This window comes from Pseudophryne corroboree, chromosome 10 (assembly GCF_028390025.1).
Source record: "Pseudophryne corroboree isolate aPseCor3 chromosome 10, aPseCor3.hap2, whole genome shotgun sequence".
Lineage (NCBI taxonomy): Eukaryota > Metazoa > Chordata > Amphibia > Anura > Myobatrachidae > Pseudophryne > Pseudophryne corroboree.
In genome coordinates, this window is record NC_086453.1 from 85114607 (window position 1) to 85258785 (window position 144179).

The window sequence follows — 144179 nt, forward strand, 5'->3', positions numbered from 1 at the left end:
AGTGGTGTCTGTGTCAGTAAATTTGTATGTGTTTGTGTCAGTACTGGGTGTCTGTCAGTAAGTATGTATGTGCTAATAAATCGTGTGTGTGTCAGTAAGTGTAATCTATGTCCGTAAGAGGTGTCTGCTTTATTAAGTGGTATCTGTCAGTAATGGGTATCCGTCAGTAAATGTGCTTGTATCAGTAAGGGGTATTTGTGTATGTAAGTGTTTCTGTGTCAGTAAGGTGTGTCTATAAGTGTGTTTGTATCAGTAAGGGAATCTTTGTCAGTAAGGGTGTCTGTCAATAAGATGTTTCTGTGTCAGTAAGTGGTATCTGTCATTAGTGTATTAGTGTATGTGCCAATAAGTGTTATCTGTGTCAGTAAGGGGTATCTGTCAGTAAGTGGTGTATGTGTCAAATGTTTGTGGCAGTAAGTGTGTGTGTGTCCGTAATCAGTGCCAGATTAAGGTCCACATGGGCCTGGAGCTGAGATTTAGAAAAGGCCTATTATGTGCCATCACAGGTAGTGTGATCAGCGCCGTAGAGAAGTTCCCGGGTGGGGAAGGGGGTGTGGTGACATATTATATCACTGGACTACCTTCCCACACTACATCACTAAGCTACATCCTCAGATTACATTACAGTGCTACTTCCCCACACTACATCACTATGAAACTTATTCACACTACATCACTGCACGACGACCCTGCAGTATTTAAATACTCTACCTTCTCACAGTACAATTCCACACTATTTCACTGCACTACCTCTCTAGACTACATTCCCGCACTACATCTACTTTCCCACGCCACATTACTACCTTCCCACACCACACTACTGTGCTACCTTCCCGCACCACATTATTGCTCTACCTTCCTGCACCACATTACAACACTGCAGTCCCACACCACATTACTGTGCTACCTTCCCACACCATATTACTGCTCTACCTTCCTGCACCACATTAACAGCGCTACAGTCCCACACATTGCCTTCCCACACCACATTACTGTGCTACCTCTCCACACACTATCACTACATCTCCGTACTACTTTACTGCACTGCCTCCCCACAGTACATAACAGCACTACTCGACCTACCCATACTACATCACTACACTACCTACCCATACTATATCACTCAGCGTGCCCCCCCCCCCCCACACATTACATAACAGCACTAATACCACACACTACATCACTGCATTACACGTCAGTAATTCTCCCTACCATTACATTAGAAAAGACCCAGCCTCCACAGGCAATTACCTGTAAGGAGGATGTCTCTGTCTCTTTCCACAAGACCCGAGGTACATGCACAGAAGCTCTGCCACCGGGGGAATAAGAATAGAGGGCGGCAGTCGAATTATAGGAGCAGGAGGGGGGCAGGCCTGCTCCTTTAGCTGGGAGGGTCTATCATGACTTCTCTGCCTATTCACAATGCAGCAGCAGGACAGCCCATGGCTGGGGGACGGACCAGCCACAGCATCCGAGCAGAAGTGAGCACAGTGCCAGTCCAAACATTTTTTTTTTATAAACGACTATAGATTTTGGTGCCCCTTTATGGGATAAGCTTTATAAAGTGAGAGTGCGCTGCAAAAAAGTATGTGGTCTCACAAGGAAGGTGTGTGGCCACACAATAGTACCCCCAAGGGTATAGGGAGATAATGGGTGACACAGAGATAGTGAGTAACTGGGGAGGAAGGGGTGACAGTGAGATAGTAAGTGACTGGGGACGCAGGGGTAACAGGGAGATCATGGATGACTGGGGAGGCAGGGGGTGACAGGAAGATAATGGAAGACTGGGAATGCAGGGGTGACTGGTTAGGCAGGGGTGACAGGGAGATAGTAAGTGACTGGGGAGGCAAGGGTGACAGGGAGATAGTGGGTGACTGGGGAGGCAGGGGTAACAGGGAGACAGTAAGTGACTGGGGAGGCAGGGGTGACAGGGAGACAGTAAGTGACTGGGGAGGCAGGGGTGACAGGGAGACAGTAAGTGACTGGGGAGGCAGGGGTGACAGGGAGACAGTAAGTGACTGGGGAGGCAGGGGTGACAGGGAGACAGTAAGTGACTGGGGAGGCAGGGGTGACAGGGAGAGAGTAGGTGACTGAGAGAAAGTAAGTTACTGGGAAGGCAGGGGTGACAGGGGGATGGTAAGTAACTGTGGAGGCAGGGGTGACAGGGAGATGGTAAGTAACTGTGGAGGCAGGGGTGACAGGGAGATAGTGGGTGACGGACAGAAATAAGTGACTGGGGAGGCAGGGGTTACAGAGAGATAGTGGGTGACTGTGGAGGCAGGGAGATAGTGGGTGACGGACAGAAATAAGTGACTAGGGAGGCAGGGGTTACAAGGAGATAGTGGGTGACTGAGGAGGCAGGGGTGACAGGGAGATAGTGGGTGACTGGGGAGGTAATGGTGACAGGGAGATAGTAAGTGACTGGGAAGGCAGGGGTGACGGAAATAGCAGTGACTGGGGAGGCAGGGGTGACAGGGAGATAGTGGGTGACTGGGGAGGCAGGGGTGACAGGGAGATAGTGACTGGGGAGGCAGGGTAGGGGCAAATGCAGGACTTTAATCGGGGGTTTCCAATTTTATATATATATATATATATATATATATATACTGCTCAAAAAAATAAAGGGAACACTTAAACAACACAATGTAACTCCAAGTCAATCACACTTCTGTGAAATCAAACTGTCCACTTAGGAAGCAACACTGATTGACAATCAATTTCACATGCTGTTGTGCAAATGGAATAGACAACAGGTGGAAATGATGGGCAATTAGCAAGACACCCCCAATAAAGGAGTTGTTCTGCAGGTGGTAACCACAGACCACTTCCCAGCACCGATGCTTTCTGGCTGATGTTTTGGTCACTTTTGAAAGCCGGCGGTGCTTTCACTCTAGTGGTAGCATGAGACGGAGTCTACAGCCCACCCAAGTGGCTCAGGTAGTGCAGCTCATCCAGGATGGCACATCAATGCGAGCTGTGTCAAGAAGGTTTGCTGTCTGTCAGCGTAGTGCCAGAGCATGGAGGCGCTACTAGGAGACGGGCCAGTACATCAGGAGACGTGGAGGAGACTGTAGGAGTGCAACAACCCAGCAGCAGGATCGCTACCTCCGCCTTTGTGCAAGGAGGAACAGGAGGAGCACTGCCAGAGCCCTGCAAAATGACCTCCAGCAAGCCACAAATGTGCATGTGTCTACTCAAACGATCATAAACAGACTCCATGAGGGTGGTATGAGGGCCCGACGTCCACAGGTGGGGGTTGTGCTTACAGCCCAACACCGTGCAGGACGTTTGGCATTTGCCAGAGAACACCAAGATTGGCAAATTCGCCACTGGCGCCCTGTGCTCTTCACAGATGGAAGCAGGTTCTCACTGAGCACATGTGACAGACGTGACAGAGTCTGGAGACAGAGACATGGCGGAGAGAGAGAGAAAGGCCGTGGGGAATAGGGAGGAGCATTGAAAGAGAGAGAGAGAGAGGAAGAGAGGCATGGAGAGAGGGAAGTTCCGAAGGTGGGGGTGGTGGTTAGGGTGGTACTGTACTGTGAGGCTAGGGGATAGGGCTGGTTAGCCTATTACCCACCAACGAAGCCAGTGCCTGAAGCATGAGCTCCATACACTCTACCACCTTTTGAGACAGGCTGGGAGTATTAGTAGTGAGGATAAGGGGAAGGATGGGAGTAGTAGTAGAAAGTAAGAGGCAGGCTGGGAGTAGTAGTGGGAAGCAGGGTGCAAGCTCGGCGTAGTAGTCATAAGGAAGGATGGGAGCAGAAGAGCAGAGAAGGGGGTAGGCTGGGAGTAGCAGTGGCGGGAGAACGAGAGATGTTGGGGTGAGTGTGACATGGGGAAAGAGAGCGAGATGTGGGGAATAGTGAGTGAGATGGGGGGAGGGGTAGAGTGAGATATCGGGGTGACAGAGAGAGACAAGGGACTAATAGGGAATCGATAAGCGACACAGAGGAATAAAACCTGCAAGGCCGCATTAGCTACTGTAGACAATAAAATAATCCCCATTTTCAGTGTGTGCCACAGGGACACGATACTTACCAGCTTTCTCACTGCTTCCAGTCACAAAGCATGAATGGCCTTCATAGAGTAGGAGCAGGTCCTGCAGCATGCTTCCAATGCGCTGTTGTTGGGGGAGGAGCAACCAGTGAGGAAAGTAAAAGCTGTGCAGCTGTAACCATGCATGCTGCACCGCACCGCTGCTGCTGCTGTGCAGCCAAATTAACTGAGGTCTCCAGCCCTTGCCTCCTGTGCCCTCTGAGTTCAGTGCTCAAAGTGTGGCTGCAGCGCTGTCACTACATGACAGCGGGTCACGGTGCTGTCAGACAGAGGCCACGGCTACTAGTAAGGAGATAGGAGTAAACAGGAAGTACCCCGGAAATCCAGCACAAATACACACTGCCCAGCACGCGCCTGTACCACCCAGTATGTGAGTGAGCACACACCGCAATCAGTGCTCCATCATGGGTACGCGGTACAGCCTGTCTGAGTGGGAGCTGAGGAATGCGCGCTGCAGTTTCCCGTGTGACGCTACCAGTGCCTGCTCCTCCGTGAGATCAAGAGATAAATAAAAAGCAAGAATACAAATCGGTCAGTTGCGGCGATATATTGGTATGCAGGGGGTTCCAAGTACTCGGAACCCCCGCGCGCATGCAGGGGTTACAGGGATAGAGTGGGTGACTGAGAGAAAGTAAGTTACTGGGGAGGCAGGGGTGACGGGAAGAAAGTGGGTGACTGGGGATGCTGGGGTGACAGGGAGTAGTGGGTGATTGGGGAGGCAGGGTCAACAGGGAGATAGTGAGTGACTGGAAGATAGTGACAGGGAAATATATTACAAATAATAGAGAGATATTAAAAAAAATATTAGTGAAAATAAAAATATATATAGTCTGTGCGTGCATGTGTGTGTATATATATATATATATATATATACATACACACACACACACACATGCACATATAAAAATATAAAAATATGACACGGTGGCCAGTGTATAGGACATATAATAATGATAGAATGACAAATAGAGAGACAACATTTCTACTCCTGCCGTGCCCCCCACCCCCCGCTTGTCCACTTGCCTCAGCCTAGAGCAGGTGGGGGATGAAATGAATTTGACGCCAGGCCATTCAGAGTTCTCGACTTGGTCTTCACCATCTGGGTCCGGTAAGCAGCCAGGGCCGGCTCCAGGCCTACTAGCACCCTGAGCGAGAAAATGTAAAAGCGCCCCCCCCTATGCGCGCGCCGCAGGCGCGCGCTCTCGGAAAAGTGGGTGTGGCCTCTGGAAAAGTGGGCGTGGCCTCATAACTTCATATCATCAAACTATAAACACATTTTCACACAATTAGCCGCCTTACACATAGCCACAGTAGTGTTCCTTACACACAATGTCTCCAGTATAGTGCCAGATACACATAATGTGCAGTGCCAGATAGACATGACATGCCCCGCAGCAGTGCCAGCTACACATGACATGCCCCGCAGCAGTGCCAGCTAGCCAGCTACACATCACATGCCCCGCAGCAGTGCCAGCTAGCCAGCTACACATAACATGCCCCGCAGCAGTGCCAGCTACACATGACATGCCCCCCAGCAGTGCCAGCTACACATGATAGTGTTCACTTTTTAGGGCATGGTGCTGATCACAGGGAGGGCACTTTTTTAAGTTAGGAGGGCAAAATGATGTACATACTGCTTGTTGTTCCCATACCTATATGCCAAAGAATGGACAGTGCGCGCCGAAGGCGCGCAGCAAAAATTAAGGGGAGTTACTTCGTGGGGAAGGTACGTGGCCACATAATAGTGGCAATTTGCATTACACCACACAGTAGTGCAGCTAATACACACTGCACCAGGTAGAACCTCCTATACACTTTGCGTCAGGCACAGCACTGAGACACATTGCACCAGGGAGAGCACTGAGACACATTGCCTAGCCACAGACGCCTAGCGGGAACACTACATGACATGCCCCCCAGCAGTGCCAGCTACACGTGACATGCCCCCCAGCAGTGCCAGCTACACGTGACATGCCCCCCAGCAGTGCCAGCTACACGTGACATGCCCCCCAGCAGTGCCAGCTACATAAATGGCAACACAGTGCCAGATATGCACCCACAGTTCAGATACATAAATGCCCCCAAAGTGCCAGATACATAAATGCCTCCACAGTGTAGATATGCCCCCCACAGTGCCAGATACATAAATGCCCCCACAGTGCCAGATACATAAGTGCCCCCACAGTGCCAGATACATAAGTGCCCCCACAGTGCCAGATATAAAAATGCCCACACAGTGCCAGATATGTCCCCACAGTGCCATATATAAAATTGCCCCCACAGTGCCAGATATGCCCCCACAGGGCTAGATATGCCCCCAGTGCCAGATACATAAATGCCCACATTGCCAGATGCATAAGTGCCCCCACAGTGCCAGAAATGCCCCCACAGTTCCAGAAATGCCCCCACAGTGCCAGAAATGCCCCCACAGTCCCAGAAATGCCCCCACACAGGGCCAGATAAATGCCCCCGCACAGGGCCAGATAAATGCCCCCACACAGGGCCAGATAAATGCCCCCACACAGGGCCAGATAAATGCCCCCACACAGGGCCAGATAAATGCCCCCACACAGGGCCAGATAAATGCCCCCACAGAGCCAGATATGCCCCCACACAGGGCCAGATATGCCCCCACACAGGCCAGATAAATGCCCCCACAGAGCCAGATATGCCCCCACAGTGCCAGATATGCCCCCAGTGTGCCAGATAAATGCCCCCACACAGAGGGCCAGATAAATGCCCCCACAGAGCCAGATATGCCCCCAGTGTGCCAGATATGCCCCCAGTGTGCCAGATATGCCCCCAGTGTGCCAGATATGCCCCCAGTGTGCCAGATATGCCCCCAGTGTGCCAGATATGCCCCCACACAGGGCCAGATAAATGCCCCCACAGAGCCAGATATGCCCCCAGTGTGCCAAATATGCCCCCAGTGTGCCAGATATGCCCCAGTGTGCCAGAAATGCCCCCAGTGTGCCAGATAATCCCCCCAGTGTGCCATATAATCCCCCCAGTGTGCCAGATAATCCCCCCAGTGTGCCAGATAATCCCCCCAGTGTGCCAGATAATCCCCCCAGCGTGCCAGAAATGCCCCCACATTGCCAGAAATGCCCCCACACAGGCCAGATAAATGCCCCCACAGAGCCAGATATGCCCCCAGTGTGCCAGATATGCCCCCAGTGTGCCAGATATGCCCCCAGTGTGCCAGATATGCCCCCAGTGTGCCAGATAATCCCCCAGTGTGCCAGATAATCCCCCCAGTGTGCCAGAAATGCCCCCACGGTGCCAGAAATGCCCCCACACAGGGCCAGATAAATGCCCCCACAGAGCCAGATATGCCCCCAGTGTGCCAGATATGCCCCCAGTGTGCCAGATATGCCCCCAGTGTGCCAGATATGCCCCAGTGTGCCAGATAATCCCCCCAGTGTGCCAGATAATCCCCCCAGTGTGCCAGAAATGCCCCCACATTGCCAGAAATGCCCCCACACAGGGCCAGATAAATGCCCCCACATAGCCAGATATGCCCCCAGTGTGCCAGATATGCCCCCAGTGTGCCAGATATGCCCCCAATGAGCCAGATATGCCCCCCACAGTGCCAGAAATGCCCCACAGAGCCAGATATGCCCCCAGTGTGCCAGATATGCCCCCAGTGTGCCAGATATGCCCCCAGTGTGCCAGATATGCCCCCAGTGTGCCAGATATGCCCCCAGTGTGCCAGATATGCCCCCAGTAGAGCCAGATATGCCCCCAGTGTGCCAGATATGCCCCCAGTGTGCCAGATATGCCCCCAATGAGCCAGATATGCCCCCCACAGTGCCAGAAATGCCCCCACAGAGCCAGATATGCCCCCAGTGTGCCAGATATGCCCCCAGTGTGCCAGATATGCCCCCAGTGTGCCAGATATGCCCCCAGTGTGCCAGATAATCCCCCAGTGTGCCAGATAATCCCCCCAGTGTGCCAGATATGCCCCCACGGTGCCAGAAATGCCCCCACATTGCCAGAAATGCCCCCACACAGGGCCAGATAAATGCCCCCACAGAGCCAGATATGCCCCCAGTGTGCCAGATATGCCCCCAGTGAGCCAGATATGCCCCCAATGAGCCAGATATGCCCCCCACAGTGCCAGAAATGCCCCCACAGAGCCAGATATGCCCCCAGTGTGCCAGATAAATGCCCCCACAGTGCGATCCATAAATGTTTGACCCCCCCCCCACCCCACCCCACCAAATACCTGAGGCGCTGAGTCTGAGAGAGGGAGGAGGAGTGCTGGCGTGAGTGCTGGCGGGCGGGAGAGTGAGGATCCGAGTGCGGGTGGGCGGGCGGCCACTTGTGTGCGCTATGCGCGGCGCCGGCGTCTGACGTTAGACACCGGCGCCGCGCAGCGCACGCCGCACACACGGACGGCGGGGACAACGCGCTGCACACACACACAGGGCCGGCTCGCTTCGAATATGGCGGCGCCAGCGCGCGGCGCCCATTAAGGGTGGCGCCCTGCGCGGCCGCTCTATTCGAACATGCCTAGAGCCGGCCCTGTAAGCAGCACAGGCTCCGCTCCCTGGCCTGTTGCCAGCCGCTCCTGATAGCGACCTGTGCCCGGCATGCACGGCCACAGGCACCTCCGCGGGCTCTTTCTTCTCTCCCCTCCCCTCCATATCGGTCACAGCCGCTGCTGGCTGTATGCTGTTACCCTAGCTGGCAGACGGGCGGCCGGGAGGCGCTGGCGCACAGCGGCACATGAGGGTGACTGGTTGGCGTGTTGCAGCTGCAGTTGTCGTGTGTGGCAGACCATGACAGCTCCCCTAATTGTCCGGCAGGCCCTGGATGAGCAGAAGGACGGGCGGGATACAACGCAGGGGTAGAGGGCGGTGTTTGCTAATGCCGGAGGGGGCGGGACCTAGGACGCTGCAGGCTGCACTACAAGGAAACATTTGTTTCCTATCTGCACCTGCAGTGCTGCACTGAGATCTTCAGAAGCAGTGGGCCTATTTATGAGCGTGGGCCTGGAGCTGCAGCTCCATCAGCCCCATTGTTAATCCGGCCCTGTCCGTAATAGCATCTGTGTCAGTGTGTTTGTGTCGGTGAGAAGTGTCTGTGTCAGTAAGTGGTCTCTACGTCAGTATCTGTGTCAGTAAGTGTGTCCCAGGAGCCCTCAGTTCCCTGTCTGCTCTGTTTTGCCCCCATCTCTGCTCCCCTTTCCCCATTTGCTCTGTATTGCCCCCATCTTTTCTAATCTTTCCATATCTGCTCTGTTTTTTTCCCATCATTGCTCCCCTTCCCACCTTCTTTGCATGTTGATACAGCTCTCTGTCATATGGCGGTCACTGCGATGCTCTCTGTATTATACGGTGGTCACTATTGCTCTGCTCCACTATTAAGTGGTTGAAGGTAGGCACTAGCTATGACCTCCATGGAGATAGCCACACCCATGGCACAGACCACACCCCCTATTTAGACCTTCCTCACTGCAACGTTTGTCACACCTCCTGCCGAGGCACACAATAGGCCCTTCATAAATTTCAGCTCCAGGCCCATGTGGACCTTAATCTGGCACTGCTCCCGGCGACCAGCATACTGGCGCCGGGAGCCCGACCGCCGGCTTACCGACAGTGTGGCGAGCGCAAATGAGCCCCTTGCGGGCTCGCTGCGCTCGCCACGCTATTTTATTCTCCCTCCAGGGGGGTCGTGGACCCCCACGAGGGAGAATAAGTGTCGGTATGCCGACTGTCGGGACTCCTGCCCCGGTATACTGTGCGCCGGGATCCCGTCAGTCGGCATACTGAAGACCACCCGTTTAAGAGATCTTCAGTGACCGCTCCCTATTGAGGTGCTGCTCCTTGTCTGAATGGCCTAAGAGCAAATGAGAACTCAGAGCTACATCAACATTGTTCCCCAGGAATATACCTTCTATCATGTGACCTGTTCCTCAGATTTCTTCAGGTCAGAGGGTAGAACCTTCTGTCACTGGGGAATCCATAAATGTGAGTAGTCCAAGTCCTTGTTTTATAGATGAGGGACACAAATATTAAAAAGACTACAACCTCTGCCAACCCTGAGCATTTTATACACACACATAAAAATCCTGAGTTACATTAGATATCTGCTCGAGACAGGGGCTTGCCTTTCATTGCAGCTGCAAAGGCGAATATACCTCCAGCTCTTGATCTGTAGAGGGATCCATACCTACATCCTGCTCCAGTATGTGTTCTATCCAGAGGCAGAACTCTGGGAGGCAACGGAGTCATCTGCCGCCGGGCTCCTGCTCTGAAGGGGGGCTCTTCTCCCCCCATTCTGTGAAACCATTGAAGTAAGTTAATTGATGGCTGCCGCTGTCTTTTCACTATATGAAGTTACTTCTCTGACAATTACACATAACTTCATATAGTTACAATTCTCATGCTTCCTGTACTGGAGCAAATAGCTCCATCAGTAAAGTGTCTGCTATCAGTGGGTTCTAATCCTGGGTATGACTGCTAAGAAATGTGTGATTTAAAATAAAAGACAATGAAATGTATATATACAGTGTATAAAAAAAAAATGAAGAACACTCCATACACACACGCACACATACATACATACATACATACATATATACACACATACATACATACATACATATATTTATCTAAATATAGGGGGGGATGGGGGGTGGCAACTGGTATGAACTTGCCTCTGGGCAACTGTGACGAACTTACGCCACTGGTTCTATCCCCACCAACATTTTCTAGAGAGTGTTCCGTCACAAGTGTTAATTTCAATAAGGATTTTCAATTAGTTTTAGTCATTTACTTAAAATTGTAGTTGGTTTATAGTCACATTTTAGTCTTTTTCTTTTGCTTAATTTTAGTACAGATTTAGTCAGTGGATCTCGGTTTTTAATTTTAGTCAATGTTTTAGTCATAACTTTTGCAACAGTTTAATAATACTTTAATGGATTTTGCTGAAGAACATTTCTCTAAATTTCCTTTGAGAAGTTTTCATACTGTACCTTTATCTATGTGTTTTGTAATCTAGGCTCAGTATGCTGAGATGTGTTACGTACTGAGTCTGACTTACCATAGTGCTCCCATATATCATATACAATTAATGCCTTAAGTTTGTTAGAAGTTACAAACAAGTGCAATACACAATCATATTTCCTTCACAGCAGGTTATATTTATTATCTGCAAATATCTAGAACACAGGTTCTCAAACTCGGTCCTCAGGACCCCACACAGTGCATGTTTTGCAGGTCTCCTCACAGAATTACAAGTGAAATAATTAGTTCCACCTGTGGAACTTTAAAAATGTGTCAGTGAGTAATTAATTCACCTGTGCACCTGCTGGGTTACCTGCAAAACATGCACTGTGTGGGGTCCTGAGGGACCGAGTTTGAGAACCTATGATCTAGAACATATAATTTAATTTAAAAACCCTACTTCCAGTGTTAATTCCAGTGTCTTTTGACAAGGATTTTAAAATGTTGTTTTAGTCTTAGTAACTTTTTTTTGCTTAGTTTCAATTAAGTTTCAGTCAGTTGAGCTCAGTTTTCATTTTAGTCTAATTTTAGTCCTGAAATAAACTGTAGTCGACAAATACTGTTAGTCAAAATGTTCATTGACAAAATTAACACCGTCTGTCACTCCATTTAGCTCCGGTAAGGGTTTCTTACTCCAACTAGCTACAGAAGGGGAAACTGTCCCCTAAGCTTTTATCAAAAGAGGTTTTTTTTTATATTTGCCTCAATAGACAAGAGTTCTATCATTAAACTTCCTCTAGACAATGTTTATTATATCAACTAGCTCAAGAAGTAGTTCCATGCCCTACACTGGTTTCAGAGGAGGATTCTGCTTTTGGCTCTTGTTCAGAGGGTCCATCTATTGCATCTATTCCTGAGGTATATGAAAAGACAGCCAGGTCAAAAGTCCCAAGATAACTGCCCAGCCAGAAGTCCCTGAGATGACTATACATCTTGAAGTGCCAGAGCAGACTGCCCAGAATTTGGTTCTAAAGTCCACTGCCTAGTGTGTTTCTACCCAAGACAAATGGCCAGTCTAAGATCACAGAGAAGATTTACCAGACCCCAGTTCTCAAGACAACTACCCAGGTTTAGGTCTCTAAGATGACTGCCCAATTTGGGACATCAGAGAAAACTGGACCTGAATTTAGAGTAGGAAAAACCTTCTGCCATTGCCCTTGGATGAAGAGGAATCAACTGTCCTTGTCCTTGGGCATGATGATGAATATTCTGCTCAGGTCTCCATGTCTCACGGATTTTGTTCTGTCACGAGGACAACCAGTATTAGAGAAAAGGCACTACAATTGGAAAACCCCTCTCATTGAGACCCTATTTTACAAGCTGATTAAGCTTATTACAAATGGCAATCATTGAGAAGTTTAGCCTTTCCTATCCAATTATATCCCCACTGTACAGTCTATCCTGACCTCAGGTCATCATTGCTGTGTGGCCATAACATGGGAGCCAACCAAGAACCTTTGCAATCTAGTGGACAACTATGCACTAGATAGCACCTATCCTTGTGTATCAATACCTATTATCCTATAAATTGTAAGCCTGCAAGCAGGGACCATCCTACCTCTATAACTGTCTGTTATTACCCAGTTTTGTTTGTACCACGGTTGTTTCCAATTGTAAAGCACAATGGAATAAGAAACTGTTAATAAATAAATGCCTTGTTGGTCCAGGAGGGGAACTGCAAGGGCAGGGCCAACAGAAGAAGTCGCTGACGAAGCGCGGGAGCACGCATCATCAGCGACATAGTGGGTACACACTAGACGATGCACCCGATATGTCTGTCAAATCCACCGGATCGGAACGACATATTGTCTAGTGTGTACCCAGCTTTATACAATCCCAGCAAAATGGTGGATGGGAGAGAGGTAAGAGTCTAGGATGAGCAGCGTCACCATTCAGCACTGAGGTGCAAAAACGCACAGCAGCCATCAGGTCTGAATTACTCCCCCTAGTGATGGAACTATAGAATGGATATTCCAAATGCCAAAATATTTTCTCACCCTTCCCGTTAATCCCCCCAAAAAACATAGCAGACATGAATAGGAGATTTGCGCTAAAATAAAATAAATAAAAAAACAAACAAGATAAACAAACACATTATAAAGTGCAATGAAATTTACCACTGCAACCAGCAATAGCCCTGTACCCTAGGGTAGATGGGTGTCACTTCATCCTGTTTTATTACATAGCACCCACCACATTTATTTTTGTCTTAACCACTTAACTGGCATGGTCAGATTTCATGCAACTGCGTCGTCCCACCCCGTCCCCCCGTTTATGACAGGGAGATCCGTTCTGCAGATGTGCATAATATAATGTTTAAATATTTGAAAAAATACTTTTTCAACTTTATTAAATAAAATAAATGTAAAAAACAATGTTGTTAACGCTTTTGAAGGGAAAATCGTCAGTTAAGTGGTTTTAATCAGCAAAAAAAATTTTATTTATTTATTTATTATCAGTTTTTTATATAGCGCAGCATATTCTGTTGCACTTTACAATTAAAAACAACAAAACTGGGTAATAACAAACAGTCATAGAGGTAGGAAGACCCTGCTCGCAAGCTTACAATCTATTGTACATGTAATTATGTTGACATTGTCATGATTGTGTCGGTTCCCTGCACAGGTTGTGTCCTGTTACTTATAAAATCAATGCCGTGTTAGAAGTTCTACCCAAACTTCTGCATAGAACTCGGCCAGTCGGGGTAAGAAGATGGGGAGAGGTGGCTGGCACTGCCACACCCCCAAGATGGTGTAGCCACACCCACTTCAGCTGCACAGCATCCTCCCGCAGTCCTAACCCTAACACCCCCCACAATTTAACCCTAACACCCCCCCCCCCCCCGCAGGTTAACCCTAATACCCCCCCTTGCAGCCCAACCCTAAACCCCCCCTTCAGCCAAACCCTAAACCCCCCCCGCCGCAGCCTAACTCTAACTGCCCCCCCTCTCCCGCAGCCTAACCCTAAACCCTCCACAGCCCAACACTAACCCCCCCCCCCCCCCGTGGCCTAATCCTAACCCCCCACACTGCCTAACCCTAACCAATACCCCCATAGCCTAACACACACTGTAGCCATACCCCCCTAACCCACCCCTTCCACAGCCTAACCCTAACTGCCCCTCACCCACAGTCTAACCCTAACCCCTCCCCCGCAGTCTAACCCTAACACCTCCCTGCAGCCCAACCCGAACCTCCCTGCAGCCTATCCCGTAACGTTTACCACCCACCCCCACCGCAACCTAATCCAATCCACATGCAATGTCTTTGAGATTTTGATTTCTCAGATGTATAAAACTCAGAATCAGGCCCTTATGGCTGGTCAGTATCAGTATTTTAGGTTGTCAGGATACCTAGAAGGCACTAATTATCTAGGTCCAGTCCATCATGTCAATCTCTTTGAGAAGTGACAACACATCATTTGTGCTGGACAAAGAGTCTGAGATTTCCAGATTCAAGTCGCTGTTAGTTAGTGAGGAGGCTCCGGTGCTGTAACTCATCTCATGCAGCAGACGCATCACCACAGGTGTGATCTACAGGGACAGAAAAAGGACACTAAGATCTGTCACATGCATTGCATACATGCTGCAAAATGAGTCATACGAGGCGGACGTGACATAAAACGTGGAGCTTGGAGCTCACATATGGGCCGATGTTGGTCATCAAATGGGCATAAGTTACTCAAAAATAAGAAATAAGAAAAGTGTTTTTTCACCCATTTGCAGAGCAATGCACATCTTGAGATGTGAATGCCTCTTTAAGGCATTCGCAGCGCGGTCCTGCTACAGCACGCTGCTAAAAGTGGCAAAGCTGTAACGGGACACATCTGTACATCATGCCAGCAACACTGCTGGGGATCACGGACATGGTGTACTAGAACCCTACGATACAGTGGGCCACGCAGTAGAGATGAGCGGGTTCGGTTTCTCTGAATCCGAACCCGCACGAACTTCATGTTTTTTTCACGGGTCCGAGCAGACTCGGATCCTCCCGCCTTGCTCGGTTAACCCGAGCGCGCACCGAACGTCATCATGACGCTGTCGGATTCTCGCGAGACTCGGATTCTATATAAGGAGCCGCGCGTCGCCGCCATTTTCACACGTGCATTGAGATTGATAGGGAGAGGACGTGGCTGGCGTCCTCTCCATTTAGATTAGGTTGAGAGAGAGAGAGAGAGAGAGAGATTGACCTGAGGCTGTGATACTGTAGAAGAGAGTGCAGAGTTTAGTGACTGACGACCACAGTGACCACCAGACAGTGCAGTTGTTTGTTTTATTTAATATATCCGTTCTCTGCCTGAAAAAAACGATACACACAGTGACTCAGTCACATACCATATCTGTGTGCACTGCTCAGCCCAGTGTGCTGCATCAATGTATATATATATCTGACTGTGCTCAGCTCACACAGCTTATAATTGTGGGGGAGACTGGGGAGCACTGCAGTTGCCAGTTATAGGTTATAGCAGGAGCCAGGAGTACATAATATTATATTAAAATTAAACAGTGCACACTTTTGCTGCAGGAGTGCCACTGCCAGTGTGACTAGTGACCAGTGACCTGACCACCAGTATATATAATATTAGTAGTATACTATCTCTTTATCAACCAGTCTATATTAGCAGCAGACACAGTACAGTGCGGTAGTTCACGGCTGTGGCTACCTCTGTGTCGGCACTCGGCAGCCCGTCCATAATTGTATATACCACCTAACCGTGGTTTTTTTTTTCTTTCTTTATAGTCATACTAGTTACGAGTATACTATCTCTTTATCAACCAGTCTATATTAGCAGCAGACACAGTACAGTGCGGTAGTTCACGGCTGTGGCTACCTCTGTGTCGGCACTCGGCAGCCCGTCCATAATTGTATATACCACCTAACCGTGGTTTTTTTTTCTTTCTTTATACATACATACTAGTTACGAGTATACTATCTCTTTATCAACCAGTCTATATTAGCAGCAGACACAGTACAGTGCGGTAGTTCACGGCTGTGGCTACCTCTGTGTCGGCACTCGGCAGCCCGTCCATAATTGTATATACCACCCCTAACCGTGGTTTTTTTTTCTTTCTTTATACATACATACTAGTTACGAGTATACTATCTCTTTATCAACCGTCTATATTAGCAGCAGACACAGTACAGTGCGGTAGTTCACGGCTGTGGCTACCCTCTGTGTCGGCACTTCGGCAGCCCGTCCATAATTGTATATACCACCTAACCGTGGTTTTTCTTTCTTTCTTTATACATACATACTAGTTACGAGTATACTATCTCTTTATCAACCAGTCTATATATTAGCAGCAGACACAGTACAGTGCGGTAGTTCACGGCTGTGGCTACCTCTGTGTCGGCACTCGGCGAGCCCGTCCATAATTGTATTACCACCTAACCGTGGTTTTTTTTTCTTTCTTTATACATACATACTAGTTACGAGTATACTATCTCTTTATCAACCAGTCTATATATTAGCAGCAGACACAGTACAGTGCGGTAAGTTCACGGCTGTGGCTACCTCTGTGTCGGCACTCGGCAGCCCGTCCATAATTGTATATACCACCTAACCGTGTTTTTTTTTTCTTTCTTTATACATACATACTAGTTACGAGTATACTATCTCTTTATCAACCAGTCTATATTAGCAGCAGACACAGTACAGTGCGGTAGTTCACGGCTGTGGCTACCTCTGTGTCGGCACTCGGCAGCCCGTCCATAATTGTATATACCACCTAACCGTGGTTTTTTTTTCTTTCTTTATACATACATACTAGTTACGAGTATACTATCTCTTTATCAACCAGTCTATATATTAGCAGCAGACACAGTACAGTGCGGTAGTTCACGGCTGTGGCTACCTCTGTGTCGGCACTCGGCAGCCCGTCCATAATTGTATATACCACCTAACCGTGGTTTTTTTTTCTTTCTTTATAGTCATACTAGTTACGAGTATACTATCTCTTTATCAACCAGTCTATATTAGCAGCAGACACAGTACAGTGCGGTAGTTCACGGCTGTGGCTACCTCTGTGTCGGCACTCGGCAGCCCGTCCATAATTGTATATACCACCTAACCGTGGTTTTTTTTTCTTTCTTTATACATACATACTAGTTACGAGTATACTATCTCTTTATCAACCAGTCTATATTAGCAGCAGACACAGTACAGTGCGGTAGTTCACGGCTGTGGCTACCTCTGTGTCGGCACTCGGCAGCCCGTCCATAATTGTATATACCACCTAACCGTGGTTTTTTTTTCTTTCTTTATACATACATACTAGTTACGAGTATACTATCTCTTTATCAACCAGTCTATATATTAGCAGCAGACACAGTACAGTGCGGTAGTTCACGGCTGTGGCTACCTCTGTGTCGGCACTCGGCAGCCCGTCCATAATTGTATATACCACCTAACCGTGGTTTTTTTTTCTTTCTTTATACATACATACTAGTTACGAGTATACTATCTCTTTATCAACCAGTCTATATATTAGCAGCAGACACAGTACAGTGCGGTAGTTCACGGCTGTGGCTACCTCTGTGTCGGCACTCGGCAGCCCGTCCATAATTGTATATACCACCTAACCGTGGTTTTTTTTTCTTTCTTTATACATACATACTAGTTACGAGTATACTATCTCTTTATCAACCAGTCTATATTAGCAGCAGACACAGTACAGTGCGGTAGTTCACGGCTGTGGCTACCTCTGTGTCGGCACTCGGCAGCCCGTCCATAATTGTATATACCACCTAACCGTGGTTTTTTTTTCTTTCTTTATACATACATACTAGTTACGAGTATACTATCTCTTTATCAACCAGTCTATATATTAGCAGCAGACACAGTACAGTGCGGTAGTTCACGGCTGTGGCTACCTCTGTGTCGGCACTCGGCAGCCCGTCCATAATTGTATATACCACCTAACCGTGGTTTTTTTTTCTTTCTTTATAGTCATACTAGTTACGAGTATACTATCTCTTTATCAACCAGTCTATATTAGCAGCAGACACAGTACAGTACGGTAGTTCACGGCTGTGGCTACCTCTGTGTCTGCACTCGGCAGGCAGTCCATAATTGTATACTAGTATCCATCTCCATTGTTTACCTGAGGTGCCTTTTAGTTGTGCCTATTAAAATATGGAGAACAAAAATGTTGAGGTTCCAAAATTAGGGAAAGATCAAGATCCACTTCCACCTCGTGCTGAAGCTGCTGCCACTAGTCATGGCCGAGACGATGAAATGCCAGCAACGTCGTCTGCCAAGGCCGATGCCCAATGTCATAGTACAGAGCATGTCAAATCCAAAACACCAAATATCAGAAAAAAAAGGACTCCAAAACCTAAAATAAAATTGTCGGAGGAGAAGCGTAAACTTGCCATAATGCCATTTACGACACGGAGTGGCAAGGAACGGCTGAGGCCCTGGCCTATGTTCATGGCTAGTGGTTCAGCTTCACATGAGGATGGAAGCACTCAGCCTCTCGCTAGAAAAATGAAAAGACTCAAGCTGGCAAAAGCAGCACAGCAAAGAACTGTGCATTCTTCGAAATCCCAAATCCACAAGGAGAGTCCAATTGTGTCGGTTGCGATGCCTGACCTTCCCAACACTGGACGTGAAGAGCATGCGCCTTCCACCATTTGCACGCCCCCTGCAAGTGCTGGAAGGAGCACCCGCAGTCCAGTTCCTGATAGTCAGATTGAAGATGTCAGTGTTGAAGTACACCAGGATGAGGAGGATATGGGTGTTGCTGGCGCTGGGGAGGAAATTGACCAGGAGGATTCTGATGGTGAGGTGGTTTGTTTAAGTCAGGCACCCGGGGAGACACCTGTTGTCCGTGGGAGGAATATGGCCGTTGACATGCCAGGTGAAAATACCAAAAAAATCAGCTCTTCGGTGTGGAGGTATTTCACCAGAAATGCGGACAACAGGTGTCAAGCCGTGTGTTCCCTTTGTCAAGCTGTAATAAGTAGGGGTAAGGACGTTAACCACCTCGGAACATCCTCCCTTATACGTCACCTGCAGCGCATTCATAATAAGTCAGTGACAAGTTCAAAAACTTTGGGTGACAGCGGAAGCAGTCCACTGACCAGTAAATCCCTTCCTCTTGTAACCAAGCTCACGCAAACCACCCCACCAACTCCCTCAGTGTCAATTTCCTCCTTCCCCAGGAATGCCAATAGTCCTGCAGGCCATGTCACTGGCAATTCTGACGAGTCCTCTCCTGCCTGGGATTCCTCCGATGCATCCTTGCGTGTAACGCCTACTGCTGCTGGCGCTGCTGTTGTTGCCGCTGGGAGTCGATGGTCATCCCAGAGGGGAAGTCGTAAGCCCACTTGTACTACTTCCAGTAAGCAATTGACTGTTCAACAGTCCTTTGCGAGGAAGATGAAATATCACAGCAGTCATCCTACTGCAAAGCGGATAACTGAGGCCTTGACAACTATGTTGGTGTTAGACGTGCGTCCGGTATCCGCCGTTAGTTCACAGGGAACTAGACAATTTATTGAGGCAGTGTGCCCCCGTTACCAAATACCATCTAGGTTCCACTTCTCTAGGCAGGCGATACCGAGAATGTACACGGACGTCAGAAAAAGACTCACCAGTGTCCTAAAAAATGCAGTTGTACCCAATGTGCACTTAACCACGGACATGTGGACAAGTGGAGCAGGGCAGGGTCAGGACTATATGACTGTGACAGCCCACTGGGTAGATGTATGGACTCCCGCCGCAAGAACAGCAGCGGCGGCACCAGTAGCAGCATCTCGCAAACGCCAACTCTTTCCTAGGCAGGCTACGCTTTGTATCACCGCTTTCCAGAATACGCACACAGCTGAAAACCTCTTACGGCAACTGAGGAAGATCATCGCGGAATGGCTTACCCCAATTGGACTCTCCTGTGGATTTGTGGCATCGGACAACGCCAGCAATATTGTGTGTGCATTAAATATGGGCAAATTCCAGCACGTCCCATGTTTTGCACATACCTTGAATTTGGTGGTGCAGAATTTTTTTAAAAACGACAGGGGCGTGCAAGAGATGCTGTCGGTGGCCAGAAGAATTGCGGGACACTTTCGGCGTACAGGCACCACGTACAGAAGACTGGAGCACCACCAAAAACTACTGAACCTGCCCTGCCATCATCTGAAGCAAGAAGTGGTAACGAGGTGGAATTCAACCCTCTATATGCTTCAGAGGTTGGAGGAGCAGCAAAAGGCCATTCAAGCCTATACAATTGAGCACGATATAGTAGGTGGAATGCACCTGTCTCAAGCGCAGTGGAGAATGATTTCAACGTTGTGCAAGGTTCTGATGCCCTTTGAACTTGCCACACGTGAAGTCAGTTCAGACACTGCCAGCCTGAGTCAGGTCATTCCCCTCATCAGGCTTTTGCAGAAGAAGCTGGAGACATTGAAGGAGGAGCTAACACGGAGCGATTCCGCTAGGCATGTGGGACTTGTGGATGGAGCCCTTAATTCGCTTAACAAGGATTCACGGGTGGTCAATCTGTTGAAATCAGAGCACTACATTTTGGCCACCGTGCTCGATCCTAGATTTAAAGCCTACCTTGGATCTCTCTTTCCGGCAGACACAAGTCTGCTGGGGTTGAAAGACCTGCTGGTGACAAAATTGTCAAGTCAAGCGGAACGCGACCTGTCAACATCTCCTCCTTCACATTCTCCCGCAACTGGGGGTGCGAGGAAAAGGCTCAGAATTCCGAGCCCACCCGCTGGCGGTGATGCAGGGCAGTCTGGAGCGACTGCTGATGCTGACATCTGGTCCGGACTGAAGGACCTGACAACGATTACGGACATGTCGTCTACTGTCACTGCATATGATTCTCTCAACATTGATAGAATGGTGGAGGATTATATGAGTGACCGCATCCAAGTAGGCACGTCACACAGTCCGTACTTATACTGGCAGGAAAAAGAGGCAATTTGGAGGCCCTTGCACAAACTGGCTTTATTCTACCTAAGTTGCCCTCCCACAAGTGTGTACTCCGAAAGAGTGTTTAGTGCCGCCCCTCACCTTGTCAGCAATCGGCGTACGAGGTTACATCCAGAAAATGTGGAGAAGATGATGTTCATTAAAATGAATTATAATCAATTCCTCCGCGGAGACATTGACCAGCAGCAATTGCCTCCACAAAGTACACAGGGAGCTGAGATGGTGGATTCCAGTGGGGACGAATTGATAATCTGTGAGGAGGGGGATGTACACGGTGATATATCGGAGGGTGATGATGAGGTGGACATCTTGCCTCTGTAGAGCCAGTTTGTGCAAGGAGAGATTAATTGCTTCTTTTTTGGGGGGGTCCAAACCAACCCGTCATATCAGTCACAGTCGTGTGGCAGACCCTGTCACTGAAATGATGGGTTGGTTAAAGTGTGCATGTCCTGTTTTGTTTATACAACATAAGGGTGGGTGGGAGGGCCCAAGGACAATTCCATCTTGCACCTCTTTTTTCTTTTCTTTTTCTTTGCATCATGTGCTGATTGGGGAGGGTTTTTTGGAAGGGACATCCTGCGTGACACTGCAGTGCCACTCCTAAATGGGCCCGGTGTTTGTGTCGGCCACTAGGGTCGCTAATCTTACTCACACAGTCAGCTACCTCATTGCGCCTCTTTTTTTCTTTGCGTCATGTGCTGTTTGGGGAGGGTTTTTTGGAAGGGACATCCTGCGTGACACTGCAGTGCCACTCCTAGATGGGCCCGGTGTTTGTGTCGGCCACTAGGGTCGCTAATCTTACTCACACAGCTACCTCATTGCGCCTCTTTTTTTCTTTGCGTCATGTGCTGTTTGGGGAGGGTTTTTTGGAAGGGACATCCTGCGTGACACTGCAGTGCCACTCCTAGATGGGCCCGGTGTTTGTGTCGGCCACTAGGGTCGCTAATCTTACTCACACAGCTACCTCATTGCGCCTCTTTTTTTCTTTGCGTCATGTGCTGTTTGGGGAGGGTTTTTTGGAAGGGCCATCCTGCGTGACACTGCAGTGCCACTCCTAGATGGGCCCGGTGTTTGTGTCGGCCACTAGGGTCGCTAATCTTACTCACACAGCTACCTCATTGCGCCTCTTTTTTTCTTTGCGTCATGTGCTGTTTGGGGAGGCTTTTTTGGAAGGGACATCCTGCGTGACACTGCAGTGCCACTCCTAGATGGGCCCGGTGTTTGTGTCGGCCACTAGGGTCGCTTATCTTACTCACACAGCGACCTCGGTGCAAATTTTAGGACTAAAAATAATATTGTGAGGTGTGAGGTATTCAGAATAGACTGAAAATGAGTGTAAATTATGGTTTTTGAGGTTAATAATACTTTGGGATCAAAATGACCCCCAAATTCTATGATTTAAGCTGTTTTTTAGTGTTTTTTGAAAAAAACACCCGAATCCAAAACACACCCGAATCCGACAAAAAAAATTCGGTGAGGTTTTGCCAAAACGCGTTCGAACCCAAAACACGGCCGCGGAACCGAACCCAAAACCAAAACACAAAACCCGAAAAATTTCAGGCGCTCATCTCTACCACGCAGGGCAATGTTTGTGACACTGTGTGCAGTCCCCTGGGTAATGGCCCTGTCCGCCTCACCTATGAGCCGCTCTTTATGGGGGAGATGTATCAAGCCTTCTAAAGAGTTTAGAATTGCACAAGCAGAAAAATTGCCCATAGCAACCAATCAATCAGCTTCTACCTATCATTTAATAAAGTGTATTTTATAAACGCTAGCTAGAATCTGATTGGTTGCTAGTGGCAACAATTTCTCCTGTCTGTTCTCGACACCTTAGAAGGCTTGATACGTTTCCCCCACAGTAATGACTTACCTGCACCATGATGCATTTCTTGTCCCATGGAATGATATCTGGCCACTTTTCTCCAATACAAATCCATATCTTATATTGTGGAGATTCGTTGCTCCTACGTTCAATAAACGCAATCAGTTCTGGCAGGAAGCAAGATGAGAAATGTCACTTCCATATGGCAGAGCTGTACGCTACGGTAATGCACATTCCAGCAGGGGAATAGAGGAGAACTACGTGCTGCCAAGTACTTCAGTACTGCTGTATGGTGCGAGGTGTCTACGAGAGTAAGACGCTGAGAGGTGGGGGAATGGGTGCAATCCCTATGTCTGGGGTTATGCTACACCAGTGATGGCTAACCTTGACACTCCAGCTGTTGTTGAACTACACATCCCAGCATGCCCTGCATCAGTTTTAGCATGGCCAAATAACAAAACTGTAGCAGTGCATGCTGGGATGTGTAGTTCAACAACAGCTGGAGTGTCGAGGTTAGCCATCACTGTGCTACACTTTACCTTCTGTAATTCATATGTGGAAAATAACTCTCTGGTGCCAAGGCAAAAAACAAGCATGACATTCTCCCATAACCAACGCCTAGGCAAACTCTAATGTACATGGTGTTAGTGACACACATTGGTATGTCCACTTTGCGCTATCCATGGCCTCCGTCTAGGGTGAATTATTTCCATGTATTTCTACTATAGACAGTGCTTGTATCAGTGCAGTCTCTTTTCTCTTGGAGAGGAGAGTGCTCCTGCGCTGTCTCCTTCTCCTCTCAGTGACCCGGGGATATCGTCACTGCGCATGAGCGACCAGGCGTTTGTCACTGTGCTGGGTGACATGGTGCTGCACGGCTGTGCAGTGCTTAGCTCACAGAGGTGACCCCATATACCGCTATTATAGTCACCGCTGTGTACCTGCATTACCATTGTGTATGTACCACTGTTACTAATAAACCTGCAAGCCTGGTTAAGGAACTACTGTGTGACCTAGGGACCATTTATCATAGATCGCATATTCACACTCATGATCGTATTGCAATAGCTGCAGGGGCCAGTATGGGGAATGCTCTGCATTCCAGATATTGGAAAAATCTGGCAGCATTGCATCCCCCATAAAAACCTATGAGGGATGCGGCTGCTGCAGGAATGGAGGGAATCCCGGAGATACCTGCTGCGATCCCTCCTTCTTACACAATATTTGTGGCTAGCCCCTCAAAACGGGTGTTTTCGAGGACAATATGTAAATATTGTTTGATAAATGGGCCCCCTAATCTCCATTCCACATTCCACTGGCACCTATTGTATCCATACAAAGACAAGGGTGCAGGTGCACAATTCAAACACTACCAACTGATTAATAATAATCATTGCAATAAAACTTTGCATTTTAAGCCAGTCCCTAACATATTGAGGGGTACATGTCTAGGGTGCGGGGCACCCCAAACCCAAGCAGTCGAGTCACCCCAGGGCAACACTAGAGTGAAAAAATATATAGTGAAAAGGGTGAAGATAGGTTAGTGGGAGAGGCTGTTGAAAAACAGCAGTGGTAAAATAGTGAGAGGTAACGTGGTGAGAAATAAAGTAGTGAGAAGTAAAGGTCGGAAATGAGACACATTGAAACAACACACACACACACATCAGGGATGAAAGGAAAAACAAAATTAAGTGTTAACCTGTGCTGCTCCTGAGGCCAACCAGCCACGGCAGTCCAGGGGGACCTGCGGCCCAGAAACCCACCCCCCATCTGACAAACTAATATACATTTGTGCAGGACTCACCTTGCTAGACTTATACCCTCCCAATATGTCAGGTACTTGCTCGATTAATGATGTCGCCTGGACGCAGCGGGCAAGCCATTATTTATGGCCATAACTATGCGAAGAACCTCGTTCAAAATGCAAAATGTTATTGCAATGATTATTATAGTGTTTGAATTGTGCACCTGCAACCTTGTCTTTGTATGCAGTACTGAAAGGTCTCTGCAAGGTCGCACCTCTTATTACTGGTGTGCACCCCAGGATCCCTCCCCTGCATACCTATTGTAACCACCCAGGTTCTGCACCAATAGGTTACATCAATTATTTTTGGTCAATGAAAGCATTTAAATCTGAAGACCACATTGCACAGACCCCTAGTGCACGTGGTGTATAACATATTAGTTGATGATGGTGATCTGTTTTACCACATTTGGCTTCCAAAACATAGCAAGCGTTGGCATTGTTAAAAATTAGAATGAGGATATACAGAAGGAAGCTGTAGGGCAGGCACGTGGGGCAAATACATTACTTAACAATCCAGGAAACACAGAACTTATTGTTACGCTTCATGTTATTATCTTACTGCTATAGCAGAGAGCTAAGAATAGAACCAGTGACTGATCAGGGCGATGACCCCCTGTAACACACACACCCTTTTTGTGTGATCTGGCGGAGTAGTCTGGCCCATGTGCCCCTGGTGAAGCCAACACTGGCTGCGGCAATGGGATTCACTACTCCGCCAAGTGACATGGAAAAAGTTTGTCTTTTACAGGGGGTGATCACCCGAAAGGACCACTCTGGATCCATCACTGAATAGGATCAGCCCCTCTAGCAAACTATCTAAAGTGGATAAGTTAAGGTGTGGCCCATAGAAGCCAGAATCTAGCTATCATTTTATAGAATCTAACTTCTAGGGGCTGCAGCCGATGCAGTCCCTAGAAGTCAATATGTTCTCTACCACCCCATTCTTAAGCCCCACTGTGACACTCTGACATGGTTATCCTATTAACTTGGATTTATGGGGATATATGTGGCTATATAGGTACCATCACCCATATACTGGAGACAACCTAGGTGAGACACCTACATTTTCCCTAAAAGAATCCTCACTTCTCACTAGCCGGCACAGTGCAGCTGAAAGGGTTAACAGCTTCCCCTTGCTTAGGTTGCTAGGCAACGCCAGCAACTAAAGGACAGCAACTTGTGGAGCGCTAGGTCCCAGGTGCAGACCTGCAGAGCAGGAGGAATCAAAGCTGCTGATTGGGTGGTGCAGAGCGGGAAGAGTAGGAGGCGGAGTCTCCACTGAGAGTTCCCTGTGGTGATCTGAGGAGACAGCAGGGAGGAACGCTGCTGGTCTGCCCCGCTGTGAGGAGGAGGAGAGGGCGATCTGCCCATCATGCGCAGTGGTGTGAGAGAGCCCGGTTGTGAGAGAGCACCGTGGAGAGGAATCATTGGGTCCACTTGACAGAGCATCCCTGCAAACACCGGGGGGACGGTGAGGAGTGAGAGCTGTGGAAAACAAGACAGGGAATTGGAAAGAAGGGGCAACGTGTAACCTGTGTCCACCGGTCAGCGTGAGGAGTAAAACACCTGACTTGGGGAATTGCAGACTGTCAGTCACTGGGAGAGTTTGTGAGAGCCAAGTACCAGAGAACAGAAAGGGGAAAGAGAGAGGTACTTATGCAGTCAGTAACAACCAGGGCATGTAATAGGCAGCTTCAATTATCCTTATCAGCCAGCTAAACACAGGTTTCTAGTCAGAGAGAGACTTTATGCAGCCACCCAGCTAACATTTCTAAGTTTCCCAGTCAGAGAAACATTTCCTGTCAGTATATGGCTTTTACCCACACAGGACTGTATTGAACTTCCACTACCCTTCCATCCACACAGCCAGACAGTGTGAGCCTATGAGGAGAGACATCTCAGCTGTATTGTGACAAGGTGCTAGAGACTTATCAGTCACATTTAGGGACCCAGGCACAGCTACAGTGGTGGGCATTATAGCTCCAAGGCAACAAGCCTGTGTTCTTTACATCGCAGCCCCAACCTTAGGAACAGAGTCATACATAACAGGAGCTACTTTCACTTATACAGTTGGAGTCTGATAAAAGCCTCTGTTGAGGAAATCCTTCCTGCCGTTATTTCTGCTACAGTTTGTGCTTCTCCCCCTTTACTGCTTAACCACACAGCTTCAGGAATTGCAGCTTCTCCTACACTTAATGCTAAAGTATTACTCTATTACAAGTCTGAACTGTCACCTGCATGCTGTTCTCTGCTATAGGATTTACACTGCTTATCCCTGCATGCCGCTTTCTACTGCAATAGAACTGAACGTATAACTGTCACCCTTATAAAGAGCTGCACTGCATTGTTCTGCCTCTTAATCCGCTTTGTCTGCTGAAAGAGCAGTTATCCCCTTAAGTCGCTGACTACAGCCAATTGGAACATTTAAATATTTAAGGGTTTTATTCTTACTTGGTAAAGGGCCTATAGTGAACAGAGCAGACTTTTATTTGGAAGGGCCCCAGATATAGGGACTGAGCTATAGAGAGCTCTAAACCCCACTCGGTGGGCATTTAGAACATTGCAAAGAACTATTCATTAACAGTGTTTAGTGTGCCACCCTGTGGACAGTTTAGGGTACTACAGCATTATTATTGAAAGTATATCTCGCCTGCATTGTTGTGATTATTGTTATGTAATGTTATATCACCAATTCTTGCAACGCTTAACCAAGTTAAACTCACAGTAGTGACCAGTTATTCTGCCTATCAAATAAATCTTTCTGTCACCGTCCTAACGCGTGGTGACTATTATGTTGGGTCCTTTGGGGTTAGGGTTCCTCGTCCCTCTGCCTAGGGTTCTAGCAGTGAGATCCGGTCCAGGAAGTGATCCCGGGTGTAGGATCCAGGTACGTCCACCTGCACAACACATCCACAGTACTTACCTGTTACACTACCCCCACTGCCGCCAGACTGAGGGGGACATTTACTAAGCAGTGATAAGTGCGGAGAAGTTGCCCATGGCAACCAATCAGCGCTGAAGTGACATCTATAATTTGCATACTATAAAATGATACAGAGCTGCTAATTGGTTGATGGGGCAACTTCTCCATTGGCTCACTTCTCCGCTCTTATCACTGCTTAGTAAATGTCCCCCTTAAGACATGCCTCCAAGTGACATCAGCCATCAATCACCAGAAGGGCAGGGAACCAGGAGGAGATCAGCCAGGCCCCCCAACCCCATCCCCCTCGGCAAGACAGGTAAGGAGCCATTGCTGGTCCACACAGGATTCAGTTATAATGCTGGCTTTCAGACTCCCGCGTTCAGGAACCCGACGCCAGAATCCCAACAGCTGACATATTTCCAACACTCGCCTGTAAATTCCTCTCGGTTGGTGGGTCCATGCCACCGCTCACCAATGGGCCCAAAGCACAGCGCACCCGCAAGGGGACTCGCTGCCTTGCTGCTGGAATACTGGCAGACGGGATGCTGCTGTCTGTATACTGACAGCTGGCATCCCGTCTGCTGGGATATCATCCCCATTCCATCCACACAGATGTCCTTAACCTGAGTAGCGGAGTACTGCATGTATGTGCAGTACTGTGACACTCTACACAGTGGCTTGCGTCAGGTCGTGCATCGCAATGATGTCATCCCACTGGGGTCACTGTGCAGACAGAGAGGAGAAGAACACAACGTAGCACCACACTTCTCTCCAACAAACCCAACCTCCATCCGCCAATGTCACCATACACCCAACTGTACTGCATACAATACTGCCCCTTGGTTCACCTTTGCTCCTTGCAGTTGGAAGCCTGGTGTTTAGGGGTGTATACACAGGTAGATATGTGTGTATGGATATTGGAGGTAGAATGCTCTCCATGAAAAGCCAAGGCCTGTCTCTAGTGAGGTGTGTAGTGCCTCGTTTGTTATTATAACTGTTTTGCGGTATTCATCAGAAAGCTCCCTTAGTCATTATGGTTCTTTGTAAAGTAGTTGAAAATGGAAAAAAAAGTATAAGATAATACCTGTAACAAACTGCTGCACACTATACAAAACAGAGTAGCTGGCTTTGTCGATTTCATTGGGGCTTATTGTTGTAGGCGTGTTGGTCATACTCCAATAGCTGTGACATTTGCCTGACCTATTGGCACAGATTGAGCCTCCTCGCACTTCCACCAGCGTTCCTTGTTCCAAATGTGTCAGAAGATTGTCAACTGCCTTAACCAGCGGCTGATTGGTGACTAATGTTCCAGGCGGCGGCAAAGCCACCTGACCTAAATAGGTGCCTGAAATGGGCTGTTTCCCAGAGGTGATGTAGAATCCACGTGGGTTTTTCACCAAGGTGCTTTCTACCAGGGTCCCTCGGTAGAAAATGTTGACTTCAAAATCAGTTTCTGTAGGAAACAGAGATACAAAACATTTATGCTGTACTGTGTAATGCAAGCAGGCAATCTAAAGGTAATTACAACTGCTACTGTCAAAATGACATGAAAATTGGCAGTGTTATTAGCAAATTGAATTAATGCCACCCATTATGCGCATCCTCCCCCATCGCCATGGGTACACCATGAAATTGCTGAAGCCAGGTCTGGTGGGGATGGGGTGGAGGGGCTTCAGTGGAGTGTTGGAGGAGGAGGGAGATAAAGCATTGACACCAGCATCCGAAGGGGAAAGGGTGGTGGGGGACGCGTCCTGGGCTGAGGGCTATTGCAGGACAGGAGAGATGCACACATCAGACACCATGCCAAGGAGCCAACGTGGCTTCTGTGTTGTATCTGCTTGTGTTGCTTAGTGGTAAATCTGCGACTGCGTCTCAGCACCCCCTCAAATCCGTGGCCAGGGCACGTGTCCCCCTAGCTCCCACCTAGTTGCGGCCCTGGTGTTAGGTAGATGTTAGGTAGATTAACTGTCACAGAGATAAGAGGTCTATTTATCGTGGGGGAAGATCCCTAAACGCCAGGATCAGACGCCAGGATCAGATGCAGTACGCAATACCAGGTCACACATGCTCAGAAGGGACCCTGACTGGGCAACAATGCGGTAAGTCTGTGCTTTCTGTTGCCGGCCAGCATCACCAGGTGATTTTCTAATTTAAAAAAGTATAGATACCTCAAAAAATATTTTATAATTCTGCAATGAACAGTGATAGAAAATAGGATGTGTGTGTGCGTGGGTGTGTGCCCAGGGTGTCCTAAGGGTGGCACTACAGCAGCAATAATGACTGCAGGGTGCTGTTCCAGGACCTTGCTAGCCAGATGCAGGGGCCGGTGGCACTGCGATTGAGCCTTTCCCGGGGCCCTGCTCGCACATCACTTGTTATGGCCCTGCATGTCACAACATCATTTAGATCATTTATTTGGACAACTTATTAGATCACTGTTAAGACCACTTTAAGGGATATGTTTTCTTCAGTACAGTTGGGAGTATGGTGTCCAATCCCGGGATCGGGATTCAATCCCGCGATTGGAAGCTCCAATCCCGGGGATTTAGGGATCAGCGTTGAGCATCCACAGGACGCTCAGATGCTGCCCGGCTTCCTTCTTCCGGCTCCCCAGCGCAGCGTGAGAGGTCACGCTGCTCCGTCACACGCCGCTGGGAGCCGCCAGGAGAGAGAGGAGGATGTTTCCCACCCGCCTGTCCCTGGTATATGGTAAATTAGGTGTGCGGGGCGGGGCGAGGGGGCGGACACATAGTTAAAAGCCAATCCCGGGTATCCCTGGATTGGCCATTTTTCAATCCCGATACCCGGGATTGAAAAAATGGCTCGGGATTGGCTTCCCTAGTTGGGAGTTACTATCACAAAAATAGTCTGCAAAATCTAACACAATAAGCAAATGTCAATAAAAAGAAAAACAAAAAAAAGAACAGAGCAAGTGATTATTGCCACTAAATTAAAATAAACAGGTGGCACTTCAAACCGTGCACCTCAGTGGAAGGTTGCGGATAATAATCCCCTCTTACAATACTTTGAATAAATGATTTTTCCGGGATGTAGTTATGGGATCAGCAGTCAGGAGACCGCCAGTCACATGACCTCCCCCTACAACTCGCCCCCTCACAATCCTGACGACCGGCATGCCAATCATCAGGGACTTTTCCCACTCGTGGGTGTCCATGACACCCATAGAGTGGAAACAGAAACCGTGGTGACCGCAGGTTGCCACCGAGCCTGCAGCGTGGCGAGTGCGGCGAGCCCGCAAGGGGCTTGTTGTGGTGCCCCCCTCCCCCGCTGCCGGCATTCCACTGCCGTTCACACATACCACACCCGATTTTTTCAGTTAATGCCATATAACATGCAAAAAAAACTTCCAAGGAAAGACAGGAAGAAGATTCGCCGTCACCAAAGTCAATTCAGTTTGGTGGCTGAAATCTTGTTGCCTTGCATTGGAGGTGCACTGTACTGCACTGTTATGTGTTGGGGTTTGTTAATCCATGTTACATAAAATCAATGGGAAAAAAAAATCAAATCATGAAAGTATTATTATTTATTTATGGATATTTATATTGCACACACATTTATTGCAGCGCTTTACGGAAAATATTTCAGTCATTCATGTTAGATCCTGTAGCTTACACTCTATGGGCTTAATTCAGACCTGATCACACTTCTGTGAATGAGGTTTGTGCTCCGATAGTCGCTGCTCAGCCAGAGTGAAAATCCACCCTGTGCAAGTTTGCGCACGCCATGCGAAAAACTTTGCAAACGCCAGTCAGCTGCAAATCCGTTTGCAACTCACTATCAAATGATTTTTCCAGTCTGTGTGTAACCCAGGACTTACTCCTACAGTGCAATACAAACATGCTAATCAGGCCGGAGCTGACGTCACACACCCTCCCTGAACATGCTTGGGAACGCCTGTGTTTTTCCTGACACTCCCAGAAAACGGCCAGTTACCACCCCCAAATGCCCACTTCCTGTCAATCAATCTGAGTACGCCTAGCAATAAAAAAAACCACAGTTTTTTTCCGCTGTTTGACCTCGCGCGTGCGCATTACAATCCTTGCCTTGCGAAATTGCACAACAGCAATCAAGTTTGAATTAGGCCCTAAATTCACTATCACATGTACACACCTACACACACATTACAGTTCGTTATTGTTAGATGCCAATTAACCTAACAGTATGTTTCTTGGATTGTGGGAGGAAACCAGAGCAGTCAGAGGAAACCCACACAAGCACATGAAGAACATACAAACCCCACACAAATTGACAATGTGCCCAGTTCAGTAAGGATTGCAAATTTTGCTAAGTAGCAAACCTGGCCAGTATGCTGAGCGCCGATCCCCTTATTGCGATCCAGCCTGAATCAGCCCCAATGTTCGGGAAATTAACTCATAATCTCAGTGCTGTGAAACAATAATGCAAACTACTACACCATCCATGCGGTCCAAGACAGTGGTATGAGAATTATTATCTGCAACCTAGGAAATTATGTATAAAATTAATTTGTACAACGGTATTTGAAGACAAAAATGAACAAAATGTTGGTGAATTTGCCCATATTGTCTTTGGCACCTTTTCTAGATGTTCAGTGTAGGGTCTTTATTTTTAGTCTTTTTAAAAATACATTCAGTTTTTCCCAATATATAGGGATTCTCACCAAATTTGTTCTCAGTGAAATGTTTACGTATTATTTCTTTGAGATTCCCAGGCTCCTGAGCAGGTTGTGGTTGAACGTGTTCTCCTGTAATATATGAAAAAAGGTTCAAAAAGAAAAATTTGTGAACACGGAAAATGTTTTAGGGCAATGTACCTCGGCCTGTGTCTGGGGTCGCTGTTTAGAAGAGGGAGCACTGAGTGTTGCTTTCATAATGACTATACAGAGCACAACCGAATCTCACTTTTCCCCGGACATTCATTGTTGACGCTAGAAATATTTTTTATTAAAGTAGTTATTGTTTTAATACAAAAAATAGAAAAGGAGCAGGAACAGATGCGTATTAAGAATATCGGGCCCCCTTTCCATGAGGCAGGCCCCCTATACCTGTCTGATTTTGCCTTCCACTCAGTACGATAGCTATATATGCTTCTCCTGTGATGCCATCTTTCCAGTGATCATTTCAGAAGAAATAATTGTCTCATGAATGTCTATGGGCCTAATTCAGACCTGATCGCAGCCCTGCAAAATTTTGCAGGGCTACGATCAGGCACACTGACATGCGGCGGGACGCCCAGCACAGGGCCAGTTCGGCCCGCATGTCATGCCCGCAGAAGTACAAAAGCATCGTACAGCGGCGATGCTTTTACACTTCAGGAGTAGCTCCAGGCCAGCACAGCTTTTGCGTGCTGGCCGGGAGCTACTTGTCTACTCGTGTGACGTCATGCAGCCATTGCAGCCCGCACGGTCCGGCCATGCTTGTGTTGGCCGGACTGCGCCCACAAAATGGCGGCCAAACGCCGCCGTGCTGCCCCCTCCCGCCCAGCGAACGCCTCTGCCTGTCAATCAGGCAGAGGCGATCGCTAGGTAATAATAGCCGTCGGCTGTCAGCCATGCGCCGGCGCACTGCGGTGCCGGCGCATGCGCACTTCTGACCTGATTGCTGTGCTGTGATGAACGGCAGCATGCGATCAAGTCAGAATGATCCCTTGTATCACTACACACAGAAAATTGTGTGGCCAGGGCTCCCAACATTTTTACATGAAAAACGACTTGACATGAAGATTGCTCAGGTCAGTAAAACATCCCCATACTTCCTTTTTATGTCAGATAATAGTTCAAAGGGTTATACAAACCAAAGCCCATTTATTCTGGTTATTTGGGCTTATCAAGAGTGAAAATACAGTATGAGAAAATGTGACTTACAGGTTCTGGATGGAATACAAAGAGTACTGCAATGAACAATCAGGACACACGGGTGTCCTGAAAATGGGATGGTATCGAGAACCCGGAGCTTGGGATACAGGCGGTCCGAATACCGACAGCAGCATCCCAGCACAAAGGCTCCCGACACCTACTAGGTATGTACCCATAGCCCTAATCCCCAACCCCCCTAACCCTAACCTTCTCTGCAGCCTAACCCTCCCCCGTACAGCCTAAACCTAACCCTCCCTGGTGACGCCTAAAACAGCCTAACCGCCCCTCCCCGCAGCCTAACCCTAACCGCCCATCCCCGCAGCCTAACCCTAACCCTCCCATCCCCACAGCCTAACCGCCCCTCCCCGCAGCCTAACCCTAACCCTCCCTCCCTGCAACCTAACCCTAACCGCCCCTCCCCACAGCCTAAGCCTAACCCTCCCTCCCTGCAGCCTAATCCTAACCGCCCCTCCCCGCAGCCTAACCCTAACCCTCCCATCCCCACAGCCTAACCGCCCCTCCCTGCAGCCTAACCCTAAACCTCCCATCCCTGCAGCCTAACCGCCCCTCCCCGCAGCCTAACCCTAACCCTCCCATCCCCACAGCCTAACCACCCCTCCCCGCAGCCTAGCCCTAACCCTCCCATCACCACAGCCTAACCGCCCCTCCCCGCAGCCTAGCCCTAACCCTCCCATCCCCACAGCCTAACCGCCCCTCCCCACAGCCTAGCCCTAACCCTCCCATCCCCACAGCCTAACCGCCCCTCCCTGCAGCCTAAGGGTGTGTACACACGGTGAGATAAATCTGTGAGATTTTGACTATATAGTCAAAATCTTATGAAAAATTAGTGCATATATCATGGTGCTAGGCAACTTGCGATACAGATTCGATCCCGATGCGCGCTCCCATGGGGTCGGTATCGTAAGGCTAGATAGACTGTGCAGGCAAGTCAATCTTGAATATCTAGTGTACAATCTAGTGCAAAGTATAGTCAAAATTGGCACTTAGTCAAAATCGTACATAGACAAAATCTCAAGCACAGATAGTCAGAATCTGTACTATCTGTGCTATCTGGGCTCTGGGGGAGTTCAAGGGAAATCGCATAGTCAAAATCGAACATAGCAGGGCTCTCACCGTGTGTACACACCCTTACCCTAACCCTCCCATCCCTGCTGTCTAACCACCCCTCCCCGCAGCCTAATCCTAACCCTCCCAACCCCACAGCCTAACCACCCCTCCCCGCAGCCTAACCCTAACCCTCCCTTCATGCAGCCTAAACCTAAACGGAAAACACAAAGGGATGCATGTTTATTTTTTGTTGTGTAATTCCTCCTTATGCATTTGAAGGTATTGCCCTAGTGTGAAGTCCAGAATCAGATTAATGTTGACATGAATGAATGCAATGTGTAAATGATCATTTACTTTTTGCTACATTACAACCTACCTACTTGTTCTGCAGGATGGGGGACGTCACTGTGCACAGGGTAGTTATTATCATAGCAGGTAGAGGTGGGGGCAGCAGCTATACCATACACATTTACTTGTGCAGGTGAAATAGCAGTGTTACAGATTTGTTCCGAAAATGTCATTTTATTTAGATCATCTATGGTGGCGTACAAGTCTCCAGGAGAACGGTACAAATCTGAAAAACAATGTAAAGAAATAGCTCATTATTTTTTTGTATAGAGTATTTTTATTCAACAAGAATGAAATCATTACAGACATTTCAGTGTATACTGGGAACTTCAATTATTGTTATACAATATATGCATGGACACATCCTTCTCAACAATATATGTATATGCGTGGTACAACAAGTAGTCGCGGGTCCATATAGTGTCAACCCACAGATACCAGATTCTCTGAAGTCTGCTAACAAGATTCAAAACACATACTAACATTTCTTGTTTTCTCCCCGAGATACTGCGATAAACCCCGCCAACTATGAGGCCTAATACAGCCTACAAAACAACACCTGAGAGAAAAAGAGAAAAAACAAAAGAAAAAAAGGTAGCATAAACCATAAACAAAACAACTCCGTCAAGCCTAGATTCCAACAGTTATGCGAGGTGAGGTGCATTATCCCTATAGTGTAGAATACGGAAGAAAAGACTCTGGCTCGTTCCCACGAGTCCCAGACAACCGGGCCGTTGTAAAAGGCGTACGGTAATTTAGGTTAAATTATAAATCTTTAAATTCTAAGGGCAGGGGAGGAATAAATAGAGTTAATTCAAGAGGACCATATATTTTCGTGTTTAGAGAGGGCATTAGATTTCATATAAATGTACCTATCCTTCAATACTGTGTCATTCACCAGGGCCTTAAATGCAGACATCGTAGGGGAATGTGGAGCCATCCATGTCCGCGCAATGCACACCTTGGCGAGGGCGCAGATACTACGTGCATACAAGTCCTCCCACTTAGGCCCCGAGTCAGTTCCTCCCACTCCCAGAATGCAAAATCTTGGAGTCAGCATACCTCTCGGTATTCCCGTATGTTCCAGAATCGACCCGACCCCAGCCCAAAACGCCTGCAAGGATGGACACTCCCACACCAGGTGCCAGAATGATCCGCCAGCGGCCCCGCACTTAGGACAAGCGGCAGCGCCACCAGCCCCAAATCTGGCCAGCCTGTTCGGTGTCATATATGATCTATGAAATATAAAGATTTGGATTTGTTGGAACCGTAGTGATTTGGTGACCTGGCTCGAATTCCCCAGTGCCACCTCCCAGTCCTCCGCATCCATGGGGCCCAGATCACGCTCCCAGCGTTCCCGAAGGTTCGAGAGCGGGTCTGCATGAATTGTTTTTATAAGGTACGAGTAAGTGAAGGAGATCACCTTGACCCGACCCAATGAGCATAGAAAGGTCTTTATGGGGAAGGGAAGGAGCACTGGGGGCGAATCTCCGAACTGTGATTGTAAAGCGTGCCTGAGCTGTAAAAATCTATAAAAGTAAGAGTTTGGGAGACCAAACTCTTCATTTAGTTGCTGAAAGGACTTCATTGTACCGTTGTTATACAACTGGAATATGGAAGTTACAGAATATGGGCCCCCCCCCCTCTCCAGAGACCCAAATTCATGGAATGATGCAGAGTGCCAAAGGGGAGTATCCGGGTCCATGCTATCGTACCCAAGCATACGCATCAAAGCTAGCCAAATCTTCATGGCTTGAAAAATAATAGGAGGGGACAGCCGAGAAGCGCTCCCCCCCACTAGAATCTGCGCCGGAGAAAGGTCCGGGTAGTAACATCGGAGAAACGCCCAGCACAGACCGGCCTCCTCTCCTCCCCGCAACCAGATACTGATGTGTGCCAGCTGGGCCGCATAGTAATATAGTTGGAAGTGAGGCAAGGCCAATCCGCCATCAACTTTTTGTCTAGTGAGGGTATTTAACTTTATTCGAGGCCTTTTATTGGCCCATATCAGAGATGTTAGTATACTGTTTAATTTCTTGAAGAAGGCCGGGAATATGTATACAGGGGATTGCGAAAGAACATACAGTAATTTGGGCAGAACTATCATCTTAATAAGGCTAACCCTACCTGTCATTGTCAGCGGGAGTTTACACCAAGTCCTCGACTTGCGTACAATCATCTGTACAAGTGGGTCAAGGTTCAAGGATATAAAGTCCTAAGGGTCATTAGTAACCTGGATCTCAAGGTATTTAAACTGGCCTGTCCAGCTCAGCGGCAGGGAAATCCTCGGAGCCCGGGGAGGAGAGCCCATAATGGGCATTATAGATGATTTGGACCAGTTTATGCGGAGACCAGAAAAGTCGCCAAAGGTCTCTATGACCTGCAACACTACAGGCATATCCACACTGTAGTCGTGTAAGAAAAGTAACAGGTCGTCTGCATAAAGGGCTATTTTGTCAACTCCCCCAATGTCCGGGTGCGATCTAACCAAGCAAGCCAAGGGCTCGATGGCTATGGCAATCAAGGCTGGGGAGAGGGGGCATCCCTGTCTGGTGCCCCGAGTCAGAGTAAAGGAGGAAGAAACATAGCCATTAACCAAGATCCTGGCGCGTGGGCTTTGATACAGCAATTTGATCCATCGTATAAAATTAGGGCCGAAGCCCATACATGTCATGACCCCCCATAGATATGGCCATTCGACACTGTCGAATGCCTTAGCCGGTCCAGTGAAACCACAACCGCGTCCGAGGGGAAGTCATGGGGAGCCTGCAAGATAGTGTATAGCCTGCGCAAATTAATGGACGTGGATTTCCCTGGCATGAAGCCAGACTGATCCTGGTGTATTATAGATGTAATGACCAAGTTAAGCCGAACCGCAAGGATTTTTGCCAGGATCTTGGCATCGGTAGGGATAAGGGAGATCGGCCTATAGGACTCTACTAGTTTGGGGTCCTTACCGGGCTTTGGCAGTACTATAATTACGGCCTCAGACATTGAGGGAGGAAGTTGATCAGTGGCAAATATGTCTGTATACATCTCATGCTGCCTGGAGCCAAAGAACTGTATGTATTGTTTATACAGCTCAGTGGGGATGCCATCGCTTCCCGGAGATTTGCCACTGGGAGACATTCCCATCGCCGCCGTCACCTCCTCCAAAGTCAAGGGCGCGTCTAGAATATCCCTAGCCTCGGGGGAAAGCCTGGGAAGGGGTATATTGGACAGGTACAGGTCTAAGTCTTCCACGGAGCACGTCGACTGAGAGTCATAAACCTCTTTAAAGTATGAAAGGAACATCTGCGCTATGTCGGGGGTATAATCTACTATGGAGCCATCAGGGCCAGACATCTGCACTATCGTGGACCCAGGACGGTCGTAATGCATCAAATGGGCCAATAAACTACCTGGCCTGTCCGTCTGCATATAGATATTGGTGGCCCTTAACAAAAGGGAGCGTGCATTTTTATCCGAAAGGTGAACCAGCCAGGCCTCCTGAGCTAACAGCCACCTTGCCTTTAGCGCAGAGGTTCCCTGAGTCAAATAGCGGGTCTCTACATCCCTATATTCAGATTCAAGCTGTCTCTCCGTCGCTCTGTACTCTATCTTGCGGGCAGCTATTTTGCCTATCAGTGTACCACGTAGATAAGCTTTGAACGCATCCCATACAACCGGTGTGGGGGCCGAGCCCGCGTTATCTGCAAAGAAACCTTCCCATCTAGAAGGTAAATCCGGGCACTCTCCCAGCTGAACCAGCCAGGATGGGTGCAACTTCCAATATGACTGTCCCCTCCGGCACTCCACATCGAGAGACAGCAACAGGGGCGAATGATCGGACACCCCCCGTGCCTCATAATGAACATCCGTTATGCTAGGTAGGAGCTTGGGCGAGACCAGGGCCAGGTCGATTCTGGAGAAGGAGCCGTACGTACTGGAAAAACATGAGTACTGCCTAAGCGAAGGGTAGCGAGCCCTCCAGACATCCACCCATTGCATGCTATCTATAAAATCCGCAAACTTAGACTGGGATATAGATTGGCCACCCCCCGCCCCTGAATCCCGAGAAGACCTCCATCTATCCAGAGAGGCGTCCAACACGTTGTTAAAATCCCCTAAACAAAGAACAGGAGTATGTGGAGAGGAAGCAATAAATGAGGCTGCCTTCTGCAGGACATCATACGAGAACGGGGGAGGAACATAAACAGACAAAATAAAGAAATTACGGGAGTTCAGCTTGCATTCCAGAAACACGAACCTACCATTTGGATCCGTGTTTACCGTAATTAATTCAAACTGTACAGTTCTCTTTATCATGACCGACACCCCCCTGGAAGAGGAGGAGTGGGAGGAGTGATACGCCCAGCCTACCCAAGGCCTGCGGAGCGACAATAGTCTATTTCCCTCCAGGTGAGTTTCACTCAGACAGATAATATCCGGGCCATATTTCTTAATCATTTGGAATACTAAGGATCGCTTCACTTTATTATTAATGCCCCGGACATTCCATGCCAAAATCTTTAGGGCAGACACGTCGTCCTTTGTGTCATCTGAGACACAGCATTCAGAGACCCCACAGGGTGAGAAAGGAACCCCCCCATCACCATTATCCAAGTATCTATCTGCCCATATTTAGTATCATCCCTGGAACCATATCGTCCGCAGGCCCCAAGTCCCGAGCCAGACCCCCTTAAATAGCACCTCGTTACCTCACAATTTGGTAAATAGCCATATGGAAAACAGAAAACGGAGAAATAAAGGAATAGAAAAACAAACATCATCCCAACAGCATCCCCCCTCCCTGTATTCCCCCCCCCCCCCCCCCCCGAATTGTGGCATACACATATCCCAAACAGAACTCTAACCTTGGTGATCTGAAAGCCTACGGCAGTGCTATGCGTAGCATACAGATTCAAACAAAACCCCACAATACAAAACCCGATGCGTAAAAGTCACTACCCAGCAAAGTCCAGAACAACTAATTCAAAGGGAAGCTCCCCGGACTTATACTTGCATATTGTAGGCCGATGTAGAAAGGACACTGGATGTCAGTCCGAAGCCATCTGGCGGGCACCCGGAGCGTATCTGTCCAGCCAGGCCGCCGCCTCCCTCGGAGAACTGAAGTACTTAGTTTCCCCGTCCGCCACCACACGCAGCCTGGAGGGAAACAGCATCGAATAGGGAAGACTCAGGTCACGAAGACGCCGCTTGATGGGCAGAAACTGGGCCCGATCCTTTTGGACATCCGCTGCAAAATCTGGAAACGCCGACACCCGGACACCATTTCAAAGCAGGGGGCCCTTCACTCGGCCCAGGCGCAGGACGGAGTCCCGGTCTTTATAGTGCAGAAACTTGGCAATAAATGTTCGCGGAGGTGCACCCGGGGGCAGAGGCCGGAATGGCACCCGGTGTGCCCGTTCCACCGCAAACTGGGGCGTAAAGGATTCAGCGCCATACGCCTCTTTCAGCCAGGACTCCAGGAAATCCTCGGGATGTGCCCCTTCCTCCTTTTCAGGCAAGACCACGAATCTCACATTGTTTCTGCGAAGGCGTCCCTCCATATCCAGGAGTTTAGATTGCATAGCCGAAACTTGTTGGGAGACAGCAGACACAGACCGCTGCAAGGGGCCAGTAAGGTCCTCTAGGTTGGAGACCCGCGTCTCTGTTTCGCCCACTCTCTCTCGGACGCGCTGGACATCCTGGCGTAACAGTGATAAATCGCACTGCACCTTCTCCATTTTGTCCGACAGGCGTTGTTAGCTAGCCGCTATGGCCTCCAGGACTTGTTAAATGGAAGGGGCAGATGGCTGCATGTCCGCACCCGAATCGGCCCCGGCCGGGGGAACGGGTGGGGTAGAAGGGGAGGTTTTAGGAGAGGACTGCGTCGGCTGGGTGGAAGGCTGGCGGACGAACTTCTCCAATTTAGCCGCCGCCGCGCTTTGACCACCCCTCACCATAATATCAATGTACAAGCAGCACTCACAGCCCAGGTATTCAGTGTCAGGAAGTTCAGCAATGGACAGTAATTGCAGTGTCAGCAATGCACCAGGGCCCCAGGCATCCTGTAATGAATCAGAGAGGGGAGGGGGGCCAGGGGGATCCAAGGGGAAATGGTATATTGTAATATAGGCTGGGCAATGAGAAACAGGGCAGCGTGTCCTGAATCACTCCATCCAGCCCTGCAGCCCCTTGAGAGTCCCAGAGCAGTGCAGGGCAGGAGGATTAGTGCAGGGAGGGTACTTTCAAGATGGCCGCCGGGCCCACAGCCTCAACTCCTCCACTCAGTCACACTGATCCCGGGCGCCAGGGGACAGGAGCAGCCAGGTATGGGATCCAGGGGGTGCAAGGGAAGGGCGCCGCTCACCCCACACCGCTGATAGCGGCAGTCTTCTCCGCGGGTCCGCGTTCGCGCGCGCCCGCTGCAGCGCGGCCGTGTCCCGCAAATCGAGGCCGGGGATGTGCTGGCGGCCTAGGCCTGAAGTCCGGGCGGCAGACGGCGCTGGCCGGAGACGCAGGCAGAGGTCTCTCAGTGATGCCCGCCGCCTCCCCAGAGAGGCTAGGAGTAGTAGGCGCCGGAATGCAGTTTTAGGGGAGCCCAAGGACAGGATCAGGATTAATAATCCGGGGAGCTCCTATGTCCTGCTTCCTACCCGCTTGCCGCCGTAGCCACGCCCCCGAAATAGCTCATTATTAAGGATAATTTAATGGTGGGCTCCTGGCTTTGATTATTATATACCGACTGAGCTCAGTCCCCAAGGCTATCAGCATTTCTGCCCTACTATATCTATTTCCTCCAGGGGGTGAATTTACGGGTGTAGTATGGCTGACTGGCGGTCAGGAGACCACCAGTCAGCTTACCGACGCCGGGATCCCGGCAGCATACCGAAGCCGGGATCCCGGCGGGGAGGGGCGAGTGCAGCAAGCCCCTTGCGGGCTACGGTCGCCACGGGTTCTATTCCCGCTCTATGGGTGTCGTGGACACCCATGAGTGGAAATATTCCCTGTTGGTCGGTATGCCGACCGTCGGGATAGTGAGGGAGCGGGATGTTGGTGGAGGTCATGTGACTGCCGGTCTCCCAAACGTCGGTCACATCCATGAATACCACCCGTATTTACTGAAGGTCGATTTTGTTTGTTTTTGTTCGATTTTAGATTGATGTTAAATTAATTTTAATCGATGTTGGGCTTCCAGGGTTAAATCACATATTTACTAGCAGATGATTTTTTTAAATTAATTTTTTTTTTTAAATTCAATAAGTTTTTATTGGTTTTTACAATGCTTTAACATTCAAACATTGCCTATGGCAAAACATAACGAACATAAATCAGATAACTAAAACAATTAAACAAATAAAAATTAGTACATTCAACCACATGCTTACGATATTACATACAAAGCATAGTATGACGTGATGTTATGTAACCCATTCAAAGTCATATATAGCAACAGAGCAGTGATGACCCAGATTTACTATATATTATACACACATCGTAGTATACTTTATCACGGCAGTATCCTGCATTTGAACCCGGCTGACCATGGGCCACCCACCCCAGGGATCTCCCACATAAATCTCTCGCATCAGTTAGTTAAATAAATCTAGGGCTCAGCAGTAGTCATCCGTGAAGCGAAATAGCGAGAGCTCATCCACTTTCCCCATATAGCAATAAACTTTTTTTCCGCATTCCTGGCCAGATATACAAATTTTTCATGTATGACAGAGGTATTAACCAGAGCAATCCAAGATTTTGGTGCTGGGGCTTCATTAGCCATCCATAATCTGGCTACGCAAACCTTGGCCAAAGCACAGAGGTTGACAACATAGCGTCGACTGGGCGGATCTAGAACTTCTTCATCTATCGTTGCTAATATACAAGATATAGGTGTAAGTACGGTAGAGGGGATACCCGTATCAACTATAGTACGTATAACCTCCTCCCAAAAAATCGACACCAAGGGACATAGCCATATCATATGCCAAAAGTCTGCTCCCAGACTGCCACATTTGGGACATTTTGAACTGTGGGATCCCCCTATATGCGACAATCTCAGAGGGGACATATATACCCTGTGTAACACGAACAACTGAATCTGTTGATATCGGACAGATGATGTTGAAAGCCGGCACGATCCCAGAGCACCCTCCCATAGATCATCCGACACTGGTCCTAGATCAGACTCCCACTTGGTCTTGAGGGAGCTAAGGGGGTCTATATGATGCATTTGAAGTAAACGGCCGTATATTTTGAAGACTAAATGACCGGATCCCACCGTCTGCAGCAGCAGTTTAACCGGGGAATCAGTAAGCGCCGGCGGGCCATCGGGGAATTGGGCAGACATGGCATGCCGCAATTGGAGGAAGCGAAAAAAATACGCAGAGGGGACGTTAAATTCCTGTTGAATCTGCTGGAAGGATCTAAAAAACCCATCAGTGTATAAGTGTCCCAGTGAAGTTACTCCCCATGGTTCCCACACCTCCCTGACTTGAAGCTGACACAACTCCGGCAATCCATATTTATTGTCCAGCGGAGTGTCGGGATCAATGCCCTGTCCTTGCAATATCCGGTGTGCCAGCCTCCAAACTGTAATATATTGTTTTATGAGTGGTAGTGTCGACATTTTGACGCTTCCACAGAGAAGCAGTCTCAACGGGGAACCACCTAGGTATTCCTGCATTACCAACTGCGAGTGCAGACTCGAAGTGTCAGACTCATTAACCCATTCCCATAGATGTGCTAATTGTGCTGCAAAGTAATAAAAACGAAAGCTGGGAAGAGCCAGCCCCCCTGAGGTTTTGGGCCTGGTCAAAGTATTAAGTGCCAACCGTGCCCGTTTACTAGCCCAGACCAAGGAGGACAGCAACCCATCTATCTGTTTGAAAGTTTTCTGGGGGATGTATACTGGGGATTGTTGTAGAATGTACAGGAGTTTGGGTTGAAAAACCATTTTCACCATGTTAACCCTCCCTGTAACTGTCAGGGGCAGTTTCCCCCAGACCTTCACTTTATTGCGAAGATAAGATATTTGCGGTGTAATATTAAGGGAAGTAAATTTATGAGGGTCGTTAGATACCCAAATGCCCAGATATTTAAAGGAATTTACCCATCTTAGTGGGAGATCAACCAATGGGGAGGCAGGGACCTCGCCCTGAAGCGGGATAATGAAGGATTTCTCCCAGTTGATCAGGAGCCCGGAGTAACATCCGAACTGATCAACAATATCTAAAATCTTAGGCATAGACTCAGCATAGCGATCCACAAATAGCAGGATATCATCGGCATATAGAGCTATTTTCTCCTCCCTGGTGCCTACAGTATATCCAAAAAACTCAGGGTTCGCTCGCAGAAGACATGCAAGGGGTTCAATGGCTATAGCAAACAGGGTAGGGGACAATGGGCATCCCTGACGAGTACCTCTAGACAATGGAAAGGAATGTGATACAAAACCGTTCACTGCCACCCTAGCCAGGGGAGAGGAATACATCAATCGGACGAATTTGATAAAGCTAGGGCCTATACCAAACTTGTGCATGACCCTCCACAAATACTCCCATTCCACGGAGTCAAAGGCCTTAGCGGCGTCCAATGATACTACTATGGATGAGGGAGCCTCACGGGAGACCTGGAGATGGGTAAATAATCGTCTAAGATTAATGGATGTAGATTTATTGGGCATAAACCCCGTCTGATCTGGGTGTATGAGCTGCGTAATGACCTGATTTAATCTACATGCCAGGACTTTGGCCAGAATTTTAATGTCGGTCGGTAGAAGGGAGATAGGTCTATAAGAATCAACCTTCCTATGGTCCTTATCGGGCTTCGGAAGGACGATAATCAATGCCTCTGCCATAGATAAAGGGAGGGATTCCTGTGTGAATATCTGATTATATAACTCAAGTAATTGGGGGACAAAAAAATCTAAATGTCGTTTGTATAGCTCAGACGGTATGCCGTCTAGCCCTGAAGCCTTCCCATTGGGAGCAGCATTAATCGCAGCCACAATCTCCTCTGGCGAGATAGGTGCTTCGAGGAAGTCATGCGCCTCACAGGTCAGCGAGGGGAGCTGTATAGTCTGTAGATATTCGTCTAATTGTATCGGGGTACATTCTAGTTTAGAACTGTATAATCGCCTATAATACGACACGAATTCCGACGCAATCTGTGGGGTCTGCGATAAAGTGGTACCGTCTGAGGCCTCAATTTCAGCCACAGTATTAGAGGATCTCTCACCCCGTGCCAGGGAGGCTAGATATGATCCCGGCCTATCCCCGGAGGCGTAAAAGGCGTGAGAGGAGAAGAGGAGTCTATGCTGAGTCTTTTCCATTAGATATTCCCTCCATTCCCCCTGAGCTGACAACCATGCAGATTTGGAACTATCTAAACAATCTTGTAAATATTGTGCTTCTGCAGCAACACTTAGGGTCTCCAGTTCGGACTCCCGGTGCCTGAAAAAGTTTTTTAAATTAGCCACTCGTTTAATTAGGGTTCCCCGCAAAAAGGCCTTAAACGCATCCCATATATTAGAGATAGGCTGCCCAGCCGTGTTTATCTCGAAAAATTCCCGCCACGCAGCCACCAAGTCGGATCCATCTCCCATATGTACTAGCCAGAACGGATTAAACTTCCATACTGCCTGGCCTCTAGAGCAATTAAAATCCAGGATCAATGTTAAAGGGGAGTGATCCGATATACCCCTAGTCTCATATTTGCTATCCCGAACCCTAGGAATCAGATCTCTCGAGAGAAGAGCCAGGTCAATCCTAGAGAACGAGGAGTGGGAATGTGAGAAACATGAATATTGTTTAACAGATGGATGTCTCAGTCTCCAGGGATCGACCAGGCCCAGCCCCGACACAACATCAGCAAAGCTATTCCTACCAGAATGTGGACCAGAGGGATTAGTAGAGAATCTATCCATCGCTTTATCTAATACATTGTTGAAATCCCCCATACAAACCACAGGTATTCCCGGTGACAATGCCATAAACCCTGCAACTTTTTTCAAGACATCGGAAGAGTACGGGGGGGGCACATACACGGACAGTAAAAGCAAAGGGGTACAGTGGATCTTACACTTCAAAAACACATATCTCCCCCATGGGTCCGTTTGTACTGACTCCACCACAAAGGGAACAGACTTCTTTACAAGGATAGAGACTCCCCGAGAGGCAGAGGTGTGTGTAGAATGGAATGCCCACCCCACCCAAGGTCTTTTAATGGCCAGTGTCTTGCTGCCCACCAGGTGGGTCTCCGTAAGACATATCACATCAGCGGCATACTGCTTAATTTGTCTAAGCACCAGAGATCGTTTAATCTTGTCATTGAGTCCCCGCACATTCCATGCCAACATCCTAAGTCCAACCATGATGGGTCGTTGTGATAATAATAGGGGCTACAGCCCACGGCCAGCCAGATCCCCCCTCACTGCATACAAGTACAAGGCACCACCGCTCAATGAATAGATTCGTAAGCCATACATACTCAAATTCCAAACATCCATACAAACAATAACCGTAGCCTTGAACATCCCCCCTCCCCCCACCCTGTACACTACTCCCAACCTGCAGCATACCTGGATCCCTTAACCTAACACCGGCTCAAACCCAGAGCACACAACGAGTTATACTCTGGGTGGAGCCAAGAATATAATGGCCCTAAGAAAGAGAAAACAAAACACAAACAAAACATCCCCAGCCATTAGACTAAATCACCCCTTTAAGATAGAAAAAGGGGGCAAACATACAAAGTCTCCCCCCGGGACTTAGAACAAAATACAATCGGATATATTCGGACCATAGATATATCCCTCCTCTCCCCCAGCCCCCCTCTCCCGCATCTCAGCAATATAAGTATAGTAATTGGTCAGTATGAGGAGAGTACCAAAACAGAAAATCAGGTAAATAATTATCCCCCCCACCACCCTCACATCCTCAGGGAGCAGCATTTAGATACTTAAACATTTTTCCCACATCCTGCATTCCCCCAGTATATATGCAGATAATCTTATCCCGTACAAAGAATCTCTTGCAACTAAAGTCACAGGAATTAATCACGGATCAGCAAGAGCCCTTCTCGCCGGGAAGCGTCTATCCAGCCATACCATCGCCTCTCGAGGAGCCGCAAAAAATTTGGTTTCCCCATCAGCTACCACTCGTAATCGTGATGGAAAGAGCATGGCGTATGGCAGATCAAGTTCCCGGAGTCTCCTCTTAACAGGCAGAAATTGAGCTCTATCTTTCTGCACCTCCATCGCGAAGTCTGGGAAGACCGATATAGGCGACCCGTTCCACTTTAGGGGGCCTTTCGTGCGAGCAAGTTTCAGAACAGTGTCCCGGTCGCGGAAGTGGAGGAACTTGGCGATGAAGGTACGAGGCGGAGCCCCCGGTGGCAATTGGCGCATCGGAACTCTATGAGCTCGTTCTATGGTGAAATGAGGCGAGAATTCATCGGATCCAAATGCCTTCCGAAGCCATGTTTCTAGAAATTCCTCAGGAGACGAGCCCTCCTCCTTCTCGGGCAAACCGATGAAACGGACATTATTGCAACGTAAGCGTCCCTCCATATCCGTTAGTTTTTTGCGCACATCAGTCATCTGAGACTCCAAAGTATCAGTTCGCCGTCCCAGCGGGGTGACAGTATCCTCGACATTGGAGATACGGGTTTCGGCCTCACCCACCCTCTCTCTCACCCTTTGCAGGTCTTGATGGATAATGGAGAGGTCGGACTGCACCTGTCCAATTTTATCAGCCAAGCGGGCCTCACTAGCTGTCACGGCATCCAACACTCTTTGTAACGCAGCATCGGGCGGTTCTGATGAGGCATAACTGTGTGCAGGAGAGGGGGGTGAAGACTCATCTTGTGTAGTTTCCCTCCTCTGTTGTTGGGGACCGGGATTGCGAACAAACTTCTCCATTGCGCCCGCCGCCGCGTTTTGTTGACGGCCTTTCACCATTTTGGATAACACAATGCCGCCGTACCCGACCAGATATATATCAAAGCAATGCAGGCAAAGAGAGGGGGTGCAGGTACTAGCACGTTGTGAGAGGGCCAAGAGGTGCGGGACAAATATATATATATATAGAAGGACCAGTAATCTTGGTATTGTTGCTGAGGTAGAGCAATGCAGGGCTCTCAGTATTAGTCTCCAGCCTTCAGTCAGGTTCAGCAGCTCAAATAATATGTGAGAGACACTTCCAGCAGGAGAGGTGTGGTCAGGAGCTGAACCGAGCCCTCTGCCAACCACAAGATGGCGTCCGGAAAACCCCACAAACAGTGCAGCCAATGTTATATCGCTCAGGGGGGGCAAGGCTCGTCAACCAGCGGGGGTGCTCTCCGGCCAGCGCACGGGCTGTTCCACATCCAGATTTCACCCAGGACTGTCAGGGGCGGGCGGCGGAGCTCCGTGCACGCGGCCCGCCAATCGCCAGATGGCGCCCGGCGGCTCCCTGCAGTCAGCTCAGCCGCGACAAGTGTCCCGGCCGTCCGGCGGGGAAGAGGAGCGGAGCGACGAGTTATACAAGCGGCGGGGCCCCCGTGCCACACTCTCGCCGGCCGTGAGGTATATTAGGCAAGCCGGGTGGGAGAGGAGTGGTACAGCTCCCGGGCAGCGCCGTCCAAGATGGCGCCGGTCTCATGCAGGTCGGGTCCAGCACACTCTTATAAACGGTCCCAGCAGGGACACAGGGCACAGAATCCCAGTAAAACGTAGCCCAGATCAGACAGCAGGTATTCAGACAGCTGTCCAGGGCCACTTAGGTAGTCACTCAGGGGCAACAGGATCTAGTCAGGATATTGTTGGCTGGGGAGCTAGGAGAACACGTCCTACTCCATATCCAATCAGGCCACGCCCCCCTTTTTAAATTAATTTTTAAATGTTAGTAAATGTGTGTTTTAACCCTGGAAGCTCAACAGCGATTAAAATCGATTTAACATCAATCTAAAATCAAACAAAAACAAACAAAATCGACCTTTAGTAAATATACCCCCAGGTTTCTAATGCAATAACTTTATTGGTAAGAGATAACCCAAAGTTATATGAGACCTGGTAGAACCTGGACCTCACACATTTACCTGGTGCAGTTACTAGCAGACTGACAGGAAAAGGGTCCAGGAGACAGATACAGCAATAAATAAAGAATAATAACAATTTTAATGTTCCAGAGATGTCACCCTTGGCACTAACATGAACCTACAACAGGTTGAGTATCCCTTATCCAAAATGCTTGGGACCAGCAGTATTTTGGATATCGGATTTTTCCGTATTTTGGAATAATTGCATACCATAATGAGATATCATGGCGATGGGATCTGCCCACCGTATTATCCATCTCTTTTATCTGTTTTATTTTATTTCAGTTTTAGGCTTTTACGTATTGTGGACTTTCTAAAAGCCAATTCTTAGTGATCATTGTGAACTAAACTCTGGGATATATTTAGTTACTTTCCTAAGTTATTGGTTAAAATGGAAATATCACCTGTACTCTAATGTGCAAAACTAGTCCCACAAATGCCTCTCAGTCCAACAATCTTACTATCAGCAGTGGAACATTCACTTTTGAATTTGGCCCCGTTTCCCTCAAAAGTACCTGAATCAGCAGCTATACCGCCGATTCACGTACTATTCGACAAATCGAATTCCCCGACTTGTCGAATAAAAATAGCGGGGACTGAATAGGTCGAATCATGATTCGACCTTAAAAAGTCGAACACTGCCGTCTTTTCGACAGATGGCAGCTTTCGACCCTAATTGAATATACCCCTAAGTTGGAATACAATGAGTTTGAATAGCGTTTCATGGGAATCTACCACTGTTATGCTGCCCGGTTGTCCTATTGCTGTATTTTAGTTTTCCGTACATCTGGGCCATACAGCACTCTGTACACAGAAAATTACATTTTCTAACACACTTTAGGACTGCAGGTCTAATCTGTAATGTTGTGCATAAGTATCCCTTAGGAAAATCAGATAGCCCCAGACAGTGCTGGATTACTAACAGGGCAGCCCTGTTGTCCAAGGGCCTCCACATACAAGGAGCTTCTTCACATAGCTATATCATCTGTGTGGGGGGCACTGTGGCATGGTGTGAACTATGGGCTTTGTGTGGCATCATGTGAACTGGGGGCTCTACAGTCTGTTCAAAATACCTGTGGTGCTGGGAGTATTTACACATATCTCTTTTTAATACCACTGCCAGTATATTATTAAGAGAAATGTATTGGTAGGGACCCCACACAGACATTGATCCAGCCCTGGCTTGGCCCCAGCTATAACAAGTCCTTACCATTTTCATCCAGGCACAAAGCCACCAGGTCTAGATCCTCTGAGAAGGCTGCTTGTGGATACTAAGCAAAGAGACAACACATATATATGTTGTTACATATGCAATGCCATACAGCTGAATTCACAAACCAACGATCATTGCTTGTGTTGCAGTCTCTGCTTCTAAAATTAATTTACAAGATAGACTCACCATTGTCCCGGCAACTTGTTGGCTGTAGCAATCGGTCTGCTGGAAGGTTGGGGTGACTCCCTTGCTGGCGTACCGTTCTACAGGAGCTGTTGGACCTGATGGAAAATGGCAAAGGAGAAGATGTATTATATGTCTCATTCTCATGGGCAGAACCAAAGTGCCTCAATAACCAAGAGATGCTTATAGAACATCTATGAGTGTCCATTATGACTCCTGTCTCATCTAACACTGTGTAACAGATTGGATTTTCAATATACAGCATTATCCATTATCCGGCATTATTATGTAAAGGCAGGGGCGTTTCCTGAGGGGAGGGTCCTGTGTGCAGTGTGTGAGCGGGCCCACCTCGTGCCGGTGCATGGTAGACTCTGGCACTGTCCACATACCTCTTGGAAAATGACATCACTTCCCTGGAGGTTTCTTCTGAGGCATCTGCAGCCGATGCACAGGATACATATACTGTATAGGTGTGCAGAGTGGGTAGCCAGTGTGCACTGGATAACCTGCACCCCATATAGATACAGCACGGATACACAGAAGCCTAGCCCTTACTGACTACTCTAACTAGCCTGCAGGGCATATTCCTTGTTATTTTCCTTACCAAACAAAATCAAATAATTATTTGGGCAACCTAGGCTCCCACCACAAGGGGCCCGTATTACTCTAAACCATTTTTATGTGGGATTTTTTTTTTCCTAAATGGAGGAGAAAGATACCCCAAGCCAGTTTCTCACTTTTGCTTCTATGCCATCTTAAGGGGGGAATTCAGTTAGCCATGGTAATTTACCGCGGACTAATTGATCTCTCGGGGCTATTCAATTAGACCTGAAGTGAGCCCTCCAGCAGCACCTATCTTTTTCATGCGTTTGAACAGATGCAAAAAAAAATCCCCGATAACTAGGGCGTTAACGAGTGTGGCGACCTTGTTAACACTAGAGATGAGCGGGTTCGGTTTCTCTGAATCCGAACCCGCCCGAACTTCATGTTTTTTTACACGGGTCCGAGCGACTCGGATCTTCCCGCCTTGCTCGGTTAACCCGAGCGCGCCCGAACGTCATCATCATGCTGTCGGATTCTCGCGAGGCTCGGATTCTATCGCGAGACTCGGATTCTATATAAGGAGCCGCGCGTCGCGGCCATTTTCACACGTGCATTGAGATTGATAGGGAGAGGATGTGGCTGGCGTCCTCTCCGTTTAGAAATTAAAATAGATAGGAGAGTGAGAGTGAGACACTTCATTTACTTACTGGAGCTTAGGAGGAGTTATACTAGTGACTGATGACCAGTGACCTGACCACCAGTGCAGTTTTATAATACATTCTGTTCTTGTTCTCTGCCTGAAAAAAACGATACACAGTGACTCAGTCACACTCACATACCATATCTGTGCTCAGCCCAGTGTGCTGCATCATCTATGTATAATATCTGACTGTGCTCACACAGCTTAATTGTGGGGGAGACTGGGGAGCAGTTATAGGTTATAGCAGGAGCCAGGAGTACATATTAAACAGTGCACACTTTTGCTGCCAGAGTGCCACTGCCAGTGTGACTGACCACTGACCACTGTGACCAGTGACCTGACCACACTGACCACCAGTATAGTATATATATTGTGATTGAATGTCTGCCTGAAAAAGTACACTCGTCGTGTGACTTGTGTGGTGTTTTTTTATTCTATAAAAATTAAAAAACTCATTCTGCTGACAGACAGTGTCCAGCAGGTCCGTCATTATATAATATATACCTGTCCGGCTGCAGTAGTGATATATATATATATATTTTTTATATCATTATTTATCATCCAGTCTATACTAGCAGCAGACACAGTACGGTAGTTCACGGCTGTAGCTACCTCTGTGTCGGCACTCGGCAGTCCATCCATAATTGTATACCACCTACCCGTGGTTTTTTTTTCTTTCTTCTTTATACATACTACATCTCATTATCATCCAGTCTATATTAGCAGCAGACACAGTACAGTACGGTAGTCCACGGCTGTAGCTATCTCTGTGTCGGCACTCGGCAGTCCATCCATAATTGTATACCACCTACCCGTGTTTTTTTTTTCTTTCTTCTTTATACATACTACATCTCATTATCAACCAGTCTATATTAGCAGCAGACACAGTACAGTACGGTAGTCCACGGCTGTAGCTACCTCTGTGTCGGCACTCGGCAGTCCATCCATAATTGTATACCACCTACCCGTGGTTTTTTTTTTCTTTCTTCTTTATACATACTACATCTCATTATCAACCAGTCTATATTAGCAGCAGACACAGTACGGTAGTTCACGGCTGTAGCTACCTCTGTGTCGGCACTCGGCAGTCCATCCATAATTGTATACCACCTACCCGTGGTTTTTTTTTTCTTTCTTCTTTATACATACATACTACATCTCATTATCATCCAGTCTATATTAGCAGCAGACACAGTACAGTACGGTAGTCCACGGCTGTAGCTACCTCTGTGTCGGCACTCGGCAGTCCATCCATAATTGTATACCACCTACCCGTGGTTTTTTTTTCCTTTCTTCTTTATACATACTACATCTCATTATCATCCAGTCTATATTAGCAGCAGACACAGTACAGTACGGTAGTCCACGGCTGTAGCTACCTCTGTGTCGGCACTCGGCAGTCCATCCATAATTGTATACTAGTATCCATCCATCTCCATTGTTTACCTGAGGTGCCTTTTAGTTGTGCCTATTAAAATATGGAGAACAAAAATGTTGAGGTTCCAAAATTAGGGAAAGATCAAGATCCACTTCCACCTCGTGCTGAAGCTGCTGCCACTAGTCATGGCCGAGACGATGAAATGCCAGCAACGTCGTCTGCCAAGGCCGATGCCCAATGTCATAGTACAGAGCATGTCAAATCCAAAACACCAAATATCAGTAAAAAAAGGACTCCAAAACCTAAAATAAAATTGTCGGAGGAGAAGCGTAAACTTGCCAATATGCCATTTACCACACGGAGTGGCAAGGAACGGCTGAGGCCCTGGCCTATGTTCATGGCTAGTGGTTCAGCTTCACATGAGGATGGAAGCACTCAGCCTCTCGCTAGAAAACTGAAAAGACTCAAGCTGGCAAAAGCACCGCAAAGAACTGTGCGTTCTTCGAAATCCCAAATCCACAAGGAGAGTCCAATTGTGTCGGTTGCGATGCCTGACCTTCCCAACACTGGACGTGAAGAGCATGCGCCTTCCACCATTTGCACGCCCCCTGCAAGTGCTGGAAGGAGCACCCGCAGTCCAGTTCCTGATAGTCAGATTGAAGATGTCAGTGTTGAAGTACACCAGGATGAGGAGGATATGGGTGTTGCTGGCGCTGGGGAGGAAATTGACCAGGAGGATTCTGATGGTGAGGTGGTTTGTTTAAGTCAGGCACCCGGGGAGACACCTGTTGTCTGTGGGAGGAATATGGCCGTTGACATGCCTGGTGAAAATACCAAAAAAATCAGCTCTTCAGTGTGGAGGTATTTCAACAGAAAAGCGGACAACAGGTGTCAAGCCGTGTGTTGCCTTTGTCAAGCTGTAATAAGTAGGGGTAAGGACGTTAACCACCTCGGAACATCCTCCCTTATACGTCACCTGCAGCGCATTCATAATAAGTCAGTGACAAGTTCAAAAACTTTGGGCGACAGCGGAAGCAGTCCACTGACCAGTAAATCCCTTCCTCTTGTAACCAAGCTCACGCAAACCACCCCACCAACTCCCTCAGTGTCAATTTCCTCCTTCCCCAGGAATGCCAATAGTCCTGCAGGCCATGTCACTGGCAATTCTGACGAGTCCTCTCCTGCCTGGGATTCCTCCGATGCATCCTTGCGTGTAACGCCTACTGCTGCTGGCGCTGCTGTTGTTGCTGCTGGGAGTCGATGGTCATCCCAGAGGGGAAGTCGTAAGCCCACTTGTACTACTTCCAGTAAGCAATTGACTGTCCAACAGTCCTTTGCGAGGAAGATGAAATATCACAGCAGTCATCCTGCTGCAAAGCGGATAACTGAGGCCTTGACAACTATGTTGGTGTTAGACGTGCGTCCGGTATCCGCCGTTAGTTCACAGGGAACTAGACAATTTATTGAGGCAGTGTGCCCCCGTTACCAAATACCATCTAGGTTCCACTTCTCTAGGCAGGCGATACCGAGAATGTACACGGACGTCAGAAAAAGACTCACCAGTGTCCTAAAAAATGCAGTTGTACCCAATGTCCACTTAACCACGGACATGTGGACAAGTGGAGCAGGGCAGGGTCAGGACTATATGACTGTGACAGCCCACTGGGTAGATGTATGGACTCCCGCCGCAAGAACAGCAGCGGCGGTACCAGTAGCAGCATCTCGCAAACGCCAACTCTTTCCTAGGCAGGCTACGCTTTGTATCACCGCTTTCCAGAATACGCACACAGCTGAAAACCTTTTACGGCAACTGAGGAAGATCATCGCGGAATGGCTTACCCCAATTGGACTCTCCTGTGGATTTGTGGCATCGGACAACGCCAGCAATATTGTGTGTGCATTAAATATGGGCAAATTCCAGCACGTCCCATGTTTTGCACATACCTTGAATTTGGTGGTGCAGAATTTTTTAAAAAACGACAGGGGCGTGCAAGAGATGTTGTCGGTGGCCAGAAGAATTGCGGGACACTTTAGGCGTACAGGCACCACGTACAGAAGACTGGAGCACCACCAAAAACTACTGAACCTGCCCTGCCATCATCTGAAGCAAGAAGTGGTAACGAGGTGGAATTCAACCCTCTATATGCTTCAGAGGTTGGAGGAGCAGCAAAAGGCCATTCAAGCCTATACAATTGAGCACGATATAGGAGGTGGAATGCACCTGTCTCAAGTGCAGTGGAGAATGATTTCAACGTTGTGCAAGGTTCTGATGCCCTTTGAACTTGCCACACGTGAAGTCAGTTCAGACACTGCCAGCCTGAGTCAGGTCATTCCCCTCATCAGGCTTTTGCAGAAGAAGCTGGAGACATTGAAGGAGGAGCTAACACGGAGCGATTCCGCTAGGCATGTGGGACTTGTGGATGGAGCCCTTAATTCGCTTAACAAGGATTCACGGGTGGTCAATCTGTTGAAATCAGAGCACTACATTTTGGCCACCGTGCTCGATCCTAGATTTAAAGCCTACCTTGGATCTCTCTTTCCGGCAGACACAAGTCTGCTGGGGTTGAAAGACCTGCTGGTGACAAAATTGTCAAGTCAAGCGGAACGCGACCTGTCAACATCTCCTCCTTCACATTCTCCCGCAACTGGGGGTGCGAGGAAAAGGCTCAGAATTCCGAGCCCACCCGCTGGCGGTGATGCAGGGCAGTCTGGAGCGACTGCTGATGCTGACATCTGGTCCGGACTGAAGGACCTGACAACGATTACGGACATGTCGTCTACTGTCACTGCATATGATTCTCTCAACATTGAAAGAATGGTGGAGGATTATATGAGTGACCGCATCCAAGTAGGCACGTCACACAGTCCGTACTTATACTGGCAGGAAAAAGAGGCAATTTGGAGGCCCTTGCACAAACTGGCTTTATTCTACCTAAGTTGCCCTCCCACAAGTGTGTACTCCGAAAGAGTGTTTAGTGCCGCCGCTCACCTTGTCAGCAATCGGCATACGAGGTTACATCCAGAAAATGTGGAGAAGATGATGTTCATTAAAATGAATTATAATCAATTCCTCCGCGGAGACATTGACCAGCAGCAATTGCCTCCACAAAGTACACAGGGAGCTGAGATGGTGGATTCCAGTGGGGACGAATTGATAATCTGTGAGGAGGGGGATGTACACGGTGATATATTGGAGGATGATGATGAGGTGGACATCTTGCCTCTGTAGAGCCAGTTTGTGCAAGGAGAGATTAATTGCTTCTTTTTTGGTGGGGGTCCAAACCAACCCGTCATATCAGTCACAGTCGTGTGGCAGACCCTGTCACTGAAATGATGGGTTGGTTAAAGTGTGCATGTCCTGTTTATACAACATAAGGGTGGGTGGGAGGGCCCAAGGACAATTCCATCTTGCACCTCTTTTTTCTTTCATTTTTCTTTGCGTCATGTGCTGTTTGGGGAGGGTTTTTTGGAAGGGACATCCTGCGTGACACTGCAGTGACACTCCTAGATGGGCCCGGTGTTTGTGTCGGCCACTAGGGTCGCTTATCTTACTCACACAGCTACCTCATTGCGCCTCTTTTTTTCTTTGCGTCATGTGCTGTTTGGGGAGGGTTTTTTGGAAGGGACATCCTGCGTGACACTGCAGTGCCACTCCTAGATGGGCCAGGTGTTTGTGTCGGCCACTAGGGTCGCTTATCTTACTCACACAGCTACCTCATTGCGCCTCTTTTTTTCTTTGCGTCGTGTGCTGTTTGGGGAGGGTTTTTTGGAAGGGACATCCTGCGTGACACTGCAGTGCCACTCCTAGATGGGCCCGGTGTTTGTGTCGGCCACTAGGGTCGCTTATCTTACTCACACAGCTACCTCATTGCGCCTCTTTTTTTCTTTGCGTCATGTGCTGTTTGGGGAGGGTTTTTTGGAAGGGACATCCTGCGTGACACTGCAGTGACACTCCTAGATGGGCTCGGTGTTTGTGTCGGCCACTAGGGTCGCTTATCTTACTCACACAGCTACCTCATTGCGCCTCTTTTTTTCTTTGCGTCATGTGCTGTTTGGGGAGGGTTTTTTGGAAGGGACATCCTGCGTGACACTGCAGTGCCACTCCTAGATGGGCCCGGTGTTTGTGTCGGCCACTAGGGTCGCTTATCTTACTCACACAGCTACCTCATTGCGCCTCTTTTTTTCTTTGCGTCATGTGCTGTTTGGGGAGGGTTTTTTGGAAGGGACATCCTGCGTGACACTGCAGTGCCACTCCTAGATGGGCCCGGTGTTTGTGTCGGCCACTAGGGTCGCTTATCTTACTCACACAGCTACCTCATTGCGCCTCTTTTTTTCTTTGCGTCATGTGCTGTTTGGGGAGGGTTTTTTGGAAGGGACATCCTGCGTGACACTGCAGTGACACTCCTAGATGGGCCCGGTGTTTGTGTCGGCCACTAGGGTCGCTTATCTTACTCACACAGCTACCTCATTGCGCCTCTTTTTTTCTTTGCGTCATGTGCTGTTTGGGGAGGGTTTTTTGGAAGGGACATCCTGCGTGACACTGCAGTGACACTCCTAGAAGGGCCCGGTGTTTGTGTCGGCCACTAGGGTCGCTTATCTTACTCACACAGCTACCTCATTGCGCCTCTTTTTTTCTTTGCGTCATGTGCTGTTTGGGGAGGGTTTTTTGGAAGGGACATCCTGCGTGACACTGCAGTGACACTCCTAGATGGGCCCGGTGTTTGTGTCGGCCACTAGGGTCGCTTATCTTACTCACACAGCTACCTCATTGCGCCTCTTTTTTTCTTTGCGTCATGTGCTGTTTGGGGAGGGTTTTTTGGAAGGGACATCCTGCGTGACACTGCAGTGACACTCCTAGATGGGCCCGGTGTTTGTGTCGGCCACTAGGGTCGCTTATCTTACTCACACAGCTACCTCATTGCGCCTCTTTTTTTCTTTGCGTCATGTGCTGTTTGGGGAGGGTTTTTTGGAAGGGACATCCTGCGTGACACTGCAGTGACACTCCTAGATGGGCCCGGTGTTTGTGTCGGCCACTAGGGTCGCTTATCTTACTCACACAGCTACCTCATTGCGCCTCTTTTTTTCTTTGCGTCATGTGCTGTTTGGGGAGGGTTTTTTGGAAGGGACATCCTGCGTGACACTGCAGTGCCACTCCTAGATGGGCCAGGTGTTTGTGTCGGCCACTAGGGTCGCTTAGCTTAGTCATCCAGCGACCTCGGTGCAAATTTTAGGACTAAAAATAATATTGTGAGGTGTGAGGTATTCAGAATAGACTGAAAATGAGTGGAAATTATGGTTTTTGAGGTTAATAATACTTTGGGATCAAAATGACCCCCAAATTCTATGATTTAAGCTGTTTTTTAGGTTTTTTTGGAAAAAAACACCCGAATCCAAAACACACCCGAATCCGACAAAAAAAATTCGGTTAGGTTTTGCCAAAACGCGGTCGAACCCAAAACACGGCCGCGGAACCGAACCCAAAACCAAAACCCGAAAAATTTCCGGCGCTCATCTCTAGTTAACACACACATCCATTAACTTTTCACAGATTCTGTCTGTTAACACCCGTTACATTTTTATTAATGGGCATTAACAAGGGTGTAGGATGAAACGTTAACTTAACAACTGCAATTGATTTCCCCCCTTAATCAGGCTCTGTTACCAGTAACAACAGCGAAGCTCGGAGTACTTGACAGAGTGGTGTATACATGTGTTGTAATTGTAAACACAATTACTAAGTTAAGGGATATTCACTCTCTGTGCACAAGAGAGTGCAAACTCTAAACACGGCCCCTGCCATCTTATTATTTCAACATTATGATGCCTTAAGTTGCAGCAGCTGACTGCAATTTGTCTGATGTATTCTAAATGTTTATGAAACCCCATGTCATTGTGTATGTGACATGAGATGCATGGGTTGGTAGTGCACCTATCCTTTTATGTTTTGTACTGCTGTATGGTGCGTGAATTGAAGCAATGAATGACCAGAGGTTCCCCGTGCAGAGTTTTCATGAAAGTATCTAAAGGTTTGGTCACAGGTGATGATATTGGGGGTCATTCCGAGTTGTACGCTCGTTGCCGATTTTCGCAACGGAGCGATTAAGGCAAAAATGCGCATGCGCATGGTACGCAGTGCGCATGCGCTAAGTATTTTAGCACAAAACTTAGATTTACTCACGTCCGAACGAAGAATTTTCATCGTTGAAGTGATCGGAGTGTGACTGACAGGAAGCGGGTGTTTCTGGGCGGAAACTGACTGTTTTCTGGGAGTGTGCGGAAAAACACAGGCGTGCCAGAATAAAACGCGGAGTGGCTGGCCAAACGCAGGGCGTGTTTGTGACGTCAAACCAGGAACGAAATGGGCTGAGCTGATCGCAGTGTAGGAGTAAGTCTCGTGCTACTCAGAAACTGCTAAGAATTTTCTATTCGCTATTCTGCTAATCTTTCATTCGCAATTCTGCTAAGGTAAGATACACTCCCAGAGGGCGGCGGCCTAGCGTGTGCAATGCTGCTAAAATCTGCTAGCGAGCGAACAACTCGGAATGAGGGCCATTGTGCAGTAGATATCACAAGAAATTGTGTGCCAGACCATCTCCCTATTTCAGAATACAGGTTGAGTATTCCATATCCAAATATTCCGAAATACGGATTTTTTTTTGAGTGAGAGTGAGATAGTGAAACTTTTGTTTTCTGATTGCTCATTGTGCACAAACTTTGGTTAATACACAAAGTTATTAAAAATATTGTATTTAATGACCTTCAGGCTGTGTGTATAAGGTGTATATGAAACATAAATGATTTGTGTGAATGTACACACACTCTGTTTAATGCACAAAGTTATTAAAAATATTGGCTAAAATGACGTTCAGACTGTGTGTATAAGGTGTATATGAAACATAAATACATTCTGTGCTTAGACTTGGGTCCCATCGCCATGATATCTCATTATGTTATGCAATTATTCTAAAATACGGAATAATCTGATATCCAAAATACGTCTGGTCCCAAGCATTTTGGATATGGGATACTCAACCTGTATAATATTTTAATATGATTTCTCCAGCCCAACACTACACTTGGTCTTGGGTTGCAAAATGGTGGAGAAAATATAGACATGCTTATTTCTCTTGAACAGTTTTGAGTTCAATATAAATATGGTTAAATAAAGAGTACATCAAATTACTACTTTACTCCTGCTCAGTACTCAAGCTGTTAATAAGAATTTAGTTATAATACATCTTAACCCTGCTCCTCCAGGACAAGCCTTAACTGGGTTGGGTATGATATCCCAGCACTCAGAAAGTTGTTGATCAGAATCCTGGCATCGGAATTCCGACGTTCAAAATCCAACATATTTTGGTCAGTATTGTAACCCAAATCCTTACCCTAACCGACTCCTCCCGCAACCTAACCCTAACTCACCTTCTCCTGCAACCTAACCCTAACCTACCTTCTCCTGCAACCTAACCTTAACCTACCTTCTCCTGCAACCTAACCCTAACCTACCTTCTCCTGCAACCTAACCATAACCTACCTTCTCCTGCAACCTAACCCTAACCTACCTTCTCCTGCAACCTAACCGTAACCTACCTTCTCCTGCAACCTAACCTTAACCTACCTTCTCCTGCAATCTAACCCTAACCTACCTTCTCCTGCAACCTAACCCTAACCTACCTTCTCCTGCAACTTAACCCTATCTGTTCCCTTCAGAAGCTTAACCCTAACCGTCCCCCCACCACTTACTAATCCTAACCGTCTTCTCACCACAGACTAATCCTAACCGTCCCCTCACCGCAGACTAATCCTAACCGTCCCCTCACCACAGACTAATCCTAACCGTCCCCTCACCGCAGACTAATTCTAACCGTCCCCTCACCACAGACTAATCCTAACCGTCCCCTCACTGCAGACTAATCCTAACCGTCCCCTCACCACAGACTAATCCTAACCGTCCCCTCACTGCAGACTAATCCTAACCATCCCCTCACCACAGACTAATCCTAACCGTCTCCTCACTGCAGACTAATCCTAACCATCCCCTCACCACAGACTAATCCTAACCGTCTCCTCACTGCAGACTAATCCTAACCATCCCCACACCACAGACTAATCCTAACCGTCTCCTCACTGCAGACTAATCCTAACCGTCCCCTCACCACAGACTAATCCTAACCGTCCCCTCACTGCAGACTAATCCTAACCGTCCCCTCACCGCAGACTAATCCTAACCGTCCCCTCACTGCAGACTAATCCTAACCGTCCCCTCACTGCAGACTGATCCTAACCGTCCCCTCACCGCAGACTAATCCTAACCGTCCCTTCACCGCAGACCAATCCTAACCGTCCCCTCACTGCAGACTAATCCTAACCATCCCCTCATCACAGACTAATCCTAACCATCCCCTCACTGCAGACTAATCCTAACCGTCCCCTCACCAAAGACTAATCCTAACCGTCCCCTCACCACAGACTAATCCTAACCGTCCCTTCACCGCAGACTAATCCTAACCGTCCCCTCACCGCAGACTAATCCTAACCGTCCCCTCACCACAGACTAATCCTAACTGTCTAGAGTAAAAATATATACTGGCGCCGGCTGGATTTCAAATAATGAACGGAAGTAAATTTTCATATAAAACTAATTCATAAATTTATTACAGAATATAATAAAAATGGTTAAACATATAAATGTTGATACTAATGAAAGCTTCAGAACGATGAAGTTAAAAAGATTGAGAGTCTCTCAAGTATTCAAGCAGGACCACTTCTATCCCATTAAAACATAGGATGCTTAATTCTGACTAGGGCTCATTCCTCCAAAATATCTTCAAGTGCAGTTAAATTATGGATATTACCCGGTTTCTTAGTACAAAGTCCCCTTGGTTCTCAATTGCAGACCGAGATCCAATGACAGCAGGGGTGTAAGTCCAGAGTGTCCAGATAGTAGGCACTTATAAAGATCCTGTGGGAGTATGTGAGTCAAATTGTTGTCAGATGAGTAGATAACAGTAGATGGGATGCCAGTGGTCAAGAAATAAGAGCTCGACGTGTATCGCTGGTCTTAGTTGCTGCCAGCTTCCTCAGGAGCATAAGCTTGGTCACGCCCCCTCCAGGAGAAATATAATGGAAAATACTTTGCTTAGCTCTGGGAAGTGGGAAGATTTCTTGCTCTCAGCAGCTGGCCCGGAACCCTCTAAGAGACCTGGGCAGGGATAATGAATACCCTACTTCCCCCTCTCTGCACCTTGGCCTTAAAGATATCATTTATTAACTTTGTGTCTCCTGTAAGCCTCACAGACACTCATGGCTGGTAGCGGCCCAGCATCTCTCTTCTAATTACATCTCAGATTACTTCAGCCTCCCGCTGCGCCTCTCAGTTGCATGCTCCGAGTCCTGGTATCACATTTTTCACATGCAGTTCTAAGACTGTCGCTAGTGTTACTCTCAGCTGCCTCTCCTGTCCTCTCAGAAGATGGATCCTTACTTGATAAGTCTCCCATACTCCTCTCAGTCTTTGCCCCAACCTCTAAGAGGGCAATATACAAATGCTTCTTCCTCAGTGTGGCTCTACTGACTCCCACTCATTTCAAGGGCAATATACAGATGGACTTGCCTTCTTGTCACTACGTGGCATCACCGTATGACTGGAGTGAGCTACTCATACACAGGCTGCATCCAGTCTTAGAGCTTTCCTCTTCTCTTTCTGGGTCTCTTTTCTTGTTAGGTGCTTCTCTGCCTCTTCCTCACACTTACAGGGGCTTCACTTTACTTTAGCCACGCTGCACCCCTGCTCCAACCCTACCGCTTAATGGCTGCTGGGGATTTTTGGGGCATGTGACTCTCACCTCTTTCACTCACTTCCAGTGTGGCCACTACACAGGGACAGTGATTCGCCCCTCTTTAGTTTGGAGTAACTCCCCCTCACTTCCATTAACTTGCACCCCTGTGGATTCAGGCCAGGGACACTGTTTTGTTCATATGTTTGTAAATCCAGTCATAAGGACACAGAGACATGAGTTCACTGCTGTGCTGTTTATTCCCTCACCAACTCCAGACCCACTGCACACTGGACCACCCACTTCCCAGCATACCCCTGGTCCCAGGGACCATCACTGAAGATTCAGGCTTACACAGATTAGTAAGGGAGTGTCTACAAATATTAAGCATTCTAATACACTAACATCACATCCTCTTTTCTTTAAAGATAAGCCCTGTACGCTTCAATGCAACAATTAACAACATCATATTAAGAACATCATCTAACACGTTACAATGAGTCTCTCAGGTCTGCATATTTCCCTTTTGGGTCTTTCATACACAGTCTGTGTTTCATCTACCATGTTGGACCTTTCTAGAATCGTGGTTTGTTCACCATTATGAGGATCATCATACATGTCAGATGAAGGGTATTCTTCAGTCATGTTGTCTTCATTATGGTTAGGTTGAGATCTTAAATCCACCTGATTTCTTCTTACTTCCGTTCCATGCTCTGTACATATAGTTTAAGATCTTGGTGCTACTTGTGCTTGCACAATACCTTTCTGCACCCAAATACCTTTCTCGTGATCTCTGAGACGGACTTGGTCACCCGATTTTAGATCAGATAAGCATTTTGCTCGTCTGTCATGGAACAGTTTCTGTTTCGCCTGTTGACGTTCCTTACTCAGTCTGACCAACGCTGAGTTATGTGTATTAAGCAGTTCATCATGTATCGGGAGATTTGCTCTAATCCTCCTTCCCATCAGCATTTGTGCAGGAGAAAGTCCATTCTGTAAAGGTGTACTGCGGTAGATTAAGAGACTTTTGTAGAAATCTTCTTTACCTTCTTGAGCTTTTTTCATGAGACTCTTTACAGTTTTTACTGAACTTTCCACCAACCCATTTGAGCATGGATAGTGGGGACTTGACGTAGTATGGACAAATTCCCACTCATCAGCAAATTGTCTAAATTCAGCATTGGAAAACTGAGGACCATTGTCAGTGAACACTTCCATAGGAACACCATGCGTTGCAAAGATTGACTTCATGCAATTGATTACGGCTTTACTAGTAGTTGTATGTGGTGTCTTCACCTCAGGGTAGTTAGAATAATAATCAGTCATGACAATGTACATTTTCCCATTACAATCAAACAAATCTGCGCCAACTTTCTGGTACGGTCTCTCTGGCACTGCGTGAGGACTCAGTGGCTCGACTTGTTGTTTCGATCTATACGTAAGACATAATTCACATGTAGCTGTAGTCTGTGCTATGTCTTGGTTTATTCTTGGCCAATACATAACTTCACGCACTCTCCGCTTACATTTTTCTTCTCCTAAGTGGCCTTCATGTATCTTGCACAGCATAGTTTTTCTTAGTCGTGCAGGTATGACAAACCTATTGCCTTTGTAAATAATACCATCGACAACTGTAAGGTCACTGCGGTACATCCAATAATCATGGATAGACAGCGGGCACGCATGTTTTTCTGCTGGCCAACCTTTCAGAATGATATCTTTCAACACTTTCATTGTGTCATCTGTCTCAGTTTCTTTCCTAATCTGTTCTTGTCTTGCAAGAGACACTGGTAGAGAAGCTATGATCAAATTAACATAGGCTTCTATCTCTTCATCCATCAGACTTTTGGAACCTTCACTTTTGTCCACAGCACGAGAAAGTGTATCAGCAATGTACATGTATTTGCCGGGACAGTACAGCAAGTGTACATCATATTTCTGTAGTCTGATAAGCATTCGTTGAATTCTCATGGGACAGTCATGATAGCTACCAATGGCTTGTGGTCAGTTTCCACTGTAAATGTTTGACCATACACAAACTGATGAAATCGCTCACATGCATATGTGATCGCTAGAAGTTCTTATTCTATCTGAGCATACCTTGATTCAGCACTTGTCAGTGCTCTTGATGCATACATTACTGGTTGCCATGTATCCTCATGTTCTTGTAACAGCACTGAGCCTAGGCCAAATTGCGAAGCATCTGCTGAAATTCTTATTCTTTTTGCAGGATCAAAGAATTTTAGCACTGGTTGCTCTGTAATGATCTGTTTCAAGTTTTGCCATCTTTCTTCTTGTTCATGTGACCACATCCACTCGTTATCTTTGTCCAACAACCATCTAAGAGAGGCTGTTCGTTCAGAGAGTTGAGAAATAAACTTTCCTAAGTAAGTAATCATTCCTAGGAATCTTCTGACGTCGTCTTTGTTGTTAGGACGTTCCATGTTCACTATGGCTGATATTTTCCTTGGGTCTGGTTTTACACCTTGATCCGAGACCACATCACCCATAAAGGTAAGTGTATTATGCCAAATTCACATTTGTCCTTGTTTAGCTTTAGATTCACTTTCTTGACAAGTTCCATTACTTGTCTCAATCTAGAATCATGTTCTTCCTTTGTAGATCCTAAGACAATAATGTCATCCATCATTGTTCCAACACCTGGAATATGTTCAAAAATCATGTGTATCTTTTTGTGATATACTTCTGGAGCAGACAATATTCCATATAGTAGTCGAAGAAATCTGTATCGACCTTCTGGTGTATTAAATGTACAAAGCTTTGAGCTGGCCTCATCTAGCTTCATTTGCCAGAATCCCGAAGATGCGTCCAATTTACTGAACCATTTTGCTCCTGCAAATTGCGACATGATTTCATCTCTGGTTGGTAGTTTGAAATGTTCTCGTTTAATAGCTTTGTTTAAATCTCTGGGGTCTAGACATATTCTGAATTGTCCATTTTTCTTTTCAACAATTACGAAGGAGCTTACCCATTCAATAGGCTCATCAACTTTCTGTATCACACCCAAGGCTTCCATGCGATTTAACTCTTGTTTCAGCTTTTCTCTCAGCGCAAACGGCACTTTTCTACAGGGGTTTATCACTGAAGAAACTTGCTTGTCTATATTTATTTTATGTTCTCCAGGCAAACAACCTAGACCTTCAAACAAGTCTCTGTATTCTGTAAACATCGATTTGCAGTCATCTTCTACTTGTGATGTCACCATAAAAACTTTCTTTAGCAAGCTTAGTTTCTCACAGGAACTTAATCCTAGAATCGGTTGCACATTTTTATCCACAATCAGTAGAGATGTTTTAAACTGTTGTCCCTTATATTTCAGTGTCACTAAGCATGTACCTTTCACAGGAATTTCCTCCCCAGTGTACCCTGTAACTTTCACTTTGGCTGGATGAATTTTAGGTTTTACTCTAAAAGTCTTATAGGCTTGAAACGATATTAAATTCACCTGCGCGCCAGTATCAAGCTTAAAGGGAATGACAATCTCGTTCACAGTTAAAGGGACAATCCATTCTTTCTTATCTGCACTGCAAAGTTCAATGCAATCCACAAAGAATTCCTCTGTTTGTTTAACAGCATTCACATTGGTTGTTTCACTTTTGATTTTACAGCATTTGGCAAAGTGATTAAGTTTACCACATTTCATGCAGGTTTTACCATAAGCAGGGCACATTTTAGGATTGTGAGTATTTCCACATCTACTACACATTTCTTTATTAGACTGTGGATTAGACTGCTTCATTCTTGAGAATGGAGGTTTGCTTGGCTCTGTGTTCTGCACTACATGGACAGCAGCATCAACTTCCTTGTGTAACTTTTTGGCTTGAAATCTAGTTATTTCAGCAGATCTACACATAGGCACTGCCTTGTCTAATGTTAGGACTTGCTCTCTCAGCAGTCTCTCTCTGAGTCCATTATCCACAGACAATACGATCTCTAATCAGTGAATCCTTTAAATCACCAAACTCACAGGTTTTACTGAGTGATTGCAGCTCTGTAACATACTGATCAAATCCATCTACAGACTTCTGATCACATGTGAAAAACTTATATATTTCATATGTCACATTTTTCCTTGGCACAAAGTAATCTTCAAACTTTTGCATTATAGAAGATAGCACCATATTCTGCCCCTCAGCAAACTGAAAACTATTATAAATGTCCTGCACATCCTCTCCTATCACATGGAGTAAAATGGATGCCTTCGTTTTGTCAGCCTCTGAATCAGCTCCACATGCAGCAAGATATATATTAAACCTTTGCTTAAATCTTTTCCAGTTTTCAGACAAGTTACCAGACATCAGCATGCCGGTTGGAGGAGCTAGTTTATCCATGCTTACTCACTGTTTGAAGATAGCAGCACATGGCAGGCTTTGCAGACAGAGTATCACAGCCACAGACTTCTGCAGGATTCTTTCACACTCTGAGAGCACTAGCAGTCCAAGTTAAACTTCTTCTGACACCATGTTTTGTTCACATGTTTGTAAATCCAGTCATAAGGACACACAGACATGTGAGTTCACTGCTGTGCTGTTTATTCTCTCACCAACTCCAGACACACTGCACACTGGACCACCCACTTCCCAGCATCCCCCTGGTCCCAGGGACCATCACTGAAGATTCAGGCTTGGTTCCCTTGTGTGATATCATTCTCTCAGTGGCGAGAACCACAGTGGCACCTGTGACTGCCAGTAGCCTGCTAGCTGCAGTACAGGGAATTTTTGCAGCCCAGGGCTATACTTTACACTGACTGGATGTTATATCTATGATGAATGAAAAAATAAGATTTTAAACCTACTGGTAAATCTTTTTCTCGTAGTCCGTAGAGGATGCTGGGGACTCCGAAAGGACCATGGGGGATAGACGGGCTCTGCAGGAGACATGGGCACTTTAAGAAAGACTTTGACTCTGGGTGTGCACTGGCTCCTCCCTCTATGCCCCTCCTCCAGACCTCAGAGAAACTGTGCCCAGAGGAGACGGACAGTACGAGGAAAGGATTTTAGTTAATCCAAGGGCAAGATTCATACCAGCCACACCAATCACACCGTATAACTAGTGATAAACTATCTAGTTAACAGTATGAAAAAACAACATAGCATCGGTCCAAAACCGATGAAACTATAACATAACCCTTATGTAAGCAATAACTATATACAAGTATTGCAGAAGTAGTCCGCACTTGGGACGGGCGCCCAGCATCCTCTACGGACTACGAGAAAAAGATTTACCGGTAGGTTTAAAATCTTATTTTCTCTAACGTCCTAGAGGATGCTGGGGACTCCGTAAGGACCATGGGGATTATACCAAAGCTCCCAAACGGTCGGGAGAGTGCGGATGGCTCTGCAGCACCGATTGAGCAAACAGGAGGTCCTCCTCAGCCAGGGTATCAAACTTATAGAACTTTGCAAAGGTGCTTGACCCCGACCAAGTAGCTGCTCGGCACAACTGTAGTGCCGAGACCCCTCGGGCAGCCGCCCAAGAATAGCCCACCTTCCTAGTGGAATGGGCCTTAACCGATTTTGGTAACGGCAATCCTGCCGTAGAATGCGCCTGCTGAATCGTGTTACAGATCCAGCGAGCAATAGTCTGCTTTGAAGCGGGAGCGCCAACCTTGTTGGCTGCATACAGGACAAACAGTGCCTCTGTCTTCCTGACTCTAGCCGTTCTGGCCACGTAAATTTTCAAAGCCCTGACCACATCAAGTGACTCGGAATCCTCCAAGTCACGCGTAGCCACAGGCACGACAATAGGTTGATTCATATGAATTGATGAGACCACTTTAGGTAGAAATTGAGGCCGAGTCCGCAATTCCGCCCTATCCATATGAAAAACCAGATAGGGGCTTTTATGTGATAAAGCCGCTAATTCTGAAACTCGCCTAGCCGAAGCTAAGGCCAACAACATGACCACCTTCCAAGTGAGATATTTTAACTCCACCGTTTTGAGCGGTTCAAACCAATGAGACTTAAGGAAACTTAACACCACGTTAAGGTCCCAAGGCGCCACCGGAGGTACAAAAGGAGGCTGAATATGCAGTACTCCCTTCACAAACGTCTGAACTTCAGGAAGAGAGGCCAATTCCTTTTGAAAGAAAATGGATAAGGCCGAAATCTGAACCTTTATAGATCCTAATTTGAGGCCCAAATTCACTCCAGTTTGTAGGAAGTGAAGGAGATGGCCCAGATGGAACTCTTCCGTAGGAGCATTCCTGGCCTCACACCAAGAAACATATTTTTGCCATATTCGGTGATGTTTCGATGTGACGTCCTTCCTAGCCTTTATTAGTGTAGGAATGACCTCCTCCGGAATACCTTTCTTCGCTAGGATCCGGCGTTCAACCGCCATGCCGTCAAACGCAGCCGCGGTAAGTCTTGGAAAAGACAGGGCCCCTGTTGCAGCAGGTCCTGTCTTAGAGGAAGAGGCCACGGATCTTCTGTGAGTAACTCCTGCAGATCCAGATACCAGGTCCTTCGTGGCCAATCTGGAACAATGAGGATTGTCCTCACTCCTCTTTGTCTTATTATCCTCAACACCTTGGGTATGAGAGGAAGAGGAGGAAATACATAGACCGACCGGAACACCCACGGTGTCACCAGGGCGTCCACAGCTACCGCCTGAGGATCTCTTGACCTGGCGCAATACCTTTTTAGCTTTTTGTTGAGACGGGACGCCATCATGTCTATTTGGGGCAGTCCCCACCGACTTGCAATCTGCGCGAAGACTTCCTGATGAAGTCCCCACTCTCCCGGATGCAGATCGTGTCTGCTGAGGAAGTCTCCTTCCCAGTTGTCCACTCCCGGAATGAACACTGCTGACAACGCGCTTACATGATTTTCCGCCCAGCGAAGAATCCTGGTGGCTTCTGCCATAGCCACTCTGCTCCTTGTGCCGCCTTGGCGGTTTACATGAGCCACTGCGGTGACATTGTCTGACTGGATCAGAACTGGTTTGTCGCAAAGTAATGTCTCCGCTTGACGCAGGGCGTTGTATATGGCCCTCAACTCCAGGACGTTGATGTGGAGACAAGTCTCTAGACTTGACCAAAGACCTTGGAAATTCATTCCCTGTGTGACTGCTCCCCAACCTCGAAGGCTTGCTTCCGTGGTCACCAGGATCCAGTCCTGAATGCCGAACCTGCGGCCCTCTAGGAGGTGAGCACTCTGCAGCCACCACAGGAGAGATACCCTGGCTCTGGGGGACAGGGTGATCCTCCGATGAATTTGTAGATGTGACCCGGACCACTTGTCCAGTAGGTCCCATTGGAAGGTCCTCGCATGGAACCTGCTGAAGGGAATGGCTTCGTATGATGCCACCATCTTCCCCAGGACTCGAGTGCAGTGATGCACTGACACCTGTTTTGGCTTCAATAGGTTCCTGACCATAGTCATGAGCTCCTGAGCTTTTTCCGTCGGAAGAAAAACCCTTTTCTGGTCTGTGTCCAGAATCAAGCCTAAGAAGGGCAGACGAGTCGTAGGAACCAGCTGCGACTTCGGGATATTGAGAATCCAGCCGTGTTGCTGTAACACCTTCAATGAAAGTGACACGCTGTCCAGTAACTTCTCTCGAGATCTCACTTTTATGAGGAGATCGTCCAAGTATGGGATAATGGTGAAAATCCTCGGGGCCGTGGAAAGCCCAAACGGCAACGTCTGAAACTGGTAATGACAATCCTGTACAGCAAATCTCAGGAATGCCTGATGAGGTGGATATATTGGAACATGAAGGTACGCATCCTTTATGTCTAGGGAAACCATAAAATCCCCCCCTTCCAGGCTGGCGATGACCGCCCTGAGAGATTCCATCTTGAACTTGAACCTTTTCAAGTATAGGTTCAGGGATTTTAAATTCAAAATGGGTCTGACCGAACCGTCCGGTTTCGGGACCACAAACAGGGTTGAGTAATATCCCCTCCCTTGTTGCAGCAGGGGAACCTTGACCACCACCTGTTGAAGATACAATTTTTGAATTGAATTTAACACTAACTCCCTCTTTGAGGGAGAAGCTGGCAGGGCCGATTTGAAAAACCGGCGAGGGGGCACCTCTTCGAATTCCAGTTTGTATCCCTGAGAAACAATTTCTATTGTCCAGGGATCCACCTGAGAGTGAACCCAGATGTGGCTGAAAAGTCGAAGACGTGCCCCCACTGGAGCGGACTCCCTCAGTGGAGCCCCAGCGTCATGCGGTGGATTTTGCCAAGGCCGGGGAGGACTTCTGTTCCTGGGAACTAGCTGTGTGCAGCTTTTTTCCTCTGCCCTCACCTCTGGCAAGAAAGGACGATCCACGTACTCTTTTGCTTTTATACGAACGAAAGGACTGCATTTGATAATGAGGCGCATCCTTAGGCTGTAAGGGAACATAAGGCAAAAAATTCGATTTACCTGCCGTAGCCGTGGAGACGAGGTCCGAGAGGCCTTCTCCAAATAATTCCTCATCTTTGTAAGGTAAAAACTCCATATGCCTCTTCGAGTCGGCATCACCCGTCCACTGTCGGGTCCATAAGACTCGCCTAGCAGAAACAGACATAGGGGTTTATTTACTAATATTCGTGTTTTTGGCGTTTTTAAGGGTGTTTGAACTCGAATGGTATCGGGTGCATTTTACTGCAACTTTTTGAATCCTGATACGATCATTCACTAAGCTGCCGAGTTTTGCACATTCGTTTTTTCCTATGTCGATGTGATTCGTAATGTCAGGCAGTGTTTTACGGGAGTGATGAGTAAAACACTGCCTGACAAAACACAAGGAATCCCGGACGGATCTGTGAGATCCGTGCAGGGCTTCATTGTGTACCTTAAAAAGGTGTTTTAATTGTTTTTAAATCAGAAAAAAATTGCGTGGGGTCCCCCCTCCTAAGCATAACCAGCCTCGGGCTCTTTGAGCCGGTCCTGGTTGAAAAAATATGGGAAAAAATTGACCGGGGTTCCCCCATATTTGATCAACCAGCACCGGACTCTGCGCCTTGTCCTGGTGCAAAAAATACGGGGGACAAAAAGCGTAGGGGTCCCCCGTATTTTTTTAACCAGCACCGGGCTCCACTAGTCAGAGAGATAATGCCACAGCCGGGGGACACTTTTATATAGGTCCCTGCGGCCCTGGCATTAAATCACTAACTAGTTACCCCTTGCCGGGGTACCCTGGAGGAATGGGGACCCCTTAAATCAAGGGGTCCCCCCCCTCCAGCCATCCAAGGGCCAGGGGTGAAGCCCGAGGCTGTCCCCCCCATCCATGGGCTGCGTATGGGGGGCTGATAGCCAAGTGTAAAATAAAATAATATTGTTTTTTGCACAAGAACTACAAGTCCCTGCAAGCCTCCCCCGCAAGCTGGTACTTGGAGAACCACAAGTACCAGTATGCGGGGGTTAAACGGGCCCGCTGGTACCTATAGTTCTTCTGCAAAAAAAATACCCAAATAAAAACAGGACACACACCTTGAAAGTACAACTTTATTACATTAATTCCGACACACACATACTTACCTATGTTCAGATGCCGACTCGGCCCACGTCTCGACGTCGATTCCAGGGTACCTGAAAATAAAATTATACTCACCTAAATCCAGTGTGTCGTGTCCTTTGTTTATAATCCACGTACTTGGCAAAAAAACAAACCGCATACCCGATCCATGCACTGAAAGGGGTCCCATGTTTACACATGGGACCCCTTTCCCCGTCTGCCGGGACCCCCCCCTGACTCCTGTCAAAGAGGGTCCCTTCAGCCAATCAGGGAGCGCCACGTCGTGGCACCCTCCTGATTGGCTGTGACCTCCTGTAGTGTCAGTGAGGCTGTGCAGTGAAGATACAATGTAGCGCATAGGCGCATCATTGTATCCAATGATGGGAACTTTGCGGTCAGCGGTTGAGGTTACTCGCGGTCAACCACTAAGTGCTTAGGAGGGGGGACCCCACGCAATTTTTTTTACAATTTTTTACAGTAAACAGACCCTTTCCCATAGATAACCATGCACAGATCTCACTGATCCGTGCATGATTATCCAAACTCGACTAAAAAAAGCAGGTCTATTTTTTTGCTGCTTTTTTTAACGATTCACAAAAAAATACACCCGCACTTGACCACTCAGAGACTAACACCCAAATACGAATGAGTAGTGAATACCCGTATTGTATGAAATAACAGCCACGTTTTACCGATGGTCTATTCATTCGTATTTCTGACCTTTGTCATTCAAACCATTACGAATAGTCCAAACACTGCCGAGATTTGTGCTTAGTGAATTCCCGTGTTGGGACTCAGAAAAAAAAACACAAATCGGCCAAACTCGGATTTTTAGTAAGTACTGGCCATAGTGTTTATTTTGGAACTTAGTAAACAAATGTCTCTTTGAGCATCCCTCATATATAACACAGCATCTTTTATATGCCCTAGGGTCATTAAAATGGTATCCTTATCTAGGGTCTCAATCTCCGCTGATAAGGAATCCGTCCATGCTGCCACCGCACTACAAACCCAGGCCGACGCCATTGCCGGCCTGAGTATTGTACCAGAATGTGTGTAAATGGACTTCATGGTAACCTCCTGCTTGCGATCAGCAGAATCTTTCAGAGTAGCTGTATCTTGGGATGGCAGCGCTATCTTTTTTGATAGGCGTGTCAATGCCTTGTCCACCTTAGGAGAGGATTCCCATCGTATTCTGTCCTTTTGCGGGAAAGGATACGCCATACGAATCCTTTTGGGAACCTGCAGTCTCTTGTCTGGGGTTCCCAAGCCTTTTCGCATAATTCGTTCAGCTCATAGGAGGATGGATAGGTGACCTCAGGCTTTTTCTCTTTATACATGTGTACACTCTTGTCAGGGATATGTAAAACCTCTTTTATTGCAATAATCATATATCGAATACATTTAGCCACTCTTGGCTGTAATTTTGCATCATCGTAGTCGACACTGGAGTCTGAATCCGTGTCGGTATCTGTGTCAACAATTTGGGATAGTGTGCGCTTCTGAGACCCCGAAGGCCCCGGCGACGAAGGGACAGACATGGTTTGCCTTCCTGACTGTTCCCTAGCATCAGCTTTATCTAATCTTTTGTGCAATAAATTCACATTAGCACTTAAGACATTCCACATATCCATCCAGTCAGGTGTCGGCGCTGCCGACGGAGACCTTACATTCATACCCTCCCCCTCCTCCTTGGGTGAGCCTTCAACTTCATACATGTCGACACACGCGTACCGACACACCCCACACACACAGGGAAGCTCTTTTCTGAAGACAGGTTCCCCACCAGGCCCTTTGGAGAGACAGAGAGAGAGTATGCCAGCACACACCCCGGCGCTATATGACCCAGGAAAAAAACCACAGAATGTTTTACCCTGTAGCGCTGTCTGAACGTATATGCGCCAATTATGTGCCCCACCCCCCCCCTCCTTAAAAACCCACTGTCACCGTCAGTAAGCAGGGGAGAGTCCGGGAAGCTTCCTCTCAGCGCTGTGCTGCGGAGAAAATGGCGCTGGTGAGTGCTGAGGGAGAAGCCCCGCCCCCTCGGTGGCGGGCTTCTGTCCCGCTCAAAATACCTAAAATCATGGCGGGGGCTCTTTATATACATGTACAGTGCCCAGCTGTACATGTATATAATAAGAATTTACTCACCGGTAATTCTATTTCTCGTAGTCCGTAGTGGATGCTGGGAACTCCATAAGGACCATGGGGAATAGACGGGCTCCGCAGGAGACTGGGCACTCTAAAGAAAAGATTAGGTACTATCTGGTGTGCACTGGCTCCTCCCTCTATGCCCCTCCTCCAGACCTCAGTTAGGGAAACTGTGCCCGGAAGAGCTGACATTACAAGGAAAGGATTTTTGGAATCCAGGGTAAGACTCATACCAGCCACACCAATCACACCGTACAACTTGTGATAACCTTACCCAGTTAACAGTATGAACAACAACTGAGCCTCACTCAATGGATGGCTCATAACAATAACCCTTATTTAAGCAATAACTATATACACGTATTGCAGAAAGTCCGCACTTGGGACGGGCGCCCAGCATCCACTACGGACTACGAGAAATAGAATTACCGGTGAGTAAATTCTTATTTTCTCTGACGTCCTAGTGGATGCTGGGAACTCCGTAAGGACCATGGGTATTATACCAAAGCTCCCAAACGGGCGGGAGAGTGCGGAGGACTCTGCAGCACCGAATGAGCAAACACAAGGTCCTCCTCAGCCAGGGTATCAAACTTGTAGAACTTTGCAAAGGTGTTTGAACCCGACCAAGTAGCCGCTCGGCAAAGCTGTAAAGCCGAGACCCCTCGGGCAGCCGCCCAAGAAGAGCCCACCTTCCTTGTGGAATGGGCTTTTACTGATTTTGGATGCGGCAATCCAGCCGCAGAATGAGCCAGCTGAATCGTGCTACAGATCCAGCGAGCAATAGTTTGCTTTGAAGCAGGAGCACCCAGCTTGTTGGGTGCATGCAGGATAAACAGCGAGTCAGTCTTCCTGACTCCAGCCGTTCTGAAAACATATATTTTCAAAGCCCTGACTACGTCCAGCAACTTGGAGTCCTCCAAGTCCCGAGTAGCCGCAGGCACCACAATAGGTTGGTTCAAATGAAACGATGATACCACCTTTGGGAGAAATTGGGGACGAGTCCTCAATTCTGCCCTGTCCATATGGAAGATCAGATATGGGCTTTTACATGACAAAGCCGCCAATTCCGACACACGCCTAGCCGATGCTAAGGCCAACAGCATGACCACTTTCCACGTGAGATACTTTAGTTCCACGGTCTTAAGTGGCTCAAACCAGTGAGATTTCAGGAAATTCAACACAACGGTAAGATCCCAGGGTGCCACTGGTGGCACAAAAGGGGGCTGAATATGCAGCACTCCCTTAACAAACGTCTGAACCTCAGGCAGTGAAGCCAGTTCTTTTTGAAAGAAAATGGATAGGGCCGAAATCTGGACCTTTATGGACCCCAATTTTAGGCCCATAGTCACCCCTGACTGTAGGAAGTACAGGAATCGACCCAGCTGGAATTCCTCTGTAAGGGCCGTCCTGGCCTCACACCAAGCAACATATTTTCGCCATATACGGTGATAATGCTTTGCTGTCACGTCCTTCCTAGCCTTTATCAGCGTAGGAATAACTTCATCCGGAATGCCTTTTTCCGCTAGGATCCGGCGTTCAACCGCCATGCCATCAAACGCAGCCGCGGTAAGTCTTGGAACAGACAGGGCCCTTGTTGCAGCAGGTCCTGTCTGAGAGGCAGAGGCCATGGGTCCTCTGTGCGCATTTCTTGCAGTTCCGGGTACCAAGTCCTTCTTGGCCAATCCGGAACAATGAGTATTGTTCTTATTCCTTTCTTTCTTACTATTCTCAGTACCTTGGGTATGAGAGGAAGAGGAGGAAACACATATACCGACTGGTACACCCACGGTGTCACTAGGGCGTCCACAGCTATCGCCTGAGGGTCCCTTGACCTGGCGCAATATCTTTTTAGCTTTTTGTTGAGGCGGGACGCCATCATTCCACCTGTGGCAGTTCCCATCGCTTTGCAATCTGTGTGAAGACTTCTTGATGAAGCCACCACTCTACCGGGTGGAGGTCGTGTCTGCTGAGGAAGTCTGCTTCCCAGTTGTCCACTCCCGGAATGAACACTGCTGACAGTGCTTGCACGTGATTCTCCGCCCACCGAAGAAACTTTGTGGCTTCCGCCATTGCCATCCTGCTTCTTGTGCCGCCCAGGCGGTTTACATGGGCGACCGCCGTAATGTTGTCTGACTGAATCAGCACTGGCCGGTTTCGAAGCAGGGCCTCTGCTTGACTCAGGGCGTTGTAAATGGCCCTTAGTTCCAGTATATTTATGTGTAGAGAAGTCTCCAGACTTGACCACAGCCCTTGGAAGTTTCTTCCCTGAGTGACTGCCCCCCATCCTCGGAGGCTTGCATCCGTGGTCACAAGGACCCAGTCCTGTATGCTGAACCTGCGGCCCTCGAGAAGGTGAGCACTCTGCAGCCACCACAGAAGAGACACCCTGGCCCTTGGGGACAGGGTAATCAGCCGATGCATCTGAAGATGCGATCCGGACCACTTGTCCAACAGATCCCACTGAAAGATCCTTGCATGGAACCTGCCGAAGGGAATGGCTTCGTATGAAGCCACATCTTTCCCAGGACTCGCGTGCAGTGATGCACCGATACCTGTTTTGGTTTCAGGAGGTCCCTGACCAGAGATGCTAATTCCTGGGCCTTCTCCACCGGGAGAAACACCTTCTTCTGTTCTGTGTCCAGAATCATGCCCAGGAAAAGCAGACGCGTCGTAGGAATCAGCTGCAACTTTGGAACATTCAGAATCCAGCCGTGCTGTTGCAACACTTCCTGAGAGAGTGCTACGCTGATCAACAACTGCTCTCTGGACCTCGCCTTTATGAGGAGATCGTCCAAGTACGGGATAACTATAACTCCCTTCTTCCGAAGGAGTATCATCATTTCGGCCATTACCTTGGTAAATATCCTCGGTGCCGTGGACAGGCCAAACGGCAACGTCTGGAACTGGTAATGACAGTCCTGTACCACAAACCTGAGGTACTCCTGGTGAAGTGGGTAAATGGGGACATGCAAGTAAGCATCCTTGATGTCCAGCGACACCATAAAATCCCCCTCTTCCAGGCTTGCAATAACCGCTCTGAGCGATTCCATTATGAACTTGAATTTCTTTATATAAGTGTTCAAGGATTTTAAATTCAGAATGGGTCTCACCGAACCGTCCGGTTTCGGTACCACAAACATTGTAGAATAGTAACCCCTTCCCTGTTGAAGGAGGGGGACCCTGATAATCACTTGCTGGAGGTACAGCTTGTGAATTGCCGCCAGTACTACCTCCCTTTCCATGGGGGAAGCTGGCAAGGCTGATTTGAGGTAACGGCGGGGGGGAGTCGCTTCGAATTCCAGCTTGTATCCCTGAGATACAATTTGTACAGCCCAGAGATCCACCTGTGAGCGAACCCACTGGTTGCTGAAGTTTCGGAGACGCGCCCCCACCGCACCTGGCTCCGCCTGTGGAGCCCCAACGTCATGCGGTGGACTTAGTGGAAGCCGGGGACGACTTTTGTTCCTGGGAACTGGCTGCATGGCGCAGCTTCTTACCTCTACCCCTGCCTCTGGCAAGAAAGGATGCGCCCCTGACCCTCTTGCCTTTCTGAGAACGACAGGACTGCATTTGATAATACGGTGCTTTCTTAGGCTGTGAGGAAACCTGAGGCAAGAAAGTCGACTTTCCAGCTGTCGCTGTGGACACGAGGTCCGATAGACCGTCCCCAAACAATTCCTCGCCCTTATAAGGCAAAACCTCCATGTGTTTTTTAGAATCAGCATCTCCTGTCCATTGCCGAGTCCATAAGACCCTCCTGGCAGAAATGGACATAGCATTAATTCTAGAGCCCAGCAGGCAAATGTCCCTCTGAGCATCCCGCATATATAAGACGACGTCTTTTATATGGCCCAGGGTTAGCAAAACAGTATCCCTGTCGAGGGAATCTATGTCGTCTGACAGAGTATCTGTCCATGCTGCTACAGCACTACACATCCAGGCTGAAGCAATAGCAGGTCTCAGTAGAGTACCAGAGTGTGTATACACTGACTTCAGGATAGCTTCCTGCTTTCTATCCGCAGGCTCCTTTAGGGCGGCCGTATCCTGAGACGGCAGGGCCACCTTTTTAGATAAGCGTGTCAGCGCCTTGTCCACCCTAGGGGATGTTTCCCAACGTAACCTGTCCGTTGGCGGGAAAGGGTACGCCATCAGTAACCTCTTAGAAATCACTAGTTTCTTATCAGGGGAACTCCACGCTTCTTCACATAATTCATTTAATTCATCAGATGGGGGAAAAGTCACTGGCTGCTTTTTCTCCCCAAACATATAAACCCTCTTGGTATTAACAGGGTTAATCTCAGAAATGTGTAATACATCTTTCATTGCAATAATCATGTATCGGATGGCCTTGGTCATTTTAGACTGTAAATGTGCCTCATCATCGTCGACACTTGAGTCGGACTCCGTGTCGACATCTGTGTCAACCATCTGAGATAGAGGGCGTTTATGAGCCCCTGACGGTTTCTGAGTCGCCTGGGCAGGCGCGGGCTGAGACCCCGGCTGTCCCAAGGCTGCAGCGTCATCAAACCTTTTATGTAAGGAGCTTACATTGTCGTTTAAGACCTTCCACATATCCATCCAATCAGGTGTCGGCCCCGACGGGGGCGACACCACACTTATCTGCCCTTGCTCCGCCTCCACGTAACCCTCCTCATCAAACATGTCGACACAGCCGTACCGACACACCGCACACACACAGGGAATGCTCAGACTGAGGACAGGACCCCACAAAGTCCTTTGGGGAGACAGAGAGAGAGTTTGCCAGCACACACCACAGCGCTATATAGCACAGGGATTTTCACTTATAATAAGTGATTACCCAATAGCTGCCTTATACTGTTTTATTTGCGCCTAAATTTATGTGCCCCCCCCTCTCTTTTTTACCCTTCTGGTACCTGGATACTGCAGGGGGAGCTGCTTCCAGCGGAGCTGTGAAGAGAAAATGGCGCTGGTGTGCTGAGGAAGAAGGCCCCGCCCCCTCAGTGGCGGGCTTCTGTCCCGCTTTCTGTGTAAAAAAATGGCGGGGGTTTTTACATATATACAGTGCCAGACTGTATATATGTATTTTTATTGCCAAAAGGTACTTCAATTGCTGCCCAGGGCGTCCCCCCCCCCCCCCCCCCAGCGCCCTGCACCCTACAGTGACCGGAGTGTGTAAGTGTGCTGGGAGCAATGGCGCACAGCTGCGGTGCTGTGCGCTACCTTAAATGAAGACAGGAGTCTTCTGCCGCCGATTTCGTCGTCTTCAAGCTTCTGTTCTTCTGGCTCTGCGAGGGGGACCGCGGCGCGGCTCCGGGAACGGACGATCGAGTACAGGTGCCTGTGTTCGAACCCTCTGGAGCTAATGGTGTCCAGTAGCCTAAGAAGCACAAGCTAGCTGCAAGCAGGTAGGTTTGCTTCTCTCCCCTTAGTCCCACGTAGCAGTGAGTCTGTTGCCAGCAGAAGCTCACTGAAAATAAAAAACCTAATAAATACTTTCTTTACTAGTAAGCTCAGGAGAGCCCACTAGGAGCACCCAGCTCTGGCCAGGCACAGATTCTAACTAAGGTCTGGAGGAGGGGCATAGAGGGAGGAGCCAGTGCACACCAGATAGTACCTAATCTTTTCTTTAGAGTGCCCAGTCTCCTGCGGAGCCCGTCTATTCCCCATGGTCCTTACGGAGTTCCCAGCATCCACTAGGATGTCAGAGAAATATACTTTTGCCATAAGAGAGGTTTATATTGCTGCCCAGGGTGCCCCCCCTGCGCCCTGCACCCTTACAGTGACTGATGTATGTGAGGTGAATGGGAGCAATGGCGCACAGCTTCACCGCTGTGCATTACCTCTATGAAGATCAGATGTCTTCTGCCGCCTCTGAAGTCTTCTTTTCTTCTCATACTCATGCTTCTATCTTCCGGCTCTGCGAGGAGGACGGCGGCGCGGCTCTGGGACGGACGGCGAGGATGAAACCTGCGTACCAATCCCTCTGGAGCTAATGGTGTCCAGTAGCCTAAGAAACAGGACCTTGAAACTCAGAGAAGTAGGGCTGTTTCTCTCTCCTCAGTCCCTCGATGCAGGGAGTCTGTTGCCAGCAGGCTCCCTGAAAATAAAAAACCTAACTAAAATACTTTCTTACAAGAAACTCAGTAGAGCTCCCTGACAGCACCCAGTCTCCCCTGGGCACAGTATCAAACTGAGGTCTGGAGGAGGGGCATAGAGGGAGGAGCCAGTGCACACCCAGAGTCAAAGTCTTTCTTAAAGTGCCCATGTCTCCTGCGGAGCCCGTCTATCCCCATGGTCCTTACGGAGTCCCCAGCATCCTCTAGGACGTTAGAGAAATAAATAGTTTCATACTGTATACACATTTCCCTTCAGTTATGGGTCCATCTCATGAAGCTATGGGGCAGGGGTCAAAATCTGGTGCCCCCCACTTAAACTAGAAAACATAGACAGATTTTCAAAGGGCTGGAGGGGTGCAGACAGGCTTGGATTGGCTCACAGGGGTACAGGGGAAACCACCGGTAGGCCACACTGCCTGGGTGCCCACCTTCTGCTCTAAGGATCAGGTTCCAGACTATGCACTTGAATTATACATTATACACATATGTTACCTTATAGTGGACAGTGTATTTTCTACAATGCATTGCTGTTATTAATCTGGTACCTTATCATGCACGCAGCAGCTGAATGTACTGTATATATTTATGAAGGGGCCCAGACATTGCACTCTCTAATGGTTAGTCAAACCAATGAGGTGCAGACTGGCCACACCCCTAACATGGGCCCCTACCACTGCATTCCCCGGTGGGCCCTACATGCCCCAGTCCGACACTGTGTGCAGAGGTTAATTATCATTGATTACGAGGATAACAGTGCTAACAAAAAAAATAAAAATGAAACTATAATTAAAAAAATATATATGTATATTAGATTGGATGGGATTGATGCACCTGAACCCCCTAAATGGACAGATAAGCTCAAAATATTTTTTATCTTGTATGGTTTTTTTTTTTTACCATTTGTATGTATTTGTTGTATTAAAAATGTTAAAACCTTTCACTATCCCTGGCTGTGGATTACTAGTTTTGGGACATGTTTGCACACTGAAAAGGTTTTTACAACTAAGCCTGCCATTTTAAATCCACAATGGTATAAAACTGTACACGCTAGGAGGCGCCCTTTTCTTCACTATTTTTATATATTATTTCTCCTGTACTGGAAGTAAAAAGAGAATCATATTTTCATCTGTCTGTAAGAAACAAACAGATGGTCAGTAGTAAAACAGGCACTATCACAATACACAGTGATTGTAGAATAATCTCCCTCACATTGGGGTAATTCAGACCTGATCGCAGCAGGAATTTTGTTAGCAGTTGGGCAAAACCATGTGCACTGCAGGGGAGGCAGATATAACACGTGCAGAGAGAGTTAGATTTGGGTGGGTTATTTTGTTTCTGTGCAGGGTAAATACTGGCTGCTTTATTTTTATACTGCAATTTAGATTGCAGATTGAACACACCACACCCAAATCTATAGGCCAGTACTCACCGGCAGATTTGGGGAGAGAAGTGTACTGAGCGAACCACTCAGCACACATCTCTCCCCCCGCTCAGCACAGCGCGATGTGTGCTGAGCGTACGGGGTGGGCACTCATTTCACCCAGCGGGTAAAGTGAGCAACATGCTAGATTGGCCTGCATGCAGGCCAATCTAGCACCAGCGATAGCGATGCGCGGGGCTGCACATCGCTATCGCTGTGAGGGGTACACACGGAGTGATCGCTGCTTAAAATCTAAGCAATCTAGTCAGATTGCTTAGATTTTAAGCAGCGATCGCTCCGTGTGTACCCCCCCTTAACTCTCTCTGCACATGTTATATCTGCCACCCCAGCTGTGCACATGGTTTTGCCCAACTGCTAACATAGGCCCTTATTTGTTCGCTCGTTGCCGATTTTCGCTATACTGCGATTATCCGCTAACTGCGCATGCGCAATGTTCGCAGAGCACATGCGCTTAGTTATTTTACACAAAAGTTAGGTATTTTACTCACGGCATAACAAAGCTTTTTCATCGTTGTGCTGATCGTAGTGTGATTGACAGTAAGTGGGTGTTTCTGGGCGGAAACTGGCCGTTTTATGGGAGTGTGCGAAAAAACGCAGGCGTTTCTGGGAAAAACGCGGGAGTGTCTGAAGAAACGGGGGAGTGTCTGGGCGAACGCTGGGTGTGTTTGTGACGTCAAACCAGAAATGAAACTGACTGAACTGATCGCAGTGGCAGAGTAAGTCTCGAGCTACTCAGAAACTGCTAAGAAATTTCTATTCGCAATTCTGCTATGCTAAGATACACTCCCAGTAGGCGGCGGCTTAGCGTGTGCAATGCTGCTAAAAGCAGCTAGCGAGCGAACAACTCGGAATGAGGGCCAAAGTTCCTGCTGCGATCAACTAAGAATTACCAGGGTAAGATTTAAAACATAGTATTTTGTCAGTACAAAAATGTTAACTGTCTGTAATATAAATATTTTCAAGGGTTGGCAAACCCAGTCCTCATAGTTTTGTCCCTAAACAGATCCATCTGTGATGTGTTCTTACATTCATTGGTGATCTGGTATACTTTGTGAGGATTGTCAGTGTCTGAGCTGTTGCATTGGATCATACAGACGCCGTCCTTCCGTGACAAAGCCGAACGAAAATTCCTCTTCCACCTTACTGGGTCAGGTTTATCCTTCAAGGGGTCATAGCGTCTGCTGGCAATAGCCCATTCCTGTTAAGATGATAAGAAAGGACAATTAGTGCCTAAATTTATTGCAATGATAATTTTCTCTTCTGCTGCAACTGACACAGTCCCATCTACCTTAGCAATGGTTGTGCCAAAGTACAGTATGATGTTTGCTAGCTTTCTAAGTGTTGTCCCTGCACAACTAACATATATATATATATATATATATATATATATATATATATAGAAACATAGAATTTGTCGGCGTATGAGAACCACTTGGCCCATCTACATACAGGCACATACACAGCAGGGTTAAAGTTTTTGTCAGGAGCCAATTAACCTTTCAGTATATATTTGGATTGTGGGAGGAAACCCACGCAAGCCCTGGGAGAATATACAAACTCCACACAGTTAGGGTAGTTTTTGGAATTTAACTGGCTAATTGGGCTGAATATTGCATTGTGTATGGTCACCTTTAGGAACTAAATATAAATCTTTTTTTTTTATTAAAAATTATAAAATATTCAAGATTCTCACTTCTCAAGCGGTACCGTGGTTAGGCCTACTCCCTGGCAGACAATGGTAATGGCATTTATAAAATCATAGAGAAAGAGTGTTAATAAAAAATAAACAGTCGGATTTGTCTAATAAACACAGAAATTGTAACTACAAATAAAATTAATCTAGAATCCAGTTGTAATTCTGACAAAAAACAACAACCAGTTTTACCTTAAAAATGTTAATCTCTTCTTCAGACCGGTCCTGCCTACTTCCATGCTTCCAAGGAACCTGTAACTGTGTTCGTTCGCTGTTAACCCATTTCAAACCTGGATACTCTTTTCTGCCAACCTGGCTGGCTAGCCAAGTGAGAATACGAGGCTTTTGGGAGGTCATGTTTGAAGCCTACAGGTAACAGGAAATGGAAAGGAATCACTACACTACATGCACTAAATATATTCATTTATCAAACTACAACAGGATATAATGTACAACCTATAGCTGTTTTATATGGGTACATAACGTCTCTGTCACTTTCAGTATCCATATATTTGAGTTGGGATTATATTATTCCATAGAATACGTTAGTAGTAGTTATTTATTAGTATATCAAACATTTCAGAATTGTTTACTCCTTATTGTTTGGATGACTTACCTTTTAAGCAAAAAAGCTAACCTTTAATGACAGCTGTCACACAACTGTATATAGTGAAAATGCTTTTGACTTTCTTAGACATGCTTTTGGGCCGGGACAGGAGTAGGACTCTGAGTATTTTATGCGCAGCTGGTCTGACTCAGATGTGGTTGGAGGGTGCATCTCTGATGCTTACTTAGAAGCACCAGCAATGCTCTGATATGGTAATGCAGCAGGAGGTATCTGGTATAAGCAGACGCCTCCTAAATAAATGTGTGACCCAGTACTGCGTACTAGGATGCAGCATCAGATCACTTGTGAAGCCATTGGCCGTTTGAGTGACCCAGGTGGGTCACACAAGTCAGCCACCGCAGCTCCGACCAAGAGGCCAGGAAATCTCCGTTGGAAGACAGAGATCCTGGCCTTTGCACTTCCCCAAAATGGAGGCAACATGCCTCTGTTTTGGGAAACGGAGGACATCGCCGGCCCCTACCTGGCCCAAAATGTCTGCAGAGTGTCAATTACTTGACATCTGCATCTGACGACACAGGACCCCTACTGCACATACGCAGTATGGGTCCTGCACACTTAGGGCCCAATTCAGCATTGATTGGTGAAGTGCGGAAATCGGTATCCGGCGATTTCCACACTTCTGTGCATGCGCACACGCCGCCGCATGCATGCGCAAGGACTTAGATTGCTATCGGAAATGATTGCAATCTAAGTGCTCAAACACACAGATACAGAGGCTGTTATCTGGGTGCACGGAGAACCTCACAATTAATTAATAAAACATATCCTTTATTATTTGCATTTCAAATAAAATTGTTTCAATTCAGCCATTATGAAATATTAAAAATTATAGAAAAAGTGTAGAGTAAAGAAAAAGCGATGAAAAACTTTTCTAAGACAGAGAGTGCTTGCTTCTATTTTAACGATTTCTTTAATAATAAAGGCTTAATAGCCCCCACTTAATGTTATATATGAATATTAATGAGATCCTATATATTCACCAATTCATTTATATTTTGCTTGTCAGGAAATCATGGGGGTCATTCCAACCCGTTTGCACACAGCATTTTTTCGCTGCGGTGCGAACGGGTGCAGAATGCGCATGCGCGGCGGGTGCTGTGCGCGTGCGCATGTTGCCCGGAGACAGGGGTTGCCGGGTTACGTCGCGGCTACTGACAGAAGCGGTCGCAGCGGCGACCGTTAAGAAGATTGACAGGAAGGAGGCGTGGATGGGCAGATCTGGACCGTTGGAGCCGTTTTCGGGGAGTGGTGAGTAAAACGCAGGCATGTCCAGGACAACGGAGGGCGGAGGAGTGACGTCAAAGCCGGGCCCATCATCACTGGATCCATCGCACAGGGTATGTCCAGCCCTAGTCTAATTCTGCTTGATTTTTTTTTAGCTTAGCAGGGCTGCACAAGCGATCGCAGCCCTGCTCAGCTAAAATACACTCCCCCATAGGCGTGGACTATTGATCGCAGCCCTGCTCAGCTAAAATACACTCCCCCATAGGCGTGGACTATTGATCGCAGCCCTGCTCAGCTAAAATACACTCCCCCATAGGCGTGGACTATTGATCGCAGCCCTGCTCAGCTAAAATACACTCCCCCATAGGCGTGGACTATTGATCGCAGCCCTGCTCAGCTAAAATACACTCCCCCATAGGCGTGGACTATTGATCGCAGCCCTGCTCAGCTAAAATACACTCCCCCATAGGCGTGGACTATTGATCGCAGCCCTGCTCAGCTAAAATACACTCCCCCATAGGCGTGGACTATTGATCGCAGCCCTGCTCAGCTAAAATACACTCCCCCATAGGCGTGGACTATTGATCGCAGCCCTGCTCAGCTAAAATACACTCCCCCATAGGCGTGGACTATTGATCACAGCCCTGCTCAGCTAAAATACACTCCCTCATAGGCGTGGACTATTGATCGCAGCAGCAGCTAAAAGTTGCTGGCTGCGATCAGCTCGGAATGACCACCAGAATGTTTATTCAAAAAAATTTCATGTGGCACATACATAAAGTACAGCTCTTTGTATAAACAATCCTCTCAGATTTTTGTGTTGTTTCTCTTTAGAAATTATCCTGTTATATAAATCAGATGGTTAAATATACCCCTTCTTTTAAAGTGTTACAGATATACATAAAAAAATTATCATCATATTAGATGCTAATCCATTTATATTAATCCCACTGTGCTTGTGTCCTGTGGGTCCACCTGTGACACAGCACCAAGTGAGTTTTTTCTTTTGGGTATATACTTGATTATTGATACAATTTTGTTACATTCAGCTTTTCCTCATACAGTGTAGTCAAATCCTGTTTGTTACAATATAATACTCATGCACCATTTTATTTCCCTATTAATACTCTGTTCATTTGTGTATTCATTCACTGATAATATTACACAATTAGGGAATATGATGTGCTGTGCCGTCTTTACTCTCCTGTCCCGGCAGCTTATATTGTATACGGCTTTCATACAGGAGCCGGATTGAGCAGGGCGTCCTCCCGGCCAGGTTCCTCACCCCCCGCCGCTGCACACATCAGACTTTTCCTTCCGCCGGCCGCCGCAGGCAGCTGCCCCCGCAGACCGCCGCCATCTGGCTCTCCCCGCCGCCCGCTGCCGTCCAGCTCCCCCCAACGCCGCTGCCAGCGCACCTAGCAGCCGCTGACAGCAGCGGCAGGACAGAACCCCGGGTATGGCCAAATCCAACAGTCGGATTTGGCCGTCAATTGAATAGCTCTTGTCGGATCCATTCCGACAAATGCATTTAGGAATGGATCCGACACTTATTGAATACACCCCATTGTGTAGCTTTGTTGTTAACTTAAAGGCTATTATTGTTATTTTCTCTGACGTCCTAGTGGATGCTGGGTACTCCGTAAGGACCATGGGGAATAGACGGGCTCTGCAGGAGACTGGGCACTCTTTAAAGAAAGATTAGGTACTACATCTGGTGTGCACTGGCTCCTCCCTCTATGCCCCTCCTCCAGACCTCAGTTAGAATCTGTGCCCGGCCAGAGCTGGATGCACTTAGTGGGCTCTCCTGAGTTCACTAAAAAGAAAGTATTTGTTAGGTTTTTTTATTTTCAGTGAGATCTGCTGGCAACAGACTCACAGCTACGTGGGACTTAGGGGAGAGAAGCAAACCTACCTGCTTGCAGCTAGCTTGTGCTTCTAAGGCTACTGGACACCATTAGCTCCAGAGGGATCGAACACAGGGCCCGACCTCGATCGTCCGTTCCCGGAGCCGCGCCGCCGTCCCCCTTGCAGAGCCAGAAGACGGAAGATTCCGGAGAAAATCGGCGGCTGAAGACTCCGGTCTTCAATAAGGTAGCGCACAGCACTGCAGCTGTGCGCCATTGCTCCCACAACACACCACACGCTCCGGTCACTGGTGGGTGCAGGGCGCTGGGGGGGGAAGGGGGCGCCCTGGGCTGCAATTAGTATACCTTAAGTGGCAAAATGCACATAATACAGTTCTAAACTGTATATGTGCCTAATCCCCCGCCATAATTATTATTAAAAAAGCGGGAGAAGCCCGCCGCTGAAGGGGCGGGGCTATCTTCCTCAGCACAGCCAGCGCCATTTTTTCTTCACAGCTCCGCTGGAAGGACGCTCCCCAGGCTCTCCCCTGCAGTATACACTACGGAAAGGGTAAAAAAGAGAGGGGGGGCACATAAATTTAGGCGCACATTGTGATATAAGCAGCTATTGGGGGAAAATTCACTTTGTGTATAGTGTAAATCCCTCTGTTATATAGCGCTCTGGTGTGTGCTGGCATACTCTCTCTCTGTCTCCCCAAAGGACTTTGTGGGGTCCTGTCCTCAGTCAGAGCATTCCCTGTGCGTGTGTGCGGTGTGTCGGTACGGCTGTGTCGACATGTTTGATGAGGACGCTTACGTGGAGGCGGAGCAGGTGCCGATAAGTGTGATGTCGCCCCCTGCGGGGCCGACACCAGAGTGGATGGATATGTGGAAGGTATTAACCGACAGTGTCAACTCCTTGCATAAAAGGTTCGATGACGCAGCTTTGGGACAGCCGGCATCTCAGCCCGCGCCTGCCCAGGCATCTCAGAGGCCATCAGGGGCTCAAAAACGCCCGCTACCTCAGATGGCAGACACAGATGTCGACACGGAGTCTGACTCCAGTGTCGACGAGGATGAGACAAATGTACAATCCACAAGGGCCATCCGATGCACGATTACGGCAATGAAAAATGTGTTGCACATTTCTGACATTAACCCGGTTACCACAAAAAAAGGGTATTATGTTTGGGGAGAAAAAGCAGCCAGTGACTTTCCCCCCATCTGAAGAGTTAAATGAATTGTGTGAAGAAGCGTGGGGTTCCCCAGATAAGAAACTAGTGATTTCTAAGCGGTTACTAATGGCGTACCCTTTCCCGCCAACGGATAGGTTACGCTGGGAGACATCCCCTAGGGTGGACAAGGCGCTCACACGCTTATCAAAAAAGGTGGCCCTGCCGTCTCAGGATACGGCCGCCTTAAAGGAGCCTGCAGATAGAAAGCAGGAGGCTATCCTGAAGTCTGTGTATACACACTCAGGTACTATACTGAGACCTGCTATTGCTTCGGCATGGATGTGTAGTGCTGCAGCAGCATGGTCTGATTCCCTGTCTGGTAACACTGATTCCCTTGACAGGGACACTATTTTGCTAACCATAGAGCATATTAAAGACGTAGTCTTATATATGAGGGATGCACAGAGGGACATTTGCCGGCTGGCATCTAGAATTAATGCAATGTCCATTTCTGCCAGGAGAGTATTATGGACTCGGCAGTGGACAGGTGATGCTGATTCTAAAAGGCACATGGAGGTTTTGCCTTATAAGGGTGAGGAATTGTTTGGGGACGGTCTCTCGGACCTCGTATCCACAGCAACAGCTGGGAAGTCGACTTTTTTACCTCAGGTTCCCTCACAGCCTAAGAAAGCACCGTATTATCAAGTACAGTCCTTTCAGCCTCAGAAAGGCAAGCGGGTCAGAGGCGCGTCCTTTCTGCCCAGAGGCAGGGGTAGAGGGAAAAAGCTGCACCAGACAGCCAGTTCCCAGGAACAAAAATCCTCCCCTGCTTCCACTAAGTCCACCGCATGATGCTGGGGCTCCACAGGTGGAGCCAGGTGCGGTGGGGGCCCGTCTCCGGAACTTCAGCGACCAGTGGGTTCGCTCACAGGTGGATCTCTGGGTTCTACAAGTGGTATCTCAGGGATACAAGCTGGAGTTCGAGACGTCTCCCCCTCGGCGTTACCTCAAATCAGCCTTGCCAGCTACTCCCAAGGACAGGGAGGTAGTACTGGCGGCAATTCACAAGCTGTACCTCCAGCAGGTGATAATCAAAGTTCCCCTCCTTCAACAGGGACGGGGTTACTATTCCACAATGTTTGTGGTACCGAAACCAGACGGTTCGGTGAGACCCATTCTAAATTTGAAATCCTTGAACACTTATATAAGGAAGTTCAAGTTCAAAATGGAATCGCTCAGGGCGGTTATTGCAAGCCTGGAAGAGGGGGATTATATGGTATCACTGGACATCAAGGATGCTTACCTACATGTCCCCATTTACCCACCTCACCAGGAGTACCTCCGATTTGTGGTACAGGACTGCCATTACCAATTCCAGACGTTGCCGTTAGGTCTGTACACGGCACCGAGGGTATTTACCAAGGTAATGGCCGAAATGATGATACTCCTTCAAAAGAAGGGAGTTATAATTATCCCGTACTTGGACGATCTCCTTATAAAGGCGAGGTCCATGAAGCAGTTGTTGGTCGGAGTAGCACTATCTCAGGAAGTGCTACAACAGCAAGGCTGGATTCTGAATATCCCAAAGTCGCAGCTGGTTCCTACGACGCGTCTGCTGTTCTTGGGTATGATTCTGGACACAGAACAGAAGAAGGTATTTCTCCCGGAGGAGAAGGCCAAGGAGTTGTCATTTCTGGTCAGAGACCTCCTAAAACCAAAACAGGTGTCGGTGCATCACTGCACGCGAGTCCTGGGAAAGATGGTAGCTTCTTACGAAGCAATTCCCTTCGGCAGGTTCCATGCAAGGGTCTTTCAGTGGGATCTGTTAGACAAGTGGTCTGGATCGCATCTTCAGATGCATCGGCTGATCACCCTGTCCCCGAGGGCCAGGGTGTCTCTGCTGTGGTGGCTGCAGAGTGCTCAAGCAAAACCCCTGCTTCAAAACCAGCCGGTGCTGATTCAGTCAGACAACATCACGGCGGTCGCCCATGTATACCGACAGGGTGGCACAAGAAGCAGGATGGCAATGGCAGAAGCCACAAGGATTCTCCGATGGGCGGAGAATCACGTGATAGCACTGTCAGCAGTGTTCATTCCGGGAGTGGACAACTGGGAAGCAGACTTCCTCAGCAGGCACGACCTCCACCTGGGAGATTGGGGACTTCATCCAGAAGTCTTCCAGCTGATTGTAAATCGCTGGGAAAGGCCACAGGTGGACATGATGGCGTCCCGCCTCAACAAAAAGCTAAAAAGATATTGCGCCAGGTCAAGGGACCCTCAGGCGATAGCTGTGGACGCTCTAGTGACACCGTGGGTGTACCAATCGGTTTATGTGTTCCCTCCTCTTCCTCTCATACCAAAGGTACTGAGGATAATAAGAAAGAGAGGAGTAAGAACTATACTCATCGTTCCGGATTGGCCAAGAAGAACTTGGTACCCGGAACTACAAGAAATGATCTCAGAGGACCCTTGGCCTCTGCCGCTCCGACAGGACCTGCTGCAGCAGGGGCCCTGTCTGTTCCAAGACTTACCGCGGCTGCGTTTGACGGCATGGCGGTTGAACGCCGGATCCTGATGGAAAAGGGCATTCCGGTTGAAGTCATTCCTACGCTGATAAAAGCTAGGAAGGATGTGACAGCAAAACATTATCACCGCATATGGCGAAAATATGTTGCTTGCTGTGAGGCTATGAAGGCCCCAACAGAGGAATTTCAGCTGGGTCGATTTCTGCACTTCCTACAGTCAGGAGTGACAATGGGCCTAAAATTGGGATCCATAAAAGTCCAGATTTCGGCCCTGTCTATTTTCTTTCAAAAAGAACTGGCTTCACTGCCTGAAGTTCAGACGTTTGTCAAGGGAGTGCTGCATATTCAGCCCCCTTTTGTGCCTCCAGTGGCACCTTGGGATCTCAACGTTGTGTTGGATTTCCTAAAATCACATTGGTTTGAGCCACTTCAGACCGTGGAGCTAAAATATCTCACGTGGAATGTGGTCATGCTATTGGCCTTAGCTTTGGCTAGGCGTGTGTCAGAATTGGCGGCTTGGTCATGTAAAAGCCTCTATCTGATCTTCCATATGGACAGGGCAGAATTGAGGACTCGTCCCCAATTTCTCCCTAAGGTGGTATCAGGGTTTCATTTGAACCAACCTATTGTGGTGCCTGCGGCTACTCGGGACTTGGAGGATTCCAAGTTGCTGGACGTAGTCCGGGCCCTGAAAATCTATGTTTCCAGGACGGCTAGAGTCAGAAAAACTGACTCGCTGTTTATCCTGCATGCACCCAACAAGCTGGGTGCTCCTGCTTCTAAGCAGACTATTGCTCGCTGGATCTGTAGCACGATTCAGCAGGCTCATTCTGCGGCTGGACTGCCGCATCCTAAATCAGTAAAAGCCCATTCCACGAGGAAGGTGGGCTCTTCTTGGGCGGCTGCCCGAGGGGTCTCGGCTTTACAACTTTGCCGAGCTGCTACCTGGTCGGGATCAAACACGTTTGCAAAATTCTACAAGTTTGATACCCTGGCTGAGGAGGACCTCGAGTTTGCTCATTCGGTGCTGCAGAGTCATCCGCACTCTCCCGCCCGTTTAGGAGCTTTGGTATAATCCCCATGGTCCTTACGGAGTACCCAGCATCCACTAGGATGTCAGGGAAAATAAGAATTTACTCACCGGTAATTCTATTTCTCGTAGTCCGTAGTGGATGCTGGGAGCCCGTCCCAAGTGCGGACTTCTGCAATACTTGTATATAGTTATTGCTTAACTATAGGGTTATTGTTCTGAGCCATCTGTTGAATGAGGCTCAGCTGTTATTCATACTGTTAACTGGGTATAGTTATCACAAGTTGTACGGTGTGATTGGTGTGGCTGGTATGAGTCTTACCCTGGATTCCAAATACTTTCCTAGTAATGTCAGCTCTTCCGGGCACAGTTTCCCTAACTGAGGTCTGGAGGAGGGGCATAGAGGGAGGAGCCAGTGCACACCAGATGTAGTACCTAATCTTTCTTTAAAGAGTGCCCAGTCTCCTGCGGAGCCCGTCTATTCCCCATGGTCCTTACGGAGTACCCAGCATCCACTACGGACTACGAGAAATAGAATTACCGGTGAGTAAATTCTTATTTTCTCTTACATCCTAGGGGATACTGGGAATCCATTTAGTACCATGGGGTATAGAAGGGTACACTAGGAGCCATGGGCACTAAAGAAGTTTGATTAGGTGTGCTGGCTCCTCCCTCTATGCCCCTCCTACCAGACTCAGTTAAGAAAATGTGCCCGGAGGAGCCGGTCACATCTCTGGAAGCTCCTGAAGAGTTTTCTGCATTTATTTTCTGAGTTTGTTATTTTCAGGCAGGACTGGATGGCACCAGACTGCCTTTTTTCGTGGGACTTAGGGGGATGGCACCAGCCTGCCTTTTTTTTGTGAGACTCCCGCTGACAGGACGCTAGCTGACTGACTTGGACTCGGAGACTACAGTATGTAGGGAAGAAGGCCATAGGCAACAGCAAGAGACACTGACAGCCAGCACATGCTGGAGCTCTGCCGCCCTCTTTATATGTCTCAATGTCTGTGCAGCAGGGTTACTTCTGTTCTTCTACACTACTCCCTGCCCCTGCTGCTGCAGCACTTCTTTCTTCGCCCCGGCTGCTGCAGCACCTCTTTCTGTCCCAGCTGCTGCAGCACCTCTCTCTGCATTAGAAGCTGCAGAGTAACATGTATAAGCGGCTCTACTATGGCATAACATGTATAAGGGACTCTACTGTGTGGCGTAATGTGTATAAGGGGCTTTACTGTGATGTGTAACATGTATAAGGGGCTTTACTGTATGGCATAAAGTGACTAATAGACACTATTTTGGTGTAATGTGAATAACGGACAATAGTGTAAGGTGCAATCTGAATTGGAACTATTCTGTGGCCACACCCATTTCCCATGAAGCCAGGCCCCTATATTTTTGTTGCGCGCGTTAGGTGTATACTGTCCCTATTTTAAACATGGGGGAAACTTTTGCTCTGAGCTCCACAAGGTCTAGAACTGACCCTGTCACCAATTTAGGATTTTTTTATATTTTTTTCTTTTCAAATGTAACATGTTCACAATTCAGTACAGGGCAGGGGGTACCGAAACATACCCTTGCTCCGGGCACCATGGCACCTAGCTACACCTCTGCTCCTGAGTCCTGTCCCAGTGTGTAAATAGTACAGAGGCTGCTGCTATTCTTGTATGTGACAAGATAATTTTTTTAATTTTTCTATGTTTATTTTAAGGTTAAGTTGTCTTTGTTACACTACAAGAAAAGTTTATATAATAGTTGTCTTTCAATTAGGTGGAGCTATGAAAAGTACCCAGCCCTTATTAAACGATTAGTTTAAAACTAATATACACCATTGGTTTACATTTAATATACACAATCCATACATCCTAACATGACCCATTCCAGGAGGGAAAAAATGCTTTCTACCTGGACTTCCTTTTTAATTTATGATTGCAATCACCTGTGTTGAAATACCTTTCTTATCAATTAAATAGTTCAACACAGGTGATGCCAATCATATACTGTAAAGTGGGAAGTCCAGGTAGAGAGCATTTTGTCCCTCCTGGAATGGGACATGTTGGGAGGTATGCACAATCTAATATACACCTCCCACCTTCCACCGGGGTCCCCCTGTTTTAAGTGCCCCGGGCACCCCCAAGGCTTAACTTGGCCCTGGACACAGACCCTGAACAGCGGACACAGTACCCAGACTGGCAACAAAGCCATAAAAGGAGTCTGTCTCCATTTTATGCACATAGACAAATATAGCCAGTATAAAGAGCGGGAAGACCGCGCGCCATTAAAGGGGCAGGGCTTCACTATGAGCGGATCCAGCAGCTCACAGGCGCCATTTTCCCTACTGCAGCTGACACAGACGCTGACTGACAGGGACGCGCAGCTCCTCCAGAGAGACTCCAGATTACCTCAGCGGTACCAGGGGGTCATAGCAGGGGGGAGCAATTAGTAGTGTACTGAGTCCCTAATCTAGGTACTTAGTCTGCAACCCGGCTAAGCTTGACATTAGCGATAAGGGCACCGTGTGCTGGTTCCATACTCTTTATGTGTCTCTCTGGAAGGGCTCTGTGGGTTAATTGTGCATTTAACCTTTTCCTGTGTGTGTGCTGTCACTGTTACAGTATGTCAGGCAAAGAGTGTGTTTCATCTAAGGCACAGTGTTCCTCTTCTCCAGGGGGTTCACTAGTGTGTACTCAGTGTAGTATCCCTTCCCAGGCTAGTGGGGCAGAACCAGCGTGGCTGGACTCCATTATGGGAATGATTTCCTCCATTTCTACTAACTTATCTCGGAATGAGAAAGAGACGCAATACTTAAGACAATCTATGACTGAATTTCTGAAAAAAGACTCAGTACACAAACCAGCGACTCAGTCACCTGCCATTTGTCCGCAAAAACGTACTTTAGCCCATATCCTGCAGTCTGACTCTGATGATGAGGGGTCAGACATGGAGGAGGGTGAGGTGGACTCAGAGGTTGGGGGGGTTACTCTGTCGCAGGGAATAGAGGCTCTCATAGAAGCTATCAAAGAAGTTCTGAATATCCCCGATAAGGTGACAGAGGAGAGTGAGGAATCTTATTTTAATATAAAGAAGAAATCCTCAGCCTCTTTTCCTGCGTCAAATGAACTAAATACCCTGTTTGAAGAACCGTGGGTTAATCCCTAAACGGTTGTTATCATCTTTTCCTCCTAAGGATAGGAAAAAATGGGAATTTCCACCGGTAGTGGATGCATCAGTCTCCAGGCTCTCATGAAAAATTGTATTGCCTGTCCCGGATGCAGCCTCCCTAAAAGACGCGGCTGATCGCAAAATTGAGACTACACTCAAATCTTTGTATACAGCTGCGGGGGTGGCCCAGAGACCCACTATAGCATGGGTGGATTACGCGAGCCATTGCTAAATGGTCGGGTAACATGATTGAGGGGTTAGATACCTTGCCTCAAGGGGAGATTATTTTGCTCCTGCAGCATATACAGGACTCTGCGAACTTTATGGTGAAAGCCATAAAAGAGATAGGCATGCTTAATGCACGCACTACAGCTATGGCAGTGTCTGCACGGGTTTATGGCTACGCCAGTGCACTGCGGATGAGGACTCCAGGAAAGGTGTGGAAGGCCTACCTTTCACAGGCGAGGCCTTATTTGGAGATGAACTAGACAAATGGATCTCCAAAGCTACTGCGGGTAAGTCCACATACCTACGTTCTGCAGCACCCCCAGCTAGGAAGGCCTATTCAGGATCCAACCTACAGTCCTTTCGGACGGCCAAGTTTAGGGGCAAGGCCAGAGGTTCCTCTGCTGCCGCCAGAGGTGCTAGAGATAAACCACGGAAACCAGCTACAGCCGGTTCACAGGAACAGAGCTCAGGCTGTGCTTCCTCGAAACCTTCCACATGACAGTTGACCGCGATGCCTGGAAGAGTGTCAAGTGGGAGCCCAGCTAAAATTCTTCAGTCACATCTGGACAAGATCGTGCCAAGATTCCTGGGTCATAGACCTTATATCCCAGGGCTACAGACTGGAGTTTCAGGAGCTCCCACCTCACAGATTCTTCAAATCAGTCTTACTAGTTTCACAAGAGGCAAGAATAACCTTACAGGACGCCATTCAAAAACTGTTACAGACCCAGGTCATTGTTCCAGTTCCACCTCATCTACAAAACAAGGGTTACCATTCCAGCTTGTTTTGTGTACCGAAGCTGGACGGTTCGGTAAGACCGATTCTGAACCTCAAGTCGTTGAACCCGTACTTACGAATGTTCAAATTCAAGATGGAGTCTCTTGAGAGCGGTGATCTCAGGTCTGGAGGAGAGGGAATTCCTAGTGTCTCTGGATATCAAGGATGCGTACCTTCAGATTCTGATCTGGCTGCCTCATCATGCTTAACTACGGTTTGCACTGCAGGACTGTCACTACCAGTTCCAGGCCCTGCCATTTGGTCTCTCCACGGTACCGAGGATGTTCACCAAGGTGATGGCAGAGATGATGTTACTACTCCAAAAACAAGGAGTGAACATAATTCCGTACCTGGATGATCTCCTGATAAAGGCACCGTCCAGGGAGCGGTTGTTGGACAGCATTGGTCTCTCAACCAGACTATTCCTGGATCACAGGTGGATTCTGAACCTACCAAAATCTCACCTAGAACCAACACAGAGGCTTGGTTTCCTGGGCATGATACTGGACACAGAGTCTCAGAAAGTATTCCTTCCCTTGGAAAAGGCAATGGTAATCCAGTCGATGGTTCGGGCAGTCCTGAAACCAACCCTGATCTTGGTGCATCTCTGCATATGCCTTTTGGGGAAAATGGTGGCCTCTTACGAGGTGATTCGGTATGGAAGGTTTCATGCGAGGCCCTTCCAGCTGGATCTGTTGGACAAATGGTCCGGATCGCATCTTCACATGCACCAGAGGATTCGTCTGTCTCCAAAAGCCAGGATCTCACTCCTGTGGTGGTTACAAACTTCTCACCTCTCCGAGGGTCGGAGGTTCTAGATTCAGAATTGGATTCTGCTAACCACAGACGCAAGCCTCAGAGGTTGGGGCGCAGTCACCCAGGGGGTGCAGTTTTAGGGAAGGTGGTCAAGTCAGGAAGTCACCTTCCAATAAACATCGTGGAACTCAGGGTTCAGGGCTTCAGAACCAGGCCATTCAAATTCAGTCTGACAATGTGACAGCGGTGACGTACATAAACCAATGAATGAATGAACAGCAGAGCTGCAATGTCAGAGGTGTCAAGAATTCTCCATTGGGCGGAAAAACACATTGTGGCGTTGTTGGCGGTCTTCATCCCGGGAGTAGACAACTGGGAAGCAGACTATCTCAGCAGACACAATCTGGGGCCTTCACCTGGAGGTGTCCCGGTGGTTGATACGTCGGTGGGGATATTCACAAATCAACATGATGGCCTCTCGACTCAACAAGAAGCTCAAGTGGTATTGTTCCAGGTTGAGAGACCCACAAGCAGTAGCGGTAGACGCTCTGACAACTCCGTGGGTCTACCAGCTGGTGTACGTGTTTCCTCCACTTCCTCTGATCCCAAGAATTCTAAAAAGAATAAAAAGGGAAAAGGTTCATGCAATCTTCATTGCTCCGGACTGCCCACGAAGGACCTGGTATGCGGATCTTCTCGAGATGCTCCTCGAAGATCCGTGGCCTCTTCCTCTTCGCGAGGATCTTCTGCAACAGGGCCCATTCGTCTATCAAGACTTACCGCGGCTACGATTAGCGGCATGGAAGTTGAACGGCTGATTCTGGCCAAGAGAGGGATTCCTGACAAGGTCATCCCGACTATGATCCAAGCCAGGAAGGGAGTAACGTCTAAACATTACCACCATATCTGGAGGAAATATGTCTCTTGGTGTGAGAGCAGACAATATTCTGCAGTGGAATTTCATCTGGGATGTTTCCTGATTTTTCTGCAGTCGGGAGTGGATGTGGGCCTACATCTAGGCTCCATAAAAGTCCAGATTTCGGCCTTGTCTATTTTCTTTCAGAAACAATTGACTTCTCTCCCTGAGGTCCAGATGTTTTTGAAAGGTGTTCGGCACATCCAACCTACCTTTGTGCCTCCCACAGCACCTGGGGATCTCAACTTGGTGCTGCAGTTCCTCCAATCGGACTGGTTTGAACCGTTACAGGAGGTAGACATAAAGTACCTTACGTGGATGACCGTTACACTGTTGGCCTTGACTTCTGCAAGACGTGCGTCAGAGCTGGGGGTGTTGTCTCACAAGAGCCCCTACTTGATTTTCCATGAGCACAGAGCTGAACTCAGGACTCGTCACCAATTTCTTCCTAAGGTGGAGTCCGCATTTCACATCAACCAACCTATTGTGGTTCCGGCTGTTATGGATGCCTCTGCTACTTAAAAGTCTCTGGATGTCGTGAGGGCTTTAAAGGTCTATGTGAAGAGAACAGCAAGTCACAGAAAATCGGACTCGCTGTTCGTTCTCTATGAAGCCAACAAGATTGGGTGTCCTGCTTCAAAGCAGTCCATTGCTCCCTGGATAAGGCTCACTATGCAGCATGCTTATTCCACAGCAGGCTTGCCGGTTCCAAAACATGTACAGGCCCACTCTACTACTAGGTCGGTGGGTTCCTCGTGGGTGGCTGCTTGGGGTGTCTCGGCTTTACAGCTCTGCCGAGCAGCTACTTGGTCAGGTTCGAACACGTTTGCTAAGTTTTACAAGTTCGTTACTTTGGCCTCTGAGGACCTTCGGTTTGGTCAATCAGTTCTGCAGAAACCTCAGCAATCTGCCACCTAGTTTGGGAGCTTTGGTACTTCCCCATGGTGCTAAATGGATTCAAAGTATATCCTAGGACATAAGAGAAAGTAGGATTTTAATTACCTACCGGTAAATCCTTTTCTCATAGTCCATAGGGGATACTGGGTGCCCGCCCATTGCTTCGTTCTTCCTGCGCTGTTACTTGGTTAAGTAATGTTGTTTGGTTCAGCTGTTGCTGTTCCTGTTTACAAGGTTTGGTTAGAGTGGCTTTCCTCTTGTTATGGTTGTGCTGGTTCGAAATCTCACCACTTTCCTTATCTATTTCCTTCTCTCAAAGTATGTCCGTCTCCTTGGGCACAGTTTCCTAGACTGAGTCTGGTAGGAGGGGCATAGAGGGAGCAGCCAGCACTCCTAATCAAACTTCTATAGTGCCCATGGCTCCTAGTGGACCCGTCTATATCCCATGGTACTAAATGGATTCCCAGAAAAGGATTTACCGGTAGGTAATTAAATCCTATTATTGCTATTAAAAAACACACACATTGTCCCACACAGGACATGGGGAGGGCAATTGGTTCCAAGGGAGGAGAGAGGACAAAGGGCGGTGGATCTGAGGGGAAGAATGTGTGCAATGGGATATAAAGCACGTCTGTCCTGACACTGCCAGTGCTGACCTTCCTACAGCGGCCACGCTGCACCCTGAGACTCAGTATAGTGAATGGTGCCTCTTTATTGCGGCACCTACGGACCCAGCTTATGATGAGCAGAGGAAAAATAGCCTTCCTGCACAGATATATATGAAAACAGTATCACACACAGGGGGAGTTTCTGAGTACCCATTATTTTATACACACAAACACACATATATATATATATATATATATATTCCAATATTATGTCCGCACTCTCATCTGTAGGGCTGTCATCAATGGGGTGCTCAACAAGAAAGCCTGATAGGGTTTTCACATATATCAAGATAGTATAAGAGCTTTATTTAGCATATCCAAGACATCAAGTATATGTCGACGTTTCGGCACAGATGGCATGCTGATATGCTGGACAGTTGTCTCTGATGGTTGTCCTGAGAAAGGCCTTCTGTGGTTTCTCTCATATATTTTTTGTTCACATTTTTAAGTTATATATTAATACTAAGCACATTGATAGTGCAACATTAATTACACTTAATTAATGTCTGAAAGCCTAGGGGTCAATATTATATGTTTTTTTGATCGGTAATGTAATATATATTTTTTGTCCAGTTATCACTCTGTGGAATATCCTATGGATTCCTTAAATTATGGGACCACTTTATAATCTGAATACTGAGTGGTGTACTATTCACCCATGATTAAAATAAGTAGCACCAATCTATCAAATAATTTGCATAGATATATATTCACCATTATATTCATTAATTAATTTACTAGGATCCTTACCTAAACGTTTTTCCTCTGTACCCGAGTATCTGAATTTCCATATGCGAGTAGCCATACTACAAGGTATGTGTTGTAGCATTTCGTTGCGTAAATTGGTCTACATTAAGTGTGTATTACTATATAGTTAAACATACTCAATTAAATATTTTACAATTAGGCCTGGCTGATTGTCCAACAGAAAGTCCCAGTGATATATGGGGTTTTCCACCAAGCACACACAAAAGAGTTGTCAAGTCGTGTTATTCATTTAATGACTTTACTTACCAATTAATTGAGGTATGTTCCGAGATATAACTATGATGTTTCTTGTTTTGTTATTTTTCATTATCTGATATATTTTTCATTATGATCCTCAGTCTGTCTGCTCCGATACACTGTACCTTGCACACTCTTATATTGTAATATGTTCCCCGTATACATAGAAAGAGTCTTTGATTTTAAATTAGAATTTTTTAATAGCATTTGGTTCTCATAAATTCTCCTACAATTGTAGATGTACCCCTGATGAAGTCTTGGAATAAGACGAAACGCGTTTGGTTATCTTTGTTTTGATGTTATCTCCGAAACAACATTAAGGAGAAGGAGGAGACTATAGCAAATAACCTACAATTGTCTTCAACACTTAAAGTCGTGTTGCTAGAAGTGTGGAACAACACATCCCCTCTGTATAAACATTGATATTCTTATTGTCTTTATGTTGTTTTAATACATTTTTAATTATGGAACATGTTATCATTATGTTTTAAACCGATTAAGAGATTTGTTTAATATTGGGTGTTGACACGACCCCTTGGCGCCGATTCTTCTATTGTTATACATTCTCACTCTTAGTTCCTCCAAACAGGGAATTTAGTCGAATCAGGCTGCCATCTTTAAATTATCTTTGTGTTAATCTCAGTAATCGTTTTAAATTAGCGCAGAAGGAGAGTTTTTGGTTTGATATATATATATATAATTTAAAGTATATATCTCACAGGGATCAGTATGTGATCCTGCCGCACGGAATGCCAAATATCAGTATACAGACATCGGCATCCCGGGTGCTAGAATGCCGTCAGGGGGGCGAGCGCAATGAAGACCCTTGCAGGCTCGGTGGTAAGCTTTGCTCGCTACAGGTTTTATTCTCCCTCTATGGGTGTTGTGGACACCCATAGAGGGGGAATCATCTACCTCGACGGTATTCCGGCGGTGGTATAATACCCCCATCATGATCCTGGCATCGGTATTGAGACAGCCGGGATGCCGACGGGCGGTATGTTAACCGCATACCCTCTCACATTGTATACAAAAACCCCTCCCAGTAAATCCTGTGTTTGCCCCTGGATGACTCTCGATGTAAATCCTCAAACTACATTAAGGGAACACAGAGACCCTCACGTAGACTTTCATTTAAAAGTATTACTATTATTAATGAAAACACTTAAATAAATCACAGCAGTATATTACTGCTGTATAATGTCTATAACAATGGTCTGTGGCCTACTGTCGCCATTATTGGTTAGAGTATTGGCTTGTGACATCTATACCCACTGGACTATTGGTCTGCAAAATTCAAACACTACTGTAATAAAACACTGAGTCTAATACAAAACACTTCGGTGACACCATTGGCGTTTCTATAATGGGTGCAATGGGTGCGGTGCACACGGGCCCTGGGTCCAGGGGGGGGCCCACACACACCCGTTGCATCCATTTTAACACTTACCTTTCAGGAGTCCAGCGCCGGGACCTGCAATCGCAGCGGAAATCACCGCTGAAATGGCCGCCGCCCATGCGCGGTAGCCAAATTGGTCTCCGGATCATGGTGGGCGCCATGTTTCCGGAAACCTGCGCATGCGCAGTAGACTCCGGCACAATGCCGGAGTCCACAGAGCCGTACAGAGGAGGAGGCCCACCCAGAGGTGCACACGGGCCCTCTCCTCTGTAGAAATGCCCCTGAGTGACACCTGTGTGATGACTGCAGGTGTGGTCTTTCGAAATGACACACACACACACATATATATATATATATATATATATATATATATATATATGCATATATATATGCATGATAATGTACCAGACTAATAACCACAACGCACTGCAGAAAATACACCATAGTCCTCTGCAGTATAAGGTAACATATGTATAATTCAAGTGCACAGTCTGTAACAAGGAGGAGGAGGAAGGGCCCCCCAGGCAGCGGGGCCCACCGGTAGTTTCCCTTGTGCCCCTAGCCCTGGATACCTTGTACAACATCTGTGCTGAAATCATATCTATAGAAACATGTAGCTAAAGCACTGACCTAAGATCATGTAGAATTCAAGATCTCCAATGTGTCCTAATCCAAAGCATGTACAGGAGCAGTGTCCATGTGGAGGTTTTAAGTTGACTGGAAAGGGGAATGTCAGCATTTGCTTTTATACCAGACTTTAGTTTCATTTACCAGGCTGCTACATTATTTCCTGTTTGTCCCTCCCCCAGCTGATGGCGTGGAGACAGTTATAGTTATAGCAGGACACCCATAGGTGGCGGTAAAGGCTTTGTTTAGGAAGCTACAGATGCTTGTAAAAAAAAAAAATTGGTAAGAGAAAAAGTAGCTTGTTGGCTTACTGTATACTGTCATAGGAGGGGATTGAATTAGACACGAGGTTTACGGGGTAAAAAACCTCATGGACCTCACAGACCAATTTTGGATTACCACAGGTGTGTGTGCTCCCGATACCCGTGGTATTCAATTTAAAAATAAATGGTATGAAAACCCAGTAGTAAAAAAAAAAAAAAAAAAGGATACCTCTCTGGTGGATTCCGTGTCTCCTGGCTCAAGGGCTGCTGGGAGATGTAGCTCTCTCAGCTTCTGCCTCCAAGGAGGGTGATGTTACACGGGAGGGAGGTCACACACACGCTTGGCGTCACACACACACACACACACACCAGGGCCGAAACTAGGATTTTCGTCACCCGGGGCAAGGCAGCATTTATTTTGAAAAAATTGGATACTATTAGACGATATTGTCCCCCTGTGTGCCCCAAATGCCCTAAGCATCTGTCATATGGCACACAGCAGCGTGTTCCCCACATGTCCACTGTGTGCCCCAGATGTGCGTAACTTCTGTCACATGGCTCCCCAACAGCATCTTCCACTGCATGCCCCGTGTGTCCCCATACATTGCACGACATCACTGCACTGCATCATTACACTACATCACGACACTACAGCCCCTATACACTGCGCTATATCACTACACTACATACCCCTATACGCTGCACTACATTACTACACCATAACCCCCTATACACTGCACTACATTACTACACTATAACCCCCTATACACTGCACTACATACCAAATACAGATGGAGCCACGCTCATTGAGCATGGCTACATCGCAGGCAGGGGTGCACATAGACACTCCCATTCACTGTGACTGGGGCCCGTCTACGACGCACGTGCGTACCATTCGTGCCCGGCCCGGGAGTCCGCCTTGCCGGGCACACTCAGTCGCAGATGGTGCAATGATTAGCATGGCTCTATCTGTATGCTACACTGCGTACATAACTACACTTCAGCCGCCATTCCCCACAATGGTGGTCATTCCGAGTTGTTCGCTCGCTGTCGTTTTTAGCAGAATTGCGATCAGGCTAAAAACCGGCAATTCTGCGCATGCATATGGGCCGCAGGGCGCACGCGCTAAGTACTTTCACACAAAACTATGCAATTTTACACAGGGCTGTGCAACGCTTTTCAGTCGCTCTGCTGATCGCTGAGTGATTGACAGGAAGTGGGTTTTTCTGGGTGGTAACTGAGCATTTTCCGGGAGTGTGCTAAAAAACGCAGGCGTGCCAGACGAAAACGCAGGAGTGGCTGGGGAAACGGGGGAGTGGTTGGCCGAACGCAGGGCGTGTTTATGACGTCAAACCAGGAACCAAACAGTCTGCAGTGATCGCAATCTAGGAGTAGGTCTGGAGCTACTCAGAAACTGCAGGGAAATATTTAATAGCAGAACTGCTAACCTTTCGTTAGCAATTCTGCTAAGCTAAGATACACTCCCAGAGGGCGGCGGCCTAGCGTTTGCAATGCTGCTAAAAGCAGCAAGCGAGCGATCAACTCGGAATGAGGGCCAATAACATTAGAACATCTTACTGAATCCACATGAGCTTACCTTGAGTAAGATGTCTTTCATTCTCAGCTCCTCTGTGCTACTATGGAGCTCCAGATAGATTTCCATTAGGGCAGCATGGCGTGGGCTCGGTGGATGGAGAGGGGCGGACCGCCTGGTTCACAGCAGTAGCAGCACACGTGTGGCTGGTCCTGGAGTAGGGACCAGCCACCAGTGCTGTAACTAGACATTTTAGTGCTGTGTGCAAGAAACAGCATCTGCGCCCCCCCCACCCAATGTTTAAAATAGGACCAACATAAATATAGGGGCGTGGCTTCATGGGGAAGGGATGTGGCCACAAAATAATACCAATTCATATTACTCTGCACAGTCGTCTTCATTATTCAAATTACACAGCACAGTAGTGCCACTTACACACATTATACCAGGTAGAGTCCTATTTTACAATTTACTCCAGGTAGAGCCCCTGTCATACATTACGCCAGGTAGAGCCCCCTTTTACACAGTACGGCAGGTAGAGCCCCTTTTACTCATTAAGGCAGGTAGAACTCCCTTTTACACAGTACGCCAGGTAGAGTCCCCTTGTACACATTACGGCAGGTAGAGCCCCCTTTTACACAATACGGCAGGTAGAGTCCCCTTTTACACAGTATGGCTGGTAGAGTCCCCCTTTTACACAGTACGGCTGGTAGAGTCCCCCTTTTACACAGTACGGCAGGCAGAGCTCCCTTATACACAGTACGACAGGCAGAGCTCCCTTTTACGGCCCTGGTGTGTGTGTATGTGTGTAGAAAGAGAGTAAGAGTGTGTGTGTAGTGAGAGTGAGAGTGTGTGTGTAGTGAGAGTGTGTGTGTGTGTGTGTGTGTGTGTGTGTGTGTGTGTGTGTGTGTGTGTGTGTGTGTGTAGAGATAATGAGAGAGTATGTTTGTGTAGAGAGTGTGAGTGTGTGTGTTTTGTGCCCCCCTTCCCCAACTCAAAACAAAGGAAACTACTTGCAGTACTTACACTGCAGCAGTAATACCAGCCAATGCTGCCGGCTTCTGTTCCCCTGAACCGGAAGTCTCCCTCTCCACATACTACAGGAGGCACGGAGGGGTGAGGGTGAAGGCAGACTCGGAGTGCACGGAAAGCCTGGCCGCCTGGGAAGCCTCTGTGATGCCTGGTGATCTACACAGCCCGGGCAGGCACGTGGGAGTGGCTGAGCAGGGCTCCGGGCGGCCACCCATGGTGACAAGCAGAGCTGCGGCCGGAGGGGGGGACCAGGGAGAGGACAGTGCCTGTGGTTCGGCAACTACAACGCTGCCCGGCTAGGGATGTAATGTATAGCATGGGGTGCGCCGAGAAGGCGCACATCACCACGGGCAGCGCTGCAGCTAGCGGCAATAGTGGGGGAGCTGATCGATAATAGTATGGCTTGGCCCTGCGGGTTGTACTGGCGGTCCTGCGCCCACAGTGCACATGCGCTGTGTGCCACCGCTGGCACACACCTAGTTACGGCCCTGCCAGCCACCATATACAAAAGGTCCATGCACTCTCTGACACTCTGCTGGCTGCCTCCTCTCTTCTGGCCGGACCGCCTGCTAGTGACTTTGACAGGCAGCCAGAGAGCTGGGACGTCGAAGCGTGCCTGAGCCAAGGACCGGCGGTGAGGGACAGCCGCGGCTGTGAGAGGCGGACTCGGGAGACGTGGCTTCACTAGTGCTCTAAGTAGAAGCCGGCGTCTGTGTCACAGCTCCACCACGGGTCCACCTCTCACAGCTGCACAGCTCCAAGACAGTTATGTGTACCGCTGCTGCTGCCAGGCCTTCCTCCAATTCTCTTGCTCTCTCATGCCCCCCAAAATCCTACGCCCAGGTCACATGCTCCCCTAGCGTCCCCCCCTAGTTATGGCCATGCACTCACACACACACACACACAACCATTGTGCGCTGCAGAGGACCAGAACCCGACGCTGGAGAAGACACTGCTTTGGAAGGTGAATAATTACAGACTAATTAAGCTAACTGGAAACTTCCAATTGCTTAATTAGTCCCTAGGGTGGGTGCCGTCGGCAGTGGCAATTTTAGGGGCAGGCTAGCAGGGCGACTGCCTGGGGCGCTGCCCCAGTCTCCCCGCCAACAGGGGCGCAGTCCCGGCCATGCTGTGCTGACTGGCCATCTGGCATGGTCCGGGTGGCAGGCACAGCAGTGTGGCTTTGGACTGGAGCCAGGATGTCAGTGCACCTGCAGCCGCAGCCCAAGAGTCGGCGCTGCAGTCATTCAAATCTGGCGCTAGTCGTAAGCCAATCGGAGCTTGTGGACCGGCAGCCAATCAGTAACGGCTGCTGGTCCACGAGCTCTGATTAGATTGCTACTGGCCATGGGCGTCAGAACGTTTTTCAGTTGGAGGGAGCAAGATAAAATCTCAATTTGGCGCCCCTAATTTATGGCCACCTTAGATAGGTCACTTGTACCTGTACGGAACTCTACGGAGCAGCTGGGAGTGAGTAACCCCTTATATACATTTATGTCTGGTAGAGCTCCCTTACACACAATATGCCCGTTAAAGGACCTAATTCAGATCTGATCGTAGATGTGCTAAATTTAGCACATATACGATCAGTTTCTCAGACATGCTAGTACGCCCTGCATGTCTGACTCCAAGTGCCAGATATACATATATGCCCCCAGTGCCAGATTTACATATATGCACCCAGTGCCAGATATACATATATGCCCCCAGAGCCAGATATACATATATGCCCCCAGAGCCAGATATATATATATGCCCCCAGAGCCAGATATATATAAATGCCCCCAGATCCAGATATATATATATATATATATATGCCCCCAGATCCAGTTATACATATGTGCCCCAGAGCCAGATATACATATATGCCCCCAGAGCCAGTTATACATATATGTCCCCAGTGCCAGATATACATGTGTCTCCAGTGCCAGATATACATATGTCCCCAGAACCAGATAAACATATATGCACCCAGAGCCAGTTATATATATATATATATATGCCCCCAGTGCCAGATATACATATATGCCCTCAGTGCCAGTTATACATATGCCCCAAGAGCCAGTTATACATATGCCCCCAGTGCCAGATAGACACATATGACCCCCCAGTGCCAGTTATACATATGCCCCAAGAGCCAGTTATACATATGCCCCCAGAGCCAGTTATACATATGCCCCCAGTGCCAGATATACATATATGCCCTCAGTGCCAGTTATACATATGCCCCCAGAGCCAGTTATACATATGCCCGAGAGCCAGTTATACATATGCCACCAGAGCCAGTTATACATATGCCTCCAGAGCCAGTTATACATATGCCCCCAGTGCCAGATATACATATATGCCCCCAATGCCAGTTATACATATGTCCCCAGTGCCAGATATACATATATGCCCCCAGTGCCAGTTATACATATTTCCCCAGTGCCAGATATACATATATGCCCCCAGTGCCAGTTATACATATTTCCCCAGTGCCAGATATACATATATGCCCCCAGTGCCAGTTATACATATGTCCCCAGTGCCAGATATACATATATGCCCCCAGTGCCAATAATACATATGCCCCCAGTGCCAGTTATACATATGTCCCCAGTGCCAGATATACATATATGCCCCCAGTGCCAGTTATACATATGTCCCCAGTGCCAGATATACATATATGTCCCCAGTGCCAGATATACATATATGCCCCCAGTGCCAGTTATACATATGTCCCCAGTGCCAGATATACATATATGCCCCCAGTGGCAGTTATACATATGCCCCCAGTGCCAGTTATACATATGTCCCCAGTGCCAGATATACATATATGCACCCAGTGCCAGTTATACATATGTCCCCAGTGCCAGATATACATATATGCCCCCAGTGCCAGTTATACATATGTCCCCAGTGCCAGATATACATATGTCCCCAGAGCCAGTTATACATATGCCCCCAGTGCCAGTTATACATATGTCCCCAGTGCCAGATATACATATATGCCCCCAGTGCCAGTTATACATATTTCCCCAGTGCCAGATATACATATATGCACCCAGTGCCAGTTATACATATGTCCCCAGTGCCAGATATACATATATGCCCCCAGTGCCAGTTATACATATTTTCCCAGAGCCAGATATACATATGCCCCCAGTGCCAGTTATACATATTTCCCCAGTGCCAGATATACATATATGCACCCAGTGCCAGTTATACATATGTCCCCAGTGCCAGATATACATATATGCCCCCAGTGCCAGTTATACATATTTTCCCAGAGCCAGATATACATATATGCCCCCAGTGCCAGTTATACATATGTCCCCAGTGCCAGATAATATACATATATGCCCCAGAGCCAGTTATACATATGTCCCCAGTGCCAGATATACATATATGCCCCCAGTGCCAGTTATACATATGTCCCCAGTGCCAGATATACATATGTCCCCAGAGCCAGTTATACATATGTCCCCAGTGCCAGATATACTTATGTCCCCACAGTGCCAGGAACACATACCCCCACAGGACACCGGGTGGGTGAGCAGGAGGCCCCGCATTTTCAAACAAGTCTCCTTAGTCTCTCCGCTGCGATGTCCGGGCTCGGCCCCAGCACAGCTTGCGCATATGTAATGAGCGGCTTGATGTCATGACGCTCCTCCGCTCATTACATGTGCATGATCAGAGCGCTACATGGGAGGAGCAGCCGCACTGACTGTCACCATCAATGACAGTCAGTGAATCGCAGCCGGAGCGCCCTCTATGTGCGGTGCCTATCTCGGCTGTGTACTGTGATGGGATGGCGCTGCGTGTAGCGCTGCCGCTAGTATCGGCGGCGTCAGGCGCCTCTCTTATGTTTGGGGGGAGCGAGCTGCCCCCTTGCCCCCCTGATTCCGACGTCTCTACTACTGGCTCCAGATTTGAATGACGGTGGCACTGTCTGTTGGGCTGCGGCTGCAGGAACGCTGACATCCTGGCTCTGGTCCAAAGCTACACTGCTGTTGAGACACAGGGGAAGGTGAGGGGCTGCTGGAGAGACACATATGGTAGGTGAGTTGCTTGGGGGTGGGGAGGATAATGTATAAGGAGCATTACTGTGTAGCATAATGTATGGGGGCATTACTGTGCGTGGCCTATAAAAAAGGGGCTCTACCTGGCGTGTAATGTGTGTAAGGGGCTCTACTTGGCATAATGTGTAGAAAAAGGGCTTATTTTTTGGGGGGGGGGTGCCAAAGGAAACTTTCGCCATGAGTGCCACAAAGTCTAGAACCAGCCATGGCAGCTGGAACAACTAACGATTTTAAGAAATATCAGACTCTCTGGAGGCACGAGATAAACGACACAGTGGGTATAATGTCGTAGACACATAGGCCCAGGCAGTAGGTTTGGTGTTATAGATAGGCCGGCCAGGCAGTGGGTATAATGTCACAGACATGCAGGCCCAGGCAGTAGGTTTGGTATTATAGATAGGCAGGCCCAGGCAGTGGGTATAATGTCACAGACACGCAGGCCCAGGCAGTAGATTAGGTGTTATAGATAGGCCGGCCAGGCAGTGTGTATAATGTCACAGACAGGCCCAGGCAGTAGGCTTGGTGTTAAATATGGGCCGGCCAAGGCAGTGGGTATAATGTCACAGACACGCAGGCAGTAGGTTTGGAGTTATAGATAGGCCGGCCCAGGCAGTGGGTATAATGTCACAGACACGCAGACCCAGGCAGTAAGTTTGGTGTTATAGATAGGCCGGCCCAGGCAGTGGGTATAATGTCACAGACAGGCAGGCCCAGGCAGTGGGTATAATGTCACAAGCAGGCAAGCCCAGGCAGTGGGTATAATGCTACAGACAGGCCCAGGCAGTAGGTTTGGTGTTATAGATAGGCCGGCCCAGGCAGTGGGTATAATGTCACAGACACACAGGCCCAGGCAGTAGGTTTGGTGTTATAGATAGGCCAGCCAGGCAGCGGGTATAATGTCACAGACAGGCAGGCCCAGGCAGTAGGTTTGGTGTTATAGATAGGCCGGCCCAGGCAGTGGGTATAATGTCACAGACAGGCAGGCCCAGGCAGTAGGTTTGGTGTTATAGATTAGAGATGAGCGCCTGAAATTTTTCGGGTTTTGTGTTTTGGTTTTGGGTTCGGTTCCGCGGCCGTGTTTTGGGTTCGACCGCGTTTTGGCAAAACCTCACCGAATTTTTTTTGTCGGATTCGGGTGTGTTTTGGATTCGGGTGTTTTTTTCAAAAAACCCTAAAAAACAGCTTAAATCATAGAATTTGGGGGTCATTTTGATCCCATATTATTATTAACCTCAAAAACCATAATTTCCACTCATTTTCAGTCTATTCTGAATACCTCACACCTCACAATATTATTTTTAGTCCTAAAATTTGCACCGAGGTCGCTGGATGACTAAGCTAAGCGACCCTAGTGGCCGACACAAACACCTGGCCCATCTAGGAGTGGCACTGCAGTGTCACGCAGGATGGCCCTTCCAAAAAACACTCCCCAAACAGCACATGACGCAAAGAAAAAAAGAGGCGCAATGAGGTAGCTGTGTGACTAAGCTCAGCGACCCAAGTGCCCGACACAAACACCTGGCCCATCTAGGAGTGGCACTGCAGTGTCACGCAGGATGTCCCTTCCAAAAAACCCTCCCCAAACAGCACATGACGCAAAGAAAAAAAGAGGCGCAATGAGGTAGCTGTGTGAGTAAGATTAGCGACCCTAGTGGCCGACACAAACACCGGGCCCATCTAGGAGTGGCACTGCAGTGTCACGCAGGATGTCCCTTCCAAAAAACCCTCCCCAAACAGCACATGACGCAAAGAAAAATAAAAGAAAAAAGAGGTGCAAGATGGAATTGTCCTTGGGCCCTCCCACCCACCCTTATGTTGTATAAACAGGACATGCACACTTTAACCAACCCATCATTTCAGTGACAGGGTCTGCCACACGACTGTGACTGATATGACGGGTTGGTTTGGACCCCCACCAAAAAAGAAGCAATTAATCTCTCCTTGCACAAACTGGCTCTACAGAGGCAAGATGTCCACCTCATCATCATCCTCCGATATATCACCGTGTACATCCCCCTCCTCACAGATTATCAATTCGTCCCCACTGGAATCCACCATCTCAGCTCCCTGTGTACTTTGTGGAGGCAATTGCTGCTGGTCAATGTCTCCGCGGAGGAATTGATTATAATTCATTTTAATGAACATCATCTTCTCCACATTTTCTGGATGTAACCTCGTACGCCGATTGCTGACAAGGTGAGCGGCGGCACTAAACACTCTTTCGGAGTACACACTTGTGGGAGGGCAACTTAGGTAGAATAAAGCCAGTTTGTGCAAGGGCCTCCAAATTGCCTCTTTTTCCTGCCAGTATAAGTACGGAGTGTGTGACGTGCCTACTTGGATGCGGTCACTCATATAATCCTCCACCATTCTTTCAATGTTGAGAGAATCATATGCAGTGACAGTAGACGACATGTCCGTAATCGTTGTCAGGTCCTTCAGTCCGGACCAGATGTCAGCATCAGCAGTCGCTCCAGACTGCCCTGCATCACCGCCAGCGGGTGGGCTCGGAATTCTGAGCCTTTTCCTCGCACCCCCAGTTGCGGGAGAATGTGAAGGAGGAGATGTTGACAGGTCGCGTTCCGCTTGACTTGACAATTTTGTCACCAGCAGGTCTTTGCACCCCAGCAGACTTGTGTCTGCCGGAAAGAGAGATCCAAGGTAGGTTTTAAATCTAGGATCGAGCACGGTGGCCAAAATGTAGTGCGCTGATTTCAACAGATTGACCACCCGTGAATCCTTGTTAAGCGAATTAAGGGCTGCATCCACAAGTCCCACATGCCTAGCGGAATCGCTCCCTTTTAGCTCCTTCTTCAATGCCTCCAGCTTCTTCTGCAAAAGCCTGATGAGGGGAATGACCTGACTCAGGCTGGCAGTGTCTGAACTGACTTCACGTGTGGCAAGTTCAAAGGGCATCAGAACCTTGCACAACGTTGAAATCATTCTCCACTGCACTTGAGACAGGTGCATTCCACCTCCTATATCGTGCTCAATTGTATAGGCTTGAATGGCCTTTTTCTGCTCCTCCAACCTCTGAAGCATATAGAGGGTTGAATTCCACCTCGTTACCACTTCTTGCTTCAGATGATGGCAGGGCAGGTTCAGTAGTTTTTGGTGGTGCTCCAGTCTTCTGTACGTGGTGCCTGTACGCCGAAAGTGTCCCGCAATTCTTCTGGCCACCGACAGCATCTCTTGCACGCCCCTGTCGTTTTTTAAAAAATTCTGCACCACCAAATTCAAGGTATGTGCAAAACATGGGACGTGCTGGAATTTGCCCATATTTAATGCACACACAATATTGCTGGCGTTGTCCGATGCCACAAATCCACAGGAGAGTCCAATTGGGGTAAGCCATTCTGCGATGATCTTCCTCAGTTGCCGTAAGAGGATTTCAGCTGTGTGCGTATTCTGGAAAGCGGTGATACAAAGCGTAGCCTGCCTAGGAAAGAGTTGGCGTTTGCGAGATGCTGCTACTGGTGCCGCCGCTGCTGTTCTTGCGGCGGGAGTCCATACATCTACCCAGTGGGCTGTCACAGTCATATAGTCCTGACCCTGCCCTGCTCCACATGTCCGTGGTTAAGTGGACATTGGGTACAACTGCATTTTTTAGGACACTGGTGAGTCTTTTTCTGACGTCCGTGTACATTCTCGGTATCGCCTGCCTACAGAAGTGGAACCTAGATGGTATTTGGTAACGGGGGCACACTGCCTCAATAAATTGTCTAGTTCCCTGTGAACTAACGGCGGATACCGGACGCACGTCTAACACCAACATAGTTGTCAAGGACTCAGTTATCCGCTTTGCAACAGGATGACTGCTGTGATATTTCATCTTCCTCGCAAAGGACTGTTGGACAGTCAATTGCTTACTGGAAGTAGTACAAGTGGGCTTACGACTTCCCCTCTGGGATGACCATCGACTCCCAGCAGCAACAACAGCAGCGCCAGCAGCAGTAGGCGTTACACGCAAGGATGCATCGGAGGAATCCCAGGCAGGAGAGGACTCGTCAGAATTGCCAGTGACATGGCCTGCAGGACTATTGGCATTCCAGGGGAAGGAGGAAATTGACACTGAGGGAGTTGGTGGGGTGGTTTGCGTGAGCTTGGTTACAAGAGGAAGGGATTTACTGGTCAGTGGACTGCTTCCGCTGTCGGCCCAAGTTTTTGAACTTGTCACTGACTTATTATGAATGCGCTGCAGGTGACGTATAAGGGAGGATGTTCCGAGGTGGTTAACGTCCTTACCCCTACTTATTACAGCTTGACAAAGGGAACACACGGCTTGACACCTGTTGTCCGCATTTCTGGTGAAATACTTCCACACCGAAGAGCTGATTTTTTTGGTATTTTCACCAGGCATGTCAACGGCCCTATTCCTCCCACGGACAACAGGTGTCTCCCCGGGTGCCTGACTTAAACAAACCACCTCACCATCAGAATCCTCCTGGTCAATTTCCTCCCCAGCGCCAGCAACACCCATATCCTCCTCATCCTGGTGTACTTCAACACTGACATCTTCAATCTGACTATCAGGAACTGGACTGCGGGTGCTCCTTCCAGCACTTGCAGGGGGCGTGCAAATGGTGGAAGGCGCATGCTCTTCACGTCCAGTGTTGGGAAGGTCAGGCATCGCAACCGACACAATTGGACTCTCCTTGTGGATTTGGGATTTCGAAGAACGCACAGTTCTTTGCGGTGCTACTGCTTTTGCCAGCTTGAGTCTTTTCATTTTTCTAGCGAGAGGCTGAGTGCCTCCATCCTCATGTGAAGCTGAACCACTAGCCATGAACATAGGCCAGGGCCTCAGCCGTTCCTTGCCACTCCGTGTGGTAAATGGCATATTGGCAAGTTTACGCTTCTCCTCCGACAATTTTATTTTAGGTTTTGGAGTCCTTTTTTTACTGATATTTGGTGTTTTGGATTTGACATGCTCTGTACTATGACATTGGGCATCGGCCTTGGCAGACGACGTTGCTGGCATTTCATCGTCTCGGCCATGACTAGTGGCAGCAGCTTCAGCACGAGGTGGAAGTGGATCTTGATCTTTCCCTAATTTTGGAACCTCAACATTTTTGTTCTCCATATTTTAATAGGCACAACTAAAAGGCACCTCAGGTAAACAATGGAGATGGATGGATACTAGTATACAATTATGGATGGACTGCCGAGTGCCGACACAGAGGTAGCTACAGCCGTGGACTACCGTACTGTACTGTGTCTGCTGCTAATATAGACTGGTTGATAAAGAGATGTAGTAGTAGTATGTATGTATAAAGAAGAAAGAAAAAAAAACCACGGGTAGGTGGTATACAATTATGGACGGACTGCCGAGTGCCGACACAGAGGTAGCTACAGCCGTGGACTACCGTACTGTACTGTGTCTGCTGCTAATATAGACTGGTTGATAAAGAGATGTAGTAGTAGTATGTATGTATAAAGAAGAAAGAAAAAAAAACCACGGGTAGGTGGTATACAATTATGGATGGACTGCCCAGTGCCGACACAGAGGTAGCTACAGCCGTGGACTACCGTACTGTACTGTGTCTGCTGCTAATATAGACTGGTTGATAAAGAGATGTAGTAGTAGTATGTATGTATAAAGAAGAAAGAAAAAAAAACCACGGGTAGGTGGTATACAATTATGGACGGACTGCCCAGTGCCGACACAGAGGTAGCTACAGCCGTGGACTACCGTACTGTACTGTGTCTGCTGCTAATATAGACTGGTTGATAAAGAGATGTAGTAGTAGTAGTATGTATGTATAAAGAAGAAAGAAAAAAAAAACACGGGTAGGTGGTATACAATTATGGACGGACTGCCCAGTGCCGACACAGAGGTAGCTACAGCCGTGGACTACCGTACTGTACTGTGTCTGCTGCTAATATAGACTGGTTGATAAAGAGATGTAGTAGTAGTATGTATGTATAAAGAAGAAAGAAAAAAAAACCACGGGTAGGTGGTATACAATTATGGACGGACTGCCCAGTGCCGACACAGAGGTAGCTACAGCCGTGGACTACCGTACTGTACTGTGTCTGCTGCTAATATAGACTGGTTGATAAAGAGATGTAGTAGTAGTAGTATGTATGTATAAAGAAGAAAGAAAAAAAAACCACGGGTAGGTGGTATACAATTATGGACGGACTGCCGAGTGCCGACACAGAGGTAGCTACAGCCGTGGACTACCGTACTGTACTGTGTCTGCTGCTAATATAGACTGGTTGATAAAGAGATGTAGTAGTAGTATGTATGTATAAAGAAGAAAGAAAAAAAAACCACGGGTAGGTGGTATACAATTATGGACGGACTGCCGAGTGCCGACACAGAGGTAGCTACAGCCGTGAACTACCGTACTGTGTCTGCTGCGACTGGATGATAAATAATGATATAAAAAATATATATATATCACTACTGCAGCCGGACAGGTATATATTATATAATGACGGACCTGCTGGACACTGTCTGTCAGCAGAATGAGTTTTTTATAGAATAAAAAAAAAAACACCACACAAGTGAAGTCACACGACGAGTGTTTAACTTTTTCAGGCAATCACAATATAGTATACTATACTACTAACTATACTGGTGGTCAGTGTGGTCAGGTCACTGGTCAGTCACACTGGCAGTGGCACTCCTGCAGCAAAAGTGTGCACTGTTTAATTTTAATAATAATATGTACTCCTGGCTCCTGCTATAACCTATAACTGGCACTGCAGTGCTCCCCAGTCTCCCCCACAATTATAAGATGTGTGAGCTGAGCACAGTCAGATACGAGTGTTTAACTTTTTCAGGCAATCACAATATAGTATACTATACTACTAACTATACTGGTGGTCAGTGTGGTCAGGTCACTGGTCAGTCACACTGGCAGTGGCACTCCTGCAGCAAAAGTGTGCACTGTTTAATTTTAATAATAATATGTACTCCTGGCTCCTGCTATAACCTATAACTGGCACTGCAGTGCTCCCCAGTCTCCCCCACAATTATAAGATGTGTGAGCTGAGCACAGTCAGATATATACATAGATGATGCAGCACACTGGGCTGAGCAGTGCACACAGATATGGTATGTGACTGAGTCACTGTGTATCGTTTTTTTCAGGCAGAGAACGGATATATTAAATAAAACTGCACTGTCTGGTGGTCACTGTGGTCAGTCACTAGTAAACTCTGCACTCTCTACAGTTCTACAGTACTCCTAAGCTCCAGTAAATCAGGTCAATCTCTCTCTCTCTCTCTCTTCTAATCTAAATGGAGAGGACGCCAGCCACGTCCTCTCCCTATCAATCTCAATGCACGTGTGAAAATGGCGGCGACGCGCGGCTCCTTATATAGAATCCGAGTCTCGCGAGAATCCGACAGCGTCATGATGACGTTCGGGCGCGCTCGGGTTAACCGAGCAAGGCGGGAAGATCCGAGTCGCTCGGACCCGTGAAAAAAAACATGAAGTTCGTGCGGGTTCGGATTCAGAGAAACCGAACCCGCTCATCTCTATTATAGATAGGCCGGCCCAGGCAGTGGGTATAATGTCACAGACAGGCAGGCCCAGGCAGTAGGTTTGGTGTTATAGATAGGCAGGCCCAGGCAGTGGGTATAATGTCACAGACAGGCTCCGGCAGTAGGTTTGGTGTTATAGATAGGCCGGCCCAGGCAATGGGTATAATGTCACAGACACACAGGCCCAGGCAGCAGGTTTGGTGTTATAGATAGGCCAGCCAAGCAGTGGGTATAATGTGATAGACAGGCAGGCCCAGGCAGTAGGTTTGGTGTTATAGATAGGCAGGCCCAGGCAGTAGGTATAATGTCACAGACAAGCAGGCTCCGGCAGTAGGTTTGGTGTTATAGATAGGCCGGCCCAGGCCAGAGGCTTATCTAGGGTAGGGCGAGTGGGGCACGTGCCCTGGACGCCTTGGCAGGCCCAGGAGAGGGGGGCGCCGCCGGCGGCCAGGGCATCATGCCCCACTCGCCCCCGTCAACCCGAAATGTGAGGGGAGGAGAGCGCACCGTCTCTCCCTCCCCTCACCGCCGCTGAAAGCCCTAGCAGCGCTGCTGTGTCCGGTCTCCGGCATTAGCCAATCAGAGCTTGCGGACCGGCTCCTGATTTGCTGCCGGTCCGCGAGCTCTGATTGGCTAGCGAACCGGCGCCAGACAGCCGCCGGAGACCTGGAGCGGTGAGGGGAAGGAGAGGCGCTGCGCTCTCCTCCCCTCACATATCATCAACGAGCGGTGAGTGATCGGGGGGGGGGGAGGGCAGCGGCGGCACAGTGGGGCATGTATCTGGCACTAAATGGGGCATGTAACTGGCACTGAGTGGGGCATGTAACTGACACTGAGTGGGGCATGTATCTGGCACTGTGGGGCAATGTAACTGGCACTGTGGGCCATTTTCAGTGGCCACACCCCTTCTGGAGCGTGGCCACACCCCTTCTGGTGTGTGGCCACGGCCATCTTTCCAGCGCGCGCACATGCTTCTTTTTGTGTGTGTGTTTTTTTTTGTTTTTGTTTTTTGGGGGGGGGGTGCCATTTTTCATCTTGCCCTGGGCTCCGAAAACCCTAGCTACGCCTCTGGCCCAGGCAGAGAGTATAATGTCACAGACAGGCCCAGGCAGTAGGTTTGGTGTTATAGATAGGCCGGCCTAGGCAGTGTGTATAATGTCACAGACAGGCAGGCCCAGACAGTGGGTATAATGTCACAGGCAGGCAAGCCCAGGCAGTGGGTATAATGCCACAGACAGGCCCAGGCAGTAGGTTTGGTGTTATAGATAGGCAGGCCCAGGCAGTGGGTATAATGTCACAGACAGGCTCCGGCAGTAGGTTCGGTGTTATAGATAGGCCAGCCAGGCAGTGGGTATAATGTCACAGACAAGCAGGCTCCGGCAGTAGGTTTGGTGTTATAGATAGGCCGGGCCAGCCAGTGGGTATAATGTCACAGACACACAGGCTTCGGCAGTAGGTTTGGTGTTATAGATAGGCCAGCCAGGCAGCGGGTATAATGTCACAGACAGGCAGGCCCAGGCAGTAGGTTTGGTGTTATAGATAGGCAGGCCCAGGCAGTGGGTATAATGTCACAGGCAGGCAAGCCCAGGCAGTGGGTATAATGCTACAGACAGGCCCAGGCAGTAGGTTTGGTGTTATAGATAGGCCGGCCTAGGCAGTGTGTATAATGTCACAGACAGGCAGGCCCAGGCAGTGGGTATAATGTCACAGGCAGGCAAGCCCAGGCAGTGGGTATAATGCCACAGACAGGCCCAGGCAGTAGGTTTGGTGTTATAGATAGGCCGGCCCAGGCAGTGGGTTTAATGTCACAGACAGGCAGGCCCAGGCAGTAGGTTTGGGGTTATAGATAGGCAGGCCCAAGCAGTGGGTATAATGTCACAGACAGGCCCAGGCAGTAGGTTTGGTGTTATAGATAGGCCGGCCCAGGCAGTGGGTATAATGTCACAGACACACAGGCCCAGGCAGTAGGTTTGGTGTTATAGATAGGCCAGCCAGGCAGTGGGTATAATGTCACAGACACGCAGGCCCAGGCAGTAGGTTAAGTGTTATAGATAGGCCAGCCAGGCAGTGGGTATAATGGCACAGACAAGCAGGCTCCGGCAGTAGGTTTGGTGTTATAGATAGGCCGGCCCAGGCAGTGGGTAAAATGTCACAGACACACAGGCCCAAGCAGTAGGTTTGGTGTTATAGATAGGCCGGCCTAGGCAGTGGGTATAATGTCACAGACACGCAGGCAGTAGGTTTGGTGTTATAGATAGGCCGGCCCAGGCAGTGGGTAAAATGTCACAGACACACAGGCCCAAGCAGTAGGTTTGGTGTTATAGATAGGCCGGCCCAGGCAGTGGGTATAATGTCACAGACATGCAGGCCGAGGCAGTAGGTTTGGTGTTATAGATAGGCAGGCCAAGGCAGTGGGTATAATGTCACAGACAGGCCCAGGCAGTAGGCTTGGTGTTATTGATAGGCTAGCCAGGCAGTGGGTATAATGTCACAGACACGCAGGCCCAGGCAGTAGGTTAAGTGTTATAGATAGGCCAGCCAGGCAGTGGGTATAATGGCACAGACAAGCAGGCTCCGGCAGTAGGTTTGGTGTTATAGATAGGCCGGCCCAGGCAGTGGGTAAAATGTCACAGACACACAGGCCCAAGCAGTAGGTTTGGTGTTATAGATAGGCCGGCCTAGGCAGTGGGTATAATGTCACAGACACGCAGGCAGTAGGTTTGGTGTTATAGATAGGCCGGCCCAGGCAGTGTGTAAAATGTCACAGACACACAGGCCCAAGCAGTAGGTTTGGTGTTATAGATAGGCCGGCCCAGGCAGTGGGTATAATGTCACAGACATGCAGGCCGAGGCAGTAGGTTTGGTGTTATAGATAGGCCGGCCAAGGCAGTGGGTATAATGTCACAGACAGGCCCAGGCAGTAGGTTTGGTGTTATTGATAGGCTAGCCAGGCAGTGGGTATAGTGTCAGATTCAGTGTGACAGGTAGGGTTACCACCTTTTTATTTTAAGATTCCCAGACAGGGGGCATTTCCACAATGTCAGTTGTATTTGTCAGCTTTTAGGGTATTTGCTTTCCACTCTAATAAAGAGCTCACTCATACCCTTGTTATGCCTCAGAGCCTTGGTTTCCCCTCACTGATGCTCCTTTTTATGCCAGCTTCACTAGGGGTGTGGCCACTGAAGGGCGATGTCCCTTATTGATGTGTGGTTATATGTAAGGGGCATCATGGGGGATATAATTACCCTTCCCCTGCACTCTGGCCATACAGGGCAATGATACAAACAGAAAAAAAAACAGAATTATAGGGTATGCAGCAAATCTATGCATAATTAAAAGCATATATATAATTACACACAGGCTTAGGCCGGCTGCACATCACAATGAAGTGTAGCTGGCTGATCCGATGGGTGACAGGACCCTGCATCAGCAAGTGCTTACAAACCTGTATGATGCAGGGGACGACAGAGTGATGTAGGATGCCGTGTTGCATTCGGCAGCATGGAATAATACACAATAATTTCTGGTTGGCTGCGCAGCACGGCCAACCAGAAGATATTGCATGTGACCGCAGGAACAAATCAGTCAAACACGCTTAATGATATGCTAGATTAGTTGTTCCGATACGCCCAGAAATGAAAAATCAGGTCAATGAAACAAGAGGTGGGAGAGCCTTCTTCAGGAGGGCTTACATTCTATAGGGGAGAGGTGGGAGTGGTGGCACTGGGGAGATACAAAACGGGAGGGGGGTCACAGGCAGAAGCATTGAAACAGAAAAGGGGGCCCGTGTACAGACACTGGGTGGGCCCTTTCCACTCCACGGCACAGCAGGCTCCCGAATTGTGCCGGAGTCTACTGCACATGCGCAGGTCTCTGGAAACATGGCACCCACCATGTTCCGGAGATTAATTTTTCTACTGCGCATGCACGGCAGGCCATTTTGGCAGCAATTTTTGCCGTGGCTGCAGCACCCAACGCGGTACTCCGGAAAGGTAGGTATGAAAACATGGGTGCAGTGTGCGTGGTGTAAGACCCCTGGACCCAGGGGCCCGTGTGCACCGCACACATTGCACCCATTACGGAAACGCCAATGGTCATAGGGTAGTCTGTTAGGCTTCAGTGAGTGACTTTTCATGGAGTGATTGAAGGAATGGAGGTTGTGGGAGAAGCTGACAGAGACAGGGAGAGTGTTCTATAGATCACGGCAAGTCTTGGAGAAGCTACTCAGATGTGATTACCAGTTGGGAGGAGAGATGTCACTAGCTAACCGAAGTGAATTGGATTGGAGTGATTATGGTTGGAAATATAGGTGAGAGTGAGCAGTGGAATTGAATGGTGTGAAAGAAAGATTAGTTTATCAGCAGCATTAAGAAGAGAACGAGGGGGATGAGAATCAGGTGGATGATGGGGAGTCCAGAGAGAAGGTTGCAATAATATAAGCAGGATATAAGGGCATGTTTTGGTGGGAGAGGAATGTTCTAATACAGTACTAGCAATGTGGTATTGTCCGTAAGGGAGAGGAGGGGAGGAGACTCGAGGATGGTGTAAAATAATGAGTTCAGTCTAGAACATATTACGCACAACAGGCATCTCTCTATCTTATAATTTCATAATAAGGCGATGACAGGGTTAAATATATACTCATACATGGTTATATAGCACTAAAGCCAGGGGTGCACCAGTCCCATGTCCATCTACGTATTGCAGCCGGTCACAATCAGCACCCTCTTGTGTCCAACCACCAGATGATTGAAGTACTGTATGGAATAGATCCAGTGCTTGTCGAAGTCGGAAAATATTACAGTACACACATCACGTACAAACTCCACACAGATGGCCTCAGTGCGCGTACTTGTTCTGCCGTGCTTGCGCATATTTGCAAGTTGCGAATGACCGCTCACGTGGTCCTGCATATTAGTACGTGGTTTGAGTAATTACGGTAGCATTTGTATTCGCATGGAAAAGCCTCAAAGAGATATCTCATATTTAATACACAAAGTGCACAATGTACACACAGCCCACACGCACCACACCAGCAAGGGGACAGCATTAGGTTATGAAGTGGTGTTTGGTATCCAACTGTAGGGTATTTTAAGGGCAACATTCCGGTAGCAGTTTGCAGAAGATAGCACGCACCTGCGCATAATTATGTGCAGGAACAGGATATTAATATTATACTGTGTTTACTGTACTCTGATAATCTGCGGGAACCCAGTGGAGACCAACTGCAAGCACACCTGGACCAGACATCGCCCACCTATTCAAACCAACGTATGACCCCTCCTGTACTGTAAATGACCAGCCCTTTGATCTATAAATGAAGAGATTACAGTTTCTATTGTATTGTGTTTTGACTAACTGTATAAAAGCCAAGCTGCCTAGCCGGTCATTCAACTCTCTCTGAAGGTCATCTTGCCTGAATGACTGAGCACCGGATCGTGTGGCGCTGGCAAAACCAAACGTATGTACCATTGATTGTAACCTCTTTACTGTTATTGTGATTGTATATCTGTTGTAACCCCCTTTCAGCAATTATATGTTGGTGGGTTGGATCCCAACATCTTAAATACAATTGGTGTCGTGTCTCCTTCCTGCAAAGGTTTAAAGTGTATTTCAGCCACACGTGCAGCTGCATTGTGCTCTGTGTGTCGGTGTGTGAGTGTATGCACTGCGTGTACTTTGTACGTCCGTCACGACGTGTGTACGCGAAGTGCGTACATGGTACGGGCCTTTGTACGCTGAGTAAAAGGTACGTAGGTTTAGGATTACATACAGCAGCCGCAGCGGCTTGAATTTGTGTAATAAGGTATTGCTTTTAGTCCTGTAAGTAAATCAGCATTTACAATTGGGGGCTCGATCCGGTTTTTCACATGCTCGTAGGCTTGCAGATCATAGCAGACTTTAATCTATCAGCAAAGGGTGGAGATACATCTTTAAGTAAAACCTTTTCCTGGTTGCTTGGATGTTTTAAAACTCTATTTTATGCTGTTAGATTGCGTCTGCTCTGTCTAGTCTGCAGAGGTGCTGATAGAACCCGGAGGTAAACAGGAAAAAAGCTATTTAAATAAATCTGTGTAATTTTTTTGGCACCAAAAGCGTATACAAAGCGTACCGATACTTTGCATCCATAGGTTCATAGGTTATTACAGTCATTATAGACCTGTGTGAAATCGGATACATCTGTTTGCTATATAGATAAATTTGTATATTAAGGTTGTAATTATAAAACACAAAACGCAGTTCTGGCCTGGTCTTAGAGGTTTATACAGAACAAGTGTGGGTTGTGTTTGTGAGCGATTATAGTTTGTATTGCTCATATTTATAGAGATTGTGTGATTTGTTGAATTGCGGACGTACATTTGTACACGTGGGACGGACAAAGTACAGGGTCGCACACGTGGCGTAAAAGGCACGCGCGGTCGCATGTTTACGCAAGGTTGCGTATAATTACGGACGCTAAGTACAAATCACACGAGAGTTTTTCAATTAAAGGTGGGATAGTATACATTTAATACAATAGCACATAACTATCCAATTTCAAAAGCAGGTTACCTTAAATATTTTGGTTAAAACTGTAAGTACCTCTGGGGTAAAGTAACCAACCTAAGGGAGTGGAATTTTCTGTACAGAAAAGAAAAACAAGGTGTATCTGAGTGAGTTAAAGCAGGAGTGAGTGGAGCTGAACCCCGGAAATTCGGGTCCCGTGGGAACACTGGGTTAGTAGAGGCCCGGTGGCGTAAGGTTCGCTACCTTACGTCAACATAAAGAAATACGCAAGTCGTGAGACTTGCACAGGAGCGTAATAAGGAATTGTGCATTGAGAAGTATAGAAATTGTAAATTGAAGTAAAGGTGAATCCCAAACGTATAGATTTTTTTTTGTTATGCTCCGGCTGAGGAGCGCAGCTTGTGAATTCGACTCCCGCGATCGTAGGGCATATAGATATCTAGTATCTATAGGCTGTGCGATTGAACCGCACGTCCGTGTGTTTTACACAGCAAAGTGATATTATTGTGTCATATGCGCTGTGGATAGCATACGCAGACGTGATTGTGTAAAAGGAAAGAGAAAGGGGTTTTTCTTTGATAACATCGGGAAATCTCCCTGGTGGGCTTCCACTGGAAAGGGTGAGCAATAGTTATTAGGCAACTGTTTTTTTCACCCTACAAAAATTCCAGTGGAAAGATACCGAAAAGGAATTTTTTCGCTGCCTCTCTCAGAAAAAGATTCCAACAGAACCTCCACTGAAAGAAATTACGGTGCTGTAAGGTCTGATAGGGCCCTAGGTTGGGTACATTGCGATCCACTATCGACAGTGTATCATTGTACTGGCCAACGTGGGCGAGAGCGGGTGAAGAGCGCTCAGTGAACTTTCACCATCTGCTTGCATTGAGTATTTTGGTGTTTGTGGGAAAAGGCCCACAAATATGGGAGCCAGTTGCTCAAGTGAGAGACGTTCAGTATGCAGGGTTTAGGCTGGAGAATTGCGGCCGAGAGGGTCAGCAAGGTTTATTATGTGTGGGAAATATGGTCCACACGCAGAGACTTATTGCAATGAATGGGTACGTATGACTGCTGATGATAGTGTAATATGTGGTGAAGCGTACCTGAAGTCTTGCGTCTGTCCCGTTGCGGCTGGTCCGGTCATCCAGTTCCTGCTTGTGCGAAGCCTGTTGGAATCTGCGGAGGACACCTGTATAGGACCTAAGCAGAAGGACGGAGATACCCCAGTACAGACAACACCCCCAAGTGTGTAAGGACCACTACAGTTGGATACGGTAACAAAGGTCTATTGTACCACTTACGTAACGTGAGCTACTAGTCAGTATATTTAGCACATTTCGGTAAGGCACATTACTAAATAATACAGGTCATTTGCATAATGAAACAGGTCATAACAACATAAGTACTTTCGAAATTCCAATACCTAAACTGGCCTTTAAGAGAAAAAAAGAAGGTTCGGGAATGTTCAAACAGTATAGTAGTAGGCCACTAGGCGACACTATAGATTTTTTAAAGGGAAGTCTCTGACCCTACACAAAATCCGTAGAAGTCCACATATGGATTCACACAGCGAAGCAACTGAAGGCAGGAATGCCTGCTTGCCGTCTGGTGGGGCTGATACGTCCGGCACACAATACACAGTTCTGACTGCCTTCCGGGGATCACTTCCCTTAACACAACCTGGCAAGGGGGAAGGGCGTATAACAACTGGGGTGCAGCGTAGTGGTACTGCTCCTTTAGGTCAGTGCGTCTCTTTGAGGCGGTGGCTTAGGTAGCAACTTAGGGGTCGCCCGGGTTGAGGCACAGTGTGGTCTTAGAGTGCGGTCGGGACTAAGGTTCCCCTATCTGTGGAGGTGCATAGAGAGTTAGCTGGGGTAAGAGTAGAGGGGGGAAGGTGCCTCAGTTCCCTACTAAGTGTCCCCTGGCGTAAGGAGTGTGTGAGGGATGCAGTGTGAGGAGTACCTGTCTCCAGCCTCTGCTTCCGTGGAGTTCAGTATAGCAATGGTGGGGGCTCCAGGCGGCTCTTCCTCCTGTCGGGGCCGCAGCTCCACTCATGCGCTACACAGCGCGCACTCCCGCGTCTCCCCCCATTGTGACTTTCAGCTCCGTAGTGGCGGCCAGCGGCAGCTTGCTCCCGGCGCCCAGCGGCAGCGCGTCTTCTCCGCCCGGCGGCCGGGCGTGACGTCGCTCTCCGGCGCCCTCGCTTGTGCGGCAATTCCCCGGCGGCTGACAGTAGCGGTCCCGCTGGTCTCCGTCCGCGGCTCTCTCCGCCCGGGGGTCTGAGGCGCGCGCCGCTGCTCCATTTGTCTGCTCTCTCCCGCTGGACCTCTCTTCTTGTCGCCAGTCATGCCTACCTTCTCCCGCTCTCTGGGCCGCCAATCCCCTTGAGCCTGCAGATTCCTCCATCCTGGGTCCTAGTGTCCTGCAGGTAATTGTCTGGACCACTTTAGCTGCCTAGCAACCGGACAGCCTATTAAACCCTGCAAGGCAGCAGCTGCAGTTGTGGTTAGGAGGGGCCAGAGGGACAGATACTGGGCATCACATTTTCCCCCTCTGGAAGATTTCGTGTCCTCACGCAGTAGGAAACATGCCAAAAGTCAATGCCACAGTCTTTCAAGATGCGAACAATAGTAAACAGGTGAATATAATCAAGTTGGGCACCAACACACATATACATTTCTGAACAACGTATTTACAGATCAAATAGTAGCTTATTCCCTGTACCTAGAGGGTGGGACGCCTTTTGTGCTACGTTCCGACCTTCTAATATCTATACTGGGGGCTCCGTTCTCACCACGGGTGGTGACGGGATTGGGACGACTCTGACCCTCCGCGGGCTCATTAACCACGGGAGCGAGGGTGTCGTGAGACGCTGAGCTCGATGCGGGTGGACCGCACATAAAGAGTAAGAGCTCCATGGGGTCGAGTAAGGGTATGCCTCCTAGGGGTCCCCGCCCTTCTGCCGCAGGTGAGTTTGCCGTTTCTGGTGACACTTCAGAGGTGTAAGGCTTGAGTTGCTCTCTGGACACAACACTGACGGGTCCATCTTGACCTCGGCGGATCTCATAGGTGAACCGTTCTCCCTCCGGGACACTGATGATGACATAGGGTGCGTTTTCCCACAAGGTGTCCAACTTACTAGTACGGTGATTCCGTTTCCTCCAAACAAGGTCGCCCACATACAGAGGCGTAGGACGGATGGTTGTATTGTAATTCTTCTCTTGGCGGTGTCGGACGGTCCCCATCCGCGTCTCCACCAGCTCTCTGGCCGCTTCAATTCTCCACTGATGCTCGCGGACCCAGTCGATTTGTGGAATGGCAGGAGACGTAAGCGCGGGGGCAAGCTCCAGGTCTTGAGACAGTTTACCTTGTCGACCGAACATAAGATAGTATGGCGTGAAACCGGTGGAGGAATGTTCTGCATTATTGTAGAGGTAGACGAGTTCGGGCAGCAAGGTCGGCCAACGGGCACGGTCTCCCGCTGGTAGGCTTCGGAGCATCCCAATGAGAGTCTGGTTAGCTCTCTCGCACAAACCATTCCCCTGTGGGTGGTACGCTGTCGTTCTCGCTTTCTGGCAGCCATAGTAGGAGCACAGTTCATAGAATAGTTGCGACTCAAAGGCAGGTCCTTGGTCGGTCAGTATACTCGGGATACCCGTAGGGCCTGGTGAAGTGTTTCAGGAATAGGTCGGCCATAGTCTTAGCAGTCAAGTCTTTCGCAGGGACCGCCACTAAGAGCTTACTATAGTGGTCGGTCATGGTTAAGGCATAGTTGTGTCCGCTGATGCTGGGCTCTAGTTTCACGTGGTCGAGAGCAACAATTTGCAGCGGACGGTGACTCTTGATGGGGTGCAAATAGTCCTTCTGATGTGCATCTGTGCGTCTCTTCAGGTTGCAGGGGACACAGTCCCGACACCATCGTTCTACATCATCATGCAGACCTATCCAGAAGTACCGGGTATGCAAGATGGCTTCCGTTTTCTGTGTACCGAAATGCCGTGACTTGTCGTGGTAGGCGGTAAGTAGGAAATTTGCCTGTTTCCTGGGAACAACTACCTGGTTCACTGTCTGGTGAGTACTGGGGTCAATACTGGTACGTACTAAGATGCCCTGTTTCAGGTGAAATTGTCTCCGATGTCGCAGTAGCTTTACCAGCACCGGATCCGCTTCGGCACGTTGCGCCCGGGTCAGTTGGTGGTTACGTCGGAGGAGGGCTGTGAGTTCCTTCAGCACTGGATTCTGCCACTGGATCGCTTCCCAGTCTACAGCAGGGGCTTCGGTCAAATCCGATCGCTGTTGGTCCGCGACGGCTAATGGGTCTGAGGTGACCGTCCATCTTTTCTTCGAGGCCTTGAAGACAGGGGCTTCTATTTCTTCCTCGACATCCCTTCCTTCTTCCGCCACATCGGTGGTGGGCAACCGAGACAGAGCGTCGGCGTTGCCGTTGGACTTCCCACTCCTGTAGGACACAGTGTATTGGAAATTGGGGAGCCGTGATACCCATCGCTGTTCAAGGGCGCCGAGTCGGGCAGTGGACAGGTGTGCTAAGGGGTTGTTGTCTGTCATGATGATAAATGGTGTCGCAGCGAGATAGTGTTTGAATTTTTCTGTGACGGCCCAGACTAGGGCGAGCAGTTCCAATTTGAAAGCACTGTAATTTTTGCAATTCCGTTCTGTCTTGCGTAATCCTCTACTAGCATATACGATTACTCTCTCGCGCCCATTCTGCACCTGAGACAATACGGCTCCTAATCCACGATGGCTGGCGTCTGTGCAGACTTGGAACGGCTGCTCGTAATCGGGATAAGCCAATAGCGGGGCTTCCATCAAGGAGGTCTTCAACCGGTTGAAGGCCTGTTGCTGTTCTTCGCCCCACTGCACTGGTGACGATCCTCTCCTTTCGCGGCCAGACTGACCTCCAGCAATTCATGCAACGGAGCTGCCACTTTGGCAAAGTGTTCCACGAAATGTCTGTACTAGCCCACGAACCCGAGGTAGCTTCGGACATCCCTAACGGTCTTCGGCACTGGCCAGTCCCGAACAACTCGGATCTTCTCAGGGTCGGGCATCACGCCTTCCGCACTGACGACATGGCCTAAGTACTGGACCTTGGGTTTGAGCAGGTGACATTTCGTGGGCTTAAGTTTCAGACCACACTTCGTCAGTTGTTGGAATACTTCTTCTAGATGTTGCAAGTGGTCCTCGTAACTCTTCGAGAAAATGATTACGTCATCGAGGTATAGCAAGACCATCTCGAAGTTGTGCTGTCCAAGACAGTGTTCCATGACGGGTTGGAATGTGGCGGGCGCGTTACAAGGTCCGAAAGGCATCCTCTCAAACTCAAACAGACCCATCGGCGTCGTGAAGGCTGTTTTTTCCATGTCCTCAGGGGCCATCTGAATCTGCCAGTATCCACTGGTGAGGTCAAGGGTCGAAAAGTATGCGGCAGTCTTCAGGGCCGTCAAGGACTCTTCGATCCGAGGGAGCGGGTTGGCGTCCTTATGGGTAGCCGCATTGAGCTTGCGGTAATCAACGCAGAAGCGTAGGCTGCTGTCCTTCTTCTTAACGATCACTAGCAGAGCTGCCCATGGGCTGTGACTTTCTTTGATAACTCCTGCATCTTTCATTTCTGCTATCATTTTTCTCACAGGCTGGTACAAGGCTGGGGCAAGGGGTAGGTGTCTCTCCTTAATAGGAGGGGTCGTCCCTGTGGGAATGTGGTGGTACACTTTGTCGGCTCTTCCGAAATCAGAAGGGTGTTGGCTAAAAGCTGCTGCATTCCGCTGCACCACTCGCAATACTCCCGTTTTCTGTTCGTTGGGGGTGTCTGCGTTGCCGATCTAAATATCAGCCCACCATGGGGGTTCTTGACCCGTTGTCGGTGCCTGTTCCTATCTTGGTCCCTGTCGAACTCATCCATCCTTTGGTTCATTCGGGAGAGATTCGCCGTCATTTCCGCCAGCTCTTGGTTGAGCGTCTCCATAGAATCTGAACTTGGTGAAGCTTGCGCTTGTTGGAGGACCGTTCCTACTTGGGTTGGTCCGTCAGATTTCTTGAGCGGTGTGGTTTCTCTGTAGCTGTCCTCTTCACTCCACTCCGAAGACGTGTCTTTCTCGACATTATTACTCTGATTTTTCCCAAGGATCTGCAGCACCGTCTCTTTGAATTCGGAGAAGGAGCTCCCTTGGTTGCTGTCGTCTCTCCATACGTATTTGAGATCGAATCGTCTCTCCTCTTGCCCCTTCCACAAACAGGTCTGTTAACGTTCTGTCTATCCCTTCGACCTCCCGTTCATCCAGAGCCCGTATAGTCTTTGCAGCTTCTTGTAGGGCCAGCGCGAAGTCACGCAGTGATTCATCGGGTCTTTGTTTCCTCGCATAAAGGCGGCTCTTTAATTCCGCTATGGTCTGGCAGTCGAATATGGTCTGATTATTGTATATTAAAAATTAATAAATCTTTATTTCTATATTTAAAAAATATCACAAAAAACAGGCATATTATCCAATCTGATTGCCTGAGAATACAGAAAAGGAAATATGTGCTAAGTAAAGGTATAAATACACAATGCACAATAATGTATAATGCAGTAAACTTATATCTATGCAGATATAGGAAAAATATTATTATTAAATTAAAATTAATCAAGCAACCGTGAGATATTTGTGAGCTTTAATCAGTGCCCATTTGGCTACTGTTTGGCTCATATGAAACACATTGTTAATACAGTAATCCCTGTATGGTAGTTATTTCTATACTCTTAGGTAGAGGGAAATCTTTACGCACCTGTATATCTACTAAATTGGTCCGCAAATAATTCCCAGAGGTATTCCTACCAAGAAAACAGGAGAAGGGAGGAGAGATGAGAGACACCGAAACTGATATGCTGGTTTTTGTAACATATATGCACTCTTTGCAGCAATCCACTTGTTCAGGACTGTAGCAACAGTGTTAATGTAATTTATTACAAATTCCACATCCACAATTTGGCAGCAGCTATTCTGACAACCAGTGCCAGAGAACAGATAATTGTTACACTGTCTCAGGTACTGTTTATATGTCAAGAATGAAAAGGACCTTAATTGTGACTGGTCTAACCAGTCCAGGGCTACTTCTTCTGTTACTTCGGACCAAGGGGAAATCAAGATCCCCAAAGGTGGGAAACACCAACCCCACACAGATACCCGAGGAGAAAAATAAACAACAGGAAATATTGATGGGGGAATCCTCCTTTAAAATTATCAACCTTTCAGAACACGTATTAACGAAAGACCAAGAATCTGTTCTTAGAAAGGGTCTAAACTTTGTCCCTCAAAGGACCTTCAATCGCTTCCAATGGGAGAAAGACACGAAACTCTTCTGTCGTAAATTGCTACTGACCAAGTTCTATGCCAGCAAAAGGATGGAACAAACGGAAAGATCGATTACACCCTCTCCATCATTCCTGCAAGACACACATAGCACTCATGACTATGAAGGGATGACTGCATCCGGAGAGCTTACGGAACAGGATCAGGAGATGATCTCGATATTAGAAGAACTCTCTATGGAAAATACTATAAGAGAAACTCAAACAAAGACTAGAACCATCTGCAAGAAAAGATCAACTTTCTTCCCACAAGACCAGATTTGTCCAGAGGTAAAGATCTTTATGGACATGGTCAGCAAGGATCTGGATGAGATACGAAGGAGGAGATCGAGATATACGGATAATCTCACCAAAGGGGAACGAAGAGCACTTAATGAGATCAATAGTTGGGGGGATGTGATTGTAAAACCCTCCGACAAAGGGGGCAACATTGTCCTATGGCCAAAAGAAAAGTACACTCAAGAGGCCATGAAGCAACTTAGTGACTCCGAGTGCTATACCAAAACACTATTTAATCCAACTGATAACTGTAGGATAGCCCTTAACCGAATCATTGACAAAGCCCTCAAGGACAACGTGATATCACGACAGGAATATGACTTCCTACGAGTAGACCATCCTAGAACTCCAACTTTCTACCTCTTACCTAAGATCCATAAGGATGCCAATAATCCCCCAGGAAGACCAATAGTGTCCGGGATAGGGGGAGTCTCAGAAAAAGCCAGTATCTTCATTGACACCCATTTGCGGAAACATGTAACCGCATTACCCTCCTATACACGTGACACGGGGGATGTCATCATGAAATTACATGATGTAAAACTGGAGGATAATCACCTCCTGGTTGGTCTTGATGTTGAGTCACTATACAGCAGCATCCACCATGAGAGGGGTCTTGCTGCAGTAGAATATTTTCTCCAAATGGAAGGGCCCAGTGATTTCAATTCCTTCCTATTACGACTCTTATATTTTGTCCTTCATAAGAACATCTTTACATTCGCTGACGCATTCTACACCCAGATACGAGGAACAGCCATGGGCGCGGCATGCGCACCTACATACGCTAACTTATATCTGGGCTGGTGGGAGAAGGAGGTGGTATTCAGCGAGACCAATGAACCCTTCACCAGTAAGATAATAACGTGGATGCGATATATAGATGACATTTTTGTCATCTGGGAGGGTGATGCTGAGTCACTAAAAATTTTCATTCAACAGCTGAATAGGAATGATCTAAATCTGAAACTCACATATGAGATCAGCAGGGAGTCCATCTCGTTCCTGGACCTTAGGATTTACAGGGGTGAAGATAACATGTTGGCAACAGAATTATACCGGAAAAAAACTGCCACAAACAGCTTACTGCTCAGCACCAGCTCGCATCTACCCGCCACGGTCCGGAATATTCCTATAGGTGAATTCTTGAGATTAAGACGCAACTGCTCGGATGATAATGTGTTTAAGATCAAAAGTAAGGAACTGACTGGTAGACTACGCGAAAGAGGATATAGCATGAGATGCATCAAGAGAGCGAATAGATGCCTTCTCAACACCAATAGGCACTCCATCATCTTCCAAGAAAGTGGAAGATCAAAACAACAGAGGGACCCCTCAGTGAAACCAACTATCCGGTTTGTGGGTGGATTCTGCCAAGAGTGGAAAGAAATCAGGGGAGTTATAAACAAACACTGGCTCCTGTTATTAAATGATTCCGACTTGGCTGCTAATCTTGGTCCAACTGTATCAATGAGTTGGAAGAAATCACCCAGCATTGGAGACAGATTGGTAAGGAGCCACTTCTCCCGCCTACCGAAACGGGAAGATAAGGTTCAAAGGTACCTATCCTTGTGGATCATGTGCTGTCTGCGCGTATGTTGAAACAAGGCCAGACATCAAGGATAGAGATGGAGATTTGCTACGAACAAAGGAGTTCTCTAATTGCCAAACTAATAATGTCGTCTACTGCATTCAATGCCCATGTAAAATGCTATACGTAGGCATGACCACTAGAATAGTCAAAATACGAATAATGGAACATCTGGGCAATATTAGGAATGTTGAAGCAGACTCCATGCGGTTCAGGAAAATCACCACAGTTGCCAGGCATTTTCAAAAGAAACACTCTAAATCCACACAAGGATTGAAGTTCTTCTGTCTAGAGAGATTACGGATGGGCATAAGAGGAGGAGACACCTCTAGAGAACTGCAGAAATTGGAAAGTGAGTGGATTTTTAGATTAAATACCATGGCACCGGTAGGCCTAAATGAAAACATCAACTTTGGAGTTTTTCTCCCTATTTGAAATCTATCCGGCCCTCTCATTAGTAATCCTATAACTATTCATGGCTAACTTTTTATAATACATAAACTTATTTAGCCAACGAGCATCTCAATTTACTCCTGTCTCCTTTTCCCCTTCACAGGATTCTTTTCACCCAACTTTCATTTCAATGTATTACTCTCTCTTTTCTTTCTCCCCCCCATTCACCAATTTATAATCCTATTCTTGCCAGCTACTCCAGATTTCATCTGCTAATTATTTAATAAGTAGGTTACACATAACTGTCGTGTTTTTATAACACACCATTATCTTCACATGTTCATGTGTTCTGAGACCACAAACAATAATTTGATAGCCTTCAATCATACCATCATATTCGGCATAATGTATCTGTTAGAATACACTTTCTTGACTAAAATATTATAGTCCAGAGCAATCAATCTTAATCCAAGTATTACCATTATCCTTTTTTCCCTCCCCATATTCGACTTTATATCATACCATCTGGTTTTTGTTATTAGAGCACAGTGGCTTTTATTGGTTAAGTTTAATCCTAAGGATTTACATCAGTATAGTGTTATTACAATATTTTCCTATCTACATACATTATTCATCACACTCATCACTACACATGACTTATACAAATTTGGGTTTTTTCTTTTCTACACAATTTCTTTCATTTCTCTCACAATTCACCCAGGATCTTCATTCACCAATAATTTTATTCACAGCAGCTCACCGATATAATTTTTATGACACTTTTATTATTAGTATTGACATATCAATTGATTTATGCACATCGTAATATATGATACACCAACCAACTTTTTATTCCTTCTATTCTCTTTAACAAACGGTACTAATATACCGTGCACTTACTAGAATTAATACACACATAAGTTATGGATAATATTTATAGGCTCATTTATAGGACAAATGTGGTTATTTATCATATATACACATTTTTTTATAACTTTTTATTAACTTGTATTATCACTTTAGTAAGACATCGTACTAATTACTTATATATAGATATGCGAGTATGCATTGTTTTCATGGCTACGTAATCTTCGAGATTAATTCTGATTTAGCATTCTACATTTAGATGTACACTCTGATAGGGGTCTAGATTAACAATGCCCCATGTAAAAATGCTCAGCCTTTTATAAGCGTCTCAGCCTTATCACTCTCCAAATTTTCCCCTTTTACTTGTAACACCTGAATAACAGGAAAGGTGAGATCACTGTCTAATTTAGGAATAATATATCTAGGTGAACATGTAATTAATCAATTATTACCGTAATCACTACTCCCTTAAATAGAACCCCAGTTCCCATCATGTTACGGATGTGAACAAGCACACAGTGAAACGTACGTCATCCTAAATGTCATCAGCGGGACGTGGACGCGTCAATTATACGGAGGTACGGAAATTATCCGACCCGGCGATCACCTCCCACTGCGGCTCAAGAAACACAGAGACCGCCAATAGCGGGACACGGACGAACTATTAATACGGAGGTACAGACACTACCAGACCCGGCGCCCACCACCCGCAGCGGCTCAAGAAACAGGGAGACTCTCAACAGCGGGACACGGACGAATCACCAACACAGAGATAGAGAAATCATCTGACCCGGCGCCCACCTCCCACAGCGGCCTGAGAAATATAGAGACTTTGTCTGTATCAGTACCGAGATATCACTCGGATGCCAGACACTGGAGACACCTGATCTGCCATTTCGCTCCAGCAATAATACATGGGCATGTGGATAATTCCCGTAACGGCATTGGGACATTAGAATTCCTTTCTTCCCTGTATTTGGAAAGAAAAATATGAGATAGAGGTACGGGGATTGTACCCGGAAAACTTCCCTCTTAGCCGGATTCATTGACGGATCACACGCCCTCCAACGGATTCCCTACAGGATAATTACCAGGTACTCAGGGCTGCCCTCTCATCCACTGTTTGGTATCTATCGGCCCCCCTGCAATGTTTCTTTCCAACAGGGGAGGGGGATACCAAACGTAGACAGTAGAAGCAGCCCGCACTACTCTATCCATTCAGTCCCAGGTGGACGGCTCTTCTCTGCTCTCATTGTTTCCATTCACTGCCCAATTGGACAAATGGGACAAAAGCAGAAAGGGAATCTGTTTCCACACACCTGGGGCTCTTTTCTACTCCTACCTGTACCTTGATTATAAAGTATTACAATACGGATGCATATAACTTTAATCTGTTAGCTAGATCAAATTTACCTTTTCACACTCAGTTGCATTTTTTCATTATAGCAAATCAATGGGTAAATTTTCCCCACTACAATAACTCAATTGTTACTAGCATATTATATTTGATACTTGTGTGATCTATGTTATGACAGCATTTGCACCGAAGTAACAGAAGAAGTAGCCCTGGACTGGTTAGACCAGTCACAATTAAGGTCCTTTTCATTCTTGACATATAAACAGTACCTGAGACAGTGTAACAATTATCTGTTCTCTGGCACTGGTTGTCAGAATAGCTGCTGCCAAATTGTGGATGTGGAATTTGTAATAAATTACATTAACACTGTTGCTACAGTCCTGAACAAGTGGATTGCTGCAAAGAGTGCATATATGTTACAAAAACCAGCATATCAGTTTCGGTGTCTCTCTTATCTCTCCTCCCTTCCCCTATTTTCTTGGTAGTAATACCTCTGGGAATTATTTGCGGACCAATTTAGTAGATATACAGGTGCGTAAAGATTTCCCTCTACCTAAGAGTATAGAAATAACTACCATACAGGGATTACTGTATTAACAATGTGTTTCATATGAGCCAAACAGTAGCCAAATGGGCACTGATTAAAGCTCACAAATATCTCACGGTTGCTTGATTAATTTTAATTTAATAATAATCTTTGTTCCTATATCTGCATAGATATAAGTTTACTGCATTATACATTATTGTGCATTGTGTATTTATACCTTTACTTAGCACATATTTCCTTTTCTGTATTCTCAGGCAATCAGATTGGATAATATGCCTGTTTTTTGTGATATTTTTTAAATATAGAAATAAAGATTTATTAATTTTTAATATACAATAATCATTTCATAAAAGAGTGCGCCACACAATAAGCATCTTTTTTAGTGGAAGGCCCACTAGTGGCTCACACTAAGAATCCCCACCCCCAAAAATACTATAAACTAGCTTAGTGGCGCACCTCCAACCCCGTTTGATTCTTGCAATGGCCTTTTGGCCTTTTTTGTGAATTTTTTCCTTAATTGGTTGGTTACAAAATCAGTATCTCCTAAAATTTCATCTATTCACCTGTGCAGCGTCTGTTTGGACCTTGTGTCCCTTTTCCAAAAAATGCAACTCTTATACTGAGTCTTTATCTCAGTTTTCTAGACCCTTGCACGGTGATAAACTTAATAATATATACTTACAACACTTGTAAATAAATTTAACAGGTCTCTGGTGTCTAAAAGTAGCAGAAACATTATAAAAAATGGCGAACTTCTCTTTGAGGGACGCCCTAAACGGTAGACGTAGAATGGGGGATTTGAGCAACATCTTCCCGGACAATACAGTACAACAGGAAGTGGATCCTAAATGGGAGGATGATTTGCTCAAACTCAAACAACTATTACAGAAACAGATACGAACTAGATGGGATCTGACAAGCTTGGAGAATTATATTAAAAATAAAATCTCTCCAAGAGGACTAAGACCTAGATTATTCCCTGCATTCAATCTGATTTCGGACAATCTGAACAAGGAATGGGAGAGCTGTCTGCTTAAGTGTTCCCAAGAATTGATGAACATACTGGTGAAGCATGACAACCTTGTTTTAGAGGAGTGTGACAAGGAAATAGAAAAACTTGGTAAAAACTTGGAGGTTTGGGAGAAAGACACCCAGTTCCAGAAATTATTTGAGAAACAAGAGAAGGAACTTGAAAGTTATGAAGACACCATAATTGAAAGGAAAAGATCCAAATACCTACGGGATAAAAGGGACTTCCTGAGCAACAACATCTTCAGATGGACTAATAAAAAACAGCGAGATACCACTCCCAAACAGAGAAATCAAGAGTTTTACACATCTTCCGAAGTAGAATCATCAGGAGGGGAGGACACCTATGAGGCCAGTAGCTCGAATCCCAGAAGATAATATACATTGGAACAGGATCCTTTTTTAGGGGCAGGGCGGGGGACCAGAGGTCGCCCCGCAAAAGGAAGACACGGAGGGGGACCAAGGGGAAATCAAGATCCCCAAAGGTGGGAAACACCAACCCCACACAGATACCCGAGGAGAAAAATAAACAACAGGAAATATTGATGGGGGAATCCTCCTTTAAAATTATCAACCTTTCAGAACACGTATTAACGAAAGACCAAGAATCTGTTCTTAGAAAGGGTCTAAACTTTGCCCCTCAAAAGACCTTCAATCGCATCCAATGGGAGAAAGACACGAAACTCTTCTGTCGTAAATTGCTACTGACCAAGTTCTATGCCAGCAAAAGGATGGAACAAACGGAAAGATCGATTACACCCTCTCCATCATTCCTGCAAGACACACATAGCACTCATGACTATGAAGGGATGACTGCATCCGGAGAGCTTACGGAACAGGATCAGGAGATGATCTCGATATTAGAAGAACTCTCTATGGAAAATACTATAAGAGAAACTCAAACAAAGACTAGAACCATCTGCAAGAAAAGATCAACTTTCTTCCCACAAGACCAGATTTGTCCAGAGGTAAAGATCTTTATGGACATGGTCAGCAAGGATCTGGATGAGATACGAAGGAGGAGATCGAGATATACGGATAATCTCACCAAAGGGGAACGAAGAGCACTTAATGAGATCAATAGTTGGGGGGATGTGATTGTAAAACCCTCCGACAAAGGGGGCAACATTGTCCTATGGCCAAAAGAAAAGTACACTCAAGAGGCCAAGAAGCAACTTAGTGACTCCGAGTGCTATACCAAAACACTATTTAATCCAACTGATAATTGTAGGATAGCCCTTAACCGAATCATTGACAAAGCCCTCAAGGACAACGTGATATCACGACAGGAATATGACTTCCTACGAGTAGACCATCCTAGAACTCCAACTTTCTACCTCTTACCTAAGATCCATAAGGATGCCAATAATCCCCCAGGAAGACCAATAGTGTCCGGGATAGGGGGAGTCTCAGAAAAAGCCAGTATCTTCATTGACACCCATTTGCGGAAACATGTAACCGCATTACCCTCCTATACACGTGACACGGGGGATGTCATCATGAAATTACATGATGTAAAACTGGAGGATAATCACCTCCTGGTTGGTCTTGATGTTGAGTCACTATACAGCAGCATCCACCATGAGAGGGGTCTTGCTGCAGTAGAATATTTTCTCCAAATGGAAGGGCCCAGTGATTTCAATTCCTTCCTATTACGACTCTTATATTTTGTCCTTCATAAGAACATCTTTACATTCGCTGACGCATTCTACACCCAGATACGAGGAACAGCCATGGGCGCGGCATGCGCACCTACATACGCTAACTTATATCTGGGCTGGTGGGAGAAGGAGGTGGTATTCAGCGAGACCAATGAACCCTTCACCAGTAAGATAATAACGTGGATGCGATATATAGATGACATTTTTGTCATCTGGGAGGGTGATGCTGAGTCACTAAAAATTTTCATTCAACAGCTGAATAGGAATGATCTAAATCTGAAACTCACATATGAGATCAGCAGGGAGTCCATCTCGTTCCTGGACCTTAGGATTTACAGGGGTGAAGATAACATGTTGGCAACAGAATTATACCGGAAAAAAACTGCCACAAACAGCTTACTGCTCAGCACCAGCTCGCATCTACCCGCCACGGTCCGGAATATTCCTAGAGGTGAATTCTTGAGATTAAGACGCAACTGCTCGGATGATAATGTGTTTAAGATCAAAAGTAAGGAACTGACTGGTAGACTACGCGAAAGAGGATATAGCATGAGATGCATCAAGAGAGCGAATAGATGCCTTCTCAACACCAATAGGCACTCCATCATCTTCCAAGAAAGTGGAAGATCAAAACAACAGAGGGACCCCTCAGTGAAACCAACTATCCGGTTTGTGGGTGGATTCTGCCAAGAGTGGAAAGAAATCAGGGGAGTTATAAACAAACACTGGCCCCTGTTATTAAATGATTCCGACTTGGCTGCTAATCTTGGTCCAACTGTATCAATGAGTTGGAAGAAATCACCCAGCATTGGAGACAGATTGGTAAGGAGCCACTTCTCCCGCCTACCGAAACGGGAAGATAAGGTCAAAGGTACCTATCCTTGTGGATCATGTGCTGTCTGCGCGTATGTTGAAACAAGGCCAGACATCAAGGATAGAGATGGAGATTTGCTACGAACAAAGGAGTTCTCTAATTGCCAAACTAATAATGTCATCTACTGCATTCAATGCCCATGTAAAATGCTATACGTAGGCATGACCACTAGAATGGTCAAAATACGAATAATGGAACATCTGGGCAATATTAGGAATGTTGAAGCAGACTCCATGCGGTTCAGGAAAATCACCACAGTTGCCAGGCATTTTCAAAAGAAACACTCTAAATCCACACAAGGATTGAAGTTCTTCTGTCTAGAGAGATTACGGATGGGCATAAGAGGAGGAGACACCTCTAGAGAACTGCAGAAATTGGAAAGTGAGTGGATTTTTAGATTAAATACCATGGCACCGGTAGGCCTAAACGAAAACATCAACTTTGGAGTTTTTCTCCCTATTTGAAATCCATCCGGCCCTCTCATTAGTAATCCTATAACTATTCATGGCTAACTTTTTATAATACATAAACTTATTTAGCCAACGAGCATCTCAATTTACTCCTGTCTCCTTTTCCCCTTCACAGGATTCTTTTCACCCAACTTTCATTTAAATTTATTACTCTCTCTTTTCTTTCTCCCCCCCATTCACCAATTTATAATCCTATTCTTGCCAGCTACTCCAGATTTCATCTGCTAATTATTTAATAAGTAGGTTACACATAACTGTCGTGTTTTTATAACACACCATTATCTTCACATGTTCATGTGTTCTGAGACCACAAACAATAATTTGATAGCCTTCAATCATACCATCATATTCGGCATAATGTATCTGTTAGAATACACTTTCTTGACTAAAATATTATAGTCCAGAGCAATCAATCTTAATCCAAGTATTACCATTATCCTTTTTTCCCTCCCCATATTCGACTTTATATCATACCATCTGGTTTTTGTTATTAGAGCACAGTGGCTTTTATTGGTTAAGTTTAATCCTAAGGATTTACATCAGTATAGTGTTATTACAATATTTTCCTATCTACATACATTATTCATCACACTCATCACTACACATCACTTATACAAATTTGGGTTTTTTCTTTTCTACACAATTTCTTTCATTTCTCTCACAATTCACCCAGGATCTTCATTCACCAATAATTTTATTCACAGCAGCTCACTGATATAATTTTTATGACACTTTTATTATTAGTATTGACATATCAATTGATTTATGCACATCGTAATATACGATACACCAATCAACTTTTTATTCCTTCTATTCTCTTTAACAAACGGTACTAATATACCGTGCACTTACTAGAATTAATACACACATAAGTTATGGATAGTATTTATAGGCTCATTTATAGGACAAATGTGGTTATTTATCATATATACACATTTTTTTATAACTTTTTATTAACTTGTATTATCACTTTAGTAAGACATCGTACTAATTACTTATATATAGATATGCGAGTATGCATTGTTTTCATGGCTACGTAATCTTCGAGATTAATTCTGATTTAGCATTCTACATTTAGATGTACACTCTGATAGGGGTCTAGATTAACAATGCCCCATGTAAAAATGCTCAGCCTTTTATAAGCGTCTCAGCCTGATCACTCTCCAAATTTTCCCCTTTTACTTGTAACACCTGAATAACAGGAAAGGTGAGATCACTGTCTAATTTAGGAATAATTTATCTAGGTGAACATGTAATTAATCAATTATTACCGTAATCACTACTCCCTTAAATAGAACCCCAGTACCCATCATGTTACGGATGTGAACAAGCACACAGTGAAACGTACGTCATCAGCGGGACGTGGAGGCGTCAATCATACGGAGGTACGGAAATTATCCGACCCGGCGATCACCTCCCACTGCGGCTCAAGAAACACAGAGACCGCCAATAGCGGGACACGGACGAACTATTAATACGGAGGTACAGACACTACCAGACCCGGCGCCCACCACCCGCAGCGGCTCAAGAAACAGGGAGACTCTCAACAGCGGGACACGGACGAATCACCAACACGGAGATAGAGAAATCATCTGACCCGGCGCCCACCTCCCGCAGCGGCCTGAGAAATATAGAGACTTTGTCTGTATCAGTACCGAGATATCACTCGGATGCCAGACACTGGAGACACCTGATCTGCCATTTCGCTCCAGCAATAATACATGGGCATGTGGATAATTCCCGTAACGGCATTGGGACATTAGAATTCCTTTCTTCCCTGTATTTGGAAAGAAAAATATGAGATAGAGGTACGGGGATTGTACCCGGAAAACTTCCCTCTTAGCCGGATTCATTGACGGATCACACGCCCTCCAACGGATTCCCTACAGGATAATTACCAGGTACTCAGGGCTGCCCTCTCATCCACTGTTTGGTATCTATCGGCCCCCCTGCAAAGTTTCTATCCAACAGGGGAGGGGGATACCAAACGTAGACAGTAGAAGCAGCCCGCACTACTCTATCCATTCAGTCCCAGGTGGACGGCTCTTCCCTCCTCTCATTGTTCCCATTCACTGCCCAATTGGACAAATGGGACAAAAGCAGAAAGGGAATCTGTTTCCACACACCTGGGGCTCTTTTCTACTCCTACCTGTACCTCGATTATAAAGTATTACAATACGGATGCATATAACTTTAATCTGTTAGCTAGATCAAATTTACCTTTTCACACTCAGTTGCATTTTTTCATTATAGCAAATCAATGGGTAAATTTTCCCCTCTACAATAACTCAATTGTTACTAGCATATTATATTTGATACTTGTGTGATCTATGTTATGACAGCATTTGCACCGAAGTAACAGAAGAAGTAGCCCTGGACTGGTTAGACCAGTCACACTTAAGGTCCTTTTCATTCTTGACATATAAACAGTACCTGAGACAGTGTAACAATTATCTGTTCTCTGGCACTGGTTGTCAGAATAGCTGCTGCCAAATTGTGGATGTGGAATTTGTAATAAATTACATTAACACTGTTGCTACAGTCCTGAACAAGTGGATTGCTGCAAAGAGTGCATATATGTTACAAAAACCAGCATATCAGTTTCGGTGTCTCTCTTATCTCTCCTCCCTTCCCCTATTTTCTTGGTAGTAATACCTCTGGGAATTATTTGCGGACCAATTTAGTAGATATACAGGTGCGTAAAGATTTCCCTCTACCTAAGAGTATAGAAATAACTACCATACAGGGATTACTGTATTAACAATGTGTTTCATATGAGCCAAACAGTAGCCAAATGGGCACTGATTAAAGCTCACAAATATCTCACGGTTGCTTGATTAATTTTAATTTAATAATAATCTTTTTTCCTATATCTGCATAGATATAAGTTTACTGCATTATACATTATTGTGCATTGTGTATTTATACCTTTACTTAGCACATATTTCCTTTTCTGTATTCTCAGGCAATCAGATTGGATAATATGCCTGTTTTTTGTGATATTTTTTAAATATAGAAATAAAGATTTATTAATTTTTAATATACAATAATCATTTCATAAAAGAGTGCGCCACACAATAAGCATCTTTTTTAGTGGAAGGCCCACTAGTGGCTCACACTAAGAATCCTCACCCCCAAAAATACTATAAACTAGCTTAGTGGCGCACCTCCAACCCCGTTTGATTCTTGCAATGGCCTTTTGGCCTTTTTTGTGAATTTTTTCCTTAATTGGTTGGTTACAAAATCAGTATCTCCTAAAATTTCATCTATTCACCTGTGCAGCGTCTGTTTGGACCTTGTGTCCCTTTTCCAAAAAGTCGAATATGGTCACCAGCTTCTTGAAGATGCATTCGACGGTCTTCTTTTCACTGTTTTCCCATGCCTTCACTTCCCGTAGTGCCCAATCCGTCAATTGACCCATCACGATCTCTATTTTCTGTTCTTCGGTTAGCGAGTACAGGTGGAACATGGAGTACATCTGGTCTTTAAATTCTTTGAATGTACTCGAACCCGGAACTTGTTTTCCTGCAAACGTTGGTAACCATGGTGCTCCAAAATAGTATGACATAGTCAACGGTGATGCCGCCATGGTGGTCGTGTTTCTTTGTCCGGGTGACGGTGGTAGCATCCTCCTGCCGGATGCTGATGTGGGAGTAGCGGGAACCTGTAAATCCATCATCTTGTTCGTATCCTGTTCGCGGACGCCAAGTGTAATATGTGGTGAAGCGTACCTGAAGTCTCGCATCTGTCCCGTTGCGGCTGGTCCGGTCGTCCAGTTCCTGCTTGTGCGAAGCCTGTTGGAATCTGCGGAGGACACCTGTAGATACGGTAACAAAGGTTTATTGTACCACTTACGTAACGTGAGCTACTAGTCAGTATATTTAGCACATTTCGGTAAGGCACATTACTAAATAATACAGGTCATTTGCATAATGAAACAGGTCATAACAACATAAGTACTTTCGAAATTCCAATACCTAAACTGGCCTTTAAGAGAAAAAAGAAGGTTCGGGAATGTTCAAACAGTATAGTAGTAGGCCACTAGGCGACACTATAGATTTTTTAAAGGGAAGTCTCTGACCCTACACAAAATCCGTAGAAGTCCACATATGGATTCGCACAGTGAAGCAACTGAAGGCAGGTATGCCTGCTCGCTGTCTGGTGGGGCTGATACGTCCGGCACACAATACACAGTTCTGACTGCCTTCCGGGGATCACTTCCCTTAACACAACCTGGCAAGGGGGAAGGGCATATAACAACTGGGGTGCAGCGTAGTGGTACTGCTCCTTTAGATCAGTGCGTCTCTTTGAGGCGGTGGCTTAGGTAGCAACTGATAAAGCTAAATATTTATTGTATATAATACCCTTTATGAGGTCTAAGAACACTGTACGCTATCTACGTATGAAGTACCGTAAGGGTACGCTAGTTGCGTAACAATCGCTTT

At 47.4% G+C, this 144179-nt stretch overlaps 1 protein-coding gene across 1 annotated transcript; it reads right to left on the reverse strand.

Moving 5' to 3' along the window:
• Nucleotides 1-14310: 14310 nt before the first annotated feature.
• Nucleotides 14311-102573, reverse strand: LOC134966089 (interferon regulatory factor 3-like). The gene is made up of 10 exons (XM_063942565.1): nucleotides 102413-102573; nucleotides 83743-83916; nucleotides 82884-83055; nucleotides 50303-50397; nucleotides 50114-50174; nucleotides 34871-35068; nucleotides 32233-32316; nucleotides 28657-29025; nucleotides 22891-23009; nucleotides 14311-14607 (listed from the first exon to the last, which is right to left on the reverse strand). Exons 2-10 carry the CDS (start codon nucleotides 83905-83907, stop codon nucleotides 14446-14448), a joined length of 1425 nt encoding a protein of 474 aa, XP_063798635.1. The 5' UTR covers nucleotides 83908-83916; nucleotides 102413-102573; the 3' UTR covers nucleotides 14311-14445.
• Nucleotides 102574-144179: the final 41606 nt, after the last annotated feature.

Coding starts and splice junctions, on each gene's coding strand:
- LOC134966089 (XM_063942565.1), bottom strand. CDS start 83,907: ATGACCTCCCAAAAGCCTCGTATTCTCACTTGGCTAGCCAGCCAGGTT. Junction 50,398..82,883: donor ATACCAGATCACCAATGAAT/GTAAGAACACAT, acceptor ATTTTCCATCAG/GTCCAACAGCTCCTGTAGAA. Junction 29,026..32,232: donor TTTCACTGAGAACAAATTTG/GTGAGAATCCCT, acceptor TGTTTCCTACAG/AAACTGATTTTGAAGTCAAC.